The following is a 144,179-nucleotide window of genomic DNA, read 5'->3' as shown; positions in this document are numbered from 1 at the left end:
AAGGGAAGGAGCTCTAGGAGCCAGCAGCCAGTTTAGTACAGAAGTCAGGGGACAGGGATTCAATACATTTTTAAATCATTACCCTGTTCCTAGGCATTATGCTGGTTGTTGTTGTTGCTGGGTGCTGCTGAGCCAGTTCTGACTCACAGCGACCACTATGTACAACAGAGTGAGATACTGCCTGGTTCTGCGCCATCCTCACAATCGTTGCTGTGTTTGAGCCCATTGTTGCAGCCACTGTGTCAATTCATCTCATGGAGGGTCTTCCTCCCTTTCACTGACCTTACCAAGCATGATGTACTTCTCCAGGGACCGGTCCCTCCTAATAACATGTGCAAAGTACGTGAGATGAAATCTCACCATCCTCGCATCTAAGGAGCATTCTGGCTGTACTTCTTCCAAGACAGATTTGTTTGTTCCTCTGGGTGGCCCATGGTATATTTAATATTCTTCACCAACTCCGTAATTGAAAGGCATCAATTCTTCTTTGGTCTTCCTTATTCCTTGTCCAGCTTTCACATGCATATGAGGTGACTGATAATACCGTGGCCTGGGTCAGGTACACCTTAGTCCTCAAAGTGACATCTTTGCTTTTTAATGCTTGAAAGAGGTCTTTTGCAGCAGATTTGCCCAATGCAATACGTCTTTTGATTTCGTGACTGCTGCTTCCATGAGTGTTGACTGTGGATTCAAGTAAAATGAAATCTTTGACAACTTCAATCTTTTCTCCATTTATAATGTGTTGCTTATGGTTCCAGTGGTATTTTTGTTTTCGTTACGTTGAGGTATAATCTATACTGAAGGCTGTATGTAGTCTTCGATCTTCATCAGTAAATGCTTCAAGCCCTCTTCACTTTCAGCAAGAAAGGTTGTGTCATTTGCATATCGCAGGTTGTTAATGAGTCTTCTTCCAATCCTGATGCCAGACTCTTCTTCATATAGTCCAGCTTCTTGGATTATTTGCTCAGCATACAGATTGAATAAATATGGTGAAAGGATACAACCCCGACACACACCTTTCCTGATTTTAAACCATGCATTGTCCCTGTCTCAGTTATCTAGTGCTGCTATAACAGAGATACCACAAGCGAATGGCTTTAACAAAGAGAAGTTTATTTCCTCACAGTAAAGTAGGCTAAGAGTGAGCACCTCCAGCACTGCATCCGTTTGTTGAAACATCTCAATTGATATTCTATCAATTCCTGGAGCTTTGTTTTTCACCAATGCCTTCGGAGCAGCTTGGACTTCTTCCTTCAGTACCATCAATTCCTTATCATATGCTACCTCTTGAAATGGTTGAACATCGACTAATTCTTTTTGGTATAATGACTGTGTATTCCTTCCATCTTCTTTTGATGCTTCCTGCATCATTTAATATTTTCCCCAAAAAAATCCTTCACTATTGCAACTCGAGGATTGAATTTTTTCTTCAGTTCTTTCAGCTTGAGAAACGCCGAGCGTGTTCTTCCCTTTTGGTTTTCCATTTCCAGCTCTTTGCACATGTCATTATAATGCTTTACTTTGTCTTCTCAAGTCACCTTTTGAAATCTTCTGTTCAGTTCTTTTACTCCATAAATTCTTCCTTTTGCTTTAGCCTGTTCCCAAGAAAGGTGATCCAACCAAATGTGGAGATTATAAAACAATATCATTAATATCACACACAAGCAAAATTTTGCTGAAGATCATTCAAAAACGGCTGCAGCAGTACATCAGTAGGGAACTGCCAGAGATTCAGGACAGTTTCAGAAGGGGACGTGGAACCAGGGATATCATTGCTGATGTCAGGTGGATCCTGGCTGAAAGAAGAGAATACCAGAAAGATGTTTATCTGTGTTTTATTGACTATACAAAGGCATTCGACTGTGTGCATCATAACAAATTATGGATAACATTGTGAAGAATGGGAATTCCAGAACACTTAATTGTGCTCATGAGGAACCTTTACATAGATCAAGAGGCAGTTGTTTGGACAGAGCAAGGGGATGCTGATTGGTTTAAAGTCAGGAAAGGTGTGCGTCAGGGTTGTATTCTTTCACCATACCTATTCAATCTGTATGCTGAGCAAATAATATGAGAAACTGGACTATGTGAAGGAGAACAGGGCATCAGGATTGGAGGAAGACTTATTAACAACCTGCATTATGCAGATGACACAACCTTGCTTGCTGAAAGTAAAAAGGACTTGAAGCAATTACTAATGAAGATCAAAGACCACAGCCTTCAGTATGGATTGCACCTCAACATAAAGAAAACAAAAATCCTCACAACTGGCCCAATGAGCAACGTCATGATAAACAGAGAAAAGATTGAAGTTGTCAACCATTTCATTTTACTTGGATCCACAATCAACAGCCATGGAAGCAGCAGTCAAGAAATCAAAAGATGCATTGCATTGGGTAAATCTGCTGCAAAGGATCTCTTTAAAGTGTTGAAGAGCAAAGATGTCACCTTGAAGACTAAGGTGCGCCTGACCCAAGCCATGGTATTTTCAGTCGCATCATGTGCATGTGAAAGCTGAACAATGAATAAGGAAGACTGAAGAAGAATTGACGCCTTTGAATTGTGGTGTTAGCGAAGAATATTGAATATACCATGGACTTCCAAAAGAACAAACAAATCTGTCTTGGAAGAAGCAGAGCCAGAATGCTGCTTAGAAGCAAGGATGGCGAGACTGCGTCTTACATACTTTGGACATGTTATCAGGAGGGATCAGTCCCTGGAGAAGGACATCATGCTTGGCAGAGTACAGGGTCAGCGGAAAAGAGGAAGACCCTCAACGGGGTGGATTGACACAGTGGCTGCAACAATGAGCTCAAGCATAACAACGATTGTGAGGATGGTGCAGGGCCGGGCAGGGCAGTGTTTCGTTCTGTTGTGCATAGGTTCGCTATGAGTCAGAACCGACTTGACGGCACCTAACAACAACAGCAACAAAGTAGGCTAAAATTCCAAATTCAGGGCATCAGCTCCAGCGGAAAGCTTTCTCTCTCTGTCGGCCTTCTCATCAATCTTTGCCAGGACTAGGAGCTTCTCCGCGCGGGGACCTTGGGTCCAAAGTTTGTGCTCTGCTCGCGGCACTGCTTTCTTGGTGATATGAGGTCTCCCTCTCTGCTTGCTTCCATTTCCTTTTTGTCTTTTGAGAGATAAAATGTGGTGTAGGCCACAACCCAGGGAAACTCTCTTTACATTGGATCAGGGATGTGGCCTGGGTAAGGGTGTTACAATCCCACCCCAATCCTCTTTAACATAAAATTACAATCACAAAATGGAGGACAACCACACAATACTAGGAATCATGGCCTAACAATGTTGACACATATTTTAGGGGACACAATTCAATCCATGATAATCCCCTTGTTCTGTTCAACAACTGCCTCTTTGTCTATGTATAGGGTCCCCATGAGCACAATTAAGTGTCTTGGAATTCCCATTCTTTGAAATATTATCCACAAGTTGTTATGATCTACACAGTCAAATGCCTTTGCATATTCAGTAAAACACAGGGAAACATCTTTCCAATAGTCTCTGCTTTCAGCCAAGGTCCATCTGACATCAGCAGTGATATCCCTCGTTCCATGTCCTCTTCTGAATCCAGCTTGAATTTCTGATAGTTCCCTGGTAATGTACTGCTGCAACCATTTTTGAATAACCTTCAGCAAAATTTTACTTGTGCATGATACTAACGATATTGTTCAATAATTTCTGTATTCTGTTGGATCACCTTTATTTGGGATGGGCATGAATGTGGATCTCTTCCAGGCGGTTGGCAAGGTAGCCGTCTTCCAAATTTCTTGATATAGATGAGTGAGTGCTTCCAGTGCGGCACCCATTTATTGAAACATCTCTATTGGTACTCCATCAATTCCTGAAGTCTTGTTTTTCACCAATGCTTTCAGTGCAGTTTGGACTTCTTCCTTCAGTACCATCGGTTCTTAATCATATGCTACCTCCTGAATTGGTTGAACATTGACAAATTCTTTTTGATACAATGACTCTGTGTATTTCTCCCATCTGCTTTTGATGCTCTCTTCATTGTTCAGTATTTCACTCATAGAATCCTTCAGTATTGCAACTTGAGGCTTGAGTTTTTTTTCTTCAGTTCTTTCAGCTTGAGAAATGCCAAGCATGTTCTTCCCTTTTAGTTTTCAAACTCCAGGTCTTTCCACATTTCCTTATAATACTTTACTTCATCATCTCGAGCTACCTTTTGAAATCTTCTGTTCAAGCTGTTTTACTTCGTCATTTCTTCCATTTGCTTTAGCTACTCTACATTCAAGAGCAAGTTTCAGAGTCTCTTCTGACATCCATTTCAGCCTTTTCTTTTTTGCTCACTACACTGGGCCAAACTAGCTGTGCTGAGGATGAAAGGGAAAGACTCTATCATCAATCAGCAGAGCTAATCAAGCATTGAGCACTTATTTTGCCTAAGGCACTGGAGAGGACACAATGGAACATAAGACACAGCCCATGCCCTCAAGGAGTTCACAAAGCTTACCAGGAGACAGAAGCACTTAAAGGGTAAACCAACAATATCTGAAGTCATCAGTTTGTCCTTGCAGATATTAGACTTGTAAGGCACTTTAAACTCCTGAGACTCTGGGTAAAATATATCCCAGTAGGAGAAGCATGATAATAACCACAATAGTGAATAGTAGGGGGCAGTGGTGGTTCAACGGTAGAATCCTTACCTTCGTTGTGGGAGATCTGGGTTCAATTCTTGGCTATGGGGTCACCATGAGTCAGGGGTCACCATGAGTCGGGAGTTGACTCAAGGCAGCTAACAAGAGCACTGCTATACACGAGGGATCCTTCTGAAGGTTTTATATATATGATTTCATGTAATTTTCATAGTAACCTTTTGTAGTAGGTACACTTTCTGATGGGGAAACTCAGGAACAGGCAGGCTAAGGCACTAGCCCAAGGCCACACAGGAAAGAAATGATGGAGTCAGGATCCAAACCCAGCCTCTCCAGCTCCAGAGGCCACGTTCACCCTCCATGTTAAATTACCTGGTTGGAATCAGGGAGGGCAGCCCTGGAAGTCACATTGGAAGGGAAGCAAGGCACCACGCTGCTTCCTCTCAGGTGTGGGGAGCCCACTCAGTACTTCAGAGCTAACACATGGAGCCCTGAGGAGGACGAGAAGGCCAGGAACTAACTCAGTCGCCACATTGCCAGGCTTCAGACTCAGTCACAGCTTTGGGATTTGACATCACAGCCCCTCAGAGCAGGCTTTGTTTCTTTTCTCTCCTCTTCTCCTGCTTGGCCATCACCCTCTCTGCCCTGCCATCACTGACTAAAGGCCTCTCATATGTCTTACACTGAACACCCTGAGGGAGAATCTGCTCAGCTTGTCCAGTCACCATCCAGTATAGGAAACTCTGTCAGGGCAGAGGTCTCCTGCCAGGCCCCTCTCAGGCTTGTGGCCAGCCTCAGAGAACCGCCTCTGGGGGAGGAAAGCATGCTAGTCTTATCAGTTGTGACCTGGTGGTGGGGGTCATGTGGCACAGAGGAACCCAATGGAGTCTCTGCAGTATGAAAGCACCTGACTGACACATGAACCCACAAGGAAGGAATGTCCAGCTCTACATCCCTAATTAACTGAATTGCTAGTGGGGTCACTGTGAGTCAGAATTAGCTTGACAGCAACGGGTTAACGGGCTCATGCAGAAGCCTTAAAAAACATGCATATTCACACAAAATATATTTATAAGATTGTTTATAAGAGTGAAAGGCAAAACTACACAAGGTCTCCTACCATAGGAGATTAGCTAAATTCAGGTTCGTCCATACAACAGACTACTATACAGCTATTAAAATCAATGCTATAGCATATACCAAAAACCAAACCGGTTGCCATTGAGTCGATTCCGACTCATAGCGACCCTATAGGACAGAGTAGAACTGCCCCGTAGAGTTTCCAAGGAGCGCCTGGCAGATTCAAATCGCCGACCCTTTGGCTAACCGTAGCACTTAACCACTACACCACCAGGGTTTCCATTTATTAACATAGAAACATAAAATGTTTCAGTGTATTGCTAAAAGTCACGATCAACTTGTAAACACAAAAGAATGTTTAAAATTCTATTTAAAACAGAATTGTCATCTGATCCTATTTCCTTAGGCAAAAATGTATATGTGGGTATAGAGAAAATTTGCATTTATACACAGAAAATGTTAATAGAGGCTATCTGACAGGAAGGTTTTTTTTTTTTTTTTTCCTTTTGGCTTATTTGTATTTAAGTTTTCCTACAGTTTAGCACAGGACTGGGCAACATTTCATCTTGTCACACTTAAGTTCACTGTGAGTTGAAGCTAACTCGACAGCAATTAATAACGACAATGAAACATGCATTTCTTATATAATAAAACTTTATTTAAAAAATCTAATAGTACGTTATCAACAACCTTAATTTTGTAAAAAGTATGATCTCACCTTAAGCATGAGAAAATGAAATACATTAATTTCTGGTTTTCTCTCCCTTTCTTCTTTCTTGTTTTTGGTGGAAAGCAAATAGTATTCACTGTGGAAATGAGTCTAGGCCAGTACTTACATTAGTCATGGAATATGAGAGCTGGAAGGGGTTTTAGGGATCATCTAACCCAGTCCCTTATTTAGCAGATGAGAAAACTAGACCTAGGGGCTTAGCTAGTCCTGTAAGCACTTGGTAGCAGAACCCTGGCTGGAATCCGGGTCCGGGACTCCCAGTCCAGGGCATTTCTACATCATCATGCCAGGCCATTCCATTTGCTGTTGACACAAGAGAGACTGGAATCACTTAGCGTGGCAGTGACAACTCTCGGCATGGCACAGGCTGCTGTGGTGAGGGTGACGATGGGCAGCGTTGGCTCTTCAGCTCTCCTGACAGGCAAACGTGGGCAGTCAGGCTTACCTCGCTGTAAATCTGAGGGTGAGAGTTGAGACACTGATGAGTGATGGGAGCATAATCTCGCAGTCTCTTCTGGAAATCTCTGCCCACCCCGGAAAGCTTTGTGTGACTCCACACGAAGGCAGACCCTGAGCCACAAGGCTTCCTCCAGGCCCCTTCCTTCATCTGCTGTTGGGTTACAAATGCTGCTTGGGGTATTTTCATTCTTCTTCACAACACTTACCTTTCTCGAAAACAGAAGAGTAATAGTAATTGCAAGTCAGTTTATAATAAACATTGCCCTCCACCCATTGCAGAACGAATTTTGAGATGCTGCACTGATAATAGTGTTTTGTCAACTTTCCTAGAGAATTCCTAGCCTTAGCATTATCGTATTAGTCAAGACTTTTGGGTGCACACACAAGAAAGCCCACTTAAGCTATCTTAGAAAAAAGAGGACGTGTATTAGCTCATGGTATCCAAAGGTCAGGGAAGCTTGGAGCTGGAACCAGGAACCAGGGCCTCTGACGTGCCAGCCATCATCTGCCATGGCAGCTTCAAGCTATTTCACTGCAGACAGGCTGTTTCCCCTGTCCACGGCCATATTTCACCTGACAGTCTCCATAAACAGAGATGAACTTACCTGATGATCTCTCACTTGTCCCAAGTTAGAAAATCCCAGGAGAGGGCCGGTGTGGGTCAGGTGTTCACCTCGACCTGGTCAACTGATTCCCACAGAAACACACAGTGTGTCTACGGAAGCAACAGTTCCCAGAAACTGGGAGGCACTGGGCTGAGACAAGGCGGGTGCCCCCACCCCTCCCTGGAGAGAACGAGTCTGAGAAGAGGCTGATGGCGGGTGAGAATCCCTAAAAAATCAAAAGAAAAATTCTGGGAGTGGGATGTGTTTGGCCAGGGACATCTTTATTTATTTTTCTCTCAGTGTTTTGACATCCAGTGGAAGGAGGGGAGGGACTACGTGAATTTCTCCTTGACTCGGGCCCCCAAAGAGGCCTGCCTGAGTAACTCAGACTCGAGACAAGTTTCAAGAACTGTCTCTCCGGCTCCCTCTTCAGAAGACTAAACTGCGGAGTAACAATCCTGTAATTTTAACTGTATTTATAAATCCCTGATTCTTTATGTAGTGCTTTCTTCTTTTCTGTGCTTAGCCTGAATGTTGCTATTTTCATAGAGGAAAGAGATTATAATTATAGGTCAAACACCAGCTCCGGAAGCGGCAACAGGCAGCAGGGACATCTATGGCTCCCTGCCCTCTTCCAGGTTGCACCCTGGACATCTCCCCCTTCTTCCCGGGGCCTGGGTTAGCTCTCCGCCTCTCCATACTCAGATCTCTGCTCCCTTTTGTTGGCCAGTCCAGCATATCATGAGTCAAAAGGGAAAGTTAATACCAAAAGCCAATGCGCTAAAACGGCATGATGGTTGAGTAGGCTTGCTTCTTGGGGATAATTCAAATGGAAAAGAAAAGAAAAAAAAAACCCATTTCAGGTCATTGGCCTTTTCAAACAGACCGCCGGCAATATTTACTCCTCCTGAAATAGCACAGTCACATGAAATAAAACTGTGTTCTGTAAAGCCTGCAAAACAAAAGGACAATTTACAGGCTGGCAAACGCACTGAGGGCCCTCTGTTTGCTGGCCGGATCAGGGCCACAGCTTCCTGTCTCTCCTGCCATCTTCTGCCCTAGAACCACAGATCTGTGGGTGTCAAGGTCAGAGTGCCCAGGAGACCCTCCTCAACCTTTTTCCCTCCAGGAATTTGGAAAGGGAGTCTGAGAGTTGAGAGCAGGGCTATGAGCACAAGATGGACAAGCTGGCCTCCACCGGTGAATGGGGATCCAGGTTGTGGGGCTCCAGAAGCAGCTGCCAATGGCTTCTACCACTCTCCAGCAAGGTCGGCTGTTCTTCTCTCTCCTCTCCCTCCTCCTCCTCCTCCCCTCCTTCTTCTTCTTGCCACTTCGATCTTTTTCTTTTTTTTTAATTTTATTTTTATTGTGCTTTAAGTGAAAGTTTACACATCAAGTCAGTCTCTCATACAAAAACTTATATACACCTTGCTGTATACCTCTAATTGTTCTCCCCCTAATAAGACAGCACACTCCTCCCCATCCTCTGTTTTCATGACCGTTCAGCCAGCTTCTGTCCCCCTCTGCCCTCTCATCTCCCCTCCAGACAGGACCTGCCCACATAGTCTCATGTGTCTACTTGATCCAAGAAGCTCACTCCTCACCAGTATCATTTTCTATCCCATAGTTCAGTCCAATCCCTGTCTGAAGAGTTGGCTTTGGGAACGGTTCCTCAATCATTATGTGTATAATTCAGTAACATCAATTACACTCACCATGTTGCCCACCCCATTATCCACTTCCCCCTTACTTCTTTATCCTCTCTGTTCTCTCTCTGTTGCTTTCTCTCTCTTTCTTATCTTTCTAGTTGTCTCTATATAATGGGCTGAATAGCGTCCCCCCAAAATTCATGTCCACCCAAAACTTCAGAATGTGACCTTGTTTGGAAATTGGGCTGGAATTGACGCAGTGCAACTAACAACAACAACACAGATACAATTAAGGATCTCAAGATAACATCGCCTTGTATATAGGGTCACTCTGAGTCAGAATCGATACGACCGCAACGGGTTTGGTTTTGAGTTTAGGGTGAGGATGGCGCAGGACTAGGCAGGGGTTCATTCTGTTGTACGTGGGGTCTCTGAGCCAGAACTGAGCTGACAGCAGCTAACAACAACAACATCCTTTTTAATTTCCCCATTTGCCTTCTCTCCTGACCCCTTAGTCCTGCTGCTGCCTGGAAGGTGTAAAGGTGCTTATGATGGGGTCACAGGTACATGAAGAACCCCCACTGAGACTTCAAGATGACTCAAGGCACCTGTTGGCCCCACTCCTGGAGGCTTTTCTTCTCAGTTGCCCAAGATTCCTAAAAAGTCTAAAGCTGCTTTAACAATGATACATTATATTGGTAAACATCTATTAATTTGATTTTTATGTCACCCTTCGGAGGTGGGCAAAGCACTTGGGGAAACAGAAAAATAAAGAGGTGGGGGAAAGAAATGGGGACTTACCACTAACAGGCACGGGGGCTCTTTTTGGGCTGATGAAAATGTTTTGGAATTAGATAGTGGCAGTGTTTGCACAACCTCATGAACATACCAAAAACCACTGAGTTGTACACTTTAAAAGAGTGAATGGTATGATGGGTGAGTTATATCTCATACAAAAAAGAATAACTAGGACACTCTGGGGTGAGGGAGAAGGGCTGAGGTCCTGATTCTGCAGGTGAGGCTGCAAGTTAGCAAACTTTTGGTTATTGGTGTCAGTGTTCCTTCATTTGTGCCCACTGGCTGGTGATGGTTGGGATCGTTAGTGACCCATGAGGTGGTACAAGTTCCAAGTGTTGATGGGAGTACAGTTGTGTAGCGCATACACTGTACAACTCTGTGGCTGTGTGCGCTGGCCCCGGCCAGTTATATATTTGTGTGGGCTTCTTCAACACTTAGAGCCTCCACTGCCCAAATTAGAAGGCTGGGTCCTTTTTTCTCCTTCTCATGAGTGCCCATCTCATTTCCCTAACTACAGTGGGAGCTTGTTGAGGATAGGGATCATGTTTTTACAGAAGGGCTGCCCTCTGCCTTTCCTGCCCTAAGGTGGGCACCCATGGCTGCTCCTGACACTGCCACTTTCCCACCCCCCAAGGGAAAAAAAAAAAAATGTTGCCTTCTAGTTGATTCCGACTCATTGTGACCCTGAGGACAGAGCACAACTGCCCCACAGGGTTTCCACGGAGCAGCTCGTGGATTCAAACTGCCAACATTTTGATCAGCCAGACTCTAAACTTAGCACAGACTACAGCCCACCTGGACGTCTTCAACCCAGAACAGGACTCTCCCCTATTTGCTGCTAACCTCCACGTATTCTTCGCCAAAGGTCAGGGATGGCCTTTGGCTACAGAGGTTTTCCTCGCTTCTACCCTGATACTTAGCAGCATTTGCTACTCCACCCCATCCCCTCCCCCACCCCCTTGAGAGGAAAGCTGGTTTGATTTCTAGAGGGCATTTTGACATCTGGTCCTTCTTGGTCACAATGCATTCCAACACAGGGTAGGCTGATATGAGGATACTTTTGATGTTGTTATTGCTGTTAATTGCCATCCAGTCGTCTCTGACTCACAGCAACCCCACATACAACGGAACACAGACGTACCCAGTCCCGTGCCATCTTCACAACATCAGTGTGCTCAAGTCCTTTGTTGAGGCCACTGTGTGTTTTCAGTGCCTCCAACCTAGGGGGCTCATCTTCCAGCACCATATCGGGCAATATTCTGTTGTGATCCATAAGGCTTTCATTGTCTAGTTTTGGGGGCAGATCACCAGGCCTCTCTTGATTCTTTCTTAGTCTAAGAAGCTCTGCGGAATCCTGTCCACTGTGGATGCCCCTGCTGGCATTTGAAATACCAGTGGCCCAGCTTCCAGCGTCACAGCAACCTGCAAGTCACCTCAGGACGACACACTGACAGACAGACAGGAGGCGGTGTCTTTGATATCGAACTCCAGCAAGACTGAGGCTTAAGCACTGAGGCTAGTTCCAATGCCACTATAAGCTTTATCTTTCTGTGGAGCAAAAGGAGCTTCAAATTAAAACATAGAATTTAGCTTCCTCCGTCCAGATCTGCCTGCATTTTCTAAACTTTCAGGAACAAAAATATGTTATTTTCTGACGGTGCTTCATTCCTTTCTCCTCTGGAAACCACCATCAAGAGGTAGTTACCTGCTGGAATCCCTGTGCTGTGACTCCCCCTTCCGACCCTCTGCTCTTCATCCCACCCCCTGAAAGAGATTAGCACAGCTGACCCTCCTCCAAGGGTCTGCATTCCATAAGGCAGTCTGTCTCCAGGCACCCAGCCTGGGTGTTCACTTGAGGCTATTCCATAAGGGGGTCTGTCTCCGGGCACCCAGGCTGGGTGTTCACTTGAGGCTATTCAATAAGGGGTCTGTCTCCAGGCACCCAGGCTGGGTGTTCACTTGAGGCTATTCCATAAGGGGGTCTGTCTCCAGGCACCCAGGCTGGGTGTTCACTTGAGGCTATTCCATAAGGGGTCTGTCTCCAGGCACCCAGGCAGGTGTTCGCTTGAGGCTATTCCATAAGGGGGTCTGTCTCCAGGCACCCAGGATAGGTGTTCACTTGAGGCTATTCCATAAGGGGTCTGTCTCCAGGCACCCAGGCTGGGTGTTCACTTCAGGCTATTCCATAAGGGGTCTGTCTCCAGGCACCCAGGCTGGGTGTTCACTTGAGGCTATTCCATAAGGGGTCTGTCTCCAGGCACCCAGGATAGGTGTTCACTTGAGGCTATTCCATAAGGGGTCTGTCTCCAGGCACCCAGGCTGGGTGTTCACTTGAGGCTACTCCATAAGGGGTCTGTCTCCAGGCACCCAGGCAGGTGTTCGCTTGAGGCTATTCCATAAGGGGGTCTGTCTCCAGGCACCCAGGCTGGGTGTTCACTTGAGGCTATTCCATAAGGGGGTCTGTCTCCAGGCACCCAGGCAGGTGTTTTCTTGAGGCTATTCCATAAGGGGTCTGTCTCCAGGCACCCAGGCTGGGTGTTCACTTGAGGCTATTCCATAAGGGGTCTGTCTCCAGGCACCCAGGCAGGTGTTTGCTTGAGGCTATTCCATAAGGGGTCTGTCTCCAGGCACCCAGGCTGGGTGTTCACTTGAGGCTATTCCATAAGGGGTCTGTCTCCAGGCACCCAGGCAGGTGTTTGCTTGAGGCTATTCCATAAGGGGATCTGTCTCCAGGCACCCAGGCTGGGTGTTCACTTGAGGCTATTCCATAACGGGGTCTGTCTCCAGGCACCCAGGATAGGTGTTCGCTTGAGGCTATTCCATAAGCGGGTCTGTCTCCAGGCACCCAGGCTGGGTGTTCACTTGAGGCTATTCCATAAGGGGTCTGTGTCCAGGCACCCAGGCTGGGTGTTTACTTGCTGCCTGGGTGAACAGGAATGTCACTTCCTGGTCCCAGCTCTGGCAGCCTGCCTACCCCTCCCTGCTGGCTCAGAGCCAGAGATGGCCCGAGGTCCACACGGTCTCTCCATGCAGGCACGTTCTCAGTGTGCCGGAAGTCAGGGCACATCTGGACTCTGAGAGTTTCTGCCTTCTGAGAGAGCGTGTGGCTGTGTGTGCTTTTTTGGTATATTTTGTGTGTTCGTGGATCTTGTATATGTGTATGCATATGAAGTATGTGTGTCTTGGGGGAGTTAAGTGGCAAAGTGTTTATAAAAATAAACATTTATTATAACATTCAAAAAATACAGAGAAGTATTAAAAAAAACCTCAATATCACACTAGTGAACATTCTTCCGTGTATCTCTATGCATATACACATGCACACAAAAATTTTCCATAAGTGGCATCAAACTACGTATCAGAAGGCTGTTTTCTAAGCTAATAATAATAACTGACAATTACTGAGTGCTTGCTATGTGCCGAGAACTGTGCTAATCCCTTGACACGGACTGTTGTTCAGTGCCGTCAAGTCGGTTCCAACTCATAGTGACCCTTTATGCAACAGAATGAAATGCACCATCCACACAGTCGTTGCTATGCTTGAGCCCATTGTTGTAGCCACGGTGTTCGTCCATTTCATTGAGGATCTTCCTCTTTTTCACTGACCCTCTACATTACCACACATGGTGTCTTTCTCCAGGGACTGGTCCCTCCCTCCTGATAACACGTCCAAAGTATGTGAGATGAAGTCTCTCCACCCTTGCTTCCAAGGAGCATTCTGGCTGTACTTCCTCCAAAACAGATTTGTTTATTCTTCCGGCAGCCCATGGTATATTCAATATTCTTTGCCAACAACACAATTCAAAGGCATCAATTCTTCTTCGGTCTTCCTTACTCATTGTCCAGCTTTTGCAGGCATATGATGTAACTGAAAATACCATGGCTTGGGTCAGGCATACCGTAGTCCTCAAAGTGACACTTTGCTTTTTAACACTTTACAGAGGTCTTTTGCAACAGATCTGCCCAATGCAAGATGTCATTTGACTTCTTGACTGCTGCTTCCATGACCATTGAATGTGGATCTAAGTAAAATGAAATCTTTGACAACTTCAGTATTTCTTCATTTATCATGATGTTGCTTATGGGTCCATTTGTCAGGATTTTTGTTTTCTTTATGTTGAGGTATAATCCATACTGTAGGCTGTAGTCTTTGACATTCATCAGTAAGTGCTTAAAGTCCTCATTGCTTTTAACAAGCAAGGTTGTATCATCTGCATATCACAGGCTAATGAGTCTTCTTTCAATCCTGATGCTCCGTTTTTCTTCATATAGTCCAGGTTCTTGGATTATTTACTCAGCATAGAGATTGAGTAAGTATAGTGAAAGGATATAACCCTGATGCACACCTTTCCTGATTTTAAACCACGTGGTATCCCCTTGTTCTGTTTGGACAGCTGCCTCTGGTTCTATATTCAGGTTCCACATAAGCAAAATTAAGAGTTCTGGAATTCCCATTCTTTGTAATGTTATCCATAAGCACAGCTCTGTTCTGAAACAGATGGGGTCAGAATCAATTCAACTGGTTACGAGGCACAGAGGGGAAGAAATTAACACTCTCTGGGGAAGTTGAGGTAACATTATCACTGTGTCCCAAAAAGAGAGAAGCTCGTTACTGGGGGACAAGGTTGAGGAAGGTGGTGGAGAGAAGACCACTCCAAGCTGAGAAAATAGCATGTGCAAAGGCATTGGACACCACTAGAGTATAGAGCGGAAGGCTGGCAGAGGACGCGATTGTGGAGGGTCTTGCACGCTCAGTTAAGGGGTTAACGGAGTGGGGAGCTACTGGAGGTGTTTGAAAGGACAGGAGCGTGATCCTGGTGGTGTTTTAAAGACAATTAGAAGTCTGGAGGCAGGCTTGGCATGAGGTGAGAGTGGGGCAGGGAAACTAGTTAGGTGCAGAGGAAATGAGGGCGTGGTTCTCAATCCTAGGGACATGTGAGGATCACCTAAGGAGGTTTCTTAATGTACTGATGTGCAGGCCCCACCCTCAAGATTGGGATGCATTGGTCTGGGGTGGGGCTGAGGTGATGTCTATCTTTCAAAGCTCCCCAGGTGATTGTGGTGTGCAGCTGGGGTTGGGACCAGTACTGGGTCCTGGTTAAGCACACAGGCTTTGGCTGCACCACTTACCTCCAATCAGGGGACCCCGACAAGTTACTTAATGTCTTTAAGCCTTCACTTTTCTCATCTGTAAAATGGAGATGGTATCTATCTATCCCGCTGGCTTGTAGTTAATTCAAATAAGGTATGTAAGTGTTTGAGCATCGTCCCCAGCATCCAGAAAGCACACAGTATACAATAGCTATCATTAATTTATTATCATAATTCAGGAAAGAGATGAGGAGCAGTGGAACTAAACCAAAGGCAGGGGAGACTGTAAGAAGAGTATGAACTGTAAAAACACTTCAGAGGTGAAAAGAAGGGGCTTAGTGAACAATTAGATAGAAGGTGAGTGGGGAAAAGAGAACTGAAGAGAACTCCCTGATGCCATCGCTGAGTTTGGGGGTGCAGGCGGAACTGAAAGATAGGGCTCAAGGCAAGGGATAAGTGTTGGGATGGAGAAAAACAGCTGGATTAGACATATTGAGCTGGAGGTTCTCGCAGGGCATTAGGCAGAGACATCTAGCAGGAAGTTGGAGTTCTCATCTGGAGCTCAAGAGAGAGGTCTACACTGGAGATATTTTTGGGGAGCCAGAAACATCAGGTGGAAAGCTGAAGCTATAAAAGTGGGGAGTATTTCCCAAGAAGGGTATACATAGTGAGAAGAGATGAGGATCGAGTCTAGAGCATGGAGAATGCCCACATTTAAGGGTGGGTGGTAGGTAGAGGATGAAGTCACCCAAGTATGAGGCAGGAGACAGAATATAGTAATACAAATTACCATACGGAAGTAGTTCAAAAATGGCCCTGGACACTCTAAGAAATAGCTAGCTACTTTATCTGCAGGGAAGGAAATAAACCTGGGATAGAAAAAAATTTAGTTGAGAGTGTTGAGCAAAATAACAAGATAGTTTATATGGTTGTTTTGATGCTAGGATGCTCTTAAAAGACTTCACGCTTTTTCATCTTGCCCACTCCTTTCATCGGGCATCCTTTCCTTCTGTATCTGGACGGCACAAATGCGCGCAGGAGCTGTGGTAAAAAGTCTCCTTCCCTTTCTGCCCTGTAGTACAACCTGTGTGGGGGTGGCGTGATCCCTTTACCGGGCAAAACTGTGGGCATATACTATACCTGGAGACCCTTGCTTGAAGCTCTCAGGATCAGCCTGGGGAAGGGCTCGTTGCCCCTCACTCCTCTCAAACTTCTGTGACTGACAGGAACGGGATGTGGGGTTGCAGCTTCCAGGCCAGCCAACCCCTTCCAACATGCAAAGAAGCCACTCCTCTGCCTCAGGGTTAGCCTTTCTCACCTCAGCCCTCCAAAAGGAGGACCTGTCTGAAAAGCAGCTCCTTTCAATCAAAGGTTTAGGACAACACAGGCAACTTACTGAGCCCAGATAGGGAGACCCCAGAAGGGAGCAGCCTTGGGAATCAGTTCTGTATCAACAGCCTAGGCAGCAGGGACTGTGGAAGAATTTCTGGAGCTCATGTCCGGTATTAGTGGTTCTCATAGTTGGGTCCTCAGACCAGCAGCATCAGCACCACCTGGGAACTTGTTGGGAATGCAAATTCTCAGTCCCCATCCCAGATCTACGGAGTTAGGAACTGGGGGTGGGGCCCAGCAATCTGTGTTTTACCAAGCCCTCCAGGTGATTCTTTTGTTTTATATTTTTATTATTGACATAAATTTAAAATTCCTGGTTTGTACTAAGGACCATGATTGATGTGAGAAAATGGAAGACCCCCTTCTCTGACAATTACTACATGTATCATTGTGTTGTGAATTTGTGGGGGGGGGGCACTGGATTTTGGGCTCACCTTTCTAGCACGTTCATGTTATGAGGCTCCTTCTGAGTCCCGTTGTGAAGACCTGACAAGTTATCGATTGGTACTATGTTTCATTCTGAGCAATGTTCACCTTGCTCTGCAATTGTGATCCTTCATCAGCTGTCAGTAACCAGGCTGTCAGAGCTCTAGAAATACCTCGCTTGACTGAAAACAAGATGCTGAGGGATGAGGAGGTGGCACCAGCTCTGCTGCTGGAAGCTGTGCACTTGGTCACCATCTATTCAGCCTCTGAAACTTCTCCACACCTCTGCAGGTGAGATGTACGGCTCCCTGTTCTGAGGAGATGTTTAGGTGCTTTTCTGTACCTATACAGAACAGCCAGGGGTGGGTTATCCAATAGGCAAGGTAAGCATGATGCTTACCTTGCTTACCAGATCATCTGTTGTGAAAAATTTCACTACAGATTAGTAAGTAAGGACAAGTAAGCCCATGCTCACCTTGCTTACTGGGTCATCCGCCCCTGTCAGGGATTGTAATTTTGAAAAGAGGATTTGATCCTGTAGGAAGGTGCTGTGGGGTTGGGAGAGAGACAGATGCCAGCCATACCTAGAAGCAGAATCTTTGACGTGGTGAAAAAATTGAAATTGTTCACTACAGATGATCTGGTAAGCAAAGTAAGGACTGTGCTTACCTTGCCTATTGGATAATCCACACCTGGGTACAGCTAGAAACTAGTGCTGAAGGATCAAGTGTCTGGTCAACATTCTGGACCTTATCTGTGTTCACATCAACTCCTGCAATCACTTTTCACCTTAGTTCATAGCCTTATTTAGCAGGATGAAACAATTCACTTTTTCCTTCAAACTTGTCAGGTTCTGCAATGATTGATTTTAATTTGGCCAGGGTCTAAGCCCTCCAGGTGATTCTGATGTACACTCAAGTTTGAGAACCACTGTCCTCCATAATTAACAGAACTGGAAACAGCCAGGTCAGGGGTCTACTCCTTTCTGTATATCTCTTCATATTACACCGTTCTGCAGACTGTGGAGTTTAATAAAGCCTATTCAGCAAGTATTTATTGAAGATCTAGTATGTGAAAAACTCAACACTGAAGGCAAACACACATACATGCACACTACAGACTTTCTCTTTGGCAACTTACACTTCCATTGGGAAGTACCAGTACATACATATATAAAAGTTATGTCAAAGACAGGGCAAGGCCAAGTATAAGGGTTGAAATGAGTCATCTATAAATTATACCACAAGGAAGCAACTGGCCAAATCCAGAATGTGGGACATTCCAAGAGCAACTGACCTGATTTATTCAGTAGTCAATGGCTTTGGGGAAAAAAGTAGAGATGGGATGGTTCTAGATTAAGAGGAGTTAAGAGACCTCAGAGACATAACCACCAAATACAATGAGTTAAGAAACCTTGTTTGTATCCTGATTCAAACAAACCAACTCTAAAAATGATCTTTTTTAGACAACTGGGGAAACTTGGATATAGACGTAATAGATGACAGTAAGGAAGTAAGGAGTTATCAGTTTTATTAAGTTTGATACCCATTGTGGTTTTGTAAGAAAATGTCCCTCTTTGAGATGTAAATTGATATAACGTGTAGAAATTTGCTTTAGAATGCTTTGGCCAAAAAAAAAAAAAAAAAAAAAAAGGGTGGAAGGAGAATAGATGAAATAAGCACGGCAAAACTTGATGGTCCTTGAAGTTAGCTGATTGGGTTCATAAGGGTTTCATGTAAGTTTAAGAATTTTCAGAATAAAAATTTTTATTTTTGCATGTTTGTTTGCTTTTTAATGAGTAGTGTACACACGGAAGGGTGCGGGAGTTCAGAGGAGGGTGCTAGTGGTGAGGACTGACCCACTGAAGAAGAGTTTGTGGCAGAGATGGTGCTAAGCCCTTCCTTCATTCCCCTCCCCTCTCTCCTTCCCTTCATATGTGAGTGTTCCCAAGTAGCAGGCAGGGTGCCAGACTAGAAGCAGCCTGGTAGGAGCAGTGGCTGTCTGGGGAGTGGGGAGACCAGTGGGGAGGTCCATGCAGACTCCAGAGGCATGTGAGGAGGCCAGGCGAGGTGTTGGCTGGACTTTGAACTGTAGGCTGTGATGAGGCCCCTGTGCAGGAAAGGGAGGGATGAAATCTGTGCTCTGGATGGATTAATTTTGACACACTGGACAGGACACGCTGAGTGGGAGTTCTGGTGGGGGACTTTGCCCAGGCCCAGGCCTGAGGAAGTGATAGGGCTTGGCCTGTACTGGAGTGACAGTGATGGGGGCAGGACACAGTGACAGCTCAGAGGAATCAAGAATCAGCAGAATCTGCTGGTGCCCATTTATGAAGCTAGCAGGTGTGAGTCAGAGATTAAACTCAACAATGAGTAAATGGTGGTGCTGATTAATAGAAATAAGGAAGCTGAGCTGGCTCTGAAGATGAGGATGAGGGGCTGGTTTTGGATGTGCAAAGTCTGAGGCGAGGACAGAACAACCAAGCTGAGATACTCCAAATAACAGACTGTTCTGAACAATAGGCCAACTCATGGCGGAGGGGAGGAGACGCAAGAGACAAACCAATTGACCGGTTAAATCTTTCACTCAGCCCCTTTCCCCAAAATAAAACCTAATTAAAATTTGAAGACTAAAGTCTGAAAAAGAATATGAAAAAGGGTGCTTCCTGTTGTCTAGGGAGATTGGTTGACCAGAGACAAGAGCAGGTGGGCAGCCGAGTGTTTCCACAGGCGCTGAAGGGGCCTGGATTTGAGATCCTGCTCTCCTATGGCTTTGCTTCCCATGTGTCAGAGGAGAGACTTCCCAGCGTTCCATGGGGCACAGCTCTACTGAGTCACCTGGTCTGCACGAGCTGGGCCTTGACCTACGGCTGAAGGAGGATAGGGCATCAGGCTGGGGACCAGTTCTACCACTCTGGTTCCAAGTACCTAGGATATGACATTCTCTCTGGAGATGCCATCAAAGTTCCATGCCCCACAGAACTGGGGGACTGATGTTCTGTTGTGACTACTTCATGACAAACAAGATCTAAAAAAAAAAAAAAAAGTACATGAGGCAGGATTTCAAGAGCAGAGTTACTTCAGCGCTTGTGGAAATAACTGGGTTGTGCAACAAGACTTTTAGGTGAAAAGGGCCCATTAGGTCCTGGTCTGACAGTTGACCACCTGTAAAATACAGCCCACGCTTCCTTTTTTTTTTTCGGAGCTGAAGATAGGATGATGGTGAGACTCCCCTCAAAGAGAGACAGGCCTGATGCTGCCTGAGGCCCCAGAAGCCTGTGTTGGTTTCTCTCTCTCATTCTTCATTTCAGAAAATGACACCAAGAGGCCAATAAGACACAAGGTGGGTTTTTTTTCTCAACTGCCTTCCTTCCTGCTAAAATTCTCTCAAGCTCTGCCCCGCCCCTCTTCTTTACCCCATCCTCACCCCACCACAAACCTACTTCCTCTCCTACAGTCCTGGCCTGCCTACTAACACCCTGCTTCTCCCAAGCCCCGTGCTCCTCCCCCACGCAGCTGGCTCAGGGGTCATGCCCAGGCAGCCTGATGCTGGCTGAGGTTCTCACCTCACTCAGCAGCCCTGGACAGAGCTGGCACCGCCGCCAAGCTGGGTCACCTTGGGAAGTGACTGGGGTTCTGCCTGTGCTGTCAGACATGGGCCTTGTCTTACAGTAACCACTTTAAGTATGACCTGTGATTATTCCTATTATTAATATATGAAGAAGAGCTACCACTGAGTGAATACCTACTATACTCCAAGCACAGTGCTATGCATATTACGTTCTTCTCTCATCTACTTCTCCTGACAAACCCAGTGTCGTGGATTGAATTGTGTCCCCTCAAAGTATGTGCCAACTTGGTTACACCATGATTCCCAGTATCGTGTGACTGTCCTCCATTTTGTGATTTTCCTATGTGTTATAAATCATAATCTTTGCCAGTGGTTAAAGAGGATTAGGGTTACATCCCTGATCCAATGCAAAGGGAGTTTCCCTGGGGTGTGGCCTGCACCACCTTTTATCTTACAAGAGATAAAAGGAAAGAGAAGCAAGCAGAGAGTTGGGGACCTCATACCACCAAGAAAGCAGTGCTGGGAGCAGAGCTCGTCCTTTGGACCCAGGGTCCCTGCATGGAGAAGTTCCTTGTCCAGGGGAAGATTGATGAGAAGGCCGACAAAGAGAGAAAGTCTTCTCCTGGAGCTCAGGACCTGAATTTGGACTTTTAGCCTACTTTACTGTAAGGAAATAAACTTCTTTTTAAGGCCATCCACTGTGACATTTCTGTTATAGCAGCACTAGATAACTAAGACACCCAGCAAGTCTGTGCTATTATAATCCACTTTTTAGACATGAGGAAGTAAGGTTTAGCAAGGTTAAGCAACCTGCCTAAGGCCACTTAGGGGCAAGTGGTAGTGCTGGGATGCAGACTCACCAAAACCCAAAAAACCAAACCAGTTGCCATCAAGTCCATTCTGACTCATAGCAACCCTACAGGACAGAGTAGAACTGCACCATAGGGTTTACAAGGAGCAGCTGGTGGATTCAAGCCACCGACCTTTTGGTTAGTGCCACCAGGGCTCTGGGGCTGCAGACTCAGACACGCCTACTTCCCAATCCCTTGCTTTTAACCACCATAGCACACTGCTGGGAGGGTATTATGTATTAAATTGTGTCCCACAAAATCCGTGTTGTAAATCCTAACCCCTATACCTATTGATGTAATCCCATTTGGGAATAGAGTTTTCTTTTTTATGTTAATGAGACCACATCGGTATAAGGTGTGTCTTACACTAATCACTTTTGAGATATAAAAGGAGCAGATTAGGCGCAGAAGCAAGCAAGCAGAGATGGGAGTAGATGGCATGCTGCCACATGAAGATAGCCAAGGAACTGAGGAAGGAGACCTGAAAAGAGGCAAGGGTCTTGCCTCAGAGCGGATAGAGAATGCCTGTCCCTTGAGCTGGTGCCCTGAATTTGGACCGCTAGCCTCTTAAACTGTGAGAAAATAAAACTCTGTTAAAGTCACCCACTTGTGTTACTTCTGTTACAGCAGCACTAGATAACTAAGGGAAACCCTGGTGGTGTAGTGGTTAAGAGTCTGGCTGCTAACCAAAAGGTTGGCATTTTGAGTCCACTAGGTGCTCCTTGGAAGCCCTAGGGGGCAGTTCTACTCTACTTCATGGCAATGGGTTTAGATAACTAAGACAAAAGGCATTCAGCTTGATTTATTCCCACCTGCTGAAGTGGGGAAGACCAGTTCAAAAAGGAGGTCATTTTGGGGGTAGCAACTGATCGACAGGGATCTGGGATCAGACTGCCCCAGAAACCATGGAATTCTGTAACTGGTCCACTGCAGGGTAGCCTGCTTTTTCTCAAGGGTGTGGTAGCCAAGTTCCATTCTTGCCAGGCCTCTGGGCCCACATCCTAGTTGGTTTAGTGGTAATAGGGCCAAGGTCAGGAATGTGATTCCTTTGTGGGTCAGTTCACTTCCATCCACCCCGTGGTCACAGACCGCATTCCTAACTTTGCCCAGCATTTCTCAAGAGCAGACCACTGGATGAGAATGAAAGTGGTTTAACCCTAAATTATCTTTTAATTAATAAATAGACAAATCATAAAAGTACATATCCTACAGATGGATGGTCAAGAGTTAGAACCGCATATAAAAACAGCTTTTATTTGTGGTGGAGAGCTAGTGTCTCAGTGAATCTTGATTCCAGAAAGGCCAAGCTCCAAAATTTGCCCCTTCTTCCCTGAAAATGTACTGGGAAACTATAGAGGTATTCCAAACCAGTTGAGATATTAAATTTTGTTCGATCTGAGCTTGTGGAGTTTGATACACCATCCCCATCAGATATCCCTCAGACAAAAATAACATTTCTTAGTATTCAGTAACTTACCACAGATCCAGTACAAGGTTCAATAAATAAATGGGGACAAGCCGTACAGACTAGCCTCTGATAGTGATGGCTAAGGATTGTAGGGATTGTGAATTGTCCCAAATAGGCTCTGGGCCAGGCAAGGAGACAACCCCCACTGTGTGCACAGGGCTGCCTTGGGCTTGGTGGAGTGCCGTGGCTATCTGCAGAATTTTGACCTGCGTTGAGACAGGGCGCAGGCCAACATATGCAAAAACAGACATAGAAACATGCACAGAAGACAGAACACATAATGATGAAGGAAGCAGAGACAAAAGAAAAAGTATCAAGCGGGTTTAAGCCAGGGCTTCGAATCAGTTTGTTCCAGTGAGAATCTGCACTCTAACAAGTTCCCAGGAGAGAACCACTAGTAGAGCAGTGGTTCTCAACGTTTATTATACATAAGAATCACCTCGGGATCTTGTTAAACTGTAGATTCTGATTCAGTATATCTGGGATGGAAATGCAAATTCGCAGCAGGGGTTCAAACCAGAACCAGATCAAACTGGTTGGAACCCCTGGTTTGGAGATGGCAGATTCTGCAGTGACCCAGGTGGTAATGTGAGTTCTCCTGATAGAGCGCCTGAGGGGAGGAGGTGGTGTGAGCTCAGAAGGCAAGAGAAGAAGGCACCTGACCATATTCACTTTCAGGTGGTCTGCAAAGGTTTCATGCAGAAAGAAGGATTTCCAAGCACCTGGGTGAGGAGAAGGAGCCCAGGGCAGGAGAAAGTAGTTCTGGGAACAAGCTGTCTCAAACTATCAAGAATGCTGATTGGGTTGGAGCCTTGTGTCACTTTCTAAAATTAGATGAGTCCAGAAATAGCCATTGAGGAACTATGGGAAGGAAGGAGCTCTCCCTTGAGTTCTGGGACTGTCCTGCAGGTGGGTGTCCACTTTACACCCTGACCTCTGCTCATTCCTTAGCCACCACCTCTGCCTTCTCACTTCCCGCATTGGCTCTGTTCAGCCCCTTCATACTCATTGGAAACATGTGCCTAAAACTTCATCTCTCCAGTGACATTCAATGTTCTTTGCAGAGGATACCTGGATCTCCTGGGTCAAAATTCTTTTTTTTTTCCTCTCCCTAATTTTGCCAAATATTCCCACTTGTTGACCAAATAGTTGCTGAGTAGTTATCATGGGCTGTTGGGGGAATATCCCCCACCCCATTACAAAATATTCATCCTAGTGCGGCCGGGGAAAAAGATATACACGTAATTACATAAAACAGCAGTGAAAGGTGGTATATGACTGTACTGGGTCCACCCAGAACGTGTGAATGCGACCTTACTTGGAAATAGAGTCTTTGCAGATGTAATGGATTAGGGTGGGCCCTAAAATCAGTATGACTGATGTCTTTGTAAGAGGGAAATTTGGACACAGAGACACAGACACACAGGGGAGAAAGCCATGTGAAGATAGAGACAGACATTGGAGGGATGCATCTACAAGTCAGGGATTGCCAGGAACCTCCAGAAGCTGGAAGAGGCAAGGGAGCATTCTTTCTTAGAGCCTTCAGAGGGTGCATGGCCCTGTGGTCACCTTGATTTTGGAATTCTAGCCTCCTGAGCTGTGAGAGAATAAATTTCCACCCAATCTGTGGTAATTTGTTTCAGCAGACCTAGGAAGCTAATACAATGACTAAATGCCAAGTATAAACAATGGGTGGGAAATGTTTTAGGAATTCAAGGGGAAGGGAGATCATACTAGGACTGGAGTCCACACTGGACTGCAGGGCCTCATGGGACAGTGGGCCTCCAGTGGAGATGGTAAGAGAGTAACCTAAGAAAGCTCCAAGTAACACAAGTTTAGGGAACATACTTGCAGGAGGAATTTCATGGTGGGGAATAATGTTCAATTAAAGAGCGCCTTATGGTTTACAACTTCTTTCTCACAAACTGTTGAGTTTAAAAGTGATGAGCTGAGCAATATTATAGAGACTTCTGAATATCAGCTAAGACCTGGAAGGTTCAGCAAGCATGAGGTGGACACCTACCTCCTGTCAAGCAATTTTTCCTTATTATCTCATTTAATTCAAGAAGGAACCTTTCAAGGCTGATATTGTTATCACTGTTTTGTTGTCATTGTTAGGTGCCATTGAGCCGGTTTCAACTCATAGTAACTCCATGTACAACACAACGAAACACTGCCTGGTCCTGTGCCATCCTAACAATTCATTGCTATGTCTGAGCCCATCATTGCAGCTACTGTGACAATCCATCTTCTTGCGAGGCTTCCTCTTTTTCGCTGACCCTCTGCTTTACTAAACATGATGTTCTTCTCCAAGGACCTATTCCTCCTGATAACATGTCCAAAGTACTTGAGATGAAGTCTTGCCATCCTTGTGTCTGAGGAGCATTCTAGCTGTACTTCTTCCAAGACAGATTAGTTCATTTTTCTGGCAGTCCATGGTATATCCAATATTCTTCACCAACACCATAATTCAGAGGCATCAACTCTTCTTTGGTCTTCCTTATTCACTGTCCAGCTTTTGCACGCATATGAGGCAACTGAAAATACCACGGATTGAGTCAAGCACACTTGAGTCCTAAAAGTGACATCTTTGCTTTTTAACACTTTTGTGTTTTAAAAAAGTCTTTTGCAACAGATTTGCCCAGCGCAATATGTCATTTGATTTCTTGACTTCTGCTTCCATGGGTGTTGACTGTGGATCCAAGTAAAATGAAATCCTTGACAACTTCAGTCTTAATCTCCATTTATCAAGATGTTGCTTATGGGTCCAGTTGCGAGGATTTTTGTTTTCTTTATGTTGAGGTGTAAACCATACTGAAGGCTGTAGTCTTTGAGGTTCATCAGTGCTTCAAGTCCTCTTTGCTTTCAGCAAACAAGGTTGTGTCATCTTCATATAGAAGGTTGTTAATGAGTCTTCCTCCAATCCTGATGCCTTGTTCTTATTCAGATAGTCCACCTTCTCGGATTATTTGTTCAGCACATAGATTAAATAAGTATGGTGAAGGGATACGACCCTGAGGCACATCTTTCCTGACCTTAAACCACACAGTATGCCCTTGTTCTGTTTGAACAACTGCCTCTTGGTCTACATAATGGCTCTGCATGAGCACAATTAAGTGTTCCAGAATTCCTATTCTTTGAAATGTTATCCATAATTTGTTATGATCCACACAGTCGAATGCCTTTGTATAGTCGATAAAACACAGGTAAACAACTTTCTAGTATTCTCTGCTGTCAGCCATGATCTATCTGACAACATCAATGATATCCATCCACATCCTCTTCTGAATCTGGCTTGAATTTCTGGCAGTTCCCTGTCAATGTACTTTTGCAACCATTTTTTAATTATCTTTAGCAAAATTTTATTTGCACACGATATTAATGATATTGTTTGATAATTTTCACATTACATTGGATCACCTTTCTTTGGAATGCACGCATATATAGATGTCTTCCAGTCAATTGTCCACATAGCTGTCCTCCAATTTTCTTGGCATAGATAATTGAGTGTCTCCAGCATTGCATCCATTTGTTGAAGCATCTCAGCTGGTATTGTCGATTCCTGGAGACTTGTTTTTTGCCAATGCCTTCACTGCAGCTTGGATTTCTTCCTTCAATACCATCAATTCTTCATCACACGCTACCTCCTAAAATGGCTGAATATCAACCAATTCTTTTTGGTACAGTGATTCTGTGTATTCCTTCCCTTTTGATGCTTCCTAGATCATTCAGTATTTTGCCCATAAAAAACCCCCAAAACCCAGTGCCTTCGAGTTGATTCCGACCCATTTTGCCCATAGAATCCTTCAATCTTGCAACTCGAGGCTTGAATTTTTTCTTCAGTTCTTCTGGCTTGAGAAATGCCCAGCATGCTCTTCCCTTTTGGTTTTCTAACTCTAGGTCTTTGTACATTTCATTATAATACTTTGTCTTCTCAAGCTGTCCTTTGAAATTTTCTGTTCAACTCTTTTACTTCATCATTCTTCCATTTGCTTTAGCTACTCTACATTCAACAGCAAGTTTCAGAGTCTCTTCTGATATCCATTTTGGTCTTTTCTTTCTTTCCTGTCTTTTTAATGACCTTTTGCTTTCCTCATATATGAGTCGTTGATGTCATTCTACAGCTTCGCTGGTCTTCAGTCATTAGTGTTCAACGCATCAAATCTATTCTTGAGATGGTTTCCAAATTCAGGTGATGTCTTAATTATCCAGTCCTACCATAACAGAAATACCACAAGTGGATGGCATTAAAAAAGAGGAATTTATTCTCTCACAATTTAGGAGGCAACAAGTCCAAATTCAGGATGCCAGTTCCAGGGGAAGGCTTTCTCTCTCTGTTGGCTCTAGGCGAAAGTCTTTGTCATCAATCTTCCCCTGGTCTAGGAGCTTCTCAGCGCAGGGACCCTCGAGTCCAAAGGACACACTCCACTCCTGGCACTTTTTTCTTGGTGGCATGAGGTCCCTCTCCTCTGCTTGCTTCTCTCATTTAAATTTCAAAAGAGATGGATTCAAGATTGCTTCCTGCCTCATTAACGTAACTGCCTCTAATCCTGCCTCATTAACATCATAGAGGATTTACAACACATAGGATAAATACATCAGATCACAAAATGGAGGACAATCACATAATACTGGGAATCATGGCCTGGCCAAATTGACACACAATTCAATCCATAACAGGTGGGATATACTCAAGGTCATATTTTGGCTCTCATGGACTTGTTTTAATTTTTTTCAGCTTCAACTTGAACTTGCACACAAGCAATTGATGGTCTGTTCTGCAGTCAGTCCCTGGCCTTGTTTTGACTGATGGTATTAAGCTTCTTCATCATCTCTTTCCACAGATGCAGTCGATTTCATTCCTGTGTATTCCATCTGGCAAGGTTCACATGTATTTTCCCCATTTATGTTGTCGAAAAAAGGTATTTCCAACGAATAAATCATTGGTCTTGCAAAATTCTATTCAGTTGTAATACTATGTAATATGCTTCTGCTTTAAAATTAAAAAATGTCCATTCTTATTTTTTAAAATGTAAATATAAATTTGTTATAATAAAAATAAGTATTTCCGTTTCTTAGCAGTTTGAACCCACCCAGCAACTCCGAGGGAGAAAGATCTGATAATCTCCTCTCACAAAGATTACAGCCTAGAAAACTCTGTGGGGCAGTTCTGTGTCACATGGGGTCACCATGAGTCAAAATCAATGTGACAGCACCTAAAAATTGTAACAACAATGATAATCTACATAGGTAGCACTGTCACTCATGCTGTCTGCATAAAATGTTCAAAGAAACACACATAATATTACATCAGCATGTAAAAAAAATCATTCAAACCAATCAATCCATGGATACCAACTGGATCAGAGATGTGTTTACGTGTAATACTAGAAACTACACATACACCCAACACACGTGTACTATGATACGACAATATTTTACATGTTTTTAAAGGAAAAATTATTTACAATGCTTCAGGTATTAAATTGGAATAAAATTAAAAATTTAGTCCTTTAACCAATAGCCACATGTCACAAGTGATAACTGTATTGGACAGGGCAGCTCTAGACTGACTCTCAGTAGCAGAATCACAGCTATGATTCAAACCCTGATTCTAAGTCCAAAATGCCTTCTCAATCCCTTACTGCCTCTCAAGCAAGAAGCTCTTGTTCATGTTTCCTTTAGATTCTTGAGCATATGCTTCAGTTCTGAACAGCTAATTTTACCATCTCTGCCATTTCTGGGTCTGCTTCTATTGACTGATTTTTCTCTTTATTATGGACCACATTTTCCTGCTTCTTTGCATGTCCAGTAATTTCCGATTGACTGCTGGATATTGTATTGTTACATGGTGGGTGTCTGAAATTTGTTGTCTTCCTTTAAAAAGTGTTGAACTTTGTTTCGCAGGCAACTAAGTTACATTTAGATCAGTTTGATCTTTTCCAAGGCTTATTTTTAAGCTTTATTAGGGAAAGTCTTAGAGTAGCCTTTACTGCAGGACTAGTTTAGCCCTATGTGTAGGCATGACCCATCTGAAATCTGGAGTGTCTTTTGAATGCCACAATGTTCAAAAAGATCTCTTCACTCTGCCTGGTTGGAACTTGTATGCTTCCCCAGCCCTATGCTTGGTTTCTGCCTTCCAGTGGTCTAAAAAGTACATCCAGGCAGAAAGCTGGGATTATTGTACGGATCACTTCATTTGTTTCTCTTCTCTCAGTGATCACAATCCTAAACCGCGTGTTGTCCAATGTCTAAAAACAATCATTTCATATGTTTTATCCAATTTTTTAGTTGTTTACTGATGAGAGAGAGGAATCCAGTTCCAGTTACTTTTCTTGTCTGGAAGTGGAAGTTTCTTCACTGCAATTGCTTTTGTCACTGCAAAAATTGTTCTTACTAAAATCAGTAAGAATATTTTTTTCTGGACAAGTTGAACTTGCTTTCCCTGCTGCCACTGACAGGGGCTGTTGCTTCCTCTTCTGTGCTTCTTTTCCCCCAGGAATCTAAGGAATTGCATTTCCCTCATTTTTGTTTTAGCAACCCATCTGCTGCTCTCAGTTTCTTTGCTGGTGCTACTTCAGTGTCACTTTTCCTGTGGGTGTGCATTCTCTAGGGTGGTGTCTCAGCCTCCTTCTCTTCTACCATCCAGCTCCTTTTTGGGGATCCCTACCCTAGTCACTCCACTTCAATATTTTAAAATGCATGTGTATGTAAGTATAGTATTTCCTACATATAAAACGTGTACAGAATAATTAATAAACACTCACGGACCCAACATCCAGTTAAATAAATAAATAAATAAAGTATTACAAGCCCTCAGTATACCTCTTCTCAGTTGTATTTCCCTTCCTATCCTCCTTCTAGGGGACAACCAGTTTTCTGAATTTGATGTTTTTAATTCCCATAAAATTATACACATATACATATTGTTGTTGTTTTTGTGTGCCTTTGAGTTGATTCTGACTCTTAGCGACCCTGTAGGAGAAAGTAATACTACCTCATAGGGTTTCCTTTTACAGAAGCAGATTGCCAGATCTTTTCCCCCATAAAGCTGCTGGTGAGTTCGAATCATTGACCTTTCAATCGGCAGCTGAGTGCTTAACTTTTATGTCACCAGGGATACTGGGATATATATATATGTGTGTGTGTGTGTATATATATGTATATATGCATAGAGTTCAGGAGTTGTGTATATTTCCCTAAGGTCCCTAAGTGATGCGAACAGTTTGAGCTCAACTGCCTAACCTAAAGGGTGGCAGTTTGAAAATCGACTCAATAGCACCTAAAAACACCTATCCATTTACCTGAACTATTAGTAGCATTATTTTACATGCTTTTTTAAACTCCATCCATCCATCCATCCATCTATCCAGGGTTACAGCCTTTTTGATTAAAACATGTAGCTATCAGGGAGAATCAACTCAACGCCAACAGTTTTTTTTTTTTTAAGGGCTCTCCCAAGCAGCCCTGGTGGCACAGTGGTTAAGCACTCGTCATGCCAACAGATGGGTTGGCAGTTCAAACCCACCAGCCACTCCACAGGAGAAAGATGTGGCAGTCTGCTTCTGTAAAGATTATAGCCTTGGAAACCCTGAGGGGCAGTTCTGCTCTGTCCTATAGGGTGGCTATGAGTCGAAATCAACTCCATGGCAGCAGGTTTTTTGTTGTTTTTTTTTTTAAGGGATCTCCCAGAAGAGTAGTTATCTTAAAGAAAGGAGTCAGTATCGCTGCTTGACCCAACATACAGCCTTGGCCATCTGTGAGGGGAGGGGCAGTCCTGGCTACAGCAAGGACTTGTCGTTTTGTTTTGTTTCCTGAACCCATGGCAGAATTCTGAGGAGAGCGAAGGTGCAAGGGAGAACTAAGTGTACAACTACTACTGATGCTACCACAACTGTCATCACCTGGTCTGCTCCACGTGTCCATTATGAGGCAGGCTCTCTGCTGAATGTTTCTCAAAGCACTATGTCTAATCTCTTGGATAATTCTCAAATAAGCATTCTTATCCCGGTTCGATAGATGAAAAAATTGAGGCTGCAAAGACCTTAACCAGACCCTCCGTCCAAGTGTTAACGAACGTCTGCATCTGAAGAGTCCACAATGTTAAATCCAACATGTCCAAGATGCCTCTCAACCTACGGCCTCTCCTCTCCTTATTCCTGCAAATTGACAGCTGTGGGGTTAAACCTCTTAGATCCAGCTCTGATCGACCACTTCTCTGCTCCAGAGCCTTCAACAGCTTTCACGGGTAAAGAATTAAGTGTAACTCCTCACCATGGCATTCAAAGCCTTCCGTAGTAGGCCCCTAGCCTGTGTTCCTAGCTTTATCTCCTATATCCCAGCCCAACTGAACTCTTTGCTGTTCCCCAGACATGTACACATACTGCCACCTCAGTGACCTTGCTCATGCCAAGCCGTCTACCTGAACGTTCTCCCCCTTTATAGCTATGTATTGAAAATCTATACGTTCTTCAAGATCAGTTTTAAATTTCCAGTTCCTCCGTCACATTCTCCATTCTCTCATCAGAATATTACTTTTCCTCCTTTAACTATAATTACATTTTGTTTGTACATCCGTTACCTTCTACACTTGAACTGCGATTCTGTGTGGTTTTCTTCCTCATAAAAGCATAGGCTTCTGAGATAGCACAGACTGTGTCCTACTCACCTTTGTTTCCCTAGCATCTCCCATCACCATTATTTCCTGGCACAGAGAACCAAAATGTGCTCTATTACGTTACTGAAATAACGTAGTACTTCCTCTCCTAAGGACAATACTCCAGTAATTTATGCTGAAATACAAAGTCCAATATGTGCAAGGACCAGAACGGCATCTGACGCAAGATTGTGCCATTCTCCAGTCCTAGCCCACCTGGAGTAAGATAGGAAATACGACCACTGCAATTCAATGTGAGAGACCAGGATCTAGCTCCTGAGGACAGGAAGAGGCCTTGGCCAGTCACAAGCTAGGGAAGCTGGACACTTTACGTCAGCCGTGCCTGATACTGGGGGGAGAGGTTTGGTTGGGAGATAGAGTCTTGCCTCCTTTATAAAGGCACCGCAGGAGAGGTTTTGTCACAGTTGAGTTTGGAAGGTTGTTAGGAATTAAGAACACAGGGTGAATGAGTGTGTGTGTGCATATGGTGTTCAAAGGGTCACTCAGCCATTTGTGAACAGCAAGGGCAGCTTTGTTTCTGATCCTTGGCCCGGTGCCACAGCAGACATGGGGGCTTTCCTGCTGTCTTCTGTGCAGCCCGACTAGCCCTTGACACTGGACAATACAGAGACACATGGCAGGCAACATCTCTTGTGCCCATGTGTTTCCATCATAAATTTTTTTTTCCTTAGAGAGGAAAAAGAAGTTTGTGTAATTTCCTTCTTTGCTCCGGCCCGCTCCAGGCTGTCAGGCCAGTCTAGTCATCTTCTTTCCCCAAATTAATATACAACCTATCATCACCTCTTTTTAAAAATAAAGACCTAGCTACCCAGCTTCAATGACCTTAAAAACTCAGTTTCTGTTAATTCAACCTCAGATTCATCTTTATTTCCCTATTCCTTTCTCTGACACCCCTCCCCCACCCCACCAAAATGGCTCAGCTTCTGGACTTTTTGTTCAAGGCCCCCAACTCATTTGGTCACCCAATTCAAAACCTTGGCATTACTTGTAATTCTTCTCTTTGACTTTCCACCTACCTTTAATCAAGTATTTTCTTGCTTTTTGTTTGTAAATTCTTAAAATTTTCAAGGCCATTTTTAGCTTAAACCATTTGCCATCAAAGAACGGGGATACAGAGTCGGGACGAGGAGTTGGGGTATCATTTGGGATTTTTTTCAAAATGCATTTGTCTCACCCCAAGATGCTTCTTTCCCTTGGAGAGGTAGGAACGTATAGGAAGGTTCCGAAAAGGCTCCAAAGTTGATGCTGACACAGATTGCTTAGCACCACTCACTCAGGTGCTTATCACCTGGGCACCTGCAATCACCTCAACCAACCTCCTTGGCTCTCACTTCCCCTGCCCAGTCTTTTTAAAACACTACTTTCAACAAAACATCTTCCATTAAAGGTGTAGGTATGTATATATGTACGCTTATATAGGTGTATCTGTAGTCATATGTATATACATGCTTGTACTACACATGTATTCATATATGTAACAAAGCAGAGAGGCCATAGTCACAGATGCTTCCCAGACATAATCAAACACCTTAATGGGGTTGAAGTCTTAGGACCATACTCTCGTGAGACAACTTGGTCAACTGGCATAACGGTCCATGAAGTTTATGTTCTACATTCTAGTTTGGTAAGTACCACCTGGGGTCTTAAATGTTTGCGAGCAGCCATCTAAGATACAACTATTGGTCTCTACTTGTCCGGAGCAAAAAGAAGGAAACCAAAGATTCAAATAAGAAACTAGTCTACAGGCCCAGCTGCCTACACAAATTATGGCCTCATCTACCCTGAGACAGAAAGCCTAGATGGTGCCCAGCTACCACTACTGACCATTCTGACCAGGGATACAATAGATGGTCTGGGATAGAATGGGAGAAAATTGTAGAACAAAACTCAAATTCTTAAAAAAGGCCAGACTTACTGGACCACTAGAGGCTAGAGGAACCCCCGAGCCTATTGTCCTGTGATACTGCTTACACTTTGAACTGAAACACTCCTGGAGTGCATCTTTCAGCTAAATTACAGAGTGGCTCATAAAATAATATCACCTGTGAGTACTGTGCTCCATGGCGGGGGAGGAAAAAAAAAACCATCTATATGAGACCAAATGGTCAACATTTACCCTAAAGCAAAGATGAGAGGTTTGGGGGTCAGGAAAGCTAAATTAACGGCAAAAGCTCTTGTGAGAGAGATATGGCAGTCTGCTTCCACGAAGATTTACAGCCTGGGTACCCAGTGGGGACCGACTCTCACAGCAGTGGGCTGTTTGGTCTCTCCTGGCTCTGCACTTTTATCCCAAGGCTTTGAACCAGTTGGTTCCAGTTCAAACCCCTGCAGAGAATTTGCATTTCCACTCCAGATGTACTGAGTCAGAATCTACATTTCAACAACATCCCCAAGTGAGTCTTTGGTGTAACAGAAAACCACCGCTCTTCCAGCGATTCTCAGGATTGGTCCTTAAGCCAGCACCACTGGCGTGACCCGGGGACTTGTTGGAAATGCAAATTCTCAGCAGGGACCCCAGCCAGAAGGAACCAGTTTACAGCCCTTCTTTATACATCCTTGTCCCGCTGTTTGTAATGATTTTCCCTTTGTTTCCCTAACTCTTCCTAGTTCAATTCTCGTATCTGTCCCTTTATTTTTTTAGGTGAAAGTTTACAGCTCCAGTTAACTTCTCATACAAACAATTACACACATTGTTTTGTGACACTAGCTGCAATCCCCACAATGGGACAGCAGAGTCCCCTTTCCACCCCGGCTTCCCGGTATTTTTTTTTTACTAAGCCCATTATATAGGACGTACTGCACAAAAAACCTAAGACGGCCAATGCCTGTCCTTAAACTTATGAATCCAGAAGGAGCCTCCGAGGGAGGAATCCTAACCAGAGTGCGTCCAAGTTCCACAGCGCGCGGAGCACTGATGGCGAGTCTCCCCGCTCCGCTGGGGAAGACCCGGGGCGCCAAGCTGGGAACCAGGGGCTCCCCGGCAGCAGGAGCAGCCAGGCCGCCCGGCGGCCCCTCAACTACCGCCCGGCTACGAATTCACCCGGACGCTGCCACCGCACGGCGCCGGGCCGCCGAGGTCCGAGCCGCCGGACCGGGTCCCCGCGGGCTCCGCCGCCGCCGACCACAAAGTCCGCCGCCCGCCCTCCGGCTTCAGTGACGCCACACCCGGCCTTCCTCCTGCTTCGCGCCCTGAGCCGCAGGCGCCCAGTCGCTTCCGCTCCTCATTGGCCCGCCGAGCGGCGGGGGCGGGACCAGCACTCTATTTACCTCTGTAAAGGCCGCCGCACCACCCCTCGGGTGTTTACGGGCCGTCAAGGCAGCAGGACTAGCCCGCAGCTGCTGCGCAGGCGTGCAAACGTGCTCACTCCGGGGGGCACTTTCCCCAGTCCCCCGAGGATTCGTTACTTTGCTGTGACGCACTTGGCATCCCGCTCCCCGCCTTCACTTACGATTGGCTGTTGCTAAAGTCCGTCACGCAACCACGCCCCTTCCTATGCCTACCCTGTCAGCTCGACGCTAAACAAGCCGTCCAGGAGGCCACGCCTCACCCCCTTCCTGCCGCTGAGCTCTGCGATTGGCTCAGGGAGCTGGCATGCTTTCCCGCCCCCTGTCTCTCCCCCCCGCGGGAGCCGACCTTCACGCGGCATCTGAGAGGCTGGCGGGACACCGCGAAAGTTGCCAATCAAACCCCTCCCCGCCCCCTCCCTCGGAGCCCCTCCCCCAAGCCGCGCGCCCCTGCGCGCGCACACGGACACACGCGCCCTTCCCTGTAGCAACCGCCGCTCAAGTTGTAGCGGTCGTTCGCCGGGCTCCTCCGTGGGCGGCACACGGGCGCCTGAGGAAGGGGCGGTCGCTCGCCGGGCTCCTCCGTGGGCGGCACACGGGCGCCTGGGGGAGGGGCGGCCGTCGCCGGGCTCCTCCGTGGGCGGCACACGGGCGCCTGAGGGGGGGGTCGCTCGCCCGGCTCCTCCGTGGGCGGCACACGGGCCCCTGGGGGAGGCGGCCGTCGCCAGGCTCCTCCGTGGGCGGCACACGGGCGCCTGAGGGAGGGGCGGTCGTTCGCCGGGCTCCTCCGTGGGCGGCACACGGGCCCCTGGGGGAGGGGCGGCCGTCGCCGGGCTCCTCCGTGGGCGGCACACGGGCCCCTGGGGGAGGGGCGGCCGTCGCCGGGCTCCTCCGTGGGCGGCACACGGGCGCCTGAGGGAGGGGCGGCCGCTCGGCGCTCGGGGAACGAGTGCGCGCCGAGGGCCGGCGGCGGGTCAGCGCCTCGGGAGATGCGGGGTCGGCGCTGACAGGAAGAGCGGGCACGGCGGCGGCCGCTCCGAGGGAACCCGCGATGGCAGCGCCCCGGGAGGCGGCTCCGGGCTGGACGGGCGGCGCGGGCAGCGGCCACTGAAGTGCGACCCGGGCTGAGCGGACGAGGCGAGCGCCCGGCGTCCGCACCCCCGGCCCCGCCTCAGCTCTCCGAACTTGGGGCCCCTTCCCGCCCGGGCCCCGCGCCCGGAGTCCACAACTCGTTCCCCGCCGCCGGCCCGGAGTCCCCGGGACCGCGATGCGGCCGTGAGGCGGCTGAGGCGGCGGCGGCGGCGCGGAGGAGCTCGGCGGCCCCGGGAGCGGAGGGCGGCGCGGACGGCGAGGGCGCGGGCTCGGGCTCTGCACGCCCGCCGCCGCCGGATCCGGGCACGCAGCAGCCGGCCTGCCCCGCACCAGGGCCGCGGCGATGGCGTCGGCGGCGGGGGCTGCCGGCGCCGCCATCTCGGCCGCGGAGAAGGTGGACGGCTTCACCAGGAAATCGGTGCGCAAGGCGCAGCGGCAGAAGCGCTCGCAGGGCTCGTCGCAGTTCCGCAGCCAGGGCGGCCAGGCGGAGCTGCACCCCCTGCCCCAGCTCCGAGGTGAGCGCCGCGCGGGCTGCGGGGGGCTGTGGGGGGCCGGGCGGCCGCGGGGGGCTACGGGGGCTGGGGTCTGCGGCCCTGTTTCCGACGGCTGTGTCGGGCTGTGCTGCCTCTCCTGTTTCCCTGGCCCCCCGTTTCCCGGGTTGGGGGAGGCAGGCAGGCCCCCCAGCAAACACTCCTCCTTCTGCGCGCTGCCTCACCTGCGTTTGGGGTCGCACCTGCCCCTCCGTCGCCCAGGCTCGCAGTCACCAGCGCCGACCGCCGCTCTTAGCTAGTCGCTCAGCTGCACAGCCGCCTGCACCCACCTCTCCTATCTTCCCGCCCGCTGGGTGCCCCTAATGCACACCCGGGGAGAGCTAGCCACCTTTAGATTTAGTTATGAAGAGAAAGCCTGAAATCTGAGCATTGTAGGTTTTATTTACTGGGTTAGTAGGTGTAAAAGTGATCTCCAGCCCAAAGTATAATAGAAGGGGTGCAACCCCCTTCCCGTCCGAGAAGACATGCCCGGGGAGTGGGGGAGTGTGGAAGGTGCACACCTTCACCTGCCCGCCGTGGCCCCGGGCCTTGTAAGCTGGGCCGGAGGTCAGACCCCCGTCCTGGCTGCTGCCTGCGGGACAACTTGCCACTCCACTCGCTCGCTCTTGCCCCAGGGTCAGAGGATTTTAAATATGTTGCCTCCTGGTGTTCTCGTTTATTCTTTGTGAATTGCTTTCTTCATTTTATAATTTTAACACCTCTTCTTAAGAGATAGGCATCGCCGATGGAACAGATAGATGGTAATGCCTTGGACAGGTAAACGTTTCTTTTTCCAAGGCGGGGAAATGAAAGGTCCATACGAAAACATAATATTCAGCATAATTTTCTGTCCATTGAAAAAGCTGCAGCATCCCCTTCAAGGCCAGTTTGATTGTCTTTGGGCATGTGTGTCCAGCCATAGTTTGGCAAGGAGTCTAAAGAAAACCCCAGATCAAATCATAGTTGAAACCCTTCAGAGACCCTCCACCTTTTGGGGTGCTTCTAAATCAAAGACATTCTACAGACAAATCAAACTGGCTTTTGAGGTTTTACTTTAGATATGCGTAAGAGCTGCCATCAAATTCGTCATTTGATTGCTCTTTAGAACACAAAAGTGGTTAAAACTTAACACTTGGTAGTCAGTGGTAGGCCAAGTTGTCAAGAGTTTAATTCTTGAGTGGTGTCAGAGCTATAAAGGAGCCCTGGTGGCACGGTGGCTAAAACTCTCAGCTACCAACTGAAAGGTGGACAGTTTGAATCTACCAGCTGCTCCTTGGAAACTCAGTGGGATAGTTCTACTCTGTTCCTACAGGGTTACTGTGAGTTAGAATGAACTCGACAGTGATGGGTTTGGGGTTTTTTGTTTTGTTATTCATGGATTTTAAATTTTTAACTTAATTGAAATATCATAGTTATTTTTATTAATTTTATCATTAAATTGTCGATTTTTGCAGTTTGAAGACGTAGTGCTAGCATTTTTCTTTTATATTTAATAGCGTTTTTTAGTAAGATGTTGTGGTTCTTGTAAGTGCTGTGAAACCCTGGTGGTATAGTGGTTAAGAGCTATGGCTGCTAACCAAAAGGTCAGCAGTTCTAATCCACCAGGCGCTCTTTGGAAACTCTGTGGGGCAGTTCTACCCTGTCCTATAGGGTCGCTATGAGTCAAAATCAACAGGACGGCAACGGTTTAAGTCCTAGAGTTGCTAGCCAAACGGTGAGCAGTTTGAATCTACCTGGTGATCCTTGGAAACTCTGTGGGGCAGTTCTGCTGTCCATTGGGGTCGCAATGAGTCAGAATCAACTCCATGGTGACAGGTTTGGTTTGGTTTTGGTTTTAGTGTGGTACTTATTAATATTTTATCCACTTTATTTAGTAAGTTATTTTAATATTAAACGTGGTTGGTTTCAGGCCAGGAGATGCAGGTTTAATACATTTTACTTTTGGAAATCTGACAAAACCATGCAGGATTAGTAATCACCTAATTTATGTGACATACGGCTCAACAAGCTGAAGGTGCTATTGAGTTTTTTATTTATAGTATTTGGTCACTATTACAAAGAGAAGAAAAGTAAATTGAAACTTTAATTTTAGATGTTTTACGTGAAAATATAGTATTCTCCATAAGAAAAGTTCTGCATTCTAAATAAATATATATTAAAGAAAGAAGACCCTTACTCACATTACGCACTAACAGGAAAAACTACTTTTATCTCAGATTCAAAAAATGTTTGAAAAGTGATTTAAAAATTTTTTTTCGCTTCTCTTGGTAGTTTGGCAGTGTACTTGGCACCACAGCGTTGTGTTTCTTGTCAGTAGCCCTTTTTTTCCATTTGTGGTCTTAACAGAAACCAGTGGAAAAAGCTCACTAGTAGGTGTACGGAAAGAGAATTTTTCTTTCTGCGCTGAAATACAGTCTTACTCTGGAGTGATTCAGATATCTGTGTGTATCCGAGATCTTTCAAGTGTTTATTTCAACCTGCTTATGTTACACTTTGTCCATGTGAGTCTAAAGTGGAAGGGTGCCAGCTAGTTTTCCTTAAAGCATTCTGTACTATGGGTAAGGATGAACAAAATAATCCAATCTTTCCTCTATAACAAGTTCATTTCTGCAAAATCATTCCCTAAGTGGATTGCAGGATTTTCATGGTGAAAATGTTCAGAATAAATTACCTGTTTTGTTATTAAAAAAACCCAAAGCCCATTGTTGTCTAGTCGATTTCGACTCATAGTGGCCCTATAGGACAGAGTAGAACTGCCCTATAGGGTTTCCAAGGCTGTCATCTTCATGAAGCAGATTGCCGTTATCTTTTTGCTTCAGAATGGATGGTGGGCTTGAAACGTCAGCCATTCAGTTAGCACCCTAGTGCTTAACCACTGCGCCACCAGGGCTCTTTCTGTTTTGTTATAGAAAGAATTTAATAAACAGGCATTTTTAAAAGGATTTTTAAAAAATGAGAAACTATTATGTGGGTCCCAAAAATTAAACTGCCTCGTACTGTATAGCTTTAATTTTTTTTCTCAAAACACTATCTCTTGTTACGTTAATCCTATAAGCTTCTCTGGGAGCTAGGTACTAAACCAAAAAAAACCAAACTTGTTGCCTTCGAGTCAACTCCGGCTCAAAGTGACCCTATAAGGACAGTAGGGTTTCTAAGGAGCACTGGTGGATTTGAACTGCCGACCTGTAGGTTAGCAGCCAGGAGCACGTAATCATTCATTTTTCAGTATTTTAATTTATTTTAGCGTAGGGCTTAATTTTTCCACTTCAGAGTTTTCACCTGTTGACTAAGAATTAGTAGATTTTTACCTTTTAGTAAGTCTCTCTTAGAGACAATAGGAAGTTTTTATTGTTTAATCTATTTTTTTATTAACTTTATGGAAGGATTGGTCTGCTGTAGTAGTTATCTTATATCTGTATAACATTTTAGCATTTTCAAATTATTTTATCTTTTTATTTTTTGTTATAAAAATATTATTGCTCTTCGTAACAAGTAAAAGAGTCCAAAAATGTATATCCTCAATCCCCATACCCCAACCCCACTGCTGTCAAGTCGATCCTGACTCATAGCGACCCTATGGGACAGAGTAGAACTGCCCCATAGAGTTTCCAAGGAGTGCCTGGCAGATTCAAACTGCTGACCTCTTGGTTAGCAGTTGTAGCACTTAACCACTATGCCACCAGGGTTTCCTTCAGTCCGCATATCCCCTGCCTTTTCACACCTCCTAGGGTAATGTCCCCGGCTCAGTGTGTTCTTATGAACATCATGTTTTGTTCAAGACCCGTATTATTCCCATTATATTGACGAGGAAGTAGAGGTTGAAACAGGTTGTGTTTAAGCCTGTGATAATGTGTCTGGATCGTGTTGCAGCTGACACTGGGACCCAGTTCAAATAATTTCATTATTTTTTTCACTTATTCATGCTGTTTGAGATCAGTCACAGTAAAAGGTAAAATTTTAATCTTTTTGAGTCATTCTCCTTATTTGTAAAATGGGGATAATATCTTCTATCTTTCCAGGATTGTGGGGGTTAAGGAAAATAATATAAAGTACCTAAAAATAGGCAAAGAATGTTAGTTCCCACTCTCTTTGATATTTGAAACACCAGCTTTAAAGTATTTTTAAAATGAAGGATTCGCAATAGCATTACTTAAATAGCAAATCATATTTAAAGTGTTTTAAATATGATTTATAATCAGAGCTTTTAAAATATTGAAAAATATAGATTTTTTGCCATGCAAAGACATTGACTCCATCAGTAGAATTGTATAGATGTGCATTTTTCATAGATGACAGCCATTATATAACACAGAACAGAAACTGGTTTTGAGATTGAAGTCCTCTTCAGATGAGGCCAAGAACTTATCAGGTATCACACAGATTCTTTTTTGGTCCATTCTTAGAAACCGGGTCCCACTTGAGATAACTGAGAGCAGTGAACAGCGATGCTGATTGAAGTGCCTTGCGTATCTTTAAAAAAATGAAGTTTTTTTTTCCCCTCGATGTATGTGGTCCTTTAGGTCCCTGGGTGGCACAAAAGGTTTGCCTTTGTCTATTGTTAGGTGCCAACTAGTCGATTCCAACTCATAGCAACCATATGTACAAAATGAAATGCTGCCTGGTCCTGCACCGTCCTTAAAAGCATTGCTATGTTTTGAGTCCATTGTTGTAGCCACTGTGTCAATCCATCTTATCGAGGGCCTTCCTCTTATTTGCTGACCCTCTACTTCACCAATCGTGATGTCTTTCTCCAGGGACTGATCCCTCCTGGTAACATGTCCAAAGTACGTGAGACAAAGTCTTGCCATCCTTGCTTCCAAGGAGCATTCTGGCTGTACTTCTTCCAAGACAGATTTGTTTGTTCTTCTGGCAGCTGATGGTGTTGTCAATATTCTTCACCAACAAAGGAGCCCTGGTGATGTGATGGTTAAAGTGCTCGACTGCTAAGTGAAAGGTTGCTCGTTCGAACTCACCAGTGGCTCTTGTGGGAGAAAAGACCTGGCAATCTGCTCCCCTAAATATTGCAGCCTAGGAAACCCCACAGGGCAGTTCTTTGTCCTCTAGGGTCACTGTGAGTCAGAATTGACTGAACGGCGTACAACAACAGCAAACTCACCAAAAGTTTGGCGGTTGGAACCCACCCGGTAGTGCCCTGGATGAAAGGTCTGGTGATCTGCTTCTGTGAAGATTACAGCCAAGAGAACCCTATGGAGCAGTTCTACTTTGTAACACATGGAGTGCCACGAGTTGGAATTGACTCAGTAGGACAGGGTGGAACTGCCCTATAGAGTTTCCTAGGCTGAAATCTTTACTGAAGCAGATCTCCAGGTCTTGTCTTCTGCAGAGCAGCTGGTGGGTTCAAACCACCAACCTTTTGGTTAACAGCCGGGCACTTAACCATTGTGCCACCAGGGCTCCTTGTGGAGCAAGTACGCTGACATAATCTGAAGTTTCACAACTAGCTCAGCATTTTGAGGTGGAGGAGGGGATTATTACTCATGCAATTTTTAAGGTTTATAGGTCTTCTCAGTGTTCATCTAAACCTCAAACCCCTTTTGTGATCAGGTGGCATTAAGGGAAAGCTGAAGTGTTAAGTATGTTAATCAGAATATGTTAAGAAAAATATTTGTTTACGAAGGGATAGAGCATTTGAATCATTTTAGGACTATTTTCTAGGAAGACTTATTTTTAATTTAAAATTTTTTTATTTTACTTTTGTAAAATGTAGAGAAATTGCCAAATAGTGTAAAGTTCTTGGGTCCACTGCCAGTTTTCATATGAAGGAAGAACTTTACTGCTTAGGTCTTTAACATCTTCAGAATTCCTACTCAGGATCATTTTTCTTTTTTCTCTTCATTTTATTATTGTCTATGATTCTTAAATATTGGATTATTTTATGAAGTGTCTAATTGAATAAAGTGATAATCCAGTAAAGTGTGTTTAGTAAAATGGTGTGATCACTGGACTAGAACACAGTTCCGTAAATAGGAGACTAAGTTTTCTTCCTTCATTGTTTATACTCACAGTTGCTTTGGGCTCGTTGTTTAACCCTTTTGAAGTTCAGTTTAATCATCTTTACCTGCAAGACGAACATTTTCCCTTGATAAATTCATAAAAATGAATGAGTGTTTTATGAGTTATTGCCTGTCTATGGATCAAAGACTGCTTATCAACAAAAACAATAGATCTTTGGGCTTCATGTTTTAAATTTAACTTTTAAAATTATAAACAGCTAGGGGTACAGAGTCGTTTATTCTTATTTGTTTAACACTATGGTTCTTAACACTGACTGTACACTTGGAGAGCTCTAAAAAAAAAATCAATGTCTGGGCTCCACCCAAAAGATTCTAAATTAATTGGTTACAGTAGGACCTATGCATTTGTCGGTATAAAAGGTCCCCAGGTGCTTCTCATGCACAGCCAGGGTTGAGAATCACTGGTTTAGCACTATCTGTCTATTGATTTAATTCATTAATTGAGACTTTGGCCTTTTCTCTCATACTCATGGCTCATTACCCAGCCTGTTAACATTTCATGCCCTCTTATCACCTCCTGCTATTTACTTCCCATTCCCTTAACTTTGCTGCCCCCTGTGGCTAATCAGTTGAGATCCTGAAGGGGATAATGCTGGCGTTACATTCTGGAGTTTTAGGTATTATGAGGTGAAACCAGTGTAAAGTCGTGCGTTACAGATTAGAAAGTAAGCGTAATTAAGCCCCTGTGTACCTTGCTTACTGGTTAATCCTCTCCTGTGTGGCAACCTGCTTCTGTGAAGATTTACGTTCTTGCAAACCCTTTGGGGCAGTTCTGCTCTGTCCTACAGGGTTGCCATCAGTCAGAATCAACTCGATGGCAGTGAGTTTCTTTTGTGTGTGTGTGTGTGTGGTTTGAGGTGATTGTATCTATTGGATTTCGCTGTAGTCATCATAATTGGTGGTGTTAGGTGCAGTCAAGTCAGGTCCAATTCACAGTCACCCTGTGTACAACAGAACAAAACACTGCCTGGTTCTGTGCCATCCATACAATCCTTGTTATGCTTGAGCCCATAGTTGCAGCCATTATGTCAGTCTATCTCATTGAGGGTCTTTCTCTTTTTTGCTGACCCTCTACTTTACCAAGCGTGGTATCCTTCTCTAGAGACTGGTCCCTTTATATGAGATGAAGTCTTGCCATCGTTGCTTCTGAGGAGCATTCTGTCCATACTTCTTCCAAGACAGATGTGTTTGTTCTGGCAGTCCATAATATATTCAGTGTTCTTCACCAGTGCCACAATTCGAAGGCATCGATTCTTCTTTAGTCTTCCTAACTAATTATCCAGTTTCCACATGCATATGATGCTGTTGAAAATACCATGACTTGGGTCAGGCGTACCTTAGTTCCCAAAGTGACATCTTTGCTTTTTAAGCTTTAAAGGGGTTTTTTTGCAGCAGATTTGCCCAGTGCAGTATGCAATTGATTTCTTGACTGCTGCTTCCATGGGCATTGATTGTGGATCCAAGTAAAATGAAATCCTTCAAAACTTCAATATTTTTTTTCATTTATTATGATGTTGCTTATTGGTCCAGGTGTGAGGATTTTTGTTTATGTTGAGGTATAATCCATACTGAAGGTTGTGATCTTTGATCTTCATCAGTAAGTGCTTCCAGTCCTCTTCACTTTCAGCAAGCAAGGTTGTGTCATCTGCATAATGCAGGTTGTTAATAAGTCTTCCTCCAATCTTGATGCCCTGTTCTTCTTTGTACAGTTCAGCTTCTTGGATTATTTGCTCAGCATACAGATTGAATAAGTATGGTGAAAGGATACAACCCTGACCCACACTTTTCCTGACTGTAAACCATGCAGAAGATTTTTACCAAATTCTGCAGTCTTGAAATTTGATCAAACTTGCGATCAAGATGCATTGATAATTACTGATGATTGGAATGTGAAAGTCAGAATCAAAGAAGAAAAATCAGTAATTGGAAAATACGGCCTTGGTGACAGAAATGATGACAGAGATTGCGTGATAGAATTTTTTAAGACCAGTGACTTATTCATTGCAAATAGCCTTTTTCAACAACATAAACGGTAACTATACACATGGACCTCGCCAGATGGAATACACAGGAATCAAATTAACTACATCTGTTGAAAGAGACAATGGAGAAGCTCAATTTCATCTGTTAGAACAAGGCTAGAGGCTGACTGTGGAACAGACCATCAGCTGCTCATATGCAGGTTCAAGTTGAAGCTGAAGAAAATTAGAGCAAGTCCACGAGAACCATATCCCAACTGAATTTAGAGACCATCTGAAGAATAGATTTGACGTATTGAACACTAATGACCAAAGACCAGAGGAGTTGTGGAATTGCATCAAGGACATCATACATGAAGAAAGCAGAAGGTTGTTAAAAAGACAGGAAAGAAAGAAGAGACCAAAATGGATATCAGCAGAGACTCTGAAACTGCCCTTGAACATGGAGTAGCTAAAGTGAATAGAAAAAATGATGAAGTAAAAGAGTTGAAAAGTTTTCAAAGGGCAGCTCAAGAAGGCAAAGTATTAAAATAAAATGTGAAAAGACCTGAAGTTAGAAAACCAAAAGGGAACAACACACTTGTCATTTCTTAAGCTGAAAGAACTGAAGAAAAAAACTCAAGCCTTGAGTTGCAATACTGAAGGATTCTATGGGGAAAATGAAAAGCAAAGATGTCACCCTGAAGACTAAGGTGCTCCTGACCCAAGCCATGGTATTTTCAATTTCATCATGTGCACGCCAAATCTGGACAGTGAATAAGGAAGACTGAAGAAGAATTGATGCTTTTAAATTGTGGTGTTGGCAAAGAATACTGAATAAACTATGGACTGCCAAAAGAACGAACAAATCTGTCTTGGAAAGTACAACCAGAATGCTCCTCGGAAGCAAGGATGGCGAGGCTGCGTCTTACATACTTTGGACATACTGTCAGGACAGATCAGTTCCTGGAGAAGGACATCGTGCTTGGTAGAGGGTCAGCAGGAAAGATCAAGACCCTCAATAAGATGGATTGACACAGTGGCTACAACAATGGGCTCAAGCATAACAACGATTGTGAGCCTGGCAAAGGACCAGGCAGTGTCTCGTTCTGTGGTACATAGGGTCGCTATGAGTCGGAACCGACTTAACGGCACCTAACAGCAAAGACAACATGGGGAAAATATTGAACGACACAGGAAGCATCAAAACAACACGGAAGGAATACACAGTCACTGTATGGGTTTTTACGGGTACCAAAAAGAATTGGCTGATGTTCAGCCATTTCAGGACATAGCATATGATGAAGAACCGATGGTACTTAAGAAGTCCAAGCTGCACTGAAGGAAATGGCGAAAAACAAATCTCCAAGAATCAACGGAACACCTATTGAGATGTTTCAACAAACGGATACAGCAGTGGAGGTGCTCACTTGTCTGTGTCAAGAAATTTGGAGGACAGCTGGCCGATTGACTAGTGTAGATCCACATTTGTGCCTATTCCAAAGAAAGGTGGTTCAACAGAATGTGGAAATTATGAAACAATATCATTAATATCACACACAAGTAAAATTTTGCTGAAGATCACTCAAAAGCAGTAGCAGCAGTACATTGACAGGGGACTTCCGGAAGTTCAAGCTGGATTCAGAAGAGGATGTGGAACGAGGGATATCATTGCTAATGTCAGATGGATCCTGGCTGAAAGCAGAGAATACTAGAAAGATGTTTGTCTACCTGTTTATTGGGTATGCAAAGGCATTTGACTGTGTGTATTAAAACAAATTATGGATAATTTTGCAGAGAACAGGAATTCTAGAACACTTGTGTTCATGAGAAACCTGTACATAGACCAAGAGGCAGTTGTTGGAATAGAACAAGGAGATACTGTGTGGTTTAAAGTCATCATAATTAAAGCCAGTTATTATCATTTGATACCAGGTTGTCAATTTTTTATTCTCTTTGTGATATTTGGAGCTGTGGCTGAGCTGGCAAATAAAATTCAGATATATGATAGAGGTTAGCCTGGTCTTAATCCTATCATTCAGGATAATAAATGAGGATTCCAGCCACTTTTGAATGTAATGGTGATTTCTGCTCTACAGTCATAGGTTTTTCTGCTTCTTTAAGACCTAGACCTAATACTACTACTGTTGAATTACATAAATTGTTATGTTGTCAGAACCTTTGGGACACAGTGAAAGCAGTGCTCAGAGGTCAGTTTATATCAATAAATGCAAACATACAAAAAGAAAGAGCCAGAATCAAAGAACTGTCCCTACAACTTGAACAATAGAGAGCAACAAAAGAAACCCTCAGATACCAGGAGAAAACAAATTTTGAAAATCAGAGCAGAATTAAATGAATTAGAGAACAGAAAAACAATTGAAAGAGTAAATAAGGCCAAAAGCTGGTCCTTTGAAAAAATTAACAAAATTGATAAACCATTAGCCAGACTGACTAAAGAAATACAGGAAAGGAAACAAAGAACCTGAATAAGAAATGAGATGGGCCATATCACAACAGACCCAACTGAAATTAAAAGAATCGTATCAGATTACTATGAAAAAATGTTCTCTAACAAATTTGAAAACCTAGAAGAAATGAATTCCTGGAAACACACTACGTACCTAAACTAAAACAGACAGAAGTAGAACAACTAAATAGACCCGTAACAAAAAAAGAGATTGATGAAAAGGTAATCAAAAAACTCCCAACAAAAAAAAAAGCCCTGGCCCTGACAGCTTCACTGCAGAGTTCTACCAAACTTTCAGAGAAGAGTTAACACCACTACCACTAAAGGTATTTCAAAGCATAGAGTACAGAATGCTCCCTAACTCATTCTGTGAAGCTGGCATGACCCTGATACCAAAACCTGCTAAAAAAAAAAAAAAAAGACACCACAAAAAAAGAAAATTACAGGCCTATATATCTCTCATGAACGTAGATGCAAAAATCCTGAACAAAACTCTAGCTGATAGAATTCAACAACATACCAAAAAAAAAAAAAATTCACCATGACCAAGTGGGATTTATACCAGGTATGCGAGGATGGTTCAGTATTGGAAAAACAATTAATGTAACCCACCATATAAATGGAAACCCTGGTGGCGTAGTGGTTAAGTGCTACAGCTGCTAACCAAACGGTCAGCAGTTCGAATGCGCCAGATGCTCCTTGGAAACTCTGTGGGGCAGTTCTCTACCCTATAGGGTTGCTGTGAGTCGGAATCTACTCGACGGCAGCAGGTTTGGTTTGGATTTTTTTTTTTTTTTTACCATATAAATAAAAGACAACCACATGATATTATCAATTGATGGAGAAAAGGCATTTGACAAAGTTCAACACCCATTCATGATAAGGACTCTCAGCAAAGTAGTAATAGAAGGAAAATTCCTCAGCATAACAAAGGGCATTTATACAAAGCCAATAGCCAACATCATCCTTAATGGAGAGAGTCTGAAGGAATTCCCCTTGAGAACGGGAATCAGACAAGAATACCCTTTATCACCGCTCTTATTAATCATTGTGCTGGAGGTTCTAGCCAGAGCATTTAGGCTAGATAAAGAAATAAAGGGCATCCAGATTGGTAAGGAAGAAGTAAAATTATTTCTATTTGTAGATGACATGAGCTTATACACAGAAAACCCTAAAGAATCCTCAAAAAAAAAAAAAAAAAAAAACTACTGAAACTAATAGAAGAGTTCAGCAGAATATCAGGTTACAAGATAAACATACAAAAATCAGTTGGATTCCTCTACACCAACAAAAAGAAAATCGAAGAGGAAATCACCAAATCAATACCATTCACAGTAGCCCCCAAGAAGATAAAATACTTCGGAATAAATCTTACCAGAGATGTAAAAGACCTACACAAAGAAAACTACAAGGTGGTACTGCAGGAAACCAAAAGAGAGGTACATAAGTGGAAAAATGTACCTTGCTCATGGATAGGAAGACTTAACATCGTAAAAATGTCTGTTCTACTAAAAGCCATCTATATATACAATGGAATTCCAAACCAAATTCCAGTGACTTTTTTTAAAAATAATTTTTATTGTGCTTTAAGTGAAAGTTTACAAATCAAGTCAGTCTTTCACGTATAAACCTATATGCACCTTATTACGTACTCCCATTTACTCTCCCCCTAATGAGTTAGCCTGCACCCTCCTTCCAGCCTCTCTTTTCATGACCATTTTGTCAGTTTCTACCCCCCTCTACCCTCCCATCTCCCCTCCAGACAGGAGATGCCAACATAGTCTCAAGCATCCACGTAGTACAAGTAGCTCACTCCTCATCAGCATCTTTCTCCGACCCATTGTCCAGTCCAATCTGTGTCTGACGAGTGGCTTCGGGAACGGCTCCTGTCCTGGGCCAACAGAAGGTTTGTGGACCCTGACCGCCGGGGTCCTTCTAGTCTCAGTCAGACCATTAAGTCTGGTCCTTTTATGAGAATTTGGCGTCTGCATCCCACTGTTCTCCTGCTCCCTCAGGGGTTCTCTGTTGTGTTCCCTGTCAGGGCAGTCATCGTTTGTGGTCGGGCAACATCTAGTTCTTCTGGTCTCCAGATGTAGTCTCTAGTTTGTGTAGCCCTTTCTGTCTCTTGTGCTCATAATTACATTGTGAGCTTGGTGTTCTTCATTCTCCCTTGGTCCAGGTGGGTTGAGACTCATTGATGCATCTTAGATGGCCACTTGCTAGCCCAACGACATTTTTTTTTTTAATAATTTTTATTGAGCTTTAAGTGAATGTTTACAAATCAAGTCAGTCTGTCACATATAAGCTTATATACACCTTACTCCATACTCCCACTTACTCTCCCGCTAATGAGTCAGCCCTTCCAGTCTTTCCTTTCGTGACAATTTTGCCAGTTTCTAACCCTCTCTACCCTCCCATCCCCACTCCAGACAGGAGATGCCAACACAGTCTCAAGTGTCCAGCTGATACAAGTAGCTCACTCTTCGTCAGCATCTCTCTCCAATCCATTGTCCAGTCCCTTCCATGTCTGATGAGCTGTCTTTGGAATGGTTCCTGTCCTGGGCCAACAGAAGGTTTGGGGACCATGACTGCCGGGATTCCTCTAGTCTCAGTCAGACCATTAAGTCTGGTCTTTTTATGAGAATTTGGGGTCTGCATCCCACTGATCTCCTGCTCCCTCAGGGGTTCTCTGTTGTGCTCCCTGTCAGGGCAGTCATCGGTTGTGGCCGGGCACCATCTAGTTCTTCTGGTCTCAGGATGATGTAAGTCTCTGGTTCACGTGGCCCTTTCTGTCTTTTGGGCTCATAGTTGTCGTGTGACCTTGGTGTTCTTCATTTTCCTTTGATCCAGGTGGGTTGAGACCCATTGATGCATCTTAGATGGCCGCTTGTTAGCATTTAAGACCCCAGACGCCACATTTCAAAATGAGATGCAGAATGTTTTCATAATAGTATTATTTTGCCAATTGACTTAGAATTCCCCTTTAGCCATAGTCCCCAAACCCCCGCCCTTGCTCCGCTGACCTTTGAAGCGTTCAGTTTATCCTGGAAACTTCTTTGCTTTTGGTCCAGTCCATTTGAGCTGACCTTCATGTATTGAGTAGTTGTCCTTCCCTTTACCTAAAGTAGTTCTTATCTACTAACTAATCAGTAAATAATCCTCTCCTACCCTCCCTCCCTCCCCCCCTTGTAACCACAAAAGTATGTGTTCTTCTCAGTTTATACTATTTCTCAAGATCTTATAATAGTGGTCTTATACAATATTTGCCAACGACATTTTTTAATGAGATGGAGAAACAAATCACCAACTTCATATGGAAGAGAAAGAAGCCCTGGATAAGTAAAGCATTACTGAAAAAGAAAGATTTTTTTTTTCTCCAGCATGTTTTTGCATGTGTTATCTTACTTAATTTTGACCATAACTCTTTATCTAAGATAGGGCGTTGAGAACCTGAGGCTACTTACCTACCCTATCCCTGTCTTGTAGTTGACCTTTCTCCTAACAATTTGAATGTGTGTTTGTGGATGTGTGAGTCAGTGTTCAGTTATATAGTGGTGCTGTTTCTCCATAGTGAGATAGTAAACTTTTTGTGAAAGCAGAAGTCAGTATCTGTTTTTTAAAATCACATTATAGTACTGTTTTAGTTTCCTAGAGCAGCTGTAACAAAATACCAGACCCTGGGTGGCTTATAGGAATAGAAATTGAGTGCCTCATAGTTCTGGAGGATGGGAGCCTGAGATCAGGGTGTCCGCTGTGTGGATCCCATCTGAGACTTTGAAGGAGAAACTGACCCAAGCTGCTCTCCTAGCTCCTGGTAGCTCCAGGGCTCATATGGCATCCTTCATTTGTCTGTCTGTCTCTGTATCTTTTCTTTTGTAAGGCTGCCAGATGGGATTAGGACCCAGCCTGCTCCTATATAATCTCATGTTAATTGATAGCATTTCAAAGACCCTGTTTCCAAACAAAGCCAGGTTCACAGGTACCAGGGGTTGGGACTTTATCTTTTCAGGGGACACAATTTAATCCATAATAGGTTCCAAATACAGTTATTCTTTGCATCATAAATGCGGTCATGTAAACGGTCGTTATTTTAATGAAGAAATTACTTAATGGTTGTCTTCTAGTCACCTACTTCCTTATCCAGTTATTGATTGTGCCTCTTTCGGTGATGTTTATGCTACTTACAGTTAAATGCTTGACTACTAACTGAAAGGTTGGTGGTTCGAACCCACCCAGAGGTGCCTCGAAAGACAGGCCTGATGGTCTGCTTCTGAAGGGTCACAACCTTGAAAACTCCACGGAGCAGTCCTCACCATGAGCCAGAATTGACTCAACAAAAACCAGCAACAACTCGTAGGCCAATTCTCTAATGTTTTGTTTTTGTTTTAATATATTTATGTCTGAAATTCTTTAAAGGTTATTTAAAGTTAGTGAATTCTGGATTTTTAATAACTTGATAGTAAATAGTAAATGCAGATTTAAAATGAAGGATTGTTTGCTCTTGTCAGTGACCAATAATGTTACGTGTTAGTGACACGTAACATTATTGATAGATTTATTGTTTGAAAAGGTAATATGTAAATTTATGTGGAAAAATAATACTGGGTTGACTCCCAGACATGGACATGTATGCGTGTATGTATGTAAAAACTGAATAAACTAAAATAAGTAGTTAGCAGTGATTTCTAAATTTGAGGTACAGCCTTTGTTTACAAGGATGTCCTTGAAAGAGACGTGAGGAACAGATTTAAAAGTGCAGTTACTTGTAGTGCGTCACAAGTGACAGCGGTCCTGAACGCTTTGCTGAGTTTTATGTGGCAGGCTAGATTTATACAAATAAACTCTGCTTGTCGGAGCAGGGTATTCGCTAATAAGCAGGTTCAAGCCTACTTTTTATGTATATCTTTTTGAACTCACCTCTAAAGAAATTTGTTTATGGGCCTTATGAGAGAGTAACGGTGAATTTAAGAAATCCTCCAATTTTGATTAAGCTTCCTAAAGAAACCTACTGGTATTTCTTTTTTTTTTTTTTCCCAGTGTGGTTTGATGAATACAATAGGCTCCCATGATAAAATTCAGAGAACCCATTTCCTAGTTGGATATTGAAAGTGAAGGATTTCTTGGGAACACACTCCTCCTGCTGGAATGGTGATGCTGATCGCATCTTTTATAACCTTAAAACCCAAAAAAACCAAACCCATTGCTATCAAGTCTATTCTGACTCACAGTTTATAACCTTACGGTGGTAGTATCTGGTGGAACCTCTCAGAGATGAATGGAACCTTGGCAGTCGTTCTAGTTGAACCTCCACGGGGACTGATTTTACTCTTTTTCTTCTAAATAGATAGGCATCTTGTCATTTCATCAGAGAGGCTTTCTTTAAGGTAGAGAGGAAAGTAGTTTTAAAGCTTTAGTCCCACATCTTAGATAACCTGATATTTTGCTTAATGAAAGACCTGTATAGGTAATAGCTAAAGAGGTTAAATGTCTGAAACAAGAATTTTTCAATGAGCGGGCTTGGAATTTGTAGTTCAGGAATATCAAATTTTAAACAGAAATTATAACTTTTGTCTTTAATTGGTTTTGTCTTTGCTTCACTCATTCGTAGGTAAAGGATATTCTAGACCTGTAGCTGTTTCAGAAAGTGATAATTATTAAATTTACTGTTAATCGCATGCCTGTAAATTACTGAAGTGAATAGGGTGAGACGGTTTTAGTTGTAACCCCTGAATTTTGATTAGCATAGCTGGGTGTGTCCTACCCCCCAACAGAAATTTTCAAACTTTTAAAGAGATACATAAAAACATCTGTTGAAGCTACAAGTCAAACAGATTTTGTATCTTCTGGAGGAATATGTTTCTAGTTTTTCTTTTTTTTCACTTACACTACCATTTTTCTTTTCATTGGCCAAAGGAAGAAGGGTTTGTTGTTTCTACTTGCTGTGAAACTATACACGTACTTTCCTTTTAAAAATCTAGTACTGTTTTCCTCTCTTTGGTTTCCTCGTTGTTGTTATTAGGTGCTGTCCAGTCAGTCAGGTCCGACTCATAGTGACCCTATGGGCAACAGAACGAAACACTGCCCAGTCCTGTGCCATCCTCACAATTGTTGCTCTGCCTGAGCCCATCGTTGTAACCACTGTGTCAGTCCATCTCTTTGAGGGTCTTCCTCTTTTTTGCTGACCATCTGCTCTACCAAACATAATGTCCTTCTCCAGGGACTGATCCCTCCTGACAACGTGTCCAAAGTATGTGAGACACAGTCTCTCCATCCTTGCTTCCAAGGAGCATTCCAGTTGTACTTCTTCCAAGACAGATTTGTTTGTTCTTTTGGCAGTCCGTGGTGTATTCAGTATTCTTTGCCAACACCACAATTCAAAGGCATTAATTCCTCTTTGGTCTTCCTTATTCATTGCCCAGCTTTCGCAGCCATATGAGGTGGTTGAAGACGCCATGGCTTGGGTCAGGTGCACCTTAGTCCTCAAGGTGACATCTCTGGTTTTTAACACTTCGAAGAGATCTCTTACAGCCAGTTTGCTCAATGCAGTGTGTCATTTGATTTCTTGACTGCTACTTCCATGGGTCTTGATTGTGGATCCAAGTAAAATGAAATCCTTGACAACTTCAGTCTTTTCTCTGTTTATCATGATGTTGCTTTTTGGTCCAATTGTGAGGATTTTTGTTTTCTTTATGTTGAGGTGCAAGCCATACTGAAGGCTGTGGTCTTTGATCTTCATTAGTAAGTGCTTCCAGTCCTCTTCACTTTCAGCAAGCAAGGTTGTGTCATCTGCATAACGCAGATTGTTAATGAGTCTTCCTCCAACTCTGATGCCTCCGCCCTTCCTCACGTAGTCCAGCTTCTTGGATTATTTTCTCAGCATACAGATTGAATAGGTATGGTGAAAGGATACAAGCCTGATGCACACCTTACCTGACTTCAAACCATACAGTGTCCCCTTGTTCTGTTTGAACAACTGCACCTTGATCTATGTACAGGTTCCTTATGAGCACAATTAAGTGTTCCAGAATTCCCATTCTTTGCAATTTTATCCATAATTTGTTATGATCTACACAGTTGAATGCCTTAGAATAGTCAATAAAACACAGGTAAACCTCTTTATGGTATTCTCTGCTTTCAGCCAGGATCCACCTGACATCAGCAGTGATATCCCTGGTTCCACGTCCTCTTTTCAATCCAGCTTCAATTTCTGGCAGTCCCTGTCAATATACCGCTGCAGCTACTTTTGAATATCTTCAGCAAAATTTTGCTTGGATGTGACAATTAATGATATTGTTCGATAATTTCAGCATTCAGTTGGATCACCTTTCTTAGGAATAGGCATAAATACGGATCTCTTCCAGTTACTTGGCCAGGTAACTAGCTGTGTTCCAAATTTCTTGGCATAGACGAGTGAGCAGTTCCAGCCCTGCATCCATTTGTTGAAACATCTCAATTGATATTCTGCCAGTTCGAGGAGTGTTGTTTTTCGCCAATGCTTTCAGTGCAATTTGGACTTCTTCATTCACTACCATCGGTTCCTGATCATACGTTACCTCCTGAAATGGTTGAACATCGACCAGTTCTTTTTGGCATAGTGACCTCTGTGTATTCCTTCCATCTTCTTTTGATGCTTCCATGGTTGCTTAATATTTTCCCCATAGAATCCATCAGTATTGCAACTCCAGTTTTGACTTTTCCTTTAGGTCTTTTAGCTTGAGAAATGCTTGGCACATTTTTCAGTTTTGGTTTTCTATCTCCAGTCTTTGCACGTGTCATCATAATACTTTACTTTGTCTTCTTGAGCCGCCCTTTGAAATTTTCTGTTCAGCTCTTTAATGTTGTCATCTTTTCCTTTTATTGTAGCTACTTGGTGTTTAAGAGCAAGCCTCAGAGTCTCTTCTGACATCTATTTAGGTCTTTTCTTTTTTTCCTGTTTTTTTTTTTTTAATTTTTATTAAGCTTCAAGTGAACATTTACCATTCCAATTTTCCTGTCTTTTTAATGACCTCTTGCTTTCTTCATGTATGATGTTCTTGATGTCATTCTACAAGTCATCTGGTCTTCGGTCATTAGTGTTCAACGTGTCGAATCTATTCTTGGTTACCATAGTCCTTAAAATTTTGATGAACCATTGTGGAGATTAAAACTTTTCTTTACCCAGTAAATAAAACTACGAATGGTTTTTTCTTTTGAAGATAAATGCTGTTAGGAGCTTGTAGTTTGGTGGGAAGTACAGACACATAAGCAGGCAGTTTCAGTTAGTGTGATAAGTGTTGTGCTAAGAGTAAGCACTAAGATGCTAGGGGAGTATGGGAGTCTACCGCAGTCGGGGGAGTATGGGAGTCTACCGCAGTCGGGGGAGTATGGGAGTCTACCGCAGTCGGGGGAGTATGGGAGTCTACCGCAGTCGGGGGAGTATGGGAGTCTACCGCAGTCGGGGGAGTATGGGAGTCTACCGCAGTCTTGGTATGGGAAGGGAAAGCTTCCTGGAAAAGTGACAGGTAAACTGCAACCTAAACGGCCAGAAGATATTAGGCCAAGACAGATGGGGTCTAAGACGTCCACCTAGAGTGACAACATGCGCAGACTCAGAGGTAAGTGAACTTACTGTGTTCTGGCCACTGTGAGCGGTCTGTGTGGCTTTGATACAGAGTGTAACAAGGAAACTGCTAGAGAAGAGACTGGAGCCATAGCTGGGGTCTAGATCATAGTCTCAATGCCCCGTTGAAGAATGGGTGAGCTTTTTACTGCATTTATATCTGACAGTAGTGTGAACAGTTTATTAGGTAGTTTGTACAGTGTATTAGGGAATGGGAGTAACACCAGTTACGAAGGCCTTATCTAAGTGGGGATGGGGTGGTATCATAGGCAGCACCTGATAAGAGAAGAGTCAAGGATAATGCATATCTGACTTGGTCAACTGGATGTGTGAGAGCAGTTTACTCAAAGGGAAAAAGGGGAGAAGATCAGATTTGAGAGGGGGAGATAATGGTTCTTTGCTGAACAGGTTAAACTCACTGTGGGAAATATGAAGTGAAGCTATCTGGTAGGAAGTTAGATATTTATGTCAAGCTAAGTAGAGAGATCTTTGTGAGAGAGAACAATTTGGGAGTCTGGCTTACAGATGGCATTTGAAGTAATGGAAGTAGAAGTGACTACCCACTGACAATGTATAGAATGAGAAGAGGCCAAAGATCACCAGTATTTAGATGATGTCAACGGAAAAGAAGACTGTGAAGGGGGAGCCAAGAGGCAAGAGAGATGGCTTGAATGGAGGCCAGGGAAGAGAGGAGAGAGTGAGACAAGGTAGTCAAAGGAAGAGGGTCTTTCGAAAAGGGGCGGGGGTGTGGTAGTCACAGGGAGAGGAACTGTGGACAAGTCAAATAAATAAGAAGTGAATGTTTACATGGGTGTGGTAGTCTTTAGGGAACACGGGTGACTTGAGAGATGCTTTAGAGAATTCATACACTAGAAACCAGGTTGAGAAGTGAATGGAAATTGTGACAGTGGAGTCAGTGAGTATGGCCACTTTTAAAAACACTCTGCTTGCTGGGTGGATAATGGATTGTCACAGAACAGGACTTTTAGAAGACAGAGCAATTGTCGTTAGGTGCTGTCGAGTCAGTTCCGACTCAGCGACCCCACGAACAACAGAATGAAACACTGCTCAGTCCTGCACCATGCTCACAATAGTTGTTACGCTTGAGCCCATTGTTGCAGCCATTCTGTCAGTCCATCTTGTTGAGGGTCTTCCTCTTTTTTGCTGACCCTCTTACTTTACCAAGCGTGTTGTCCTTCTTCAGGGACTGAACTCTCACACGTCCAAAGTATGTGAGATGAAGCCATGCCATCCTTGCTTCTAATGAGCATTCTGGCTGTACTTCTTCCAAGACGATTTGTTTGTTCTTCTGGAAGTCCACGGTATATTCAGTATTCTTCTCCAACACCATAATTCAAAGACATCAGTTCTTCTTTGATCTCCCTTATTCACCGACCAGCTTTCACGTGCATAAGAGGCAATTGAAAACACCACGGCTTGGGTCAGGCGCACTTTAGTCCTTAAAGTGACATCTTTGCGTTTTAACACTTTAAAGAGATGTTTTGCGCCAGATTTACCCAATGCATTTTTTTTTTTTTAATCAGTGAAACATAATTTTGGACTGGAGTAGTAGCAACGAGATGGAGAGAAAGGTGTTTGAGATATGTCTTAGATGATGTTGTTAGTTACTGTCGAGTGGTCTCCAACTCATGACGACCTTACGTATAATGGAAAGAAGCGTTGCCCAGCCCTGCATCATCATCATGATCATTAGTATGTTTTTATATCAGTCCATGTCATCGAGGGTTTCCTTTGTTTTCATTGACCCTCTACCAGAATATCTTAGATACTTGTTAGTGAACTGATTGAGGGGAGGTGGAAGAGAGGTAGAAGTTAAGAATGACTTGTAGGAGTTTTACTTTGAATAACTGGATAAACAGGGGTACAGTACTGAGAAGTAGCACACTGGAGAAGAACCAGGCATAGAGGGAAAATCTAGAGTTATGTTTTGGAAATTTCAAGTTTGAGAAACCTATTTATGAATATCAAATAGGCTTTTGGATGTGTGAATCGAAGAGTGCCCATTTGGTAATTTCCATGAATTCTAAACGTTAATTACATTATTTTAACCTTTAATGGCCTGCCAAGACTTTGAAGTTTGTTCATTAGGAAATGTCCAAAGTTTGCTGGACACTTGGCCTTCTGGCCAAATTGGTATTATCTATGCCCTATTCAATGGAATGTCTTCTGAGTACACCAGATGGCAAGATGTCCTTGGTATATGTGTGACGGAGATCACAAAATATGTTGGGACAAGTGTTGAATAAGGTTAGAGTTATTTAATTGCCTGTTTTCTGTGTTTAGACTGTGACTAAGTTCTTCCTGTACAGCATTTAGGCAGTCAGTGCTCAGTTTTAATATTTATTGACTGAAGTAAGGAAGCAAAAGCTATTAAATTGATTTAAAGAAAAACACCGTTTGTGTCATGCAGTTATTCACATTTTTATAATCTATAACTGAGTAATGTTTACATACAGCCCCAAACTTGTTCGCATATTGTGGGTGAAGAAACCAAAACCTAGGTAGATTATGTTTTTGTGAGTCACTAATAGCTTGATCATCTCAATTAGTTATTGATTCTTCCTCAATAGTATGTGTGTTGCCTGCAGTAAAGCAAAGTTATTTTCTAACAGTGTTAATGAGAAATATCTATAATTGAGAGCCTCACCGAGATAGACTCGTTTCTTTTGGGTCCTGGGCAAGTAGGCCAGTATTGAACGTAGGTTTCTCTAAGAACCTTGAACGCGGGAATCTTTATTTATTAAGATCCTCTGATACAAAAATGCATCACTGGTCTTCTTTGGTTTCTCCCTTTTAGTGCTGATTTCCCCCATCTTTTTTAAGTAAGGAATTTTTTTACTAAAGAAATAACTTGAGAGCACTAGTTTTATGAATGAGTACTAAGAAACAAGACAAAACGAACTGTTCGAATTTGTGTCAGAGCTAGATTTATAAGAGTCACTACTCTTAAGTTTTTTTTTGTTTACTCTTAAGTTTAACGGCTACTACCCAAAAGGTCAGCGGTTCAGATCCACCGGGCACTCCTTGGAAACTATGGGGCAGGTGCACTCTGTCATACAGGGTCGCTGTGAGTTGCAGTCGACTCGACGGCAGTGGGTTCGGTTTTTGGTTACTCTGTAAGTTACGATGTTCTGTAATTAACAGCTTTGAGGAGTTATGGGTTATCAAGAACTGATTAGACTATTTATTTTTACTTCTCTTTGAGAAATGCTGGGTGTACTTCAGCCCCCCTCTACACAGACTGTATACACAGTTTTTGAAAACTTTTTGACTGTAGCCATATTAGCATAGTACTCTGTCTTTCTGGTCAGTATTTTTCAATTGTTTAAGGGAGGAAGGTTTTGAGCAAGGTAACTGAGACTTGGATATAGAAGCCAGTTGGGCCAGTTCGTCTATCACTTGACTACTTTTACTGGCCTGTTAAAACTTGAGACAAGCTGAAATTAGATAATTATACCTTGTCTCCTGAAGTGGTTCCCTGCATGCGTTCGTGCTTCAGTGAATGAACTTTGAATCCAGAGTGGAAATAAAGTAACAAATACAACAATGAAAGGCTTTAAGATGCATTTATTTTTTCACAGTGCTGTTTCCTTCATAGGAAATTCTGTCATTCATGTAAGAAAGGTAAAAATAAACCCAGTACCTAGCTACCAGATAGCCAAGCACTGGCTTTGGTACTTTTTTTTTTTTCTTTTTTTTTTTAGAGAAGTGGCTGTTCCCCCTATGGAATAGGAATGACTATTTTAGGAAACAATATTTGCTGTGAGTCATGAGTAAGTCTCAATATTCATGGTTTTCTAAAATAAACTCACAGTATTTAAAGAATATGTAATAAGAAATGTCACATTCTTAACTACTCTTTCTTTTATAATGGCTTTATTATTTTTGTAATAACTTATAGGCTCATTATTAAAAATCTTTAAAAAAAAAAGAAACTAAAAGGGACCTGCATAAGTGGAAAAACATACCTTGCTCATGGATAGGAAGACTTAACATGGTAAAAATGTCTATTCTACCAAAAGCCATCTGTACATACAATGCACTTCCGATGCAAATTCCAATGACATTTTTTAATGTGATGGAGAAACAAATCACCAACTTCATATGGAAGGGAAAGAAGCCCCGGATAAGTAAAGCATTACTGAAAAAGAAGAAGAAAGTGGGAGGCCTCACTCTACCTGATTTTAGAACCTATTATACAGCCACAGCAGTCAAAACAGCCTGGTACTGGTACAACAACAGGCACATAGACCAATGGAACAGAATTGAGAACCCAGATATAAATCCATCCACATATGAGCAGCTGATATTTGACATAGGCCCAGTGTCATTTAATTGGGGAAAAGATAGTCTTTTTAACAAATGGTGCTGGCATAACTGGATATCCATCTGCAAAAAAATGAAACAGGACCCATACCTTACACCGTGCACAAAAACTAACTCCAAGTGGATCAAAGACCTGAACATAAAGACTAAAACGATAAAGATCATGGAAGAAAAAATAGGGACAACGTTAGCAGCCTTAATACAAGGCATAAACAGAATACAAAACATTACTAAAAATGACAAAGAGAAACCAGCTAACTGGGAGCTCCTAAAAATCAAACACCTATGCTCATCTAAAGACTTCACCAAAAGAGTAAAAAGACCACCTACAGATTGGGAAAAAATTTTCAGTTACGACATCTCCAACCAGTGCCTGATCTCTAAAATCTATATGATTCCGTTAAAACTCAACCACAGAAAGACAAACAGCCCAGTCAAAAAGTGGGCAAAGGATATGAACACACACTTCACTAAAGAAGATATTCAGGCAGCTAACAGATACATGAGAAAATGCTCTCAATCATTAGCCATTAGAGAAATGCAAATTAAAACTATGATGAGATTCCATCTCACTCTAACAAGGCTGGCATTAATCCAAAAAACAGAAAATAATAAATGTTGGAGAGGCTGCGGAGAGATTGGAACTCTTATACACTGCTGGTGGGAATGTAAAATGGTACAACCACTTTGGAAGTCTATCTGACGCTTTCTTAAAAAGTTAGAAATAGAACTACCATACTACCCAGAAACCCCGCTCCTCGAATATACCCTAGAGAAATAAGAGCCTTTACACGAACAGATACAGGCACACCCACGTTTATTGCGGCACTGTTTACAATAGCAAAAAGCTGGAAGCAACCAAGGTGTCCATCAATGGATGAATGGCTAAATAAATTGTGGTATATTCACACAATGGAATACTACGCATTGATAAAGAACAGTGACGAATCTGTGAGACATTTCATAACATGGAGGAACCTGGAAGGCATTATGCTAAGTGAAATTAGTCAGGTGCAAAAGGACAAATATTGTATAAGACTACTATTACAAGATCTTGAGAAATAGTATAAACTGAGAAGAACACATACTTTTGGGGTTACAAGGGCGGGAGGGAAGGAGGTGGGGAGGGAAGGAGGGTGGGAGAGGGTTATTTACTGACTAGTTAAAAAAAGTTAATAGATGAGAACTGCTTTAGGTGAAGGGAAGGACAATACTCAATACATGGAAGGTCAGCTCAACTGGACTGGACCAAAAGCAAAGAAGTTTCCGGGATAAACTGAATGCCTCGAAGGTCAGCGGAGCAAGGGCGGGGGTTTGGGGACTATGGCTTAAGGGGACTTCTAAGTCAATTGGCAAAATAATTCTATTATGCAAACATTCTGCATCCCACTTTGAGGTGTGGCGTCTGGGGTCTTAAATGCTAACAAGCGGCCATCTAAGATGCATCAATTGGTCTCAACCCACCTGGATCAAAGGAAAATGAAGAACACCAAGGTCACACGATAACTATGAGCCCAAGAGACAGAAAGAGCCACATGAACTAGAGGCTTACATCATCCTGAGACCAGAAGAACTAGATGGTGCCCGGCCACAACCGATGACTGCCCTGACAGGGAGCACAACAGAGAACCCCTGAGGGAACAGGAGAACAGTGGGATGCAGACCCCAAATTCTTATAAAAAGACCAGACTTAATGGTCTGACTGAGACTAGAGGAATCCCGGTGGTCATGGTCCCCAAACCTTCTGTTGGCCCAGGACAGGAACCATTCCCGAAGACAATTCATCAGACATGGAAGGGACTGGACAATGGGTTGGAGAGAGATGCTGATGAAGAGTGAGCTACTTGTATCAGGTGGACACTTGAGACTGTGTTGGCATCTCCTATCTGGAGGGGAGATGGGAGGATAGAGAGGGTTAGAAACGGGCAAAATTGTCACGAAAGGAGAGACTGGAAGGGCTGACTCATTAGGGGGAGAGTAAGTGGGAGTATGTAGTAAGGTGTATATAAGCTTATATGTGACAGACTGACTTGATTTGTAAACTTAAAGCACAATAAAAATTATTTAAAAAAAAAGCTATAAAAAGAACCTTGAAAAAGTAGAATATAAAAATCCCAACCCAGAGGAAACCTTTCTTAAAATCTCAAGCATTTTTCCATGTTTTCCCACCAACGGGATTATATAATGCAAACTGGAATCCCTGAGTGGTGCAAACAGTTAATGTGCTCGGTAGCTAACCGAAACGTTGGGGGTTTGAGTCCACTTAGAGGTACCTCAGAAGAAAGGCCTGGTGATCTACTTCTGAAAACTCAGCCATTGAAAACCCTACTCTGTCGCAGAACCCAGTTCTGCTCAGACACACATAGGGTCACCATGAATTGGAATCAACTTGATGGCAACTGGTATAATGCAGGCTATTCTGTAACCCATTTTTTCACTTACTAGAATATCATAAATTACATAATTAAAATTAATTTAGAATGGTTTCTAAATAAAGCTTTCATTTCTGGAAATAATTAAATAATTTGAAACCTTGGTTGTAAATTCCTTAAATTAAAAGGAGGGAAAATAATTTCTAACGATACTAGTATTTTCTGGAGGTTGTACATGGGTCTTGTCTTAGCAAATCCGATGAAAGGAATGCACTGTCTCCTCAGAAAAAAAATTATATACAACATTTTGTATAATTCAGGGTTCTTGGATCCTCCCACCGGAATCCCATCCATGGTCTGATGGCAGAGGGAAGTCGGGTGTCTATGGACCTTAGGCCCTGCTTTAGACTTGAACAGCCTTGTTAAATTAGGTAATACTTTTTTTAAATGCAGTATGTTTCTTAGGAGCCCTGGTGGCATAGTATTTAAAGTGCTCAGCTGCTTAGTGAAAGGTCAGTGGTTCAAACCCACCAGCTGCACCTCAGGAGGAAGACGTGGCAGTCCGCTTCTGTAAAGATTTTCAGCCTTAAAAACCCCATGGAGCAGTTCTACTCTGTCCTATAGGGTGTCTGTGAGTTGGAATTGACTCGATGGCAGTGGGTTTTTTCGTTAAGTGTTTCTGAGTAGTTATTGGTAGGGTAACTACAAGACGAAAACCCCATCACAATCATCAAAATTAAAAATAGCAGATGGTGCCCAGCTACCACCACCGGCTGCTTTGACAGGGATCACAATAGAGGGTCCCGGACAGAGCTGGAGAAAAATCTAGAACAAAATTCAAACTCACAAAAAAGACCAGACTTACTGGTCTGGCAGAGACTGGAGCAACCCTGAGAGTATGGCCCCCTGGACGCCCTTTTAACTCAGTACCAAAGTCATTCCTGAGGCTCATCCTTCAGCCAGAGATTACACAGGCCTGTGAAAAGAGTGAATTCTCATGTACAAACACCATTTTAAGGAAACCCTTAGTGTACTATCTAAAACTTTAATTTCCACGCTTTACACAGTTACTATTTAAATGTAAATGCGCCCACAACTTTCACAGAAGGGTTAAACTGTACTGTTCAATTTTTATTTCAAAGTCAGTTGCTTGCTCTGTTTGTATTAAAAAACCGCTTCTGATAAGTAAAGAACAGGGTCTGGAGATGAGTGAATAGGACAAGTTATGTGGACACCATAGAACATGGAACTTCGGGCTCTAGGAAGCAGGAGATCGAAAAACGGCCTCCTAGGGAAGTAAAGGAGGATTTATGCTATCTGCTTAATTCTGTTTGAGTATAAAGCATGCTGTTTTTAAATTGGACAGGTTGTGACGAGCATTTTTGGGGCTTTTGGGAACAGCAAGTACTAAAAAAAAAAAAGATCCTTATAAATGGAGCGCTATAGCTATTCTTAATTTTTTTTTTAATTGTGCATTAGGTGAAAGTTTACAGAGCAAATTAGTTTCTCATTAAACATTTAATACACGTATTCTTTTTTGACATTGGTTGCCAACCCCGCAATGTGTCAACACTCTCCCCTTCTTGACTTTGGGTTTCCCGTTTCCATTCTTCCAGCTTTCCTATCCCCTCCTGCCTTCTCGTCCTTGCCCCTGGGCTGATGTGCCCAGTTAGTCTCATTTATGCGGTTGAACTATGTGTATTATTGTTTGTTTTATTGTCATTGCTGTTATTCTTAGGTGCCATCAAGTCAGTTCTGACTCATAGCAACCCTACCTTCGACAGAACATAATACTGCCTGGTCCTACTCTGTGCTCACAATCATTATGCTTGAGCCCATTGTTGTAGCCACTACGTCAGTCCATCTCGTTGAGGGTCTTCCTCTTTTTCGCTGACCATCTACCCTAGCAAGCATGAAGTCCTTTTCCAGGGACTGATCCCTCCTGATAACATGTCCAAAGTATATGAGACGAAGTCTCGCCATCCTTGCTACTAAGGAGCATTCTGGTTGTACTTCTTCCAAGACAGATTTGTTCTTTCTTCTGGCGGTCCGTGGTATGTTCAGTATTCTTTGCCAACACCACAACTCAAAGGCATCAATACTTCTTCGGTCTCCCTTATTTATTGACCAGCTTTTGCATGCATGTAAGGCAACAAAAAACACCATGGTTTGGGTCAGGCATAGTTCGTCCTTAAAGTGACATCTTTGCTTTTTAACACTTTCAAAGAGATCTTTTGCAGCACATCTGCCCAGTGCAATGTGTTGATTCCTTGACTGCTGCTTCCGTAGGTGTTGACTGTAGATCCAAGTAAAATGAAATCCTTGACAACTTTTAATCTTTTCTCCATTTATCATGATGTTGCTTATGGGTCCAGTTGTGATGATTTTTGTTTTCTTTATGTTGAGGTGTAATCCATACCGAAGGCTGTAGTCTTTTATCATCATCATCAGAAAGTGCTTCAAGTCTTCTTCACTTTCAGCAACCAAGATTGTGTTACCTGCGTAACGCAGGTGCTTAATGAGTCTTCCTCCAATCCTGATGCCCTGTTCTCCATATACTTCAGCTTCTCGGATTATTTGCTCAGCGTACAGATTGAATAGGCATGGTGAAAGAATACAACCCTGACGCACACCTTTCCTGACTTTAAACCATGCAATATCCCTGTTCTGTTCAAATGACTGCCTCTTGTTCTATGTATAGGTTCCTCATGAGCGCAGTTAAGTGTTCTGGAGTTCTCAGTCTTTGCAGTGTTATCCATAATTTGTTATGATCCACACAGTTGAATGCCTTAGCATAGTCAATAAAACACAGGTCAGGTAAACATCTTTCTGGTACTCTCTGCTTTCAGCCAGGATCCACCTGACATCAGCAGTGATATCCGTGGGTCCACGTCCTCTTCTGAATCCAGCTTGAATTTTTGGCAGTTCCCTGTCGATGTACTGCTGCAACCACTTCTGAATGGTCTTCAGCAAAATTTTGCTTGTGTGTGATATTAATTTCTGCATTATCAAACTGTTGGGAAGCATGTTCTCACGTTTCCTAAAATGTGATGTCTACAGTTTTTTTCCGTTGTTTTCAGTTCTAATGAAATCATAGAACTTTAACGGTCATTTTTAGTCACAATGATGTAAATCATTTGTTAATAAATATTTCCATTGTTACTTTATAATAGCCCTACCCTTTGAAGTTTCAAATAAAAACTGATTTTAGACTTTTAGTTATTAATGTTCTAGGGGTATTGCCAAAAAAAGCTGCGTGTCCTATATTCTGTGCCAGTTTCTTAAATTAGAATCTTGGATTGCATCCTCAGCGTGTCAATGTGCTGCTATTGCTGGGTTGCTATGATACGGTGCTTCTATAATTTGTAGCGTGAGGTCTATATGAAACTCTGCTTTAGGTGTCAAATGTGAGCAGCAGTAATTGGGAATAAAACAAAAACCAAACCTGTTGCTGTCGAGCTGATTCCAACTTACAGTTTCCTTTAAGGAAAATTATACCTATAAAGCTGTTATTTTCTGTTACAAATGATGATATCTAGTAGTTCAAATATTTATCCTTGAATGTAAAATGAACTACGTGGACTAATTTGGTTGACCCTAAGTGTTTTAAGTGTAGTTCATTTATCACATTGGCTTTATAGGGGAAGAAGAGGAAGTCTTTATAATAAAGAAAATCGTACTGTTCTTCATGCTGTTTGGTGTTTGAGGTCTCCAGAGAAATACAGGTTTTCTGATAAGGTACATTAGAGACACTACCAGCAAAACATCACAAGAAAAAAAAAATCCAAAGTATTTTACTGTAATGGTTTTTTTTTTTTTTTTTAATTTGGTGGACTGTTCTTAAAGCCAGCTGTACATATTAATAAAATATTCTTACCACCTTTTAATTTTATTAGGCGGATTTTTCATTTTCATGTTCCCTGAAAATGTCTACAATCTTATGTATTATTATAAATTAGTATAGGCAGCATAAAGATAAAACTGGGATTTCTAAGTATGTCTTATGTATGCATTTATGGTAGAATAATGTTTATATGATTATTGGTCAGTGGCATTACCACAGTTGCTCTTTTTATAAAATTTTTATTTGTGGTAAAATATAAATAACAAAAAATTTGCCATTTTAACCACTTTTAAATGCACAATTTAGTGGCATTAATTGCATTCTCTGTTTTGTGTGACCATCGCCACTATTTCCAAAAGTTTTTCATCACCCCAAACAGGAACTTAGTACCTCTTAACAACTTCTCATTTCCCATTCCTCCCAACACCTGGCCACTAAATAAACTTTTGTCTCTAGTATTTGCCTGTTCTAGATACTTCATGTAAGTGGGTTCATACAATATTTGTCCTTTTGTGATTGACTTATTTCATTCAGCACGATGTTTTCAAGGTTCATCCATGCTGTAGCCTGTGTTAGAACTTCATTTCTGTTTATGGCTGAATAATATGTCATACTTTATCTGTTCATCTGTTGATGGGTAATGGGGCTGTTTTCACCTTTTGTCTGTCGTAAACAGTGCTTCAATGAACATTGGTGTACAAGTCCCTGCTTTCAAGTCTTTTGGGTACATACCTAGGAATGAAAGTTGTGGGTAATGTGGTGATTCTGTGTTTAACTTTGTGAGGAACCACCAAACTTTTGCACAGCAGCTGTACCATTTTACATTCTCACTAGCAAATCACAAGGGTTCTGATTTTCCTACAATATTGTCAGCATTTCAACAAGTGCCTTTTGTTTCTAGCCCTCCTAATAGATGTGGGGTGGTAGCTCGTTCTAAGTTTTGCTTTGCATTTCCTTGGTAACTAATGATGTTGAGCATCTTTTTTTTTTTTTTGCTTTAAAGAACTGAAATTTCTTTTCTCACAGTTCAGGAGGCTGGAAGTCTGAATTCAGGGCACCTGATCTAGGGGAAGGTTCTCTGTCAGCTTTAAGGGAAGGTCTTTTGTCTCTTTTGAGCTTCTATTCCTGGTTCCTTGGTGATCTCCACGTGGCGTGTATCTACCCTAATTTGTGCTTGCTTGTCTCTGTGCCTAATGTGCTCTTGTTTTGTATTTTAGATGAAGGTTTAGGGAGCAAACTAGCTTCTCATTAAACAGCACACACATTGTTTTGTGACCTTGGCTGTCATGACGTTGAACACTTCTTCACATGCTTACCTGACAGTGGTGTATCGTTTTTGGAGAAATGTCTATTGAGATCCTTTGCCTGTTACCAAATTGAGTTATTTGCTTTTTTATTATTGAATTTTTCAAGAGTTCTTTATACATTCTGGATACAAGTCTCTTATCAGATAAATGTTTTGCAAACATATCTCCCAATCTACAGTTGTCTTTTCACTTTTCCTGTTGGTGTCCTTTGATGCACAAAAGATTTTCATTTTGATGAAGTCCAAATTACCTGTTTTTTTTCTTTAGTTGCTTATGCCTTTGATGTCTTATCTAAGAATTCTTTTCCAAATCTAAGGCCATGAAGATTTACTTCTCTGTTTTCTTCTAAGGGTTCTGTGGTTTTAGCTTTTACAGTTAGGTCTTTGATCCATAATTTTCATATATGGTGTAATGTAAAAAGTTCACATTCACTCTTTTGCCTGTGGCCATCCACTTGTCCCAGCACCCTTTGTTGAAAAGGCTGTGCTTCCCCCATTGAATGGTCTTGGCACCCTTGTTAAAAGTCGTTTGATACATGGTTTTATTTCTGGAGTCTCAGTTCTCGTCCATTGATAAGCCTGTCTGTTTTTGTGTCAGTACCATGCTGTCTTGATTACCATTGCTGTGTAGTAAGTTTTCAAGTTGGGAAACTTTGGTCTTCCTTCTCAAGGTTGTTTGAGCAGTCCTGGGTCCTTGCAGTTTCATATGAGCTTTATAATCAGCTTGTCAATTTCTACGATGTAAGCTAGGATTCTGACAGGGAGTGCATTAAATCTGTTTGGGAAGTACTGACATGTTAACCTGTGGGTGTGGGTGTGGGTGGGTATGTGTGAACGGAGCCCTGGTGACATAGTGGTTAAGAGTTCGGCTGCAAACCAAAAGGTCAGCAGTTTGAATCCACCAGCCACTCCTTGGAAACCCTATGGGGCAGTTGTACTCTGTACTATAGGGTCACTGTGAGTTGGAATCTACTCAATGGCAACAGGTTTCGTTTTTTTGGTTGGGACATGTTAACAATGTTAAGTCTTCCCATCTGTGAACATGAGATGTTTTTCAGTTTATTTTGATCTTCTTTCTTTTGACAATATTTTGTAGTTCTCAGAGTATAGGTTTTACATTTCTTTTGTTAAATTTATTTGTAAGTATTTTATTCTTTTTGATGCTTATTTGAATGGAATTATTTTCTTAATGTCATTTTGGAATGCTTGTTGCAAGTGTATAGAAATACAATTGATTTTTTAAAACAGTGCTCTTGTATCCTGCAACTTTCCTGAACTTGTTTATTAGTTCTAATAGTTTTCTAGCGGATTTCTTAGGATTTTCTATATACGAGTTCATGTTATCTGCAAATATAGTTTTACTTCTTCCTTTCCAATCTGGATGCCTTATATTTCTTGTTCTTATCTAATCGCCCTGGCTTGTACTTCCAGTATAGTGTCGAATAGAAGTGATGAAAGCAGACATCTTTGTTTTGTTCCTCACATTGGAGGGAAAACATTCAGTCTTTCATCATTATGTGTGATGTTAGCTGTGGGTTTTTCATAGATGCCCTTTATCAGATTGAGCATGTTCTTTTTTGTTCTTAGTTTACTGAGTGTGTTTTTATTATGAAAGGATGTTGGTTTTTGTTAAATGCTTTTTCGCATGTATTGTGGCTATTGTGCGATTTTTGCTGTTTCTGGTGACATGATGTTTTATATTAATTCTTTTTTGGCTGTTAAACCAATCTTTCTTTCCTGGAATAAATTCCCCTTGGTCATTGTGTATAATTCTTTTTGTTGTTTTGTTGCTGGATTTGGTTTGCTAATACTTTGTTGAGGATTTTTGTATACATATTAAAATTAGTTGAAAATGTTCCTTGTTTTTTTGGAAGAGTTTGTGAAGAATTGGTGTTCTTTAAATTTATGGTAGAAGTGAACATGAAGCCATAAATTCTGGGTAGTTTTTTTTTTTTTTAATGCATTGAATTTTTTTACTTCCTTTAAGTATATTCAGGTTGTGTATTTTTTTCTTGAGTCAACTTTTGATGGTTTGTGTCTTTCTGGGAATTTCATCCTAAGTTATCTAATTCATTGGCATGCAGTTGTGCAACTTTTCCTTTATGATATGTAAAACCAGTTGATTCCGACTCATGACGGTCCCATGTGTGTCAGAGTAGAGCTGTGCTCCGTAGGTTTTCAGTGGCTGATTTTTCTAAAGTAGACCAGCAGACCTTTCTTCCAAGGCTTCTCGGTTGCAGCTGCGTTAACTGTTTACGTTACTCAGGGACTCCTTTATTTCCATAGGTTCAGTATAACGTACCCTCTTTTATTTCTGATTCTAGTAATACAATTGTATAATAGTCTTTTCCTTTTCTCTTCGTCATTCTAGCTAAAGATTTGTCCGTTTTGTTGATCTTTTCCGAGAAACAACTTTTGGCTTTGTTGATTTTTCTCTTCTCTGTTTCATTCATTTCTGCTGTAATCTTTATTATTTCCTATTTCGGTTTGTAGGCTTAGCTTCTTTTCTTTTTCTAATGCCTTGAGGTAGAAGGCTAGGTTATTGATTTGAGATCTTCTTAATTATTAGCTTTTATACTATATATTTCCCTCCCTTTTAGCAATGTTTTAGAGAGCAGTGGTGGTTCGGTGGCAGAATTCTCACCTTCCATCTGGGACTTGGGCTGGATTTCTGAACAGTGCATCTCATGCGTAGTTACCACCTGTCACTGGCGGCTGGCAGGTAGCTATGATGCTGAACAGGTTCCAGTGGAGCTTCCAGACTAAGATGGACTAGGAAGAAAGGCCTGGCAATCTACTTTTGAAAATTAACCAGTGAAGACTCTGTGGATCACAGTGATCCAAATTGCTACCAATCATGGGGATGGCACAGGGCCAGGCAGCATTCATTCCATTGTGCGTGGGCTCATCGTGAGTTGGAGGCTGACTCAGTGGTAGCTAACCTCAGCAACAGACACTGCTTTAGCTGCATCCCGTGTGAAGTGCGCATCCCACATCTCAGTGTGCTGTGTCTTCATTTCCATTCATCTCAGTGCATTTTCATACTGCCTTTCAATTCCTTCTTTGACCCACTGGTATTTTGTCATTGTTGTTAGTTGCTGTTGAGTCATCTCGAACTCAGGTCAAGCCCATGTACAACAGAATGAAATGTTGTCTGGTCCTCTGCCATCTTTAGAATCATTGGTTGTTTGAGTCCATTATTGCAGCCACTGTGTATCTTGAGTGCCTTCCAACCTAGGGGATTCATCTTCCAACACTATATCAGACAATGTTGTGTTTTGATCTGTAGGGTTTTCATTGGCTAATTTTTGAAAGTAGTTTCCCAAGCCTTTCTTCCTAGTCTGTCTTATTCTAGAAGCTCCACTGAAACCTGCCCACCATGGGTGATGCTGTTGGTATTTGAAATATCAGCGACATAGCTTCCAGCATCATAGCAATACGTCAGCCACCACAGTACTACAGACTGACAGATATGTGGTGGATTGGTTATTTAGGATTATTTATTTAATTTCCATATATTTGTGAATTTCCCAATATATTTTTCTGTTACTGAGTTTTAATTTTATTTCATTGTGGTTGTAAAACATAATTTGTATGGTTTCTATCCTTTGAAACTTACTGAGGTTTGTTTTATCCTAGCATGTAGTCTTCTAGAGAATATTCTGTGTGTATTTGAGAAGAATGAATGTACATTCGCCTGTCGTTGGGTAGAGTGTTCTGTAGATGTCTGTTAGGTCTAGTTGGTTTATAGTGTTTTTCAAATTATCTATTTCCTTGTTGATTTTCTGCTTAGTTCTGTTTATTACTGAAATTGGCCTATTTTTGTCTATTTCTGTCAGTTTTGCTTCATGTGTTTTGGTGCTCTGTTGTTAGGTGCATATATATTTATAATTGTTATATCTTCCGGATGAATTGACCTTTTTATCATTATAAAATATTCTTCTTTATCTCTGGTAACATTTTTGTTTTAAAACCTATAGTGTTTTTGTGGTTTCCATTTGCACGATATATCTTTTTTCCATCTTTTTACTTTTACTCTGTTTGTATCTTTGAATATAAAGTGTATGTTCTTTGGACAGTGTATCACTGGATCTCATTTTGTAATCCATTGTGACAGTCTCTGCCTTTTGATTGAATAGTTTAGTCCGTTCACATTTAACATTATTATTGCTGTAGTTGGATTTATGTCTGCAAATTTATTTTTTGTTTTCTATGTGTTTTATGTCATATTTGTCCTTCTGTCCCTCCTTTACAGCTTTCTTTTGTATTAAGTAGTATTTTCTAATGCATCACTTAAATTTGCTTAATGCTTTTTCACTGCTTTTTTTAGTTAAGTGGGAGCTCTAGGGCTTAGCATATCCATTGTGACTTATTAGAGTCAGCGTCCCCCTTTTTGTGGAATTACTTTTATACAATTAAATCTATTAATGTTACAAACCCAAGAAAACATTGTTGTGGTTATTACCTTATAATCTATACTATTTTCTTAGCCCAGCACAGCTTTACTTCTACCTGCCTCTGTGCTGTTGTTGGAAAATATAACAGTCCCATGCTCGGTAAAGTAGGAGGTTAGCAAAAAAGAGGAAGACCCTCAACGAAACAGACTGATGCAGTGGCTGCAATAGTGGGTTCAAGCATAACAACAATTGTGAGGATGGTGCAGGACTGGCCAGTGTTCTGTTGTGTTATACATAGGGTCACTATGAATTGAAACTGACTCAACGGCACCTAACAACAACATACAAGTCCAAACATACATTACATACATATTATTTTATACCATTTCTTTTTTTTAAACTAGTTAAGAGTTAAGAAAGGAGAAAAAAATGTGCATTACAGTGACTTATATAATTACATCATTACTTTTTACTTGTGCTCTTTGTGTGGACTCAGAGTACCTTTTGGGATCACTTACTTTCAGCCTAAAGTACTTCTTTTTATATTTCTTATAAGGCGGGTCTGCTAGTAACAAAGTCCCTCAGTTTTTATCTGGGAATGTCTTCATTTAGCCATAGCTTAAAAAAAATAATAATTTTTATTGTGCTTTAAGTGAAAGTTTAGAAATCAAGTCAGTTTCTCACACAAAAACCCATATACACCTTCCTAAACCCCAATTACACTCCCAATTACTCTCCCCCTAATGAGACAGCCTGCTCTCGCCCTCCACTCTCTCTTTTCGTGTCCATTTTGCCAGCTTCTAACCCCCTCCACCCTCTCATCTCCCCCCCAGGCAGGAGATGCCAACATAGTCTCAAGTGTCCACCTGATCCAAGAAGCTCACTCCTCACCAGCATCCCTCTCCAACCCATCGTCCAGTCCAATCCATGTCTGAAGAGTTTAGCCATAATTTTTGAAAGATAGTTTTGCTGGCTATAGGATTTTTGGTTGACAGTTTATTTTTCTTGAACATTTTGAATATGTTATTCCACTAACTTCTGGTCTTCCACTGTTTCTGCTGAGAAGTCAGCTGTTATTGGGGTTTCCCTGTAAGTGGAGAGTCCTTTTTTCTCTTACTGCTTTTAAGATTTTCTTCTTGTCTTTAACTTTTGGCATTTTTCTGTTTCTGTTTGTTGATCTCTCTGCATTTAGACTACTTGGAGTTCATTGAACTTCTGGTTGTGCAGGTTAGTGTTTCTCAATAAATTTGGGGAGTTTTAGCCATTATTTCTTTGATTTTTTTTCCTGCTAATTTCTCTATTTCATTTCCTTCCAGTATCCCCATTAGGCATGTATTGGTGTGCTTAATGGTGTCCCAGATTTCTCAGATGCTCTGTTCATTTTTTTCATTCTTGTTTCTCTCTCTTCTTCAGATTGCATAATTTGTATTGATACATCTTTGACTTCTTAATTCTTTCTTCTGCCAATTGAAGTCCTACGTTGTGCACCTCTAGTGAGGTTTTTATTTCAGTTATTGTACATTTCAACTCCTGAATTCCCATTTGGTTTTTATAATTTCCCTTTATGGATATTCTCTATTTGATGCAACATTGTCATGGTACTTTCATTTACTTCTTTAATCGTGGTTTTCCTTTAGTTATATGAACATTCCATTTACTTCTTTAATCATGGTTTATTGTGGCTTTTTCTTTTAAATCAAACAGCTGGTTACTCTCACAGGGAGTTTCTGTTGCCTGCTTTTTTCCTGGAATATGGGTCATTCTTTGCCTGTCTCATAATTTTTTGTGGAAACTGGACATTTTAGGTAATGTATTATAGCAACTCTGGGTACTGGTCTACCTCTCGACCCCAAGGCTTGTTATTGCATGTGTAGGGATTGGTGGATTATTTTAATGAGGTGCCCGCCCCCCCAGTTAAGGCCCACCTAGCTGTTAAAAAAAAAAAAAAAATTGCTAGTTGTTTTGCTCAGTAGTTTTCAGCAGTGCCCTGGAGCATAAATTGTTCTACAGACTAATCCAATTAAATTCAGATTCCTTCAAAGGAATAGTTTCAAGATCAGTGTTTGATATTTGTTCTTACCTCAAGAGGACTCCTTCTAGCTATTTCTTTCCCTAGTTCTCTCCTGCAAACTGGACAGCCTGAAATTTAGCTTGCATCTCCATTAAATTTATAAATTTCCCAGTTGCCTTTCACTACAACCCTCAGTGTTTCTAAGCGTGCCCTTAGGCTTGAACTTTTCCATGCTCTGTTACAAGTAAAGTCGGTTCCTTTAGGCCTTACTTCTCCTCCCAGGCAAAATCCGTGAGCCAGGGCTCTGGAGCTGGGGGTGGGAACAATGGCACATTTCTCTCTGAGTGTCACCCAGCTTAGGAGCTGGTCATCAGTGCAGGGGAGTCTAGTAGCCTGAGGTCTTCTGCCTCTCCTCACATGGAATCACCACCTTTTGAGCGTGGCGGTGGGTGATCAGTACACAGTATTCTCAGTGGTGCTGTGCTCAAGAGAGAGCCTCTGTTCCATGAACGGGGGCTAGGTGGAAGAAGGGGGCTTCACTTCTCAACTGTGGGCGGGATGTGTCCCACTCCTCATGGGAAGGAAGCCCTCATTTGGGAGCTGAGGGAAAAGGGATCCCACCTCGCCAAGCTGGGAGCGGGGAGGGAGAGAGCAGTCTTGATTTAAACACCACAGACTTGCCTTTCTTACTGAGCTTTCATATGTTTTCTTGGATAGATGTTTCTTCACTTGCCATTTGTTCTTGGTACCATTTCCAGAGGCTTTATTTAAACGGTTGATTTTAAAAAACTTCCTCACCAGTTTCACTGGGCAGCTGCTCATGCTCTCGTTCTGGAGATCAGTTTCCCTCTGGACTAATAAATATTACTTCTTTTGTAGTATAATTAGTGCCTCACCCTTATCCTAGGAGTTTATAGCTTTCAGCTATATAAAAATGCCAACTAATCATTAGCCATTAGAGAAATGTAAATTAAAACTATGATGAGATTCCATCTCACTCCAACAAGGCTGGCATTAATCCAAAAGACACAAAATAATAAATGTTGGAGAGGCTGCGGAGAGATTGGAACTCTTATACACTGCTGGTGGGAATGTAAAATGGTACAACCACTTAGGAAATCTATCTGGCGTTATCTTAAACAGTCAGAAATAGAACTACCATACAACCCAGAAATCCCACTCCTCGGAATATACCCTAGAGAAATAAGAGCCTTCACACAAACAGATATATGCACACCCATGTTTATTGCAGCTCTGTTTACAATAGCAAAAAGCTGGAAGTAACCAAGGTGTCCATCAATGGATGAATGGTTAAATAAATTGTGGTATATTCACACAATGGAATACTACGCATTGATAAAGAACAGTGACGAATCTGTGAAACATTTCATAACATGGAGGAACCTGGAAGGCATTATGCTGAGCGAAATTAGTCAGAGGCAAAAGGACAAATATTGTATAAGACCACTATTATAAGATCTTGAGAAATAGTATAAACTGAGAAGAACACAAAATTCTGTGGTTACGAGGAGGGGAAGGAGGGAGGGTGGGAGAGGGTTTTTTACTGATTAGTTAGTAGGTAAGAACTGCTTTAGGTGAAGGGAAGGACAATACTCAATACATGGAAGGTCAGCTCATCTGGACTGGAACAAAAGCAAAGAAGTTTCCAGGATAAACTGAATGCTTCAAAGGTCAACGGAGCAAGGGCGGCAGTTTGGGGACCATGGTTTAAGGGGACTTCTAAGTCAATTGGCAAACTAATTCTATTATGAAAACATTCTGCATCCCACTTTGAGGTGTGGCGTCTGGGATCTTAAATGCTAACAAGCGGCCATCTAAGATGCATCAATTGGTCTCAACCCACCTGGATCAAAGGAGAATGAAGAACACCAAGGTCTCACGACAACTATGAGCCCAAGAGACAGAAAGGGCCACATGAACCAGAGACTTACATCATTCTGAGACCAGAAGAACTAGTTGGTGCCCGGCCACAATCGATGACTGCCCTGACAGGGAGCACAACAGAGAACCCCTGAGGGAGCAGGAGATCAGTGGGATGCAGACCCCAAATTCTCATAAAAAGACCAGACTTAATGGTCTGACTGAGACTAGAGGAATCCCGGCAGTCATGGTCCCCAAACCTTCTGTTGGCCCAGGACAGGAACCATTCCCGAAGACAACTCATCAGACATGGAAGGGACTGGACAGTGGGTAGGAGAGAGATGCTGATGAAGAGTGAGCTATTTATATCAGGTGGACACTTGAGACTGTGTTGGCATCTCCTGTCTGGAGTGGGGATGGGAGGGTAGAGAGGGTTGGAAGCTGGCAAAATTGTCACGAAAGGAGAGACTGGAAGGGCTGACTCATTAGGGGGAGAGAGTGGGAGTATGGAGTAAGGTGTATATAAACTTACATGTGACAGACTGACTTGATTTGTGAACGTTCACTTGAAGCTCAATAAAAATTAAAAAAAAAAAAAAAAGAATGCCAACTAATTTGAAAACTTAGAGGAAATGGGCAAATGCTTTGAAATACACAACTTTCTGAAATGGAGGCAAGAAGAAACAAAAATACGAATAGTTGTAAAAACTCTGGCAAGGACATTATAAAGAAAATTGTAGACCAGTATCCCTTGTGAAAATCGATGCAGTAACCCTATTGTGTAAATAGGATTATACACCATAATCAAGTGGGCTTTATATCAGGGGAGCAAAGCCGGTTTTATTTCAGAAATGATTTTGCCACATAAATAAAATAAGAGAGAACTCTTACTATCACTTCAGTAGATGCAGAGAAAGCATTTGACAAAACCTTGAATGTATAGCTTGGCAAATTTAAGAAATGTATACACTTCCTTGAAACCATCACCCAGATCAAGAGATAGAACATTTCCACCATCCCAGAAAGTTTCCTCATCCTACTCCCCCAACCGTGCCCCCCAGGTAACTAAGATTCTGACTCTTGTCACTATAGGTAAGTTTTTCTTGTTCTTGAATTTCGTATAAATGGAATCATACAGTGTGTACTTCTGTGTGTGATTTGTTTCCATCAACATTATTTCTGTGAAATTTATTCATATTGTTACATGTAACAATGTTATATTTTTATTAGTAAGCGGTGTCCTATCCTATGATTAGACCACAGTTTATACATCCATCCTACTGTTGGTGGCTCTTTGGGTTGTTTCCAGGTTTGAGTTTATGAACAGTGGTCTTATGGACATTTTTGTACATGTCTTTTGGTGGCAACATACATATTTGGAGGGGGCCATATACCTGGGAGTGGATTTACTGGATCATAAGGTAGATAATACCAAACACTTTTCCAGAGTGATTGTGCATTCACGTTAACAGCGTGAAAGGGTTCATTTGTTTGACATCCTTGCCAGAACTTGGTATTATCACTTTAAAAATTCTTAGCACATTGGTATCTCATGTTTTTAGTTTTGTTTCCTAAATGGCTAATGATGTTGAATACCTTAACATTTGCTGTCTTTTGGTTTAAAATTTTTATTTTATTTTTTCCCATTTATTCCATTCCCTAAACCCATTCTTCTCTCTTTCATATATGTACCTCTCTAACACTTTTAAGGAGCCGTGGTGGTACGGTGGTTAAAGTGCTCAGCTGGTAACTGAAAGGTTGACAGTTTGAACCCACCAGCCACTCCAAGGGAGAAAGACGTAGCAGTCTGCTTCGGTAAAGATTTACAGCCGTGGAAGCCCCATGGGGCAATTCTTCTCTCTCCTGTAGGGTCACTATGAGTCAGAATCCACTCGACCACAGTGGATTTGGTTTGGTTTAACACATTTAATACAAGTTCTTTTAACTTCCTTTAGATGTATACCCTTGATGGTAGGTTTTTTGTTGTTGTTGTTTGTTTTAACATGAATGACACTGCATTATAAATTTAATTCTTTTTCTTTAATTCATTCAACATTACGAGATCTTTTTTTACCATGTTTTTCCATATTTGTTGACAAAGTTGTGAAAGTTTTCAATGCTTTTTTGTTAGTATTACATTTGGGAAAAAATCTCTTTGTTTTAGAATTCATGAAAAAAATCAGATGCTGTGACTGAATATCCCTTGACCCTAAACTGCTGAGGTTACTGTGTATCGAGGAAGAATTTCAGGCATTTCTCTAGCCGTAAAAGCTAGTCCAGCCTCAGAGGTAAGACAAGGTTCTCAATTAACAAAGTCGTTCTTCCCTTTGGTTTTTATATTTTTACTGAAAGCATGCACAGTTTTCAGTAACATAGGATAGTATTTCTTCTTCAGCCAGGACTGTGATAAATGAGGGTGGTGTGTCAGAAACTCCTGTGAGATTTCTACAAATATGTATGCTCAAGCAGCTGAATTTTTTTTTTTAGATTTTAAATTATAAAACATTTCAAACATGCAAAAAAGTGAAAATATATTGCAGACATGTATTAATAAGTACCCATCATCAAAATAAAACAGATGTTAGCATTTACAGTGTTTGCTTCAAAAAAAAACCAAAACCAAACTTGTTGCCATCAAGTCAATTCCGACTCACAGCGATCTATAGGACAGAGTAGAACTGCCCCATATGGTTTCCAAGGAGCGCCTGGTGGATTCGAACTGCCAACCTTTTGGTTAGCAGCCGTAGCTCTTAACCATTATGCTACCAGGGTTTCCATGTTTGCTTCAGATTTTTTAAATTTAAATTTTATTTTCAACATAATAAATGTACATAGTTTGAAAGTCAAGTTGTACAGTAAGTGTTGTAATGGAGGAAAAAACCTAGTAGTTTCCCTTTTGTGCCCTTCCCTTTCCTGAGTCCTACTTCCCAGAGGCAACCAGTTTAAACTCTTTTAGCCTTTTTTTTTTTGGCTCATCTCCATATTTCTAAACTGTTTAGGGACTGTGCTCAGATACTAGGGTTCTTACTCTGGATTCACTGTTTACTTACTAACTGTGAGTTTTTCAGCACCTCACTTTCCTCATCTGTGAAATGGAGTGTTATAAAAATTCCATCTATTTTACAGAGATGCTGTGAGGAAAAGATGAACTAGCAACATGTCAAGCATTTAGCACAGTGCCTGGAGTATATAAGCGCTCAGTGGTATTTCTCTTAGGCCTGTACCGTGATTACTATTAGTGATGGAAACTCTGGTTGCACAGTGGCTAAGAGCTACAGCTGCTAACCAAAAGGTCGGCAGTTTAAATCCACCAGGTGCTCCTTGGAAACTCTGTGGGGCAGTTCTGTCCTGTCCTGTAGGGTTGCTATGAGTTGGCATCAACTCTACAGCAATGTTTTTTTTTATTACAATTACAGGCAGTCGCTGGGTTACAAACGTCTGACTTACATACAACCAGCAGTTGTTAGGAACCAACCCTGGTTAAAGCCTATTATATTAAAAATTCGAGGTTCATACAATGGTTCATAATAACAAACGGGTGCTACTTTGCAGCACACATCAATTCAAATCATTATTACTTTTATTGTTACTGTGTTATGTTAAGGATGTTTTAGTGTATCTGGAAGTGTTTCTTTAATGTTTTTTATGCATAGATAGGTACTCTACTGTATACTAAGGCAAAACACTTGACTAACTGATGTTAGATATAATCTGTACCTAACTGTTGTGATTTACATACAAACTCGTCTTAAAGACAGACTTAGGAATGGGACTTGTCCGAAATCCAGGAACTACCTATATTACACTAAGAGGCAGATTAACCAGTAAGCCAGGTAGCACAGGCTGCTTACGGTTAGCAAGGTACGAAAGGGCTTAATTGTGCCTACTTACTAACCTGTAGCGCACAATTCCACATGGGTTTCACCACATCTTTGAAACCCATCTTTGATGTGGCAGAAAACAGGTGAAATTGTGCACTAGAGATTAGCAAGTAAGCGTAAGTAAAGGCATGCATATCTGCTTATTGGGTAATCCATCCCTGATACACCACTTAATTCTCCCTTTTAAAATAACAAGCATCTATTAACTACTCTTGTTGAGGTTTTAAGTTTCTTAATGACCTTCCCGTTCCCCTTGTCAATTCCACACTTCATCCACATCTTATTTCAGGTCTAGCAGAATTTTTATTAGGTCAGTATTCAGCATTTATGTCTTAAATACAAATACTATCCACAGCTGAACTGAATACAAGCAGTCCAAGGTTATGAACTAGATCCGTTCCTAACTGTGTCTTTAAGTTGAATTTGCAGGTAAGTCCAAACAGGTGTGTGTAGTTCTTATTTGGCCTTACTTTAGTTCAAGAAGGGGCCCTGGTGGCACAGTGGTTAAGCATTTGGCTGCTAACCAAAAGGTCAGCAGTTTCAATCCACCACTCGCTCCGTGGAAACTATGGGGCAGTTCTACTCTGTTCTGTAGGGTCACTGTGAATTGGGATCGACTCAATGGCAGCAGATTTGGTTGGTTATTTTGGGTAGTGCAGGAAGGGGCTGAAAACCTTTTCAGTGATTCAGAAGCTTAACATGCAGCGAGTGAAGGTGATTGTGATAAAGAATTTGTTGCTAGGGATTGGTTCAATCATTTCAAAGTGAGGGTAATTTTACATAACAGTAAAGAGCAATTTGACAGAACTTTAAACACACTAAGTTGGGTGTCTGTGACCCGGGGGCTTAATGTAGTGTATTATGATTACATTTATTTTCTTGTGCAATAGTTCCCCCCCCCCCACCGAAGTTAATAGCTGATGTATGTATATATGTATAATTCTTGTGTATCTATCAGTAACTCAGCCAATGGTGAAATAATGGTGTAATTTCTCTCAGTTAGGTAGTCTTATCATTTCAATTTCATTTTCTCATGGAGATTTTCTTTCTGAAGTACTAAGTATATCTCATCTAATCCGGACCAATTACATACTAGGCTTTTCTTTCTGGCATCTGGGAATCCCATAGTTTTTCTTTCCTTTCTTATATTTTATCTACTTTCTTTTGATTTATTGACTTTTTTGGGTAGAGCGCATATTCTGGTAGCTTCCTGAGGAGTGTTGGAGGAGGTAAAACTTTTGAGAAACACCTTATCTGGCCAAAAACTCACTTCTTTACCCTTTTACTTGATAAATAGTTTGGGAATGGAATTCTATGTTGAAAGTAATTTTCCCTTAGAATTTTGAAGTCATTGTTCCATTGTCTTCTAGTGTTCAATGTTTTTTTTTTTATAAGTCCAATGCTATTTGATCCCCGATCCTTTGTAAATGACCTTTCTATTCTCTTTTCAAATATTTTACTTATCTTTGGTGTTCTGAAATTTTAGCGATATTCAGTGGTGCGCTGAAGCTACCTCGTGAGAGTTGGTTGAACATGTCTTCTCCCCAACCCCAAGTTCAGGGACATCACTCAGAGAGCTTGAGATGTGCCCTGTTGTTGTTCTCAGGTGCTGTCGAGTCAACTTCAACTCACAGCAACCCTGTCTACAAAGGACAAAACACTACAGGTCCTGTGTCATCCTCACAGTCGTTGCTAACATTTGAGCCCCTTGATGTCAGTTCATCTCATTGAGGGTCTTCCTCTTTTTTGTGGACCCTCTGCTTTACCAAGCATGATGTCCTTCTCCATGAACTGGCCCTTCCTAATAACATGTCCGAAGTACATGAGACAAAGTCTCGCCATCCTTGTTTCTAAGGCACATTCAGGCTATACTCCTTCCAAGATAGATTTGTCCATTCTTCGGGCAGTCTGCGGTACACTCAGTATCCTTCACTAACACCATAATTCAAAGGCATCAATTCTTTGATCTTCCTTATTCATTGTCCAGCCTTCGCATGCATATGAGGTAATCGAAAATACCATGGCTTGGGTCAGGCACACCCTAGGCCTCAAATTGACATCTTTGCTTTTAAACACTTTTTTAAAGAGGTCTTTTGCAGATTTGCCCAGTGCAATGCATTGTTTGATTTTTTGAGTGCTGCTTCTGTGGGCATTTACTGTGGATCCAAGTAAAATGAAATCCTTGACAACTACTGTCTTTTCTCTATTATGATGTTATTTGTTGGTCCAATTGTGAGCATTTTTGTTTATGCTGAGGTTTAATCCATACTGAAGGCTGTGGTCTTTGATCTTCATTGATTAAGTACTTCAAGTGCTCTTCACTTTCAACAAGCAAGGTTGTGTCATCGGCATAAAGTAGGTTATTAATGAGTCATTCTCCAATCTTGATGCTACTTTCCTCTTCATATAGTCTGGGTTCCCGGATTTTTTGCTCAGCATACAGATTGAATAAATATGCTGAAAGAATACAACCCTGACACACACCTTTCCTGATTTTAAACCATGCAGCATCCCCTCGTTCTTTTTGAGTGACTGCCTCTTGGTCTTTGTACAGATTCCATGTGTGCACCATTTAGTGATCTAGAATTCTCATTCATCACAATGTTATCCATAATTTGTTATAGTCCACAGAGTTGGATGCCTTTGCATGGTCAATAAAACACAGGTGAACATCTCTCTGGCATTCTCTGTTTTCAGCCAAGGTCCATCTGACATCAGCAGTGATATCCTTTGTTCCATGTCCACATCTGAATCTGGCTTGAATTTCTGGCAGCTCCTGTCAATGTACTGCTGCAACCGCTTTTGAGTTATCTTCAGCAAACTTTGACTTGTGTGTGACATTGATGATGATGTTCCATGATTTCTGCATTCTGTTGGATCACCTTTCTTGGGAATGGACACAAATACAAATCCCTTCTATTCAGTTGGCCAGGTAGCTGTCTTCCAGATTTCTTGGCACAGACAAGTGAGCACTTCCAGGGTTGCATCCATTTGTTGAAACATGTCAGTTGGTTTTCTGTCAGTTTCTGAAGGCTTGTTTTTCACCAATGCCTTCAGTGCTGCTTGGACTTCTTCTTCAGTACCATTGGTTCTTGATCATATGCTACCACCTGAAATGGCTGAATGACAACCAGTTCTTTTTGGTAACAATGACTCTGTGTATTCCTTCCATCTGGTTTTGATGCTTCCAGGGTCATTCAGTATTTTGCCCATAGAATCCTTGAGTATTACAACACGAGGCATGAATTTTTTCTTCAGTTCTTTCTGCTTGAGAAATGCCGAGACTGTTCTTCCCTTTTGGTTTTCTAACTCCAGATCTTTGTACATTTCATTATAATACTTTTCATTGTCTTCTCGAGCCACCCTTTGAAATCTTCTGTTCAGCTCTTTTACTGCATCATTTCTTTCTTTTCTCTTTAGCTGCTCTGTGTTCTAGAGCTAGTTTCAGAGTCTCTTAAATCCATTTTGGTCTTTTTTTCTTTACGGTCTTTTTTTCTTTACTGTCTTTTTAATGACCTTTTGCTTTCTTCATGTATGATGTCCTTGATGTCATCCCACACCTTATCTAATCTTCAGTCATTAGTGTTCAGTGCATCAAATCTGTTCTTGAGGTGGTTTTTAAATTCAGGCAGGATATACTGAGGGTTATACTTTGGCTCTTATGGACTGGTTTAATTTTCTTCAGCTTCAACTTAAACTTGTATTTGAGCAATTAGTGGTCTGTTCTGCTGTCGGCCCCTGGCCTTGTTCTGATGATACTGAGCCTCTCCATTGTCTCTTTTCACAAATGTAGTTGATTTGATTCCAGTGTATTCCATCTGGCAAAGTCCACGTGTGGGGTTGCCATTCACATTTCTGAAAAGAGGTATTTCCAATGAATAGGTTGTTGGCCTTGGCAAAATTCTGTCATGCGATCTGCATTGTTGTTTCTGTCACCAAAGCTGTATTTTCCAGCTAATGAGAGCTTGGCTGCTAACCAAGAGGTTGGCAGTTCGAATCCATTAGCCACTCCTTGGAAACCCTATGGTGCCCTTGTACTGTAGTTCTCCTCTGTCCTATAGGACCGCTATGAGTCAGAACTGACTTGATGGCAATGGGTTTGTGTTGGTTTTTGTTTTTTTTTTTTTTTGGATTGGATTCTTCTTTGTTTCCAGCTTTCGCGTTCCAATCACCAGTAATCATCAATGCATCGTGATTGCATGTTTGATTAATTTCAAACTGCAGAAGTTGGTAAAAACCTTCAGTTTCTTCATCTTTTGCATTAGTGTTTGGTGCGTACATTTGAATAATAGTCATAGTAGCTAGTCTTCCAAGCAGGCGTACGGATGTTATCCTGTCACTGACAGCGTTATACTTCTGGATGGCCTTGAAAGGTTTTTTTTTTTTTGATGATGAATACGGCGCTGTTGCTCTTCAAGTTGCCATTCCCAGCACAGCAGACTGTGTGTTTGTCCAATTCAAAATGGCCAACACCGGCCCATCTCAGCTCACTAATGCCTAGGATATAAATCTTCAGGCATTCCATTTCATTTTTGACAACTTCCAGTTTTCCTAGATTCATCCTTCGTGCATTTCACGTTTCGATTGTGAATGAACGTTTGTAGCTGTTTCTTCTCATTTTGAGCTGCGCCACATCAGCAAATGAAGGTCCTGAAAGCTCAGCTCCATCTATATCATTAAGGTCGTCTCTGCTTTGAGGAGGCCGCTCTTCCTCAGTCATATTTTGAGTGCCTTCCAACCTGAGAGGCCCTTCTTCCAGCACTATATCAGATGATGTTTCCTGGCCATTCATAAGGTTTTCACTGACCATTTTTTTTAGAAGTAGATTACCAGGTCCTTCCTCCTAGTCTGTGTTTTCTGGAAGCTCCAAACCTGTACATCATTTGTGACCCTGCTGGTATTTGAAATACCAGTGGCATAGCTTTCAGCATCACAGAAACATGCAAACCCCTATAGTACAACAAACCGATAGACAAGTTGTGGAACATGCCATGGTTGAGCTATTCATACCATAAAGTCTGCAGACATTTAAAAGCAGGGCATTTTTCCCCTGTAAAGACCTGGTTGTTAAACATTTACCAGTACACCACTTGATGTGATTAGGTCCTTTCTCGATCTTTGGGATGGACAATCATTGTGCCCTTTCATTCATTTCTAGGAAGTTTCCTTAAAGTTTTTTTTTTTTTCCCCCCTCATAATTTCTGATTTGTTTTTTCTCTCTTTCTGGAATTCATTTGAAAATCAAATGTTAGAATGTGAAAATGTAAAATCTGATTAAAAGAAAGAAAACATTTCTATTTTCCATCTTTTTGTATGCTTTTGAAGCTATAATTTATCTTGAAAATTATTTTTTTATAGTTACTGTTAAATGTGGTACAATAAAATGTACCCATTTTAAGTGTATATTTTGATGAGATTTTATACATCTATGTGTCCACTGCCCTATCAAGCTATATAACATTTCTCTCAGCCCCAGAATTTCCCTTGTGCCCCTTCACAGGTCAGTTTCTCCCACACCCCTATCCTTGCCCCTTCCCCACCTCCAGCACATACCCACCTCCAGGGAACCACTGTCACTTTAGGTTAGACCTGTGTATTATATACTCTTTTGGGTCAGGATTCCTTCACTTTGAGATTTTTTTTCAGTGTTATCAGTAGTTTCTTTTCAGGCTGAGTAGTAGTCCATTGTGTGACTATACTGCAGAGTATTTAGTATTTATTCAGCTGTTGATGGACATTTGGGATGTTTCTAAGTTTTGAGTTACTATGAATAAAGCTGCTTTGAACTTTTGTGTACACGCTAAGCAACGGATGAGAGTTCCAGTTTCTCCCTGTTCTCAGTGACACTTAGTATTGTCAGTCTTCTTAATTTTAGCATTTTAATGGGTGTGCATTTGTATCTCGTGCTTAGAATTTGTGTTTCCCTGATAACTAATGGAATTGAGCATCTTTTCATGTGCTTATTAACTGTTTCTGTATTTTCTTCTGTGAAGTGTCTATGAAATCTTTCGCCCATTTTTAAATTGGGTGGTTTATCTTTTTATTATTGAATTGTAAGAGTCCTTTGTCTATTTTGGATACAAGTCCTGTGTCAGATATATGTGTTGCAGATATTTTTTCCCAGGCTATGGCTTGCTTTTTTTTGTTGTTGTTTTGTTAACGCTGCCTTTTAAAGAGCAGAAGTTATTAATTTTGTTGAAGTTCGTCTTATCAGATTGCTTAAGTTAGTGCTTTCTGGGTCTTGTCTTAAAATTCTTTACCTTATTTGATGTCACAAAAATATTCTAGAAGTTTAATGACACTTTGGGTTTTACATTTAGATCTGTTACCTATTCATACTAGTTTTGTATATGGAGTAAGATAGGATTCAAGGTTTTTTTTTTTTTTTTTTCCATGCACATATTCAGTTGTTCCAACAAATTTGTTTAAAAAACAAACAGATGTAATTTTTTCAACATTGGATTGAATTGGCATCTTGGTCAGAAATCAGTTGACCAAATGTGGGTCTTCTTCTAGACACTATCTTTTGTTCTGTTTATCTATTTTTTATATCTATACCAAAATCACATTTATCATTTATTATAACTTGATAATAAGTCTTGAAATCAACTACTTAAGTTCTCCAACTTTGTTCATTATCAAAATTATTTTGGCTATTTTTATATAAACGTTAGAGTCAGCTTGTAAATTTGAACAGAAAGCCTACTGGGATTCTGATTATGATTGTGTTACATTTATAGGTCAATTTGAGGAGAATCACCAGCTTAACAATATTGAGTCTTCCAATCCATTAACATGGTATATTTCTCTCACAATAGCATGTAGTTTTAAAGTGAAGAAGTCTTGCATGTCTTTGTTAAAAATTTATCTTTAAGAACTATATATTTTTGATTCTATTATAAATGGTGCTTTGATTTCATTTTCCAGTGAGAGTTGATTTTTGTATGTTGACCTTATATCCTGGGATAAGCCCTGACTTTAGCTCTGTCCTTGCTGCCTTCCCTGGTACCAGGCTCTCACACACAGACCCCAGCCCCACTTGAGGATTGCTTGCCCACCTGGCTGTTTAATTTTCCTTGATTGTGAGTCCCAGTCCTGACTTGGGCCTGCCCCTCTGCCCCATTCAAATGCTGTCCTTTATGTGGGCCCTCACCTCTCCTTGTGTTTGCCTTCCTTGCTTGGGCTACCTGTCTTGTATGAGTTTGCCTAATGTCTTTTTCAGCAAAGGAAAGAAGGAAGCCAAAAATATTTAAAGAGAGGAAGGGGAAGGGTTGTGGGATGTTTTTTAAATTTCCAGTTTATTTCTTGTATAAATATAAGGCTATTTTCTCTTTCCTCTTGCTTTAGTTTTGGTAATTTTTGTGTTTCAAAGAACTGTTTCATCTACATTCTTACATACATGTTAGCGTGAAGTTATTCATAATATTTTTTACTAATCTTTTAATGCTTGTAGGGTTTGTAGTGATATTGTTTTTTTATTATTGCTATTTGTAATTTGTGTTTTTTCTGTTTTTTTTAATGAATCAGTGCAGGTAGGGTTTATCAATTTTATTTATCTTTTCACACCACCACTTTTTGCTTTCATTAGTTTTCTCTGTTTTGTCAGTATAGTGATCTTATAGGACAGAGGAGAACTGCCCCATACGGTTTCCAAGGCTGTAAATCTTTGCAAAGCAGGCTGGTACACCTTCCTCCCGTGGAGCTGCTGGTGGGTTTGACCTCTTGGTTAGCTGCTGAGTGCTTAACCATTGTGCCACCAGGGCTCCTTGTTTTCATTTGTAGCCTTGCTTTATTATTTTCCTCTCTTACTTTGGATTTAATTTGCTCTTTTTCTAGCTTACATGGGTTTTAAGCTTTTTTTTTCCGTCTAATATAAGCAGTAACTGTAACGTTTCTGCTGAGCACTGTCTGGCTACATCCCATAAATGTTGATGTTGTGTTTTCATTGTCATTTACCATATCAACAGATGTTAATTTTTACGTCTTTCCCTTTTATCGTAACAAGAAAACTGCTGTTTACAGGATTTAATTTAGTACCTCTGAACCTCTGAAACAAAGGTACCGTTGAGGCTTTTTGACTGTGCTTTTGGAAATACATGGGAGATGCTGTGAGTTCGCTTCCAGACCACCGCCATAAAGCGGATATCTCAGGAAAGCAAGTCAGACAAATTTTTTTGTTTCCTAGTGCATATAAAAGTTACGTTTACACTATAGTCTGTTAAGTGTGCCATAGCATTATGTCTAAAAACACCAAGGTACATACCTTAATTAAAAATACTTTATTGCTAAAAAAAATGCTAACCATTACCTGAGCCTTGAGCAAGTCATAATCTTTTTACTGGTGGAGGGTCTTCCTCGCTGGTGACAGCTGTTGGCTGATCAGGGTGGTGGTTGCTGAAGGTTGGGGTGGCTATGGTAATTTCTTAAAATAAAGCACTAACAAAGTTTGCTGCATTGGTTGACGCTTCCTTTCACAGTAGATTTCTCTGTAGCGTGCAACACTGTTTAATAGTATTTTACCCACAGTATAATTTTACAGTGATGTGCTAAATTATCCCTTGGTCTTCTGGATTGAATTCTGTCCCCCCCCCCCCAAATATGTATTGTAAATCCTAACCCCTGTGCCTGTAGTTAGAGCCCTGGTGGCCCAGTGGTTAAGGCTTGGGCTGTTAACCAGAAGGTCGATAGTTCGAATCCACCAGCTGCTCCTTGGAAACCCTATGGGGCAGCTCTACTCTGTCCTGTAAGGTCGCTATGAGTCATAATCGACTCCATGGTAATGGTATACCTGTGATTATAATCCCATTTGGGAATGGGTTGTCTTTGTTATGTTAATGAGGCAGGATTAGTCAAACTCTTTGAGAAACAAAAGAGAATAAATGAACAAGCAGAGTAGAGATGAGGGAACGAGAGATTCCAAGCCACGTGAAGATCACCTAGGAGCAGAAGCTTAGAAGAGACTAGGACCTTCCTCCAGAGCCGAGAGAAAAAGCCTTCCCCTAGAGCCAGCACCCTGCATTTGGACATCTAGCCTCCTAAACTGTGAGAAAATAAATTTCTGTTTGTTAAGGCCACCCACTTCTGGTATGTCTGTTACAGCAGTACTAGACAACTAAGATACTTGGTTTAGGGTCATTTTTTCCCCATTTATTTTGTTTTCTTTCATGCTGCAGGCTTTCTGTGAATGTCTGATGATCCTTTATTTTCCATTAGTGTATGTCACTGAACAAAAAAATCAATTTAGAAGTTGTAGGGGACGTATTGACTGTCTGATTTTACTTAGAGTAATTGGGCAGAGAGCTAGTTAAAAGCTACAATGCATGGATCTTCTCTGGAACCGTACAGCTTCATTATGAAAGAGCTTTCCAGTTTTGCATGTGGAACATGAATGCTTCACTGTCTTTTGGAATAAAATGCTGAGCTGCCAACCCACCCAGCAGCTCCATGGGAGAAAGACCTGGCGATCTGCTGCTGTAAAGATTACAGCCTAGAAAACTAACTCTATGGGGCAGTTCTGCTCTATCATGTAGGGTCACTATGAGTCAGAGCCTACTCAGCAGCACCTAACAACATCAACAATAGACTTTTCAGCACACATAGTTTTTTTAATTTAATTCCTCTGTTTTCAGGTCATGTCTTAATTCCTTTTTCTGTTTCACCAGGCATTTCTTAGTCTTGAACTAATCTGGAGTTCTGTAGGACCCTTGTCTGTAATCCTTTTTTTTTTTTTTTTTTTCTGGAATGTGACTTTCTCTGTCTTGGTTTTGTCAATAATCATATGTCCATCTACTTTGAGTTTGCCAGAAATCTGTTGACATCTCTTGCCTAAGGGCCCATTCTTCTGTTCTCTTTGTTATTGTGGCTTTCTTTTTTTTCCCTTCCTACTCTTATTTTAGAGGGAAGGAGAGGATACAAACATATTTGCCCTTTTAACTAATATGTATTGTGAATTGTTAAATAGGAAAGGATGAGAATATAGCTTTTAAAGGAACATTTGACGTTTTAAGGCGTTACTAGTCTTGCACCTGTTCTCCTGGTACAGCTAGGTGGCTTGAATCTCAGGTTCATTACAGATGTGCTATATGGTCTTAGGCATGCAGTGTAGTGTGGGATCTTATAAAACCAAATCAAGCCCCCGGCCCCCAAGTCGACTCTAACTCACAGATACTCTGCAGGACAGCAGAACTGCCCCCTAGGGCTTCCAAGGCTACAGATCTTTACAGACGCTGACTGCCACGTCTTTGTCCCGTGGAAGCACCTGGTGACTTTGGAACTAGTATGATAGTATAACCTATTATAAGGGCCCTAGTGGTTTTTTTTTTTTTTTAGTGGTTAAAGCTCTTGGCTGCGAACCAAAAGGTCATGCGTATTGTAAAACAGTGGCTTTCAACCTTTTCACTGTGAACCACAAAGAAGCACATTTTATGCCGTAACTCAGTACCCATGTACAGTTTCATGGAATAATATCCTTAAATGCAAAACACTTGATATTTCATATTATTTACTTTTTTTAATCCTACTAAAATGATCCTACCACCCATCAATGGGTTGCAAATAGTACTCTAGAGCAGTATTTCTTGCAGTGTCAGCCAGGTAAATCTACACATTGGGTATTAAAAAATTTTTCAATATTTAAGATATGCAGGAAGGGCTAGCGGGGCTGTTGAGTTTTAAAAGTCGTGTTAATAATTCTCCAAAGATGAAATGTCTCAAGTCCTGAGAGTTGTCTTGATTCTTCCCCTACAGGAGGTCATATAAGATTTTTACAGTGGGGAGAATTTTTTAGTGGGAGCAAACTCCAGTCATAATAAAATGAAAGGCAATTAAAATGTGTTTAAGAAACTCATCTTTTAGCCATAAACTAATCACTGTATTTTGCAAAGCGAGGCACATCTTTTTTTTTAGATATTCCCTTGATTTTGTAGTTTCTTTTGTATTTTTCGTAATATTCATGCAGAACATTTTATACTGAGGATTTAGTAACATTGCCTAAAAGTGCTTTTTGTAAATCCTTACCTATGACATTGTTATTGAAGAGATGAATACAAGTTGTTATTCCAGGTCCTTACATAATATTCCTAAATTGCTATCAAGTTGCTTTGAAGCAATGTAAAGACTTAAGGCATATGAAATTATTGAATATGATACTAGTTAGTGGTTTGATTGATCCCAGGTAAATACTTAGGAAGACCAAATTATACTAATAGGTGTATGGGTGGGTTTTTCTCTTTTCAGACAAGGTCACTAGGATTTTGAGTATTGTTAGGTACTGTTAAGTCAGTTCTGACTCAAAGTGGGCCTGTGCACAACAGTACGAAATACTGCCCAGTCTTGAACCATCCTCACAGTTGTTGCTGTGTTCGAGCCTATTGTTGCAGCCACTGTGTCAGTCCATCTTGTTGAGGGTCTTCCTCTTTTTCACTGACCCTCTGCTTTACCAAGTATGATGTCCTTCCCCAGGTACTGCTCCCTCCTGATAACATGCACAAAGCATGTAAGATGAAGTCGTGCAGTCCTCGCTTGTAAGGGGCATTCTGGCTGTACTTCTTCCAAGGCAGATTTGTTTGTTCTTCTGGTGTATTCAGTGTTCTTCACCAACACAGTATTTCAAAGGCGTCAGTTCTGCTTCAGCCTTCCTTTTTCATTGTCCATCTTTTGCATGCGTATGAGGCTGCTGAAAATACTGTGGCTTGGGTCAGGAGCACCTTTGTCCTCAAAGTGACATCTTTGATTTTTAACACTTCAAAGAAGTCTCTTGCAGCGGAATTGGCCGGTGCAGTACCTTGCTTGATTTCTTGACTGCTTCTTCCGTGGGCGTTGAAAAATCTTCTGGAGGAGATCCAAGAGATAAGTGCCCAGAAAAAGAAACTTCCTTTTTCATGTGTAACATATTCCTGAACCTACTGTTTGCCAATCCTGAAAATCATTTTGTCTTCTGACATGTTAGCCACTGACCACTAGCCTGTGGTGTAAGAAAAAAACACTTTACCCACATTAAAATTAGACGTACTTGATTTCACAGCATTATCTCATTTAATCCATTTGAATCTATATCAAGATAGGCTGTTGATGACAAAAATGGTAATTGTTATCACATCTTAAACATAGCTGTAATGTAATGATTTGCTGTTTGTGTCACTTCTGATACCCGGCATCAACTTAAAACTTTTCCGTGTTCAACAGCCTGTTTCTCAGTGCATAATCTTTTTTCAGATTTAGAGTTTTTCAAGAATCAAACAAAGTATTCATCAACTCCTTATAAAATCTCTGCTAGATGTAGAAGAAATTAAAGGAAACCCTGCTCAGTGAAATGAAAGAAACGGTCATTGCCCTTGAGGAATCTTAACTTTTGGTGGGTGATTGTGAAAAACGGCAGTGCTGGGCATCTGACTTCCTCTAACTTCACAAGGGGGACAAAGAATCAAGGTCAACAGCCCAAGGCTGATTCAGGTGAGGCAGAGGTCAGACATACCTCCTCTCTCCAATCTTTTATCAGCTCTGACACCAGCCTTCCCTCCCATGGCACTCTCTACTTCTTTGCTAGGTTTGATAATTCGTTGCAATGGCCATACACAACCATACTCAGAGTTATGGGATTTATTAGGGAAGTAACAGGTTAGAATTAAGGATCAGGAACAATTCAGGATACAGTTCTTTGATCAGAACAGCCGCTTCTCAGCCATGCCCACAGGCAGACTTCTCTGTGGCCTTCAGCCCCTCAGCCTGTCCTCTGCCCTGCTCAGGCAAGTGCTACAAAGCTCTTTTAGCTCTGCTGGTAAGTGCCCGGAGGCACTCAACTCTACTAGTAAGCCTCAGTGCAAAGGCGCTCAGCTCTCTTGCCTGTGGGTCGGAGAGCCTAGCTCCACAGACAAGTGCCTTGAGGCACCACACTCTGCCCGAAGAGCACTCACCTCTTTCTCGTGGGTCCGCACACACTAAAACCGCCTTACCCTGTGAACTGGGAAGCCCACTGCGCCATCTTGTGCTGGTCTCCTGATTGTACTGTCTCTGCGTCTTGCCATCTTGCACCATCTCTGGTGTTACAAAACTCGCTTTCTCTCCTGAGTCTAGGAGGTTCTTAGTGCAGAAACCCTGGGTCCAAAGGACGCTTTCCACTCCTGTCTCTTCTTCGTGGTGGTAGTGAGGTTCCCGTTCTGCTCTGGGATTGGCTTTCTTTTAAACCTAGCAGGATGGCAAAACTGACCAGTCACCTCGTTAGGGTTCCATATACCTTATTTGCATGGTCTTGTCCCCACAGGGGTTTCATACACTTTATTCGTATTATTAGCAAGCTGTCCAATCTCTTTGGTGGGCCACAAGCACCTTATTTGCATAGTCCTACCAGTCATTTTGTAGGAATCGTAAGACCATGGTGAGAAAGGCCATATTAAAAATGGTTCATTGTTCCACAGTGATAAACATTTATTAGATATAGGCCTAAAGATAACACACACTCAGGTATCTGAGATTGTGAGCCGTCTAGATATCCAGAGAAGGGGCACATCAGTGTACACTGACCTACTTAAGAACATTTTGTGGAGAATGTGAGGTTAAAGTTTATTCTTAAAGGGTGAGTAGGATTTGGAAACAGGAAATCTGGGAAGGGATTTCAGGTAGGAAAAGTATTTTAAGAAAGGAGAGAGTAGGACTGTTATATAAGATGATCATATACTGAAGTGGTGGGATATTGTATGAGTTTGTATTACTTTCGGCATCGGATGGAAAAAGACTAAAAAAAAAAACAAGTTTTGTTAGAACTGAGTTAGCCTGTAAAGGTATGCCTTACTCCCCCAAACCATCATTAAAATGGAATTTAATTATATTAATTATAAAGATATATATAATATAAAGACATAATTAAAAATACATGTCTTAATAAATAGTTATAGATATAACTGAGCAACTGAGAAAATTGTGGGGATTTCCTTTATCCTGTGAGATGTGAGAAGGATTCTTGTAGCCCCAATAGCCACCACTCTCTCCAGTGTATAATTTATACCCAATCTGAGAAGTGCATCAAGGTAAAGAAGCTTACAAAAAAGCTGAAATGTGTTCTAGTCTTTCAAACTAAGTGCCAGTATAAAGTGACATTATTTATTAATTGGAATTAAATATATATAACCATCTCAGCTTTAAGGGGAAAAAATCCCAGTGTATTTAAGAAAAAGACCTCTCAAGATACAACTGACTTCTCAGAGAATGAGTTAAGTGTTCAGAACGGTTGATGGTGATTTGTGGGTGAACAAGGATGGCAAACATAGAGGTATATGTAGTATGTATGCCAGATGGTTCCTCAGTGTCACCCCAGATAGGATGAGATTTAATTCTGGGGTAAAGATAACTGTTTAACATATTGCTTGGTATTAAGAACAGCTTTAAATTCAGTGGTCTTTTTTTTTTTTAAGGATAAGTCAAAATGTGCCCACTTAAGAACAGTGTCGTTAATGGTGACTGTATGAAACTGTTGAAATGTTAGTCAAAAAGGTGGTGTACTCTCTCAGTATTTCCTGGACTCTGAATTGTGGACCTCAGTCTTCATGTCGCAGAGGAGAGCCATTATTGATCCTGGAACGGAGGCTGTTACATAGTTCATGTCGCGGAGGAGAGCCATTACTGATTCTGGAGCGGAGACTGTTACATAGTTCTCTGTAAGGATGGCGTTGTCTTAGAAGAAGTCTTCTTCCAGAAATTTCTACCAGTATAGCCACAGTTAGGCTGCAGTAAATTCTTTTTTTTTACTTCAGAAGTCGTGCAATTTTCAATTCCTTATAATATATTCATATTTGTTTTATTTAAAAAATTATGTTTTAAATTATCATTGAACAAAAATGACCAATCGAAACGATGTGCCCTATTAGTCTTTTGACTTTGTGTAAGTGGGCTTAGGACATCTGACCCACTGCATTGTAACAGTATGTTATCCACATTGGCTTTTTAAGGACAGAAACTTGAATAAAGTTGCAAAGTAATTTCATTAGCTTTCTTCCCAAAGGAGTTAAAAAAGCCTGGGCAGTTTGGAGACCATGGTTTCAGGGACATCTAAGTCAATTGGCATAATAAGAAAACATTCTGCATCCCACTTTGGAGAGTGGCATCTGGGGTCTTAAACACTAGCAAGCAGCCATCTAAGATGCATTAATTTGTCTCAACCCACCTGGACCAAAGGAGAGTGAAGAACACCAAAGACTCAAGGTAATTATGAGCCCAAGAGACAGAAAAGACCACATAAACCAGAGACTATATCAGCCTGAGACCAGAAGAACTTGATGGTGCCAGGCTACACGCAATGACTGCCCTGACAGGAAACACAACAGAGAACCCTGAGGGAACAGGAGAGCAGTGAGATGCAGACCTCAAATTCTCGTAAAAAGACCAGACTTAATGGTCTGACTGAGACTAGAAGGACCCCGGAGGTCATGGTCCCCAGACCTTCAGCTAGACCAAGACAGGAACCATTCCCAAAGCCAACTCTTCAGACAGGGATTAGACTGGACTATGGGATAGAAAATAATACTGGTGAGGAGTGAGCTTCTTGGCTCAAGTAGACACATGAGACTATGTGTGCAGCTCCTGTCTGGAGGGGAGATGAGAGAGTAGAGGGGGTCAGAAGCTGGCTGAATGGATACAAAAATAGAGAGTGGAGGGAAGGAGTGTGCTGTCTTGTTAGGGGGAGAACAACTAGGAGTATATAGCAGGGTGTATATGAATTTTTGTGTGAGAGACTGACTTGATTTGTAAACTTTGACTTAAAGCACAATAAAAATTTTTTTTAATGAATATTAAAAGCTCTACTCCATTAATAAAATAACAGTAGAAAAAAAAAAAAAAAGCCTAGGCATCCTTGGTAGGTTATCATCTTTATGAAGATTTCTACCAATATCTTTGTATAAAGTAGGTACTAGTTTTGCCAGAATGCTCCTTAGAGGCTAGGATGGCGAGACTTGTCTCACATATACATGTTATCAGGAGGGACTGTTTGCTGGAGAAGGACATCATGCTTGGTAGAGGGTCAGCAAAAAAGAGGGAGACTTTCAACGAGCCAGACTGACACAGTGGCTCCAACAGTGGACTCAAGCATAGCAATGGTTGTGAGGATGGTGCAGGACTGGGCAGTGTTGCGTTCTGTTGTACACAGGGTTGCTATGAGTTGGAGCCAGCCCAAAGGCACCTAACAACAACAACAGCTTTGAATGGATGGATATTTTTGTTGTTAGGAGCTAAATACCAGTGTTGAAATGTGTGATTTCTTAAAATTTCATCTCAGTAGTTCAAAAACTTAAATAATTGAACAAGTTGTAGGTCCTTGTTTGTGATGTGGAAACCCCCGTGGCGTAGTGGTTAAGAGCTTCGGCTGCTAACCAGAAGGTCAGCAGTTTGAACCTACCAGGTGCTCCTTGGAAACGTTACGGGGCAGCTCTGCTCTGTCCTGTGGGGTCGCTATGAGTCAGAATCGGCTTGACGGCAATGGGTTTGGTTTATGATATGCAAGTTCAGAATTGATGTTATCTTTTGAATGTTGCAAACAAAAAGATTTAATAATTTGTTAGAATCAAATCAATATAATGTGCCTATATTATTATTGTCACAAATATAAGATAAAATGATAAAAATTTATTTAGTGCCTGTTATGTGCCATTATGTGCCATCCACTGTACTAGATACTAGCGATAGGTGAGTAGACAGACAGACAGACAGATGGGGAAGGAAGGGTATTCCAGGCAGAGGAAACAGTGCAAAACTTTCAGGGAACTTCAGCAAAGTACACGTTGGTACGTGCTGAGAGATGACTGTTGACAGGCAGGCTGCTGTGCCTTGCATACAGTCCTCAGGCGTTTGAACGTTATCCTCTAATTATTGGAAAGTCATCGGCAAGTGTTGAGTTATGGTCAGGTGGTTTCTTGTGTTAGCAAGATGGCTTTTGAATTAGTTGGGAGGGTAATTCAGGTGAAATAGTGGTTATAGGACCAGGCAGGAAGCGCAGTTAGGGTATCATCACTATAGTCTAGATGGGGATGTGAGGATCTAAATGACAGGGGGAATGGCAAAAAATAGATTCAGGATATATTAAAGAAACAATAACACTAATAATAATGAATTGTGGGTAGAGAGAGGAGGAAGAGTCCAGTGTGAATCCCACGCTTCTGGCCTGAGGATGTGATTAAATGGATACATTTCCTTCTTTTGAATTTATTTTCTTTTGTTTTTGAGAATATACACAGCAGAACATACACCAATTCAACAATTTTTACATGTACAATTCAGTGACATTGATTACATTCTTTGAGTTGTGTGCAACCATTCTCACCCTCCTTTCGGGCATTGTTCCTCTCCCATTCACGTAGACTCACTGCCCCCTAAGTTTCCTATGTAATCTTTCGAGTTGCTGTTGTCAGTTTGATCCCATAAAGAGATCTTTAAATGCACGGTGTTCAAGATGGCTAAATTTCTCATTCTAGTTCTGAGAGATTTTATGTCTGTGAATAGCTTCCGTAAAATGAATAAATACACGGGTAACTTGAGTAGGTTATTTCTAAGCTTTTCTCTGTTTGTATTATAGATGCCACTTCAAATGAACAGCAAGAGCTTTTCTGTCAGAAGTTGCAGCAGTGTTGCGTACTGTTTGATTTCATGGACTCTGTGTCAGACTTGAAGAGCAAAGAAATTAAAAGAGCAACGCTCAATGAACTGGTTGAGTATGTTTCAACTAATCGTGGTGTAATTGTTGAATCAGCGTATTCTGATATAGTAAAAATGGTAAGCCTCTAGACTTATGTTCCTCAGATTTATATAAATTCAAGTAAGATCTGAGGTGTAATTAGGAATTCATGAGACTGATTTTTAGTAAATGTACAATAATTAATGTACGCAAAAGAGTATTTTTCAAAGTAGTCCATTTGAAAAATTATCCACCCATTCCAGTGATGCTGTCATTGCTTATAAATAGTCTGGGGATTCAGCAGCAGTGATGGCTGGCAGTTGCAGTACTGAACAGTACAGATCTAGAGCTTAGGAAAAAGTTATAGGCTCAGATTCTACAGATTGATAATTATAATGTTATGGGGTGAATATCACTGAGAGAACTAAAGGAGGACGAGAAAGAAGAGCAGCGAAAACCTCTGGTCATCTCCACATTTAAGCGATGGGTAGGGGAGTCAGGTTAACATTTTTTATTTAGAGCATTTCAGTATCAGTGTTTGTAGATTCTGTAACGTTTGAACTGAAATTCAGAACCTTTAAGAACTAAAATGAAATACATGTTTGAAGTACTCATGTAGAAAATGGATTACTGCCAACGTCAGAGAAGTAAGGTTGTTTAGGGTACTGTTTATTAGTCATTCAATCTTACTCTCCATCAAACAGTAGAAATTTGTTTAGGATTTGTAATTTTTGTATTTTGTTACATTCTTACAAAAGGCAAAAGATTTAATTAGAGTGAACCTTTTGCTGAGTACATGATTTAAACCTAAGTGTTACCAGGATATGGATGCTGATAGCAAGTAAGTTGTTTTCGTTTTCCTCCCCTGGACTAATGTGTGTTCTGGAGAAAGATCTTAACATACTATTTGGATTTTCTTTCATATTGTACTAGAGACCTGTCAAAAGTTGAGGACTTAGGAAATCTTGATTTTTTTTTTTTTTTGAAAACTAAAATAAAACTCTTAAAATTTTTAAAAGATGAATTATAGAGAGAACATTAATCAGAATGAACCTGGCTTCCTAAACCCCCATAATAGCAAAAAGGAAATGACAGTTTGAGAATAAAAATACTGAATATTGATATATTTCCTTTTTTTTTCTTATCATAAAATAATGCTCAAGGAAAAAAAGCAATATTTCCCCATTCTTAACTGATTTCAGATGCTTTGTATTCTTAAGTTTTGAAAATTCTAGAGAAGATAGCCTTACTTAATCTCTGAAGTTTTGACTTAGATGTTGACAGTACTCAAGTATTTGAGTCAAATTATTTTGTAATTTTCTATATATTAATTCTGGTTTTCAGTTTCTTTGCCTAAGTACAAAGGTAGTTTTGTTTGTTTTTTAACTTCTGAGTACTTGATTGAATTTCTAGACAAGAGTAGAGCCAACCCACCCACTTAGTCCTTTAAAGTGCTTCTGTGTATTTGTTATATGTAGTTCATTTTATTGCTGTCTGCAAAGTTAACTACCTTTTTTTTTTTTTTTAACTACCAACAGTAAATGTGATCTCCGGATAAATTATCCCTCTAAAGGCATATATTTCATTTCTCAAAATCCATTTATGGCTTTTTGCTACCCTGAATTTTATGTCCGTGTCCCTCATGTACTGGCTCTGACTTCTAGCTGGTCAAGCTTTCTAAGTCTTATGGTGATAGTCACAGGCTGCTAACAGTGCTTTGGCCTGCCATAGATGACATTGCCTAAGAATACTTTTATGATTTGGAAATTTGCTGGCACCACCAAACATCCCTGATCTCATTCTCTATCTCCCAAATAGTTTATCCCAAATGACCAGTCCCTATATAATGTGGCCTTAAATATTTACTGAACCATCTGGTCTGTTGGTCTGTTCATTGTTCTTCAGATAATTGTGGTTTAGGACCACCATCTGTCCTTTTTTAGAGAAATAGAATATGTAGTTACTTTGCATTGAAATGGTGTGAAGGGTGGAATTATAAATACTGAATTTCATTGAGTCTAAAATGAAGATTCTCAGGACACATCCCAATTTCAGATAGGTAAAATTTTTTTTTAAGTTTCAGAGTAGAAGAAAACATTGAATTAAATAAATCATCAGGGGGTATTATAAACTACGTCCACTATAGCAGTGAAGTTACTCTATCCCTCCCCCGTCCTCCCGGTGTATGTATGTGTAAGAATGAAGGTGTTTAAAAGTTTTTTTGAGTTGTAAGGTAAATAGGTGGCTGGATTAGAATATGGGTGGAGGTGTGGAGAAAAGAAAATAATCAAGGATAGGTAGGTAGTAAACCTTAGTTCTTTTTCCCTGAAATTTTCTTTTTTAAGCAAAACATGGAAAGAAAAACTTGTAATTTATGGAAGAGAAATCCAGAGGAAGTCTTCAGTAGCTTAGGATCTGAAGAAGTAGGAGTTACTGGATAGAGAAATGAGAGAAACAAACAGATGCCTTTTTCATATCTGGAAGACATTTGCAGATTTTGAAATAAGTTCTGAGCTTACAGCCGTAACTTAATGTTATCCTTAAATAAAATGATCTTAAAAATATTTTATTTTGTGTTGTTGAATCCAACTACACAACAAAGAATGTAAATCTAAATTTATTTTTCTTTATAGATCAGCGCTAACATCTTCCGGACTCTCCCTCCAAGTGAGAATCCGGATTTTGATCCAGAAGAAGACGAGCCCACGCTCGAGGCCTCTTGGCCTCACATACAAGTACGGAGCCTAATCGTGTATTAACAGTTTGTACATTTATGGTATTCTGCTGAGATCTTGGCCTCACATACAAGTACGGAGCCTAATTGTGTATTAACAGTTTATACATTTATGGTTTTCTGCTGAGATCTTGGCCTCACATACAAGTATGGAGCCTAATCGTGTATTAACAGTTTATACATTTATGGTATTCTGCTGAGATCTTGCTTTTTTAGATTCTGAGTGCTGTAAAAAAAATTGACTTCTATTAGGTTTTCTTCCCAAAGTAGTGTTGAGAAGTCCTGTTTGAACAAGCTTTATTCTGTAGACTTTCATCTTCTTCCTTAGGAAGAAAGAATTACTTCCTCTAGAACTTATTTTTTTTTTTTAATGGCTTTTATTGTTTTGTTTTCCTTAAGTTTTTCTGATTTTGAAATGAACATATTCATTAAAGAAAATTTAGAGAAATTCTATTACCCAAAGGTGATCACTGATAATATTTTGGTTCACATCATTTTATAAGCATATATAGTTTGTATTAATGCACATACAAAATGGTGTAGCTAAGTTAGAATATAAATATACATTTTTATATGAAGCATATACACTAAATGTAGTAAACATTTTTACAGTTTTAATTTTAGCTGTTGTAGTGGGTATATAGTAGTATCCATTGTGGTTTTGATTTGCATATTCCTGATGACTGATGATGTCAGACATCTTTTCTTGTGCTTATTGGACAATGGTACATCTTTTTTTTATAACATTCGTTCAAATCTTTTGTCCTTTTTAAAATTGGTTTGTCTTTATTATGAGAGTTGTTAGAGCTCTTTATATATTCTGATGCTAAGTCTTTTGTCAGACAAATGATTTTGCAAATATTTTCTCCCATTCTGTGGATTGTCTTTTTACTTTCTTAGTGGTGCCCCTTGATGCACAAAAGTTTTTAATTTTGATGAAGTCCATTTTATCTTTTTTCTTTTGTCATTTGTGCTTTTGCTGTCATGTCTAAGAAACCACTCCCTAACCCAAGGTTATGAAGGTTTTCTCTTAGTTTTCTTGGAAGAGTTTTATAATTTTAGCTCTTACATGTAGCTCTGTGATCCACTTAGAGTTTATTTTTGCGTATAGTGTGAGGGAAAGGTCCACATTCACTCTTTTGCATGTAGAGACCCAGCTGTTTTAGGAACATTTGTTGAAAAGACTGTCCTTTCCTCATTGAATTATCTTGGTACCTTGTTGGAAATCAATCAACCATAAACGTGAGGGGTTCTTTCTGGCCTGTCAGTTTTGTTCCATTGATGTAGATCACTATTCCTTTGCCTTTATCACAGTCTTGATTACTGTAGCTTTGTGTAGTAAGTTTTAGAATAAGTAATTGTGAGTTTCCAACTTTGTTTTTCTTTTTCAAGATTGTTTTGGGTATTCTGGGTGCCTTCTATTTCCATATGAATTTTGGAATTAGCTTGTCAATTTCTGCAAAATAGCTGGCTGGGATTTTGATAGGGATTATATTGAATATGTGTCCCCTGCTGCATTGCTGAACTTATTAGCTCTAATTAATATTTTAGTTGATTCCTTGGGATTTTCCATATACAGGATCATGTCATCTGTGAATAATTTTACTTCTTCCTCCCCAGTGAGATGCCTTATGTTCTATTTCTTGCCTTATTGCCCTGGCTAGAACCTCTAGTAGTGTTGACTGCAAATGGCAAGAGCAGACGTCTTTGTCTGGTTCCTGATCTTAGGGAGAAAAGAGTTCAGTCTTGTACCACTAAGGATGGTATTGACAGTGGCTTTTTCATAGATGTCCTTTATCAGATTGAAGAAGTTCCCTCTTACTCCTAGCTTGTTGAGTGCTTTTATCATAAAAGGGTGTTAGATTTTGTCAAATACTTATTCTGTGTCTATTAAGATGATCATGTGGTTTTTGTCCTTTATTCTTGTGATGTGGTATATTACGTTGATTGGTTTTCAGATGTTGCATCAGCGTTGCACTCCTGGGATAAATCCCACTAGTCCCTGTGTGTGACCCTTTTCTGTGTTGCTGAATGCAGATATGATTTACTGATAATGTTGTTGAGGACTTCTACGTCTGTAGTCATGAGGGTGTTGTCTGTAGATTTCTTCTCTCGTGGTGGTTTCATGTGGTTTTGTTAGCAGGTTAATTCTGGCCCCTTAAAATGAGCTGGAAAGTGTTCTCTCCTCTTCTGCTCTTTGTAAGAGTTTGTGAAGAGTTGATATTCTTTTTTAAATGGTAGGATTCACTGGTGAAGGGTTTTCGTTTTGTGGGAAGGTTTTAAATTACTAACTCAATCTTTTGTTATAGGTCTTTTCCATTACCTATTTCTTCTTGAGTCAATATTGGTAGTTTGTATCTTTCTGGGAATTTGTTCATTTCATATGAGATATCTAATTTGTTAGCATATTGCTATTGTTCACAGTGTTCCGTTATAGTCCTTTTTATTTCTGTAAAGACAGTAGTGATACTCTCTTTTTGAATGATTTTAGTAATTTGAGTTTTCTCTTTTTTTTTCCCCCATGATCAGTTTAGACAAAGGTTTGTTTATTTTGTTGAGCTTTTCAAAGAACCAACTTTTGGTTTTTGTTGATTCTCTCTGTTGCTTTTCTTTCCTCTATTTCATTTATTTCCACTATAATCTTTTATTATTTCTTTCCTTACACTTAAATTGGTTTTAAGGAGCCCTGATGGTGCAAGCAGTTAAGCAGTTGACTGCTAACTGAAAGGCTGGCATTTCCAGACCACGCAGCGGCTTCATGGGAGAAAGGCTGGTACCTGCTTCTGTAAAGATTACAGCCTAGGAAACCCTAGAGGGCAGGATTACTGTGTCACATGGGGTCGCTGTGATTCAAAATCGACTCAGTAGCACTTTTAACAGCAACAACTTTGGTTTGAGTTTGCTATTCTTTTTCGTCAGGTAGAGAGTTAGGTTATTCATTTGAGATCTTTTTTGATACACGTACAGCTGTAGATTTCCATTTAAGCACTGCTTCAGCTACATTCCCTAAGGATTTTTTTTTCACTTATTTTTACTGTGATAAAATACGTTTAGCATAACATTTACTATTTTAACCATTTCAAAGTATGCAATTTAGTGATTTTAAGTACATTCATATCATTGTGCGGCCATCACCACCGTCTAGTTCCAGAACTTTTTCATCACCTAAACAGAAACTCTGTTTTTTCAGAAGTAAATTATCAGGCCTTTCTTTCAAGGCGCCTCTGATAGACTCAAACCCCAACCTTCCGGTTAGTGACCAAGCACATTAACTGTTTGCACCACCCAGAAACTGCTGCCACTTCCTGTAAACCAGAACCAAACCCATTGCTGTTGAGCCGATTCTGACTCATAGCGACCCTGTAGGACAGAGTAGAACTGCCCCATTTGGTTTCCAGGGAGTGGCTGGTGGATTCAAACTGCCAACCTTTTGATTAGCAGCCGCACTCTTAACCATTGTGCTGCCAGGGCCCCTGGCACTTACTGTACCTCTAAATAAAATGAAAGCAGGGCCCCAGGATTAGTGAAAGGTGATAAAATTTTAAGATTTATCAGCACAGTAGAGCATACAGAATTAGAAAACTGGAAGTGGTAGACTATTTTTGATGGTATACAAGTTCATCTGAAATTTCTTGTCATTGTTGGTTTAAAATTAATGATAGTATATTTAATAATGCAGTGGTTTTATAAGCAAGAAATTGTCATTAACTGACAAGTTACCTTTTTTTTTTAATCACATGCAATTAGGTAGTCTGAAAAAGTCCCTTCAGTCTTTGAATTTTTAAAGTAAAAATAGTTTTTGATTAGGATATTTTTATATGCCTGTGGAAATTAACAGTTGAAATTCAGCCAGATAAGCAATATGCTTCCCAGTTTTTACTGGTATGATTCGAAGTTTCATTTAAATTTCCTGAAATCAGTGGTTCTTAACATTTTAGGAGATGAGTCACTTTCAAAATACGATTTTAAAAAATGGTTTTTATGTCAAGATAAATCACAGCAATACACAAGACATTTTAATACTTCTGTGGTCCCCTGTTTTCAGTAGACTCCCCTGGCAGACTACTTCTGAGAAGAATTACCTAGTGAAAACCTTATAAATAGCAGCAGAAATTGATACAGTGCCAAAAGATGAGCCCTTTGGGTTGAAAGGCATTCAAACTACGACTTACAAAGAGCTTCCTCCTCAAAGTAGAGTCGATTGTAATAATGTGGATGAGGTCAAGCTTTCAGGACCTTCATTTGCTGATGTGGCATGACTCAAAATGAAAAGAAACAGCCACAAACATCCATTAGCAGTCAAAACATGGAATGTGTGAAGTATGAATCTAGGAAAATTAGGAGTCATCAAAAATGAAATGGAACGCATAAACATCGATCTACTAAGCATTAGTGAGCTGAAATGAACTGATATTGGCCATTGTGAATTGGACAATCATATGGTCTACTATGCCAGGAATGACAGCTTGAAGAGGAATGGCATTGCATTCATCACCTGAAAGAACACTTTAAGATCTATCCTGAAGTACAGCAGGGCCAGTGATAGGATAGTATCCACATGCCTACAAGGAAGACCAGTTAATATGACTATTATTCAAATTTATGTACCTACCACTAAGGCCAAAGATGAAGAAATTGAAGATTTTTTACCAACTCCTGCAGTCTGAAATTGATCGAACATGCAATCAGGATGCATTGTTAATTACTGGTGATTGGAATGTGGATATTGGAAACAAAGGAGGAGGAAGAGTTGCTTGGAAATATGGCCTTGGTGATAGCACGATGCTGTAGATCGTGTGATAGAATTTTGCAAGACCAACGACTTCTTCATTGCAAATACCTTTTTTCACCAACATAAACGGCACCTATACACATGAACCTCAGAAGATGGAATACACATGAATCAAATCGACTACATTTGTGGAAAGAGATGATGGAAAAGCTCAATATCATTTGTCACAACAAGGCCTGGGGCCAGCTTCAGAACAGACCATCAATTGCTCATATGCAAGTTCAAATTAAAGCTGATAAAACTTAGAACAAGTCCACGAGAGCCAAAATACGACCTTGAGCATATCCCACCTGAATTTAGAGACCATCTGAAGAGTAGATTTGACACGTTGAACACTAATGACCGAAGACCAGATGAGTTGTAGAAGAACATCATACGTGAAGAAAGTAGGAGATCATTAAAAAGGCAGGAAAGAAAGAAAAGAACAAATGGCCGTCAGAAGAGAGTTTGAAACTTGCTCTTGAACATAGCTGAAGTCAAAGGAAGAAATGAAGTAAAAGAGCTGAACAGAAGATTTCAAAGAGCAGCTTGAGAAAACAAAGTATTATAATGACATGTACAAAGACCTAGAGATAGAAAACCAAAAGGGAAGAACACACTCGGCATTTCTCAAACTGAAAGAACTGAAGAAAAAATTGAAGCGACAAGTTACAATACTGAAGGATTCTACGGGGAAAATATTAAACGACACAGGAAGCATCAAAAGAACATGGAAGGAATACACAGAGTCACTATACCAAGAAGAATTGGACAGCATTCAACCATTTCAGGAAGTAGCATATGATCAGGAACCAATGGTGCTGAAGGAAGAGGTCCACACTGCACTGAAGGCACTGGCGAAAAACAAGGCAGAATAAAAATTGAGATATTTAAACAAACGGATGTAGCTCTGGTGATACTCACTTGTCTCTGCCAAGAAATTTGGAACACACATACCTGGCTAGGTGACTGGAAGAGATCTATATTTATGTCTATTCCCAAGAAAGGTGATCGAACCGAATGTGGGGATTATTGAGCAATATCATTAATATCACACACAAGTAAAATTCTGCTGAGGATCATTCAAGAGTGGCTGCAGCAGTGTATCAACAGAGAACTGCCAGAAACTCCAGCCGGATTCAGAAGAGGAACCAGGGATATCATTGCTGATGCCAGATGGATCCTGGCTGAAAGCAGAGAATACCAGAAAGATGCTTACCTGTGTTTTATTGACCATGCAAAGGCATTTGACTATGTGGATCATAACAAATTATGGATAACACTCTGAAGAATGGGAATTCCAGAACACTTAATTGTGCTCATGGGGAACCTGTACATAGATCAAGAGGCAGTTGTTCGGATAGAACAAGGGGATACTGTGTGGTTTAAAGTCAGGAAAGGTGTGTGTCAGGGCTGTGTCCTTTCACCATACTTAGTCTGTATGCTGAGCAGATAATCTGAGAAGCTGGACTATTTGAAGAAGAACGGGGCATCAGGATTGGAGGAAGACTCGTTAACTGCCTGTGTTATGCAGATGACACCACCTTTGCTTGCTTAAAGTGAAGAGGACTTGAAACACTAACAGTATGGATTACACCTCAACATAAAGAAAATAAAAATCCTCACAAGGGGATCAGTAAGCATCATCATGATAAATGAAGAAAAGATTGAAGTTGTCAAGGATTTCATTTTATTTGGATCTACAATAAACACCTGTGGAAGCAACAGTCAAGTCAAAAGATGCATTGCATTGGGAAAATCTGTTGCAAAAGACTAAAGTGTTGAAAAGCAAAGATGTCACCTTGAAGACTAAGGTGTACCTTACCTAAGCCATGGTGTTTCCAGTAGCCTCATAAGGTTGTGAAAGCTGGACAATGAATAAAGAAGACCGAAGAAGAATCAACGCCTTTGAATTGTGGTGTTGGCGAAGAATATTGAATATACCGTGGACTGCTAAAAGAATGAAGAAATGTGTCTTGGAAGAAGTCCAACTAGAATGCTCCTTAGAAGCAAGGATGGTGAGACTATGTCTCACATACTTTGGACATGTTGTCAGAAGGGATCCGTCCCTGGAGAAGGACATCATGCTTGATAAAGTAGAGGGTCAGTGAGAAAGAGGAAGACCCTCAGTGAGCTGAACTGACACAGTGACTGCTACAGTGGGCTCAAACATGGCACTGATTGTGAGGATGGTGCAGGACTGGGCAATGTTTAATTTTGTTGTACATAGGGTCGCTATGAGTGGGAACCGACTTGACAGCACCCAACAACAGTCCCCTGATTGAGGCTCCGCTTAATATGTTGATGTTAAAAATCATTCCAGTAACTAAAATTTGGTTTACAGTTTTTAAATTTGGCAGTCAAATGGTCTAGGGACACCAGCCTCCAAAAAGCCCAAGCAGTTGCCATTGAGTTGATTCTGACTTGTGGTGACCCCATGTGTGTGTCAGGGTAAAGCTGTGCTCTAATAGGGTTTTCTTTCAAAGCTAGATCTCCAGGTTCCTCTTTGAGGGCACCTCTGGGTAGATTCTAACCACCAGCCTTTTCAGTTAGTGGTAGAGTGCTTAACCATTTGTACCACCCAGGGACTCCTCTAGGGACACCCAACCCCCCAAAAAACCCACTGCAGTCAAGTTGATTCTGTCTCATAGTGAACCTATAGGACAGATTAGAACTGCCGCATAGGGTTTCCAGGGCCATAACCTTTACAGAAGCAGACTGCCACATCTTTCTCCGCAGAGCAATTGGTGGGTTCAAACTGCCAATCTTTCAGTTAGCAGCAGAGTGCTTTAACCACTGTGCCACCAGGGCTCCTCTAGGGACACCAAACCAAAAACCAAACCTATTCCTGTTGAGTCAATTCTGACTCAGTGGCACCTTTTATACGAGAGTAGAACTGCCCCACAGAGTTTCCAAGAAGCAGCTGGTGGATTCAAACTGCTGACCTTTTGGTTAGCAGCTGCAGCACTTAAGCACTGCACCACCCGGGCTCAAAAACCAAACCCGTTGCCGTCAAGTCAATTCCGACTCATAGCAACCCTGTAGGACAGAGTAGAATGGCCCCCTAGTATTTCCAAGGAGCACCTGGTGGATTTGAACTGCTGACCTTTTGGCTGGTTGGTTAGCAGCCAGGGTTCCCTAGAGAACACCAGACACTACTAAATACTGTACCTAGAGAGCTGGTTTAGAATTATTCAGTGTACTAGATTGTGTTACTATTTAATTACCATCTTCAGTTTCTAGAGTAGAATTATAAAAGCAGCTCTGATAGATGAGATTTTAGGGAATTGTAGCACTGAAGAAATTTGTTCAATGAAAGTTTCTTTTCCTGTTATGAATCTGCTTTGTATCAGTTCACCTGGAATTTTTTTGTTTTGTCCTAAAAGTTTACATTTAGTTTATTAGATCTTCGATGTTAAAAATTTATTTGATAGGGTGGAAAATATATTAAATTTAATTGTTAATGAGGGGAACAATCATAGATTATTTCAAGACCTCTTAAATTTTTGTTACCATCGCTTTTCGGGAATTTTCTAAAAATGTGCTTATTTGCAGTTTACCTTTTTTTTTTTTAACCTCTCTTTATAGTGTAATAGAAATACTAATGAGCAATGGAATATCCTAAAGAGGCATAGAGGAAAAGTACAAAAGAAGGGCCATTTCAGTACTAGGAGATTGGTTATACTTTTAATTTACTAATTACAGCACTCTGTGGTAACTCTTAAGAAGCTGTTAACTGAACGGTTGGCATTTCGAGCCCACCCAGCAGCTCTGTGGGAGAAAGACTGGCAGCCTGCTCTGTAAAGATTACGGCCAAGAAAACCCTATAGGGCAGTTTTACTCTGTCACGTGGGGTCACTCTGTGTCGAAAAATAACTCAATGGCACCAACAACAACATGGCCATTATCAGTGTGTTACAATGATAAGCTATTCTTTTTCTTTCCAAAGTATTATTGCTTTATGTTTATTGGGTACCAGCAGAGCCCTGAGGGTGCAGTGGTTAAGAGCTCAGCTGCTAACCAAGAGGTCATCAGTTCAAATCCACCATAGCCGCTCCTTGGAAACCTTCTGGGTCAGTTCTACTCTATCCTATAGCGTTGCTGTGAGTTGGGATTGACTCAATGACAACAGGCTCTTTTTTTTTTTTTTGAAAGATAATTAGAGTTTTGGGTGCCATACTAGCCTGGAATACAGGCAGATTGTATGGTGTTTTCACTTTCTTTTCTTAATTATTTTCTTCAGTGGCACACAGATAATCAAAATTTAATTATGTAGAGTACTGACTAGAACGTAGACCCTTTTAGGAACAGTATGTGTTTTAGGGAATTGAATGCTCTTCTTTGTGATCCATGTAATTAGAAATTGAGACTAGGGACATACATATTGGACAATGTACACATTCACGTTCAAATAGCTCTTGACCAGATACCATATTTTTAAATATTTGCATGTGCTAAAAATCTAAAACACCAGAGGCCGTAGCCTCCTGCACTGACAGCGCAGGCCCAGAAATAAAAGGGAACTGCTTTTATCTTTATATAAGGATAAGGAACATTTTTATTACTTTGCCCTTTTAATTGTAAATATTATTATATTTTTAATTCTTATAAAAGAGCAGGAAGGGAAAAAAGCTAGGCTGACCATATTTAAACTATACAGGGTTCACGTAGAATTTGTTCTGTTTTTAAAGGTTTACAAAGAAAAAACAGATGCTGATAGAACTGAGATTTTGTCTGTGTTCTGGGCAGTGTTTTAGGCACTTAGTGTAATACCACCCTCAGTTCTGCATATGTTAATTCACATGTGATCTCTTCCTTTTAGCTTTTTGTATAAGTCTTATTTTCAGATGCTTTAATCATCCGTGCTTCTCTCTGTTGTACCTTCTCTGAAGGCTTCTTAGTGGTCACGACCAGATTTTAAGTACCTTAGGAAAAGTGGGAAACCCTGGTGGTGTAGTGGCTAAGTGCTGTGGCTGCTAACCAAGAAGTCAGCAGTTCGAATCCACCAGGCACTCCTTAGAAACTATCAGGCAGTTCTACTCTGTCCTATAGGGTCGCTGTGAGTCAGAATCGACTCGACGGCAGCAGGTTTTGGTTTAGGAAAGGTGTGGTCAGTAATTAATGAGAAGAATGGTGAAGTTACCCTCCATACCCCACACTTTTTAGTTGTCTTTCGTCTTTTTAGGATATTTCTTGGTGAGCATAAGTAGAGAGCCAACTATGCGCTGAACATATGTGAGGTTTGCCCATTTTATTAGTGAACTGAATCCATTGCTGAAGATGTCTGTTCTTTATTGTATGGCAGAGATACACGCAGGGAAACGTGCACCAATTCAGCAACTTCTCCGTGTATAATTCAGTGACATTGATTACACTCTCTAAGTTGTGCAATAATTCTTGTTATCCTTTTCTAAATTACAATTAACATTAACTCACTGCCACCTGAACTTCTTTTCTTTCTTTTACACACACACACGTATAATTTTTTATTGTATTTTCGGTGAAAGTTTATAACCTCCCTAAACTTCTTAAATAAACGTAACCTTTCAAGTTACCATTGTCAATTTGATCACATATTAATTTTTTTAAGAAGTGCAATGTTCAAGGCAAAGATTCTTTACTGATTAAGCAAAAACCTATTATTTGGTTTAAAGATGACTTCAGGGGATAGTTTTGGTTTAAGGCTTAGCGATTACCTCAGGCACAGGGCAGTAGTTTCAGGGGGTCATCCTGCTTCACTGGCTTCAGAAGGTAGATTCCATGAGAATTTGAAATTGTTTTATAGATTTCTCCCCTTTTAATCAGGATTCTTCTATAGACTCTTTGATCAGAATGTTCAGTAATGGTGCCAGGCACCATCCAGTTCTCCTGGTCTCGTGGCAAAAGAGGCAGTTCATCATAGAGGTAATTAGACCCTTAGGGATTGAATTGTGTTCCCCCAAAATGTGTTGTAAATCCTAACCTCCTTGCCTGTGGTTATAATCCTATTTGGGAATGGGTTGTCTTTGTTACGTTAATGAGACTGGATTAATATAGGGTGTATCTTGAGTCAGGGTCTTTTGAGATAAAGAAGAGATTAAACAAGTGAGCAGAACAGAGATGGGGGAAAAGAGAGATAGCAAGCCACGTGAAGATTACCCAGGAGCAGAAGCTCAGAAGAGACAACGACCTTCCTCCAGAGCCAACAGAGAGAGATAGCCTTCCCCCTAGAGCTGGCACCCTGAATTTGGGCTTCTAGCCTCCCAAACTGTGAGAGAATAAATTTCTGCTTGTTAAAGCCACCCACTTGGGGTATTTCTGTTATAGCAGCTCTGGATAACTCAGAGAGACGTGCGTTCCAGCTCTTCCTCTGATTCTTGACTCTCCTTCCCCACTGCTCTGGGAGAATGGAGAGCAGTTGTCGTTCCTTGGGTACACATACCATCTGATATGTTTTTGGTTTTGTCTTACCTCTGTAACTAGTGGATGAGTTTCTGGGCTATACAGTGACTTGTATCTGTTCACACTGTATGTAGCGCAGCATTGGACGTGAAAATAAGCACTAAGCTGTGCTGTCCGTGAAACTGTGTAACCCACCATGAGACCATGCTCACTCTTCTGAGCAGCTGTGATCATTTTGTGTCTGTGTCACATATGTGTCCCCAAAGCAAAATTATTTATATTGTTGATTAAGGAAATTATCTATGAATAAAAACTTAATTGGACACCAACCTCCTCTTTGTTTTTTGTTATAGTCTCTTAAATTCATAGTAAGTGTAAAAAGTTAGGTAAGCTAAGAATTATTCCTTTCATGTGGTTGGGTAAAGATGCATCAAAGAAAACAGCATTTACTCAGATCCCAAAAATTTTGTTAGCTTTAAAATATTATTAAACTCATAGTGGTAAAAATTTGTTGTTCTGTGGTGAATGACAGAGCCCAGACCTGGTAATGTTGTATGCTGTGAGGTCTCTGAGTTTAATGTAGCAACCTTTTTTTGTATGTGTATCTCTTTTTATATACCTTTTTTTTTTTTTTTTTTCTATATCTGGTCCAACTGGCTACCTAAATATTTATTAAATGACTTTTTACTTTGAGATCTAATCCTCCTTTTTAATTTTTAGGGAACCAGGTCGGTATGTTGTTTAATAGCTAGTAAAGGCATATTTGGGGCTTGACTATGTTATAATTTTAAACAACTTTATTCTGCCCTCCTCCTTGAAGGATGTGGTGTGTTCCAGGTTGAAGCAGACACCCTGATCTGGGGCAACAAGTGAACATTTGTTACTCCTTCTATGCCGCTCAGCACTCTTTAAGTGGAAGGCCTGCTGTGACTTGTAGTTTATCTGCTGTGCTACACAGCGTTCTTCCCTAGCCCGTTGATAACTTGGCTTATTATTTCCCAAGTGTGGATACCGCAGGTGGTTTTGATTGTTTTTAACTTTAGTTTTATAGAAAGACTTGAAGTTTTTAAATTTATTTTGTAATTGATACACTGCTCCTTACAACCCAGTTTACTTTTATCTGGGGCTTTTGACCCTGGATTTAAGTTGAGATAGGTTAGTATTTCACAGGAGAAGGAACATACCCCAGTGAGCGTGGGCTGCTGTGCAGTCTTCTTAATTAAATATGTTACAGGCATCATAATTATTTCCTAGTTCCTGTAGTTTAACATTTTCAACAGGTGATGCAAAGTAAGAAATCCAGAAATTTACCAGCTTAGGAGTTGTTGGAATTGTGATTATATATTTAGTTTAATAAAAAACAAAACAAAACCTGTATTTTAAAAAACTTAATCAACTGATCACATTTTGTAATGAGATCCAAAATCTCCCTGCTGTTGACACTTTGGGAGATGCATTCTTACATGAAGTGACCCCTTAGGGCAGGATTTTCAGGCATTATCTTAGTTTTCGTTGGACTTTTCTCTCTTAGCTGGTGTATGAATTCTTCTTGAGATTTCTGGAGAGCCCTGATTTCCAGCCCAGCATTGCCAAGCGATACGTTGATCAGAAATTTGTACAGCAGGTAAGGAGCTCTTACGTCTTCAGTTTTCTTATATCGTCAGTTAGCAGTCATGTGTTAACTTAGGATTAGAGCAGTTTAAAGTCTTCCAGAAAATTTAATTGTTTATTTCCAGTTGACAGCACTCAGTATTCTTGCCCCTTAGGATGAGAGTGAAGTAGTTTGAGAATACAAGAGTATTTTTAATCAAGGGTAAGCATCTAATAAAGTCAATCAGATTAAGTCCCAAATTGTCATAATTATCTGATAAAGACAGAAAAACAAGCCTTTCTGCAGTATCAGACTGAGAAAATTTAGTATGATCAGTTAATCTAAGCACAAAACTAAGAAAAAAGTTAAGTCTTTGAACTTGATGTAAGCATTGTTGACACATGTGACAGAGAGGGAGCAGGAAGTGGAAGCGCTGTCAGGCTTTGAGCTTTCCTGTCGTTAAGCAGCATTTATCTTCTCTTTCCCTTTGCCACCTTAGGCATCCCAGCCACCCAGTCTCTAACCCACACAGAAAATGGAATCTTTAACAGGAAAAGGAGGTAGAATTAAACAAACGTGGAGTTGGCTGGCCCTGGACAAAATCATGAAGTAGACCAAACCCTTCTAGACCCGTTTTCTCTTTTTTGAGATAACTTATCAGTATGTAGACCTCTTTAGGGTTTTGATGCTCTCCTCTCGTAGCGTTATCACTATTTTAAAGGAAGGTAGAAGGTGGGTAAAAACAAAAAAAGCCCAAAGCCATTGCCATCCAGTGGATTCTGATTCACAGGGACCCTGTGTAAGCCCAGTGCTGAGGCCAGGATGAACATCATTGCAAGGACCTCTCCCACCCTTCAGCCCTGCTCTGTATCTGCTATGACGGAGATTCAACAGGGCATGAGCTCCACATATTTAGGATTCACTTTCAGTCGTGTGTAAATACCTCCAGCCTCATATAAAGTATTCTGACTAGTTGCTGTAAATGTATTGATAAATGAAGAATATTAAGGTATGTCCTTCAGCTGCCGAGTAGCTCTTCATAAACTATATAAAGTGTGTGTTAACAGTATAAAGCACGTCAACCATGGAAAAAAAATTAAACGGTGTTACGTTACTTTGGTAACCGAAGTGAATGCACACTTACCGCCTTCTGTAGCTCTTGTATGGGTATACTAAGGAGGCCAAAACCCATTGCCGTCTAGTTGATTCCAACTCACAGTGACCCTATAGGACAGGGTAGAACTGCCTGACAGGAGTTTCCAAGGAGCACCTGGTGGATTCAAACTGCCAACCTTTTGGTTTGCGGCAGTAGCACTTAACTACTATGGCACCAGGGTTTCCTAGGAGGCCTAGTGATGCTGTATTCAATTGTGGTTGTGATAATAGGCTGAGGGGACAGGTGCCTCAGGGCTTTCTCAGTCGGGAAGTTGGAGTACTGAGGCTACTGGATTATTCAGTAGATTTTTAGGGGAGCAAAGAGAAATCTGGTAGAGTAGGACCCATTTTCCATCTTCTACTTCAAATGCCCGAGTTATCTGAGGTTTTTTTACTCCAAATGCCCGAATTATCTGAGAAGCCAAGGCTAGTCATTTATTTTTGGCAGCTTATATGACGATGCTTTCACACATCACCTGTCGACGGTGTTGTTGGTATGCTGATGCAGCAGCTAGTACATATGGTAATTCTCAGTTCTGCTCCTTGAAGTTCTTTGTGTGGTAAGTTTTAAGACTTAGAAGGACAGAATTTAGAAACTTAGAAATTTTAAAGGTGTATATTGGGACTTTCATAATTTCAAGAGAACAACAGAATTGCGTAATTCCACTTTATGTTCAAATCATAGAATTTCAGAAGAAAGGAAGAAGCTAAAATTTAGTGTTTTTATGTGCCAGATGCTGCCCTCACAGGCCTTTATGTATATCAGCAACTCAACCGTATTGGTGTGCTCACAGCTAGCAGGTGGCACGGTCAGGATCCAAACTAGACCCTCTGAACATGGTAGTAAAAAACCTTCTCAAAAACAAAAGCCTGTTCTAGTCGGGGACTTCCAGCTCTGTTGGCAGAACATGTTTATAAAGAAAATGTCCTACATCCTACTTTGGTGAGTAGTGTCTGGGTCTCAAAAGCTTGTGACATGTAGCTCAGTTGGCATAACACAGTTCACAAAGAAAATGTTCTACAGCCCACTGTGTTGAGTAGCATCTAGGGTCTTAAAGCTAATGAACAGCCATCTAAGATACCCCACTGGTCTCACCCCATCTGGAGCAAAGGAGAACGAAGAAAACCAGAGACACAAGGGAAAAGATGAGTCCAAAGGACTAATGGAACACATGCATCATGGCCTCCACCAGACTGAGTCCAGCACAACTAGACGGTGCCCGGCTGCCACCACTGAGTGCTCTGACAGGGGTCACAGTAGAGGATCCCAGACAGAGCTGGAGAAAAATGTAGAACAAAATTCTAACTCACCAAAACAAATACCAGACTTACTGGTCTGACAGAAATTAGAGAACCCCTAAGAATATGGCCCTGGACACCCTTTTAACTCAGTACTGAAGTCACTCCTGAGGTTCACCCTTCAGCCAAAGATTAGACAGGCCCATAAAACAAAACGAGACTACATGGGCACCTGAGCCCAGGGGCAAGGACTAGAAGGCAGGAGGGGACAGGAAGGCTGGTAATAGGGAACCCAAGATCGAGAAGGGAGAGTGTTGACATGTCGTGGCGTTGGCAACCAGTGTCACAAAACAATATGTGTATTGTTTAATGAGAAACTAATTTGCTCTGTAAACCTTCATCTAAAGTACAATTAAAAAAATTTTTGTTCAAAAGAAAAAAATCTGTTCTAGTCTTCCTCATTTTATCAGTGAAGAAACAGGCTTGGAGGTATGAATTTTCCTTAAAAGTGCAAAAAAAAAAAAATTGTTGCTAACAACTGTTAGTCTAGTTTAGTATTTTTCCTCAGAGTATCAACTTCTATTAAATTATATGAAGACAGTAGCAGTTTAGGGCACCTTTTATTAATAATGCAGTCGTATCTTCCAAATAAGCCCAACATAGAAACTTGAATTTGAGTGTCTTCAGTAGTTTAGCCATTTTTAATTAGAGTAATTTGAACTGAATTTGTTAGATACATCAACAGAAATTTCACACTCCGTGGATATTTTTTGCTGGAGCCTCATGAAGTACCTTAATAACCCGGCAAACAAAGAATGCAAACTGTGAGCAAGGGTCCTGTTTGTTGTTGTTAAATTGCCATCCAGTCAGTTCCAACTCGCAGAGCTGCTCCGGAAGGTTTTCAAGCCTGTGGCCTTTTGGAAGCAGATCGCCAGACAGGCCTCTGGGTGCGTTTAAACTGCCAACCTTTCAGCTAGTAGTTGAGTGCTAAAATGTTTGCACCACCCAGGGATAAATAAGTACAACTGAAGTCATGACTGGAGTCCCAAGATGGTACAAGCAGTTAACATGTTTGGCTGCTAACTGAAAGGTTGAGGGTTCGACTCCACCCAGAGGCACCTTGGAAAAAACGTGTGGTGATGATATGCTTCTGAAAAATCACCCATTGGAAACTGCTTGGAGCATGTTTTGTCCCTGACACACATGGGGTTGCCATGAGTCAGAATGGAATCGACTCGATGGCAACTAAGTCATGACCGCCCTTAAAAGATACCCACTCTAGTAGGTGAGATGGACATGTAAACAATTAGAAACAATTCAAGACAGAACAGAATACATACTTCTGAGGAGGTTCCAGGCTCTCCATCTTTAGTTAGCAGCACCAGAGTGCAGAACATAAACTTGGCTGGTGTCTTCATAGCTATTTTTGTTCTATAAGGAGAGATTACTTTGTATTTTTTCCTTTTGAAAAACTTCATGTTTCATATTAAAAGACTGTAGTACTTTACGTTTTGAAAGGTCTGCTTAGCCAGCCTCTGCAGAAGAGTGGAGGTAGCTGTAGGAGAGCAGTAATTTGGGCAGTTTGAGCTGTTTGGAATTTTGCAGCCATTTGCTAAGCTGACCAAATAAAAATCTGTGGTCTCATCTTTTATTTCGGCGTTATTTCATGTACGATTTCTACTCTATTGGCATCTGTCTGCCAGTATTTTATCCTAAAAACTGAAAATTAGTTTTTTGAGCTATTATTATTAGTATGGTGACTCTCGTGTTTTTTTTTTTAGTGTAAAATCATTAAAAAAAAAAACAGATTTTATAAATTTTTTTTAAACATTTACAGGTACGTATTTTTTAAAACATCATTTGTTTAAGGATTTGTAGTCTAGAAGCTTAAGATTTTGGCTATTGTTTTGGTCTACTATGAAAAAGCATTAACAGTCTCTTAGATTTCAACACGAAATTTTGAGCCGTTGATTAGCAGTCAGGAGCCAGATAGAATTTTAAAATCAAAAGACGAGGCAATAACGTTGACACTATTTGAAATGCTTGTATTTATTGTGTTTGTATCATTTTTTGAAATGAAATAAGTGAAAAGAAATACTCCCTAAGGGTTTCTTTAGCTTCATTAATTAGCAAGAACAAAATCAATCTGATTAGGCAGAATCTTTTTAATTTTTTTTTAAGATTTCATGAGTAATCTTAAGATCAGAATTAGAATAAAGTGAAGTTTTAGCTCGGTTATTTTTTAAAAGTAATTTCTCAGATTTTTTTTAAAGCTCCTGGAGCTTTTTGATAGTGAAGACCCCAGAGAACGTGACTTCCTGAAGACTGTTCTGCATCGAATTTACGGGAAATTTCTTGGATTAAGAGCATTCATCAGAAAACAGATTAACAACATTTTCCTCAGGTAAAGAGATCATATACACAGTTTTTCTTTTTTTCCCCTCCATGTATGAAAACTGCAAATTTAACTGATGGTATTTGAGTTGTTTTTAGCCTTCTTCATAAAACTAAAAATAGATGTCACTTAATTGTTTCTGACTTTCAAAAACTTGTAATGTATTACTGATCTGAGTGGATGGTAGTGATGAGGACAATTAGTAGGTAATGTCATTGTCAGTCATGTTTAAAGATCTATAGAGAGCAGAATGTATTTACTTATCTACTTCTTTGAAAAATTTTTTTTTAAATTTTGGACTGCCTTCTAGAGATGGAATCAACACAGCCTTTGAGTTTTGCATATTGTCATTCTAAAGAAGCAACTAAGCATCCTTTAAGCAGTTTATTTTCATCCTAATGTGGGCACTACTATAAGGTGTAGCGTCTCACATAGCAAAAATTATCTTCAGTTTATTGGTTAAATTAGAAAATAGAATAGGTGGAATGATTTGGGTAAAGGTAAATTTCTCTTTGTAGTGTTTTATTTTTAGATTTTTAAATCAGAAAAAATTCTTTTAGTAAGAATACATGTAAAATCAAATTATATTTTATTATCCATAACTTTAAAAATAGTTTTCCCTTTAAGATTGTGTGTGAATGCTTTTTAACCAATAGCTCTTGGAAGTACTTTCATTTGATTACACCTCCATGAGGCCTATCTTGCAACTACTTTATAAATGTTAATCTTTTAAGTAGTTGCTTCAGATCAGGAGATTTCACATTCACACCCACATTTCAGGGTTGTTTTGTTTGTTTTAATTGAAGATCGGGAAAACTAGGGTGGTATTGTAGCAATTAGAGATGAGTCATAGCTGCCTCCCATAAAAAGCGCGTGTTTCTCCAGCTCCCTGTCACCCCTCCTAGTCTACTTCAGCCGTTTATGAGACCTCTCTGGTCCTGCAGTCACTTGAGTCTATGACCCCTGCTTTACAGGTGATCCTGAACTTGAGGTTTAGAGAAGTTTTGATTTTAAAAAGTGGCTTTATTACATATTGGTCTCTTGGGTTTTACTATAAGAGTAGATATTTTCTATTTTGAAGAAGATTTCTTTGAGAAAACCTATCTTTCTTATAAATTATTAAGTAAAGTAGAATATTCCAAGTGAAACAATATTCTGTTATCTTAACGAATAGCATGTTTTAACAGTAGCACATGGGTTCAAAGAGGAAATAGACCTTCTTTTGTAATGAAGCAACTGATTTGGGAAAAAATAGTTTGCAAAGAAAACCTAAAGCATGCTTGTGTGTTCCTATAGTTAGTTGCTCCGTGGATTGATTTCTTTACCTGTCTTTTTTTCTCCTAGTTTATTTTTTGATGTTTGATTCCTGTTACATCTATCTTTATTTTAAATTCAGGTTTATATATGAAACAGAACATTTCAATGGTGTTGCTGAACTCCTTGAAATATTAGGGAGGTAGGTCAAGTTTTTTGTTCTTCTTGAGAATTAACATTGATAGTTTTATGTATTAAAATCTTAGCTGAGGTTGGAGAAATTATATTTTAGGACTTAAATATGGAACACAAGACATAGTTTCTCAACTGAGTTCTTATTATAGCTCTTAGAGGGTCTGCATGTTATAGTACTGCCATGCAAGACATCTGTTTCAGAACAGACTCCTGCTTCTGAAGCAGTGGCATGTTTTATGCTGGTCTCACCAAACCGCCAGACTCCCACAGAAATGTAGCATCTGATTGGGAAGAGATGAGATAAGCTGCAGTGAGTCTCTGATGAATTTTACAAGAATTCTTGTTCAAATGTTGATAGACCACTCCTAATCCATCTGTTCTTTTTAGAAGAATCTAAAGTCTTTGGTCTTTGTTTATGTGAATATTTTGCCTTCCTTATCCACCACATAACAGTAGTAACTTGAGAGAATTTTACACCTCCTTATTACTGCTTAGAAGATGATTTTCGTCTCCTCTGTAATATTTAGAGTTAGGAACGGTGTGCATCAGGGCTGTATCTTTTCACCATACTTACTTAGTCTGTATGCTGAACAAATAATCCGAGAAACTGGACTGTATGAAGAAGAACGGGGCATCAGGATTGGTGGAAGACTCATTAACAACCTGCAATATGCAGATGACACAGCCTTGCTTGCTTAAAGTGGAAGAGGAGTTGAAGCACTTACTGATGAAGATCAAAGACCACAGCCTTCAGTATGGATTACACCTCAATGTAAAGAAAACAAAAATCCTCACAACTGGACCAATGAGCAACATCATGATAAACAGAAAAGACTGAAGTTGTCAAGGATTTCATTTTACTTGGATCCGCAATCAGCTCCAATGGAAGCAGCGGTCAAGAAATCAAATGATGCATTGCTGTGGGCAAATCTGCTGCAAAGGACATCTTTAAAGTGCTGAAAAGCAAACATGTCACCTTGAAGACTAAGGTGCTCCTGACCCAAGCCATGGTATTTTCAGTCACATCATATGCATGTGAAAGCTGGATAATGAATAAGGAAGACCGGAGAAGAGTTGACGCCTTTGAATTGTGGTGTTGGCAAAGAATATTGAATACACCATGGACTGGCAAAACAACAAAGAAATCTGTCTTGGAAGAAGTGCGGCCAGAATGCTCCTTGGAGGCAAGGGTGGCAAGACTGCATCTTACACACTTTGGACGTGTTGTCAGGAGGTATCAGTCCCTGGAGGAAGGACATCATGCTTGGCAGAGTACAGGGTCAGCAGAAAAGAGGAAGACTCTCAACGAGGTGGATTGACACAGTGGCTACAACAGTGGGCTCAAACATAACAACGACTGTGAGAATGGCTTAGGACCAGGCAGTGTTTCGTTCCGTTGTACATATGGCCACTATGAGTCGGAACTGACTCGACGGCACCCACAAAACAACAACAACAACAACAACATGATATTTAGAGAATGATTATGGAGAGAACTACTTCTTAATTTCAGACCCTCAACAAAATAAGAACATAATTAAAAATGTATTTCAGAAAACACTGAGAATTCTAACAAGACAATATCGTGTTGTTGACTCCCCTGCAGCTTTAGGAAGGAAAAATGAAGACAACAAGGTATAAACGAAGTGACAGGCTTTATGGAAAACAAAGATAAAAATTACCTAAATCCCGTTGCCATCCAGTTGACTCCAATTCATAGCAACCCTATAGGACAGAGTAGAACTGCCCCATAGGGTTTCCAGGGAGTGGCTGTTGGATTCGAACTGCTGACCTTTTGGTTAGCAGCCAAGCTTTTAACCTAGTGGGTCATTAATCGACAGTCCTAGTTTCCTTTTGGTTTCATTGAATGACTTAGAGGACAGACTGCAAAGTGAATTCTTTCTCAAGTAGTTTACTCGTAGGTGAGTCAGCCATACAACACCAGGATTGGAGCAGAGCACTGTTTCTTACGTGGATCATGGGAAAAATAACTTTCAGAAGGAAAGTAATAGGTACCTAACCTTCCTCTGCCTTTTTCCCTCCAGTATTATCAATGGCTTTGCGCTGCCGCTGAAAGCAGAACATAAACAGTTCCTGATGAAGGTTCTCATTCCTATGCACACTGCAAAAGGGTTAGCTTTGTTTCATGCTCAGGTAAGTTTCAGAAAAAGTTCAAAAAAAATTAATATTGTTTCAAAGACTGAAATACTGAGATGACAGTTTTAAATATAATTAAGCAATTTGTAAATTACCCCAAACATATTTTATTATATCAATATTAAAGTATTGTGATATTTAGTATTATTAAATAAGGTCAATATACTTTAAGTGTAGATATACTAAAGATAATATCAAATTCGCTTACTTTCTAGTTCAGGTCCTGCCTGACCTAATTAACTATATGATTTTGAGTAAATCCCACATATCTGCAGACTGTTCCTTCCAGTTCAGATAACCTCGTTACCCGCTGCTGTCATATAGCGACCCTGTAGGACAGAGTAGAACTGCCCCGTAGTTTCTAGGAGTGCCTGGTGGATTTGAACTGCCAGCCTTTTGGTTAGCAGCCGTTAGTAGCTCTTAACCGCTAAGGCACCAGGGTTTCTGATAATCTAGTCAGAGAGTGATTTCTGTGTCCTCTGCTGACATTTAGAGAATACAGGTAGCCCCCATCTCACGATGAGGTTCCGCTCCGATGCCTCCATCCTAAGTCAGTCCTGACTGAAGTGGAATGCCTCATTTTTTTTTTTTGGAAGTCTTCATTGTTATTGCCCTTTATTACCAGTATCTTCGTAAATCCCATCATCTTTCGGCTCTGGGGGTTGGCATGAAAGTGATAACGTCAGCACATTGTGTGCTACAACACTGTGTAGTAGACATCACTAACAACAAGGTGTGTAAAAATGGTTGTAAGTGCGGTTTGTCGTAACTCGGATATGCCTAAGTCGGGGGCTACCTGTAATACCGTATTCTCCACATAGACATATATGTAGAAACATGCTGAAAAACTAAAATGTTAGCTTTATTCTTATTTCAGTTAATTTTATATTCAAAAATTAGTACTAAAGAACATTCTCTTTTTTGAACTAGAAGTTACTTTAAAGGTTAAAAAGTTGCGTAGTTGTGAGTATATTCATTTTTACATTTTGAAATAAGTTAAAATACAAACTTGTGAAAGTGAGGTAGTCATTTTTGTTGGCTAACTTTTTAAATCCTGCCTCTGAATGTGATTTTCCTCAGTAACATTTATAAACCTTCTCTTCGTTTCAGCTCGCCTACTGCGTGGTGCAGTTCCTGGAGAAAGATGCAACCCTGACAGAACCAGTAAGTGTTGTATTGATTTCTGTGTTTTTCGTCTACCTCGTAGCTTTCTTTATAGCCCTTTAGACTAGTCAAACAGTAGTAGGAATGTACTTGGAGCTAAAATCATGAAGAAGAAATGTGAGGTTCATCTACATCCAGAGAGTTGGGTTGGGAGAAGCAGGACGTTGTCGTAAGCTCTGTGTCTTGAATAAACAACTCGGATTTAGGTTAATGTTTACACAGTGGTTGAGATGTATGGTGTGGCACTGGTGACCACAGTTTGGCATTTTATATACGTGGTATTGTAGGTGCTGGTGATGTTTTTAATGTTCATTCATCTTCTAGAATTTAAGTGTACCATGACGGTCCGGGAAACCCTGGTTGCGCAGTGGTTAAGTGCGACGGCTGCTAACCAAAAGGTCAGCAGTTCGAATCCACCAGGAGTTCATTGGAAACTTGATGGGGCAGCTCTACTCTGTCCTATATATAGGGTCGTTATGAGTCGGAATGGACTCGATGGCAGTGGGTTTCGGTGAGGGTCCCAAAACTATTCCCTTGTTTTTTGTTTTTTTGGGGGAGTATGATTTTCCCTCTTGTTAGTGATAAACCACGTGATAGGGGCTGAAAACATTTCCTTGCCTTTGGTGATTAGATAACCTTGGAATAAAGGTTGTTGATGAGTCAGCACACCATTTCAGTTTTGAATGCTACTGCTTATTTGCCTGTAAAATGAAGATGTAGGAAAGAGTAAAAGGTTAATTAATTGTCATGAAAATTAACTGAAGATTCAAGAATAACAAAAGATGAGGTAAGGTGAAATGGGTAGAAAAATAAAAGCATAGAACACTCTTGGCATTTTAAATCTAAATAGTTAAGCTAAGATCTTAACAAATAGCAAAGGGTTTGAGGAACTAAAATTATAAAATTTTCTATAAAGGACCTTCTGAGGTTCTTAGGAGTGCTTGAAAAAATTATGTGCTTAATATTCTTCCTTTGACTTGAACTTTGTGTAAAGAAACAAAAGATATTTTCCACTCCTTGATTTTGGGAATTTTTAGACTTTTAGACTCACAGTTCTTTCTGGAAAACAACTGAAAACCATTTTAAAAGACGAATCAGGGATGTTAGAAGCCCAGTACTTATATGTGAAACCACATAAACCTCTAAAGTAGATTAAAACTTAGTACAAATCAGTGTTGTTGTAGTGTAAAAAATAACCAAGTTTAGTAAAGCAAAAAGAAAGTTTTATTTGGCATATATTCAAAAAGACAAAGTTGAGAAGCAGACAAGCGTGCTGCCACAGCCACATCTGCCCAAGTCCAGAGAATATTACAGAATAAACAAGAATGGGAAAATGGACAAGCACGCTGCCACAGCCACATCTGCCCGAGTCCAGAGAATATTACAGAATAGACAGAGGTGGGAAAACGGACAAGCACGCTGCCACAGCCACGTCTGCCTGAGTCCAAGGAAGGTTACAGAATCATCAGTATATATTAACACTACAGAACAGGCAAAACCACTGAAAGCTTCACCTTTTCACAGATCAGCTAGAAACTGTGATCCTACATTTTGAATTGTCCCTCTCGACAATCATTGGTACAGGTTTCAGTAACAACAGTCAGGAGGGTCTTCATTGGTCCAGCAAATTTCTGTTCACTACATGTTAACAGAAAAAGCTAAGAGTGGAAAGTCTTTTGTGTTCTGGTATATGTGAAAGTTTCCCTAAAAGATACTTTTCAAGATTCTTCTATCAATTGTCTTTGTCCCAGGGCCCAGTTGATGTGTCCTTGTGAGCCCAGCTTCAGCTGGGTCACATTCTCCACGCTCAAGGACAGGGAATAATGACTCCAATATTATTTCCTAAATCAATGTTAAGTCCCATGAGAATTCAGAAAAAGAAAACCCATAATTCATGATCGATGCTTGGTAAATAGTAAACAAATGTAATTTTACTTAAGTAAATTTGAGGTGGATAGGGAAGATAGACGATTTCTTTTTAGAGAGTGGAAGATCAGGAAGAGAGATGATGGTCAGGTACCTGGTTTCGGGGAGCTGAAATGCTAGAAATAGGAGCAGGATGAGGAGATAATAAGGTAAAGCCCAGATTAACAAAGGGAAATCTTTCTCAATTCATAAAGAGATCTTGCAGTTTATACTGTGGGCTATTCTAACACCAAAATTATGGCCATATTATTTGGGTTTATTCTTAGTACTCATTTTCTGGAAACCTGGTATCTTAGTTACCTAGTGCTGCTAAACAGAAATACTGCAAGTGGGTGGCTTTAACAAACAGAAATTTGTTTTCTCAGTTTAGGAAGCTAGAAGGCGGGATTCAGGGCCCCAGCTCTAGAGAAAGGCTTTCTGTCTCTGCTGGGTTTGGGGAAAGGCTCTGGGTTCTTTGGTGATCCTCACGTGGTTTGGCATCTACCTACATCCCTGCCTCTTTAGTCTGTTCCTTTTGTATCTAAAGAGATTGATTTAAGACACACCCTACACTAATACTGTCTCATTAACATCACAAAGAAAATCATTCCCAAATGGGATTATAACCACAACAGGGGTTAGCACTTACAACTCAGTATATTTGAGGGACACAGTTCAGTCCATAACACCTGGCATCTATATCCAAAAAAAAAAAAAATTTTTTTTTTTAAGCCTCCTACAAATTATAAATAAGTCGGAGTTTTGGCTCGTTTATTACATTCCTCTCTGTGTATCTAAATCTTTCATTGAAATTATTTTCTAAAATGGAAATGGCTTTGTTTTTTCTATTTTTACAAGTAAGGTGTGTTAAATTGATTTGCACAGTACAAAAACATATAAAGCACAGTGTGAAAGTTCCCTGTGACCTTGTACCTAGAGATAGCCGTATAAGTTGGTGCATATATTTCTAGACATTTTTTTCTACACATATATATTCGTTTGTAGGTTAAACAGTAGGATAGTGTTGACCAGGTTTTTTCACCTCTTAATACAACACAGCTATCTTTCCATATCAGTTGGCTTCGTTTTTTCACTGGTAGCGTTAATTTCCATTGTACAGATCACTCTAATGTATTTAATCAATCCTCTGTTAATGGAGGAAACCTGGCGGTGCAGTGGGTAAGTGATTTGGCTGCATACCAAAAGGTCCACAGTTCAAATCCACCAGCTGCTCCTTGGAAACCCTCTGGGGCAGCTCTACTCTATCCTCTAGGGCCGATTTGGGTTGGAATTGACTTGATGGCAACAGGTTTGGTTTTTTGGTTTTCTGTTAATGGATACTTATTTGAAGGAGCCCTGGTGGCATAGTGGTTAAAGTGCTTTGCTGCTAACCAAAAAGTTGGTGATTTGAACCCACCACCCGCTCCATGGGAGAAAGCTGTGGCAGTCTGCTTCCGTAAAGATTTACAGCCATGGAAACTGTGGGGCAGTTCTACTCTGCCCTGTGGGGTTGCTATGAGTAGGACTCCACTGGACGGCAGTTGGGGTTTGTTTTTGTTTTTTTTTTTTTTCCGTTTTTGAGTTAGAGTTTCTCACTGCTGAAAATATGCTGCTGGGTGAGGCCATTTTGGGGAGTGCAGGAATTACTCTATACCATCTGTGGTAGTAGTTACAAAGATCCACACGCCTATAAAAACTCTTAGAACTGTACACCAAAAATAGAAAAAATAATTTTAACTGTATGTAAACTTTTAAAAATAAAAACGTTTTAAAAAGTCCACGTTGTTGGGTCAAAGGATACATACAAATTTTAACATATTCCAAGTGGCCTTCCGCAAAGATTGCACAATTTAATAATATCCCAGTCCAGAGTGTGAAAATGCCTGTTTCCCTCACCTTAGCCAGTACTGAATATTAAGCTTCTTAAGTCTTTGCTAGTCTAGGAGGCGTGGAGTTTTATTTTCATTGGCTCTTTATTACAGGGACCGAGCCATCCTTTATATGTTTATTGATCATTTCTGTTTCTTTGTCATTTGCCTACTTTTAAACCTTCCCCTTTTATAGTTTGCAAATATTTTTTTCCACTTGAGGTTTTTCTTTAAACTTTTGAATATATTGTTTTTAATCTTTGCCTTACAGAATAAAATATTTTTTTAGTGTAGTAAAATTCATTATGGCTTCTAGCCTTGATGTCATGCTAAGAGAAATCTTTCTACTCCCTGAGTTTATAGAAACATTCTCTAGTATAGCTACTGGATATTTTAGACCTTCTCAATATTTTAGGGCGCCCTGGCGGCACAGTGTTTAAGAGCTGAGGCTGCTAACCTAAACCTCTAAGTCTTTATTTCCTCTGTATCCGTGTGTTAGCACTGCCGTAACAAATAACCACAAACTTAGTGGCTTAATAAAAATGCAGAGATTTATTCTCTCACAGTTCTGGAGGCCGGAGTCTTAAGTGAAGGTGTTGGAAAGGCTGTGCTCCCTCTGGAAGCTCTAGAGCAGACTCTCTTCCTTGCGTCTTCCAGCTTCTGCGGCTCCAGATGTCCTTGGCATGTGGCCAAGTCACTCCGGTGGCTGCCTCCGTGGTCACATTTCCACCCGCCTTCTGTCTCTCCTCTGTGTGGCCCTTTGAGGACACTTGTCACAGGGTCCAGGGCCCACCCACAGAAGCGAGGATGTCCCACCTCTCAATCTGTAACTTCATTACATCTGCAAAGACCTTTTTTCCAAAGAGAACCACATTCACAGGTTCTGGAGATTAGGATATGGACGTATTTGGTGGGGGCGGGGGGTGGTCAACATTCAACCCACTGTACCATCCAAAATTGATTTTTGTGTGTGATAAGGGTGAAGAACTGTATTAGTTTTCTATTACTGCATAACAAATTACCACAGAACTTACCGGCTTAAAATAATAAGCATTTATTATCTTGTACTTCCTGTGGATCAGGAATCTGGGCACAGCTTAGCTGGGTCCTCTGCCACAGGGTCTCCTAAGGCTGCAGTCCTAGTGCTGGCTAGGGCTTGGGTCTCACATAATGGCTCAGGTGGTGAAGGACCTGCTTCCAGGTTCAGGTTCACAGGATTGTTGGCTGGATTCAATTCCTCGAGTGCTGTTGGAATAAGAGCCTGAGTTCCTAGCTGGCTGTTGGCTGGAGACCACTCTCAGTTCCTTGTCTACATGGGCCTGTCCAACATGGTAGCTGCTTCCTCAAAGCTTGCAAGCCAAGAAGGCAATAAAGTCTGTCGCTTGTTGTTAAGTGCTCTCGAGTCAGTTTCGACTCATAGCAACCCTATAGGACAGAGTAAAACTGCCCCCTAAGGTTTCCAAGGAGCAGGTGGTGGATTTGAACTGCTGACCTTTTGGTTGGCAGCCAGGCTCTTAACCACTGTGCCACCAAGGCTCCAAAGTCTGCAAGCAAGATGGAAATCACAATCTTTTGTAACCTGCTCATGGAAGGCAGTCCGTCACTTTTATCACATTCTCCTGGCTAGAAGCAAGTCACTAGACCAGCTCACACTCAAGGGCAGGGGATTGGGGACACAAGGGGGCAATACCAGGAGACAGGGATCATGGGGGATCATCTTAGAGGTCTGCCTTCCCTGCCTTCAAAAAAAAAAAAAAGTTCTTGGCTATTTGCGTACATTTGTAGATTTTTAGAATAAATACTTCAATTGGTATTTGATTGAACTTAAATTTATGGATTAAATAGAGGAGAAAGTGTACAGTATTAAATTACTTCATCTGTTTGTAGTCTTTCATGATCTTCAGTAAAGTTTTACTTTTCTTCATGTCTTAAGCATTTCTTGCAAATTTTCTTACTGGGTTGGTACCAGATCAGTATTCTTCCCGGTTTTAATTTGATTGTTTGTCATTACCAGACCAGACTAATAACTCTGAAATGCACTTTAAAAGGCTGTCAAAGATATATTTCCCCATAAGCACCAGGCCCAGATGGCTTTACAGCCTGTTTGTAAAACCATTATGCAAGGTCATTGCTGGTGTTTTCTGATAAATGCTTAGTTCTAGCTTCCTAAACTTTTATCAGAACATACAGTAAATAAAAAATATCAGGTGACTCCAGAATCTTTTAAGATGATCACATAGATTTGTTTTTTCCTTTAACCTCTAAATACGAGTTGAACCATCCTGGCATTTCTGGAATAACTTATAATTGGGCTTGCAGCAGCATTCTGTAAATAGACTGTTGGATTCAGTTTAGTACAGTTTTTTGCAACTACGTTCATTTAAATCCATGGTCCGTTTCTTGTATTTTGCTTCGTTTTGGTTATCAGGGTTGTTCTAGCTATGAAATGGGAAATTTTCTGGCTTTTTCTGTGTTTCATAATGGTTTAAATAACAGGAGTTACCTGTCCCTAAAAGTTGCTCTCTAAAATAACCTCCCCACCAAGTTGGTAGTGAGGACCCCACGAAGTTACTATCATATTTTCCTTTTTCTTCATAGCACTTACTACTATTAAAATTACTGTATTTTATTTTTAATTGCTCACTTATTAGAATGTAAGGTCCATGAAATGAGGGACTTAATCTGTCTTGTTCACCACTGTGCCCGTACCATCTAGAACAGTATCTGGTACATAATAGGCCCTCTTTATTGAACTAATAAAAATCTAAAGCTGAGCAGAAAGTCTGGGTATACACTTAAATATTAAATAATATTGATCTGCTTTAGAATGAATATTGATATAATCACAGCAATTGAAAATTACGTTGTGTAACTCATGTTAACCTTTTCCTTTTTTGCAGGTGATCAGAGGATTGCTAAAATTTTGGCCAAAAACATGCAGTCAGAAAGAGGTGGGCTTTGTTCATTAAATGTAGCGTATTTTATTAGAGGAAACCCTGGTGGCGTAGTGGTTAAGAGCTACAGCCGCTAACCAAAAGGTTGGCAGTTTGATTCTACCAGGCTCTCTTTTCAAGTCCAGGGCTAAAAGCCATGATTCTTTGGGACTGGCTCTCCTGACCCTGCAACAGAGCAGCCGCCTTTCTGTAAGGGCTCGGGAGACCCGGCAGGTCGCTGTGTACTGCGTTAAACTGCACGCGCCATCCAGACCTTTTTGCTCACTGTGTCATTTGTAGATTAACCATGTCATTTGTATGGTTTCTGTATTAACATCGGATATTATTTTGTCATTATGTTCCTAATAGAAAATTTTTTCAACCTAGGTGATGTTTTTAGGAGAAATTGAAGAAATCTTAGATGTCATTGAGCCAACACAGTTCAGAAAAATTGAAGAGCCGCTTTTTAAACAGATATCGAAGTGCGTATCCAGCTCTCATTTTCAGGTGTGTTTTCAGCGATACCATTTTGATTTTATACTGTTCTTTCTTTTGGTTTTGACGTCTCTAAATGTCTTTTTAGGTCGCCGTTTGGTTTTGACGTCTAAATGTCTTTTAGAGGTTGCCGTTTGGTTTTGACATCTCTAATGTCTTTGTAGGTCGCCGTTTGGTTTTGACATCTCTAACGTCTTTGTAGGTCGCTGCTTGGTTTTGACGTCTCTAACGTCTTTGTAGGTCGCCGTTTGGTTTTGACGTCTCTAATGTCTTTGTAGGTCGCCGTTTGGTTTTGACGTCTCTAATGTCTTTGTAGGTCGCTGAGAGGGCTTTGTACTTCTGGAATAATGAATATATTCTCAGTTTAATCGAGGAGAACATCGACAAAATCCTGCCAATTATGTTTGGCAGTTTGTACAAAATCTCCAAAGAACACTGGAATCCGTAAGTACCTTTTATGCTGATCGTGTCTTCTTGTGTTGTGTGTGTTAGCATTTTTGTCATTTGATCTTCTAACGCATACATGAAATCTATGCAGATTCGGAACTTATTCAAAGGTTAACACCACCTAACTTTGTTCTGTATTTTCTGTAAATATAGCTTTATAAGGTTGTACATGTATGTATCTGTATGCTCCTTAATATGGTCCTAATTTCAACTTAAAATCGCAAATCTCCTTGAAAGTAGCACTTACCTGGTATAACATTCTTCACCCATGTATGGTGGAACCCTGATTGGTAAGACCAGTCCTCATCTGTGGAGGGTGCACCCACCTTTCAGGCTGATGCAGAGCTGTGTGGATCTACACCCAGCTGTAGCCTCACCTCCACAGATAGCACCATCCCAGGGAAAGCTGAACTGCTAGAAGGCCATATACGGGGAATTTAGGATGCATATATTACCTGACTTCTGTAAGATCCTTTTTATCCTGCTTTCTACTTTTCTTCTTACAAATTATTGTAGTTTGATCTTTTTTATCTTTAATACTGTTACTCAGGGTCTTAGATAGGAGACCCTAGAACAGAAATGAAGATAACCAGATATTTTTAGCTATCACCACTTACTGTGAAATCTTGAGCAAAGTACTGAACCTCTTGAGCCTCAGTTTCATCATCTCTGAAATGGATTAAACACATCAGCCAATATCAGTCCCTTTAGAGAGGACACTGTTACAGTTCCTGTCTGTCAGCAGCAGCAGTAACCCCGCACTGGCTTATTTTCATTTTAGGACCATTGTAGCGCTGGTATACAATGTGCTGAAAACGCTAATGGAGATGAATGGCAAGCTTTTTGATGACCTTACTAGCTCATACAAAGCTGAAAGACAAAGGTATTTGCTATTTTGAATTACCGAATTATTGCATGTTAGATTAATCGAATGAGATTCAGTTCAGTAAGGTATCTAAGTTAAAAACATAATGTTTAAGAAGTCAGTTACATTAAGCATTACTATTTTAAAGTCTCTAAACTCTTTAAGTCATTTCCAGATAAACTAGTGCCAATATTTTTATTAATTTGTTGAGCAGAAATTACAATGACATTTGTTGTTTAAAGCTGCTCTATAATGTACTTGCTTAAAGTCAGATTATAATTAAAGGTGGATCATAAATCCTGTCTGTCTCATTCTTGGCCTTGGTTTTCATCACACTGGTAGCGTTTGCATTGTAAAATACAATTTATATTGATTTTTAGATGTTAATTTTTACAGTTAGGTTTCCTGTTCTTACATTTATGAAAGTTGTTGTCCACGTGGGCTTTCACAGTGAGCTCTACTGGTCAGCTGATCCTTGCAGGATAACTTGGTAATTTTTTAGCTGCATATTTTAACAACGTGGTGTTTTGAAGTCAGCCTAGTTCCCTTTTGGGCAGAGGGAACTCTTGCAATGATGTGCCTGCAGCTCAGAGTTTAACATTTTTCTCCTTGCAGTAAAATACAAAGAAAAAATGATAGCACACATCAGCCTTTAGGAAAATGGCTTAGTAATTATCTTTTTGAGAATTTGATAAATTACTACCCAATAGTCTTAAAAATCACTTCCTTCTCATGTATTTATTTAAACTTAAGAAGGTGGACAGTGACTGCTGTACCTGCGCCCACCTATTATTTGAGGATAATAGTTATTTACTTGTAATAAGTGTATTAGTATATAGTTACCTATTTAGAAAAGCTGATATATTTTTACTACAGATTCCTAGTTATGGTTTTCTTGTGGCAAGCAGAGAAAGCATCCTGTCCCATCCGTCAGCTTAGTGCATTCTTTCCTTTAAATAGCAGCTTTTAGGAAGGAATAGGAACTGGGTACATGGTTTGAGCCCCAGGAGGCAATGGAAAGAAAGAAATGATGGTTAGAATCATATGAAACTTACATTTGAAAAGTGTTTATTCACAGTTGTGAATAAACTGAAAAATCAGTTGTTACCGTATCTGCATAAACCCACACCTTTGTCTCCTTAAAATCATATACGTATAACCACAGAAGTGTAAGTCCTTTTACACAGTCATAGGGCCTTTCAGAATAGTTTGGTCCAAATTATTCAGGGTTGTTTTCCTTAGAATCGAAATGAACTAATTGAAACAACATTCCTTTTTTATTTTTTTTGGAGAGAGAGATTTTTCAAACTTAAAGTTTTAGTTTTACATGTAAGAGACAGAAGATCGAGGCTGAGTCTGGCTAGGGGCTAGACAAGTGCTGCAGAGCCCCCTCTGTGAGTGGAAAGGGCTCCAGGGACCTAGTGGCCGTGCCCTTCAGTCTGTGTTGGCGAGAGTGACTGTGACTGCCCCAGCGCCCACACGAGAGAGGTTTACGTGAGAAAGTTAACACAAAAGTAGTTTGTAAAGGGTAAAGCAGAAACAGTGGGGCGGTGAGGATAGTGTGGGAGAGTGGGGACTGTCAGCTGGTCTGGGAGACATGCAGATTTAATAATTACGTTTAGAGGAGTACCCGCAGGAATACCCGCAGGAAGCCAGGTGCTCCAGGTGACTGAACTTCAAGACTGTCTTAGAGGAACTTCAGTGAGTGTGGGTGAACAGTGTCTTCTCCAGCAAACTGCCAAATATAGTACCTTTCTTTAGGTTCTGAAATAAAAATGTCTCATTACAAAAATTTTGGTTTGTCTACAGAGAGAAAAAGAAGGAATTGGAACGTGAAGAATTATGGAAAAAGTTAGAAGAGCTAAAGCTCAAGAAAGCTCTAGAAAAGCAGAACAGTGCTTACAACATGCACAGTATTCTCAGCAGTACAAGTGCTGAGTAAAAAAAAAAAAAAACGCCTGCCACCTCTGCTGGATAGGCACAGTTTTGTACACTTTTTTTGAGATATGTAAAAATTGCGAAACAAACCTCATCAGTATAATATAATTAAAAGGCCAACTTTTTTCCTGGCAACTGTAAAGGAAAAAATATATGGACTAAACATAGCCCTGTTTTATCATGGTCACAGTATATTATAACCTTTGTCTAATCATTGATTGGGTCACTTCTGAAGTTTCACAGCAGTGAATGAATTCTGTCTGTGACACGAGTGAGATAATCATGGGAGTGGTGAGAATTATGACTTGAATTCTTTTGATTACATTGCACATAGGTGGTGGCCTGCTCTGTACATTGTTCTCTTTTATAATGTGCTTTTCACATTGCTGCAGACCTTAGTCAGAGTCTAGGAAAAAGAGTATTTCCTAAAATAAAACTAAGGTATAATCTTTCCCTTCCCCTCATCTCTCCCAGAAATGTGATGGAGGGAATTACCTGCACTCTGGAATTTGAGCAGAAAACTTAAATTTCCAGGCTTTTTAAAGCACAAAATATAAATAAAAGCTGGGAAAGTAAACCAAATTATTAAGATTGCTCCTTGTGAATATCTCCCTTCCTCTGCAACTCCCAAGAGTGATGAACGCAGATGAGTAGAGGCAGCGCAGGTGAACAGCTTCTTCTCCATCCATTCCTCCTCTTCCTCTGTCCAAGCTGAAGGCGGGCCTTTCCAGTCCTGACACCCTGCCCTTCCACTAGCCCCTCCTGACCCAGGGGTGGAGACTGGGTCCCACAGTGAGGTGATGCAGACTGCTAGCTGTCACTGCCTGGCTGATGAAAAGGAAATGCAGTAGGCTTTGCCAGAGTTCTGAAAAGGCTGATTGTAGAGGTGTTGTATGTTTTTATCTTGGTCAAGTATTTCTCATATATTTTGTTATCAGAGTACCATTCCAATCTCTTAACTTGCAGTTGTGTGGAAAACTGTTTTGTAACAAAAGATCTTCACTGGGGGATTGAGCAGCATTTAATAAAGTCTATGTTTATATTTTGCCTTATGTCATCTTTGTTTTTTTAGCTCAAAGCTTAAGCATTCAGAAGTCTGCTCCCCTTGACACGTATTATACATATGTGTATACTTGGACATTTTTAAGACAAATTGTGGGATGTATTCTAAAATTCTGGGTTTTAGGATATCTTTCCATCTTCCTTCATATCCCTGTATATTCAGAGGATAGGTTTAACTTACTTAAAATGTTTTAATTAAAATAGACCAAGGAAGATAAATCTCATAATCCATAATAATAACAGTGGTGTTTTTGTTTTGTTTTTTGTTGAAGGAGGAAGGAAGAATGTGACAGAGTCTGAAGTCAGACATGGTTATAAAGTGTCTTCAACTACTGATGTTTATTCAGCCTTCTTTAACATCCGTTAAAAATCTCTAGTACATTTCTGCACATCACTCCTGGGTCAGCGTGAAGCAGCTCCTTTTGCTATCTGTGGGCCTGAAAGAAACTCTTCCTTTAGGGTCAGTGGCTATCTAGTTATTCTAAAGCACATGTAAGAGGCCACTCAGCTTTCCACAATCCAAAAAATATGGTTTTAGTATAATCATTGGAGCAAATTTTATTAGGTGTTTAAGTAATATTAAAGCGATGTTTTGAGATACAGGGAGTTCCCAGCTTACGATGGGGTTCCATTACAACGACTCCATCATAAGTCCATTTTGACGTAAGTCAAGTACTGCGACGGTTAAGGTTGTGTGTCAGGTTGCCTGGGCTGTGGTTCTCAGTGGTTTGGCAGTTATAACTTGGCAGCTGTGTAATGATGTAATTTGGCAATTTTGTAATGATGTGATCACCCTCCATTTTGTGATCTGATGTCATCATCCATGGATGTGATCTAATGTGATCAGCCAATCAGTTGTAAGGGGAGTTTCCTCGGGGGTGTGGCCTGCATACGACATATATGGGTGTTCTGGCAAAGCTTGCTCTGATGTTGCATCCAATTTGTCATCATTGGACTTGAGCCAGTAGCCTGCCATCTGACTGCCGATTCTGGGATTTATCAGCTTCTGCAGCCCCATGGGCCAGCAGCTTGTCATCTGACTTGCCAATCTTGGGTTCGTCAGCCCCTGCAACCACATGAATCAGGAGAAGCCTCTGGCCTGACACGCGACCCATGGATTTGGGACTTGTCATCCTCTGCGTGAGCCATATCCTTGAGATAAATCTCTCAACATATGTACATACACACTTCACTGGTTTTGCTTCTCTAGAGAACCCCCCCAAAGATCGTTGGTACTGAGAGTGGTTCTAGAGGAACAGAATTATAAGGATGAGTTTTCTGAATTGGTTCTCAAGTCTGGCTAGCCTTAGTGGCACTGATGCCTCTGCCTCCAGTAGCAAAGAGGGCACTAACACATGCCATGAAGTGACAATAGAAATACTCAAAATATCGCCATCGGTGGATCAGATGTTTGTGAGAGCTAAGGCTCTGGATGATTGCATATTTGATAACCTTTCTACAGTTTTGTCAGAATGAGAAGTATAAAGAAGATGGTCGGTCCTGCTTTCGCTAGAACAACTGGCAAAAGAGATGAGCTCAGGGCCTCTCAGAGTCACAGCTCAGTTGCCACATAAAAGGCCTAAAAATTGCCATTCATGCCCTGAAAGTCTCATTTCTTGTAGTAACAGACCTGATATTACTGAAAACCAAACCCAGGGTCTTACTGTAAGAGTGGCTGAATTACAATGCCAATTGAATTCTTGACCTTGAATGACATCTGAAGTTAAAGTGAGGGGGTATCGATTGGGAGGAAATGGGATCCTGAAACTTGGGATGGGGATATATGATCTGAAGAGGGTGCTCCATCTTTGTTTTACCCTCCCAGGTAAAACCATTATTCCTTCCACCCCTATCTGAGATTAACCCAGCTGTGTCTAAAGAGTCTTTGAGAGAACACCTGGGGGCGATGTATAGGACATTGCCAGAAGCAGATCCCTTACAAGACTTAGGTGAATGTCCCCAGGAACCACCCCCACTACCCATTTTTGCTTCTAGACCTATGACTAGACTGAAGTCCCTGTGAGCCCCAAGAGACGAAATACAAAGTATGACCCAGGAGGAGGTATGCTACACTCCAAAAGAGCAGCTTGATTTTTCTCATATATACAAACAGAAACTTGGGGGATATGTGTGAGAATGGATATTAAGGGTGTGGGATAATAGTGCAAGGGACATGAAGATGGATCAGTCTGAGTTTATTGACATGGGCCCACTAAGCACAGATTCTTCGGTGTTTCAGCTCGAGAGGTTAGGAAAGGATCTAATAGTTTATTTGGTTGGATTGCTGAAGCATGGATTACGCAGTGGCCTACGCTAAATCAAGTTGAAGTACCAGATTTGCCTTGGTGTACTGTATAGTAACCGAAGACTTAGGGAAATTGGCATGTTAGAGTGGATTTATCAAATTGGATCCACAGACCCACACAAGGAGTGCCCAGGGGACACACCTTCCACCACAACAGTGAGGAACAAATTTGTAAAGGGAGACCCACTATCTTTGAAGACTGCTGTAAATTGTTATTTTATGTAAGTCAAATTTGACAGTGGGAACAGCCCTAATTGAATTAAGACACATAACTATAATGGGGAGCCCTGGTGGCACAGTGGTTAAGAGTTCAGCTGCTAATGAAAAGGTCAGCAGTTCAAATCCACCAGCCGTTCCTTGGAAACCCTATGGGGCGGTTCTACTGTGCCCTATAGGATTGCTATGAGTTGGAATTGACTTGATGGCAGTTTTTTTTTTTTTTTAACTACAATGGGGTTGAATGGACCCAGTGGTGGAAGCAACCAAGTGGTAGCATTTAATGGCCAAAACCAAGGTGGGCATGGTTACCATAATGAACAGTGGAGTCAAAGTAGTAATCAGAATAGTCTTAACTCATATGGACTTAATGGCATTGACTCCTTAGTCATGGTGTCGTTAGGAAATAGATGGGAAATCTATTTACTTGATGTGTCAAGTGAACAGTAGTTTAACTTAAATCATCAGATTAGAGAGTCAGGGCCACTCAATCAATTCCCAGACTTGAGCAAGTTTACAGACCCACAACCCCTCAGGTCCCCATGAGAAGGACCCCACTACACTGCTAAAGATTTATACTGTTAATCTTGCTCCCAGCCTTCCCCAAAGGGATTTACGACCTTTTACAAGAGAGACTGTTCATTGGAGAAAAGGAAATAATCAGACTTTTGGGATTACTGGACACTGGCTCTGAACTAATTCCAGGAGGCACAAAACATCGCTGTTGCCCACCAGTCAGAGTGGGAGTGTACAGAGATCACGTTATTAATAGTTTTACCTCGGGTTCATCTCACAGTGGGGCCAGGAGGTCCCCAAACCCATCCTGTAGTGATTTCCCTAGGTCCAGAGTGCATGATTGGAATAAACATACTCAGCAACTGGAAGCACCTCCACATGGATCCCTGACGAATAGAGTAAGGGCTATTATGGTAAGAAAAGCCAAGTGGGAAGATAGTAAACCAAAAGCAATGCCACATTCCTGGAGGGATTGCAGAGACTCCTGGCACCATGAAGAGCTTAAAGGATGCAGGGGTGGTGATTCCCACCACATGCCCATTCAACTCTCCTATGTGGCAGAACACAGATGTATCTTGGAGAATGATGGTGAATTAGAGAAAACGTAACCAGGTGGCAACTCCACTGCAGCTGCTGTTCCAGGTGTGGTCTCATCGCCTGAGCAAATTCATGCATCTCCAGCCGTTGATCTGGTCACTGCCTTTTTCTTGATTCCGGTTTCAAAGGATCACTAGGAGCAGTTTGCCTTCACCTGGCAAGGCCAGCAGTGCACCTTCACTTCCCTACTTCAGAGTTACATCAGCTTTCCAGCCCCGTGTCATAATTGAGTCCACAGGAACCCTGGTCACCTTTTCCTTCCACAGATGTCAACACTGATCCATTACATTGACAACGTTATGCTGACTGAACCGAATAAGGAAGAAACGTCAATGACTCTGGACTTATTGGTAAGACATGCTGGAGGGTGAGAAATCTGACAAAACCTCAGGCACCTTCCACCTCAGTGAAAGTTCCAGGAGTCTGGTGGTGTGGGGCACGTCAAGATAGTCCTTCTAAAGTGAAAGGTAAGTTGTTATATCCAGCCCCTCCTACAATTAAAAAGGAGGCACAATGCCTGGTGGGCCTCTTTGGATTTTGGAGGCAACATACTCATTTGAGCATGCAACTCTGGCCTATTTATCAGGTGACTCAAAAAGCTGCTAGTTTTGAGTAGGATCCAGAACAAAAGAAGGCATTCCAACAGATTCAGGGTGCTGTGGAAGCCACTCTGCCACTTGGGCCATATGATCCACCTGATCCAATGGTACTTGAAGTGTCTGTTGCAGATAGAAATGCTATTTGGAGTCTTCTGCAGTCCCCTACTAGTGAATCACAGTGCAGACCCTTAGGATCCTGGAGCAAAGCCCTGCCATCCTCTGCAGAGAACTGCTCTCCTTTTGAGAAACAGCTTTTGGTTTGTTACCGGGTCTTAGTAGAGACTGAACACTTAACCATGGGACACCAAGTCACCACGCGACCTGAGCTGCCCATAGTGAACTGAGTGTTATCTGACCTACAGAGTCATAAAGTTGGACATGCACAGCAGCACTCCGTCATTAAATGGAAGTGGTATGTACGAGATTGGACTCCAGCAGGACCTGATGGAACAAGTAAGTTGCCTGAGGAATTGGCCCAAATGCCCATGGTCTCCACTCCTGTCACATTACCTGCCGTCTCTCAATCAACCATGGCCTCATAGGGAGTTCCTTATGATCAACTAAGGAAGAGAAAACTCATGCCTGATTTACAATGGTTCTGTGTGATAATGCAGGCACCCCTTGAAAGTGGATAGTGGGAGCATTATAGCCCCTTTCTGGGATCTCCCTGAAGGTCAGTGGTGAAGGGAGATCCTCCCAATGGGCGGAACTTTGAGCAGTGCACCTGGTGGAAGTAGAAATGGCCAGATGTGTGATTGTATACTGATTCATGGGCTGTGGTCAGTGGTTTGGCTGGATGGTCAGGGATTTGTAAGGAAATGTGATTGGAAAATCCCTGACAAGGAGGTATGGGGAAGAGGTATGTGAATAGGCCTCTCTGTGCCAAAGAAGTGAAGATATTTGTGTCTCATGTGAATGCTCACTGAAGGGTGACCTTGGCAGAGGAGGATTTTAACAAATGGATAGGATGATGCATTCTGTGGAAACCAGTCATCCTCTTTCGCTCATGAACCAAGTGGCCATGGTGGCACGGGTGGAGGTTATGAATGGGTTCAGCAACACAGACTTCCACTTACCAAGCAAGGCCGACTTGACTACAGCCACTGCCGAGTGCCCAATATGCCAGCAGCAGAGATCAACACTGAGTCCCTGATAGGGCACAGTTCCTCGAGGTGACCAGTCGGCAACCTGGTGACAGGTTGATTACATGGGACCACTTCTGTCATGTAAAGCACAATGCTTCATTCTTACTGAGATAGACACTTACTCTGGATAAGGATTCGCCTTTGCTGCATGCCGTGCTCCTGCCAAAACTACCACCCATGAACCCACAGAATGCCTTATACACTGTCATGGTATCCCACACAGCATTGCCTCAGATCAGGGGACTCAAGTCACAGCAAATGAAGTGCAGCAATGGGCCCATGCTCAGGTAATCCATTGGTCTTAACCATGTTCCCCATCATACTGAAGCAGCTGGCTTAACAGAATGATGGAATGGCCTTCTAAAGACACAATTATGGTACCAGCTAGGTGGCAATACCTTCCAGGTTTGGTGAAATGCTGTCCAGGAGGTTGTATATACTCTAAACCAGCATCCAGTACATGGTCCCGCTTCTCCCACAGCCAGGATTCATGGGTCCAGGAATCAAGGGGTGGAAATTGGAATGATACCACGCATTACCCCTAGTGACCCACTCACAAGATTTTTGCTTCCTGTCCCTGTGACCCTATGCCCTGTGGTCTAGAGGTCTTAGATCCTAAGGGAGAAATGCTCCTACCTGGAGACACCACTGATTCCATTGAACTGGAAGCTAAGAACACCACCCAGCCACTTTGGGCTCCTTATGCCTCTGGATCAACAGGCAAAGAAGGGAATTACTGTAATGGCTGGTGTGATTGATCCTGATTACCGAGAGGAAATCAGATATTACATGATGGAGACAAAGAAGAGTATATCTGGAATTCAGGAGATCCCTTTGGGCATCTCTCAGTATTACCATGCCCTGTGATTAAAGTCAGTGGAAAACTACAGCAACCGAATTCCAACATTAGTACTCATGGCCCAGACCCTTCAGGAATGAAGGAATGGGTGGTGGAAGAAGCTAGGTTCTAAATACCAGCTGTGACCACGTGACCAGTTGCAGAAACGAGGACTGTAATTGTTATTTCCTTCTTTTATTATATGTATATATATGTGTATATGTAAAAAAACCCAAGCCCCCACGTGTCTGTCAGTTTGTCATACTGTGGGGGCTTGTGTGTTGCTGTGTTGCTGGAAGCTATGCCACCGATATTCAGATACCAGCAGGGTCACCCATGGAGGACTGGTTTCAGCTGAGCTTCCAGACTAAGACAGACTAGGAAGAAGGACCCGGCAGTCTACCTCTGAAAAGCATTAGGCAGTGAAAACCTTATGAATAACAGCAGAACACTGTCTGATACAATGCTGGAAGATGAGCCCCCCAGGTTGGAAGGCACTCAAAAGATGACTGGGGAAGAGCTGCCTCCTCAAAGTAGAGTCGACCTTAAAGACGTGGATGGAGTAAAGCTTTCGGGACCTTCATTTGTGGATGTGGCACGACTCTAAATGAGAAGAAACAGCTGCAAACATCCATTAATAATCGGAACCTGGAATGTACAAAGTACGAATCTAGGAAAATTGGAAATCGTCAAAAATGAAATGGAACTCATAAACATCAATATCCTAGGCATTAGTGAGCTGAAATGGACTAGTATTGACCATTTTGAATTGGACAATCATATAGTCTACTATGCTGTGAATGACAACTTGAAGAGGAATGGCGTTTCATTCATCCTCAAAAGAACGTTTCAAGATCTATCCTGAAGTACAACGCTGTCAGTGATAGTATAATATCCATACACCTACAAGGAAGACCAGTTAATATGACTATTATTCAAATTTGCACACCAACCACTAGGGCCAAAGATGAAAAAAATAGAAGATTTTTATCAGCTGCTGCAGTCTGAAATTGATCAAACATGCAATCAAGATGCCCTGATAATTACTGACAATTGGAATGCAAAAGTTGGAAACAAAGAAGGACTGGTAGGTGGAAACTATGGCCTTGGTGATAGAAACAATGCCAGAGATCGAATGATAGAATTTTGCAAGACCAACGACTTCTTCATTACAAATACCTTCTGTCATCAACATAAACGGCAACTCTACACATGGACCTCGCCAGATGGAACACACAGAAATCAAATTGACTATATCTGTAGAAAGAAACGATGGAAAAGCTCAATAGCAGTCAGAACAAGGGCAGGGGCTGACTGTGGAACAGACCATCAACTGCTAATATGCAAGTTCCAGCTGAAACTGAAGAAAATGAGAGCAAGTCCATGAGAGCCAAAATATGACCTCGAGTATATCCCACCTGAATCTAGAGACCACCTGATGAACAGATTTGATGCACTGAACACTAGTGACCGAAGACCAGATGAGTTGTGGGATGACATCAAGGACATCATACATGAAGAATGCGAGAGGTCATTGAAAAGACAGGAAAGAAAGAAAAGACCAAGATGGATGTCAGAGAAGACTCTGAAACTTGCTCTTGAGCGTCAAGCAGCTAAAGGAAGAATTCATGAAGTGAAAAACTGAACAGAAGATCTCAAAGGGCCTCTTGAGAAAACGAAGTATTATAATAACGTGCAAATAGCTGGAGATGGAAAACCAAAAGGGAAGAACACACTCGGCATTTCTCAAGCTGAAAGAACTGAAGAAAAAATTCAAGCCTCGAGTTGCAATAGCGAAAGATTCCATGGGGAAAATATTAAATGACACAGGAAACATCAAAAGAAGATGGAAGGAATACACAGGGTGATTATACCAAAAAGAATTAGTCGATACTCAACCATTTGAAGAGGTGGCATATGATCAGGAACCGATGGTACTGAAGGAAGAAGTCCAAGCTGCTCTGAAGGCACTGGCAAAAGACAAGGCTCCAGGAATTGATGGAATATCAATTGAGATGTTTCAACCAACAGATGCATCGGTGGAGGTGTTCACTCATCTATGCCAAGAAATATGGAAGACAGCTTCCTGGCCAACTGACTAAGATCCATATTTATGCCTATTCCCAAGAAAGGTGATGCCACCAAATGTGGAAATTATAGAACAATGTCATTAATATCAGAAACCCTGGTGGTGTAGTGGTTAAGTGCTACGGCTGCTAAACAAAGGGCCGGTAGTTCTAATCTACCAGGTGCTCCTTGGAAACTCTGTGGGGCAGTTCTACTCTGTCCTATAGGGTCGCTATAAGTTGCAATCGACTCGACAGCACAGGGTTATCATTAATATCACACACAAGCAAAATTTTGCTGAAGATCATTCAAAAACGGCTATAGCAGTATATCAACAGGGAACTGCCAGAAATTCAGGCATTTCAGAAGAGGACGTGGAACCAGGGATATCATTGCTGATGTCAGATGGATCCTGGCTGAAAGTAGAGAATACCAGAAGGATGTTTACCTGTGTTTTATTGACCATGCAAAGGCATTTGACTGTGTGCATCACAACAAATTATGGATAACATCCCAAAGAATGGGAATTCCAGAGCACTTAATTTTGCTCGTGAGGAACCTTTACATAGATCAAGAAGTGGTTGTTCAGACAGAACAAGGGGATACTGATTGGTTTAAAATCAGGAAACGTGTGCGTCAGGGTTGTGTTCTTTCACCATACCTATTCAATCTGTATGCTGAGTAAATAATCCGAGAAGCTGGACTATATGAAGAACGGGGCATCAGGATTGGAGGAAGACTCATTAACAACCTGTGTTATGCATATGACACAACCTTGCTTGCTGAAAGTGAAGAGGACTTGAAGCACTTACTAATGAAGATCAAAGACCACAGCCTTCAGTATGGATTGCACCTCAACATAAAGAAAACAAAAATCCTCACAACTGGACCAATGAGCAACATCATGATAAACGGAGAAAAGACTGAAGTTGTCAAGGATTTCGTTTTACTTGGATGCACAATCAACAGCCATGGAAGCAGCAGTCAAGAAATCAAAAAAAAAAGATGCATTGCATTGGGTAAATCTGCTGCAAAGGACCTCTTCAAAGTGTTGAAGAGCAAAGATGTCACCCTGAAGACTAAGGTGCACCTGACCCAAGTCATGGTATTTTCAATTGTATTATATGCATGTGAAAGCTGGACAATGAATAAGGAAGACCGAAGAACTGACACCTTTGAATTGTGGTGCTGGCGAAGAATATTGAATATACCATGGACTGCCAAAAGAACAAATCTGTCTTAGAAATACAACCAGAATGCTCCTTAGAGGCAAGGGTGGCAAGACTGCGTCTTACCTACTTAGGACATGTTGTCAGGAGGGATCAGTCCGTGAAGAAGGACATCATGCTTGGCAGAGTACAGGGTCAGCAGAAAAGAGGAGACCCTCAACGAGGTGGATTGACGACAGTGGCTGCAACAATGTGCTCAAGCATAACGATTCTAAGGATGGCTCAGGACGGGGCCGTATTTCGTTCTGTTGTGCGTAGGGCTGCTATGAGTCAGAACCAACTTGACAGCACCTAACAACACAGCAACATGTATGTGTATATATAACAAAAACCCAAACCCAGTGCTGCCGAGTCAATTCTGACAGTGACCCTATAGGACAGGGTAGAACTGCCCCATAGAGTTTCCAAGGAGCGCCTGGTGGATTCGAACTGCTAATCCTTTGGTTAGCAGCCATAGCATTTAACCACTATGCCACCATGGTTTCCTTATGTGTGTGTGTGTGTGTATATATATATATACACACGTATATATGTAAAACCAAACCCACTGCCATTGAGTGGATTGACTCATAGCAACACTATAGGACAGAGTAGAATATAGCAATTATTTTTGTTTTCTTCCCTCCCTTATAAAAAGATGTAAATGGGGCTAGTGTGTTTTCAGTTGTACGTTAGTTATAATGTTAGGCAGAAATACGACTTTGTAATTGCCTTTAGAGACTGTATATGGTTTAAGATGTTTACAGGTGCCAAGCTGACAAGGGGTGGACTGTGATGGTTAGGGTTGCATGTCAACTTGGCTGGGACGTGACTCTCAGTGGTTTGGCAGTTATGCAATGGTGTAGTTTGGCAGTTACGTAATGATGCACTCATCCTCCTTTTTGTGATATGATGTAATCATCCTCCATGTGATGTGATCAGCCAATTAGTTGGAAGTTTCCTCGGGTGTGGCCTACATCCTATATATAAATATGTATATATATGGATGTTCTAGCAAAGCTCACTCTGGATCCTGCAAGTG

At 41.2% G+C, this 144,179-nt stretch overlaps 1 protein-coding gene across 2 annotated transcripts; it reads left to right on the top strand.

The window, feature by feature from the left end:
- Positions 1–36,140: 36,140 nt before the first annotated feature.
- Positions 36,141–132,612, top strand: PPP2R5A (protein phosphatase 2 regulatory subunit B'alpha). Of its 2 annotated transcripts, none has more exons than XM_064276929.1 (13): positions 36,141–36,325; positions 96,999–97,195; positions 99,731–99,832; positions 112,515–112,607; positions 117,242–117,372; positions 118,760–118,819; positions 120,858–120,966; positions 122,080–122,133; positions 128,807–128,857; positions 129,227–129,346; positions 129,651–129,778; positions 130,563–130,664; positions 132,456–132,612. In XM_064276929.1, exons 1-13 carry the CDS (start codon positions 36,154–36,156, stop codon positions 132,586–132,588), a joined length of 1,452 nt encoding a protein of 483 aa, XP_064132999.1. In that variant the 5' UTR covers positions 36,141–36,153; the 3' UTR covers positions 132,589–132,612. The 2 variants fall into 2 exon arrangements, with proteins under 2 accessions (XP_064132999.1, XP_010600050.1); XM_010601748.3 differs by lacking the exon at positions 36,141–36,325 and adding an exon at positions 77,725–77,848.
- Positions 132,613–144,179: the final 11,567 nt, after the last annotated feature.

This window comes from Loxodonta africana, chromosome 25 (genome assembly GCF_030014295.1).
Source record: "Loxodonta africana isolate mLoxAfr1 chromosome 25, mLoxAfr1.hap2, whole genome shotgun sequence".
NCBI classification, from domain to species: Eukaryota; Metazoa; Chordata; class Mammalia; order Proboscidea; family Elephantidae; genus Loxodonta; species Loxodonta africana.
Note: the sequence above shows the minus strand (reverse complement) of the source record. Positions and strands in the feature narration are given on the sequence as shown.

Bases quoted from the DNA above. Each gene is read 5' to 3' on its own strand.
- PPP2R5A (XM_064276929.1), top strand. From the start codon at position 36,154: ATGGCGTCGGCGGCGGGGGCTGCCGGCGCCGCCATCTCGGCCGCGGAG. The intron at 112,608-117,241 runs GTAAGGAGCTCT...TTTTTTTTAAAG, and splicing joins ATCAGAAATTTGTACAGCAG to CTCCTGGAGCTTTTTGATAG. The intron at 118,820-120,857 runs GTAGGTCAAGTT...TTTTCCCTCCAG, and splicing joins CTCCTTGAAATATTAGGGAG to TATTATCAATGGCTTTGCGC.